The sequence below is a fragment of the Ictidomys tridecemlineatus genome, chromosome 11 (assembly GCF_052094955.1).
Source record: "Ictidomys tridecemlineatus isolate mIctTri1 chromosome 11, mIctTri1.hap1, whole genome shotgun sequence".
Lineage (NCBI taxonomy): Eukaryota > Metazoa > Chordata > Mammalia > Rodentia > Sciuridae > Ictidomys > Ictidomys tridecemlineatus.
This window is the reverse complement of record NC_135487.1, coordinates 74,390,226-74,512,121: the sequence shown is the minus strand read 5'-3', so window position 1 is coordinate 74,512,121 and position 121,896 is coordinate 74,390,226. Positions and strand designations below refer to the sequence as shown.

The following is a 121,896-nucleotide window of genomic DNA, read 5'->3' as shown; positions in this document are numbered from 1 at the left end:
AAGATCTATCTTGTTCTTGGATAGGCAAAATTAATATTGTCAAAATGACCAAACTACCAAAAGCACTATACAAAGTTAATGCAATTCCAATTGAAATTCCAATGACATTCCTCATAGAAATAGAAAAACAGTCATGAAATGCATCTGGAAAACTAAGAGACCCAGAATAGCTAAAGCAATCCTTAGCAAGAAGAGTGAAGCAGGTGGCATCACTATACCCGAACTTAAACTATACTACAGAGCAATAGTAACAAAAACAGCATGGTATTGGCACCAAAATAGACTGGTAGACCAATGGTACAGAATAGAGGACACAGAGACTAACCCACAAAATTACAGTTATCTTATATTAGACAGGCACCAAAAACATACATTGGAGAAAAGATAGCCTCTTCAACAAATGATGCTGGGAGAACTGGAAATCCATATGCAACAAGATGAAATTAAACCCCTATCTCTCACCATGCACAAAACTCAATCCAAAGTGGATCAAAGACCTAGGAATTAAACCAGAGACCCTGCGTCTAATAGAAGAAAAATAGGCCTCAATCTCCATCATATTGGATTAGGACCCTACTTCCTTAATAAGACTCCTATAGCACATGAATTAAAATCAAGAATTAATAAATGGGGGGGCTGGGGATGTGGCTCAAGCCTTAGCGCACTCACCTGGCATGCGTGCGGCCCGGGTTTGATCCTCAGCATCACATACAAACAAAGGTGTTGTGTCCGCCGAAAACTAAAAAATAAATAAATATTTAAAAAATTCTCTCTCTCTCTCTCTCTCTCTCTCTCTCTCTCTCTCTCCTTCTCTCTTAAAAAAAAAAGAATAAATAGGATGGATTCAACTAAAAAGCTTCTGCTCAGCAAAATAAAACAATAACCAGTGAGGTGAATAGAGAGCCTACAGCTTGGGAGCAATTTTTTACCACTGGCACATAAGATAGAGCACTAATCTCTAAGGTATATAAAGAACTCAAAAAGCTAAACACCAAAATAATAAATAACCCAATCAATAAATGGGCCAAGGAACTGAACAGATACTTCTCAGAAGGTGATATATAATCAATCAACAAATATATGAAAAACTGTTCATCATCTTTAGCTATTAGAGAAATGCAAATCAAAATTACTCTAAGATTTCATGTCACTCCAGTCAGAATGACAGCTATTAAGAATACAAACAACAATAAGTGTTGGCGAGGATGTGGGGAAAAAGGCACATTCATACATTGCTGGTGGGACTTCAAAATGGTGCAGCCAATATGGAAAGCAGTATGGAGATTCCTTGGAAAACTGGGAATGGAACCACATTTGATCCAACTATCCCACTTGTCAGTCTATACTCAAAGGACTTAAAAACAGCATACTACAGGGACACAGCCACATCAATGTTTACTGCAGCACAATTCACAATAGCTAAACTGTGGAACCAACCTAGATGCCCTTCAGTAGATGAATGGATAAAGAAAATGTGGTATATAGACACAATAAAATATTACTCAGCAATAAAAGAGAATAAAATCATGACATTTGCAGGTAAATGGATGGAGATGGAGAATATAATGCTAAGTGAAGTTAGCCAATCCCCCCAAACCAAATGCCAATGTTTTCTCTAATATACGGATATTATATATAATATAAGGATATTATTTTCTCTAATATAAGGATATTCATAGTGGGATTGGGAGGGGAAGCATGGGAAGATTAGATGAACTCTACATAGGGCAAAGGGGAGGAAGGGGAAGGGAAGAGGCAAGGGGTATAAAAAAGATGGTGGAATGAGATGGACATCATTACCCTAAGGACATGTGTGAAGACACAAATGGTGTGAATATACTTTGTACACAACCAGAGATATGAAAAAATTTTGCTCTATAGGGAGGAAGAGCATGAGAAAAAGATTAACATTAAACAGGGACGTGAGGTGGGAGGGAAAGGGAGAGAGAAGGGAAATTGCATGGAAATGGAAGGAGACCCTCATTGTTATACAAAATTACATATAAGAGGATATGAGGGGAAAGGGAAAAAAATCAAGGGAGACAAATGAATTACATTAGATGGGGTAGAGAGAGAAGATGGGAGGGAAGGGGAGGGGGGATAGTAGAAGCTAGGAAAGATAGTAGAATACAACAGTCACAAGTATGGCAATATGTAAAAACGTGGATGTGTAACCGGTGTGATTCTGCAATCTGTATACGGGGTAAAAATGGGAATTCATAACCCACTTGAATCAAATGTATGAAATATGATATGTCAAGAGCTTTGTAATGTTTTGAACAACCAATAAAAAATTTGCTCTATATGTGTAATATGAAATGTAATGCATTCTGCTGTCAAATATGACAATAAAATAATTAGAATAAAAAAATAATTTTTTTTTTTTTTAAAGAGAGAGTGAGAGAGGAGAGAGAGAGAATTTTTTTAGTATTTATTTTTTAGTTCTCGGCGGACACAACATCTTTGTTGGTATGTGGTGCTGGGGATCAAACCCGGGCCACACGCATTCCAGGCGAGCGCGCTACCGCTTGAGCCACATCCCCAGCCCATAAATTTTTTTTTAAAAAAGGCTGGGGATGTGGCTCAGTGGTTAAGTGCCCCTGAGTTTAATCCCTGGTACCAAAAAATAAATTAAAAATTTTAAAAAGGAAAGGTTTTACCATTGCTATTTTTTTAAAAGAGAGAGAAGAGAGAGAGAGAGAGAGAGAGAGAGAGAGAGAGTTTTTAATATTTATTTATTTATTTATTTTTAGTTTTCGGCAGACACAACATCTTTGTTGGTATGTGGTGCTGAGGATCGAACCCGGGCCGCACGCATGCCAGGCAAACGCGCTACCGCCTGAGCCATATCCCCAGCCCTTGCCATTGCTATTTTTAAATGAATTAATAATTACATATTTTTTTAAATTCTCAGCTTTAATTTTTGATAACTATAACTAGTAAACAAAAAGTCTTTGAGATCATTATGTTAGTCAGTTTTCTGCCACCAAAATACCTGACAAGAATAATTTAGGGGAGGAAAAGTTTTTTTTGGGCTCATGATTTCAGGGTCTCAGTCCAGTTACTGTGAGGCAGAACATCATGGTAGAAGGGAAATGGTAGAGGAAAGCTGCTTGGTTCATGGCAGCCAGAAAAAGAGAGAGAGAAGGAGGGAGGGAGGGAGAGAAGGGGGGGAGGAGAGAGAGAGAGAGAGAGAGAGAGAGAGAGAGAGAGAGAAGCACTGGTGAAGAGCCAGGGACAAAATATAATCCTCCAGTGACCTACTTCCTCCAGTCAAGCCCCACCTGCCTACTGTTAATATCCAGTAATCCATTCAAATTATTAATCTATCAAATGGATTAATCCATGATTAGGTTACAGCTCTCAGAGTCTATGATCCTTTCACCTCTGAACATTCCTGTGTTGTCACTTGACACTTGATCTGCTGGGGGGACTCCTCACATCCAAACCATAACAATCACGGATACTTTTCAAATGTTTTAAGGCATCCTGCGACCCAAATATTTGAGAACTGCTGGGATAAATCATTTTGCAGTAACAAAATCATCTTGAATTTTAGTGGGTCAACACAACAAATGTTTATTTCCCTCTCATGCATAATCAGGCAGCTCTAAAAGGCAGCTGTCTCCCACGTGCTGACTCCCTAATCCAGGTCACTCCATTCTGTGGTTCCGTAGTCTCGACACATGGCCACAATTGCAACTGTAGAGAAGGGAAAGCTGGAAGACAGGTCACTCAGCAGAACTGATCACAGGGCAACTGCAAGTGGGCTGGGAAATGTGAGAAAGCTTGTAAATATTTGGAAAGCAGCAGATGACTCTAAATAGCATGTGCAAAAATGTGTGGTGAGAAACTAAACTTCCATTGGAAGAGGGGATGGACATGTCCCAGATCTAATGAGATGAAGCACGGTGCAAGAAACTACATGATGGGAAGCTCAGGAACCAGACTACACAGGCTGGCCTCATAAGCCTTGGCAAGATTGGATGGCTTAAACACTACGTAACCAATAATCAGCTCTATCTTTTTTCGGGGTGAAGAGGTACTAGGGGTTGAACTCAGGGGTACTTGACCACTGAGCCACATCCCCTGCCTTATTTTGTATTTTTATTTAGAGACAAGGTCTCACTAAGTTAGTATCTTGCTAAATTGCTGAGGCTGGCTTTGAACTCTGGATCCTATTGTCTCCATCTCCCTGGGATTACAGGCATGTGCCACTGCACCTGGCAATCAGCTCTATCTTTTGATAGATCACTGAGACAGTGGAAGAAAATGAAGTAGGGGGACAAGAGCAGAAACAGCACAGTGCTGATATCTGAGAGAGAGAGTGAAAAAAAAAAACAGAAGAAGAAGAAGACTTAATTGTGGTGTTTTGCCCATTTCTACAGTGTGAAGTATTTCTACCATGGCTAATTTCTAGCTTGCCCATGGAGTTCACTAAATGCAGAGTGAGGAAGAAATATGCACAATCAGCTTTCTCTCTCTCTCTCTCTCTCTCTCTCTCTCTCTCTCTCTCTCTCTCTCTCTCTCAATTTTTTTAGTTGTCAATGAACTTTATTTATTTATAAGCAGTTCTGAGAATCAAACCCAGTGGCTCACACAAGCTAGGCAAGCTCTCTACCACTGAGCCACAACCCCAGCCCTACAATCAGCTCTTTTGAGACAGTTGAGCCATATTCAGTGCCACTGAGGCAAGAAAATTAGTCAGGAGGTATGTTTAGACATAGATGATTGTGTCCTAAAATTCCTCTCCTTTGAATACAGCTGGAATGAACCAACCCATGTGCTAGACTCTTCAGTTACTGAAATCCCTTGACCCATCACAAACAGCCACTACCACCACTGCACATCACCTAGATTTTCCCAGCTACACCTTGACACATGATGGGGAGACACGTAGTTACCTCCCTCGCCATTTAGCCACACTCTTGCCTCTGCTACAAAAGCCTGGACCTCCATCCCTAAGGATCAGCAAATATCTTCTCCACCATTAACTCATTCCCCCAGAGCCATCTGCAAACACTGTCTGATATTCTCACCTACTGTTCCTCCCCAGCTACTCCAAGGAGGAGCAGCCCAGAATAAGGCTAGAAAGACCCTGTATGGGTTGTTAGCAACTTCTGATTTACATGAAAAGATTCACAAGAATCAAAACAGTTACAGATTCCACAACTACGGGTTACAAAAAGCTTTTTGCAAGCTTGCAGAGGGAGTGAAAACCTCAGCTTCTGAAGGCTGGCTCCCAAGGGAACCAGATGTCTGTCTGATGGGGAAGAGGGATGGAGTGAGAGGCCCCAATCCAGGATGTTCTTGCTAAAGTGACCTGGGGCTTGGGCAGCAGGTGACTCTGTTCCTCATCTCCCACCCCAGCTAGCTCACCCAAGCTCCTTCTTCCTTCCCCCCTGCTCCAGTTTGCAGAGTAGAGTAACAGCTTGTACATACCTGAACTGGTGCCTGAGTGATGCTATTTAAATAGCTCTGCTCTGAACACAACAGGTGTCGCTCAGGATCTAGCTTCCAAATCTTTTTCTTTTTTCTCTCCAGTAGGCCATATGGATTTTTTTTATAAAAAGAGTTTGCCTGGCTCAGATGATAATCCCTCTCTTATCTTCATCCTTCCTTCTCTTCCTCCCTCACCTTCTTCTTTCCCTCTTTTTTCTTCTTTTCTCCCTCCTTCCTACTTTTCCTGCCTGCCTTCCTCTCTGCCTCCCTTCTTCTATCCTTTCCTCCTTTTTTTCCTCCTGGTCTTTCTTCTTCATTCTCTTGAGTTGTTCCTTCCCTTTCTTTCTTCCCCCCTCCTCCCAATCAACCCTTCCTCCATCCCTCCCTCTATCACTCCCTCTCACTTTCTCTTTTCTCATCATATAAAGCCCCAGGCTGCCATCTTTCTCAGGGCCCTGCCCATCCCCTCTGCTGGGTCTGAAAGTCACTGTCCCCTTCTTCTCCCTCTGCCTGCCAGACCAACCTCCCAAATAGAAACTAGGCATTCTGGGCTGGGGATGTGGCTCAAGCGGTAACGCACTCGCCTGTCATGCGCAGGGCGCTGGGTTTGATCCTCAGCACCACATAAAATAAAATAAAGATATTGTGTCCACTGAAAACTGAAAAATAAATATTAAAAAATTCTCTCTCTCTCTTCTCACTCTCTCTTAAAAAAAAAAAAAAAAGAAAGAAAGAAAAAGAAACTAGGCATTCCAACCAGGGCCAGTGGTTAGATCTGCATCTCTATTCAAAGGTCTTACACAATCCATGTCACCAGACACTGGAGTATTCAAAGAGATGCAGAAAAGAGAGCTGTGGCCACAAACCAGGAAGAAAATGCCAGGGATCCTGGAAGCCATCAAATGCTAACATCTCTCTTGAAAGAATGCTAAAATCTCTCTTAAAATTTCTGTTTTAGACATTTCAGTTTTTATTACTAAACTCACTGAAATCACTAACCAAATAGAGGATCTTGAAAACAAAGGAGAATTCACCTCTGTGTTGCTGGAGTCGCCTAATCCAAATAGTCCTGGCCCTGTGGGCATACATGCAGAGCGACTAGATTAGGATACCAACTTCTTATACAGCTAACTGAGCACACATTTTTTAAAATGATTTCTTTCTTTCTTTTCTTGTCTTGTCTTTTCCTTCTTCTCCCTCTTTCCCATCTCCTTTTTCCCCCCGCTGCTAGGGATTGAAACCAAGGCCTCATGCATGCTAAGCTCATGCTTTAAAACTGAGTTATACCCACAGCCCCCAAAATGATTTCTTGTAATGATAATTTGATGAAATAAAGACCATTTTAACATCAAATATTTTAATGAATTTAGCATAAGAATTTACTAGATTGTCCTTTTTCACCTGGTAAAGGACTAATAAAAAAAAATACAGTCCATTTAGCAGCATTTGAGAACGTAAATCTCAGTGCGTCCAACACCATCTAAGGGAGTGAGGCCATATTTGGCAGGTACCCTCATGGAGGAATGAGGTCACAGAGGGGTTAAACAGCTTGCCCAACATCACACAGCTCATAATGTCAGAGCTAGAATTCAAAGCTAAGATGCAACTCTCTCCATAGTAAAGAAGCCGGTAACAGATTTTCCCAGCCCCAATACTGAATAAATTTTATGAGGTTTCTTTTTGCTGTTGTGTAATTCTCTGCCCATCATGCAGTCTTCCAATCATATGTTTGATTTCACAAGGAAGTGTACTACCAGGCAGAGAAACTCTGGAATAGACTGCATCTCTGTTGTAAATAATTAGCTTTGTTGTTTACAAATCCACCTAGGTATTTCTTGCAGCTTCTGCAATACTGCTGGGGAAATGCAGAATAAGTTGTAGGATTTTTAGACCTGAAAAACCTGATTTTCCAGCCCTAGAATTCAGAGGCAACAAACATGCCTACAAGCACTGACAGGGCTGTAGGGAACTCTGTCAGGCTGCCACCAGGCAGGATAGACCCTCCACCCTCTAGCCAGATGGCTCTCTCCAGCAGGTATTTTCCAACAAATGACATGGGCTCCTGACTGTGGCCTGGGGTACGTCCCTCACCCAGAGCCAAGCTGAGGTTTCATCTAGAGTAGAAGGAATTTGGGTGAAATGATCTTGAGGGCCTCTTCCAGGTTGACAAATAAAACACAACCAATGAAATGCTCAGGATATTTCTGCTGCTAAACACAGGAATCAGGCATTTCTCCCCCTTGAGTGACACACAATCTGTGAACAAGGCAGGCCTTCTTTCTTTCATTTTTTCCCTAGTGTCATCCACTTCCACCAGCCTTCATCAAGACAAATACTGGCCCCACCAAAGGTCTTCCCTTTGAGGTGTTCTCAAGTGCAGGTGAAATGAGAAGATGGCTGTAGTTTATTCATGTAGCACAACAGCACATGGTTTTCTACAGCAAGCACTCACTAATTGGTAATTATTGCTCTCATTGGTCTATGTGTACTGTTTGATTGTTTCCATTCATTTAAAAGTATGACCTCAGCCCACAACCCAAAGTGTCCCCAGAAAAGACACGTTCCACACCCCAGCTGGTCAGCCACTATTGCCACTCTGCTCTTCTTGTGTCTGGCTCCCATCCTGTGCATCTGGCTCTGGCAGACCCATGGGCTTTGAATTTGAGGTAACTCAGAGACAAGCTAATGCCAAAGTTCATCCACAGAGTAAACCCTGGACACTGCCACAGCTCTCTGCTCTCATCAGCACAGGGCTGGTGAGCTCTAAGGCAGCAAATGAGGCAGAAGGGCTTGCCCCACCCAAGCCTGGCAGGTGCCCAGGATCTCACCCAGTGCCTCCAACTCCCTGTCTCCAGAAGGGGTCAGTAGGGACAAATGCTACTTATCCCATTGCCTCCATTTCTTCTTCCTGCCTCTCCCTTTTTTCTCTGGAGACTTCCCCTTTCCTCTTGTACTCAAGTAGAGCTTGTAGGCTGGGGAGGTGGACTGGAGCAGGCCAGGTTTACCCCCCACACATGTAACAATTGTGTTGGAATATGGCACCTCCTGGGAGGGCCCTGGATAAGTGAAGCACAGAGGACAGAAGAATTGTTCACTATATACCTTTTGTGCATTTTGAATGTTATGCCAACAGCATTAAATATCTATTCAATAAAATAAATTTTAAAATTTGTTTTAAATAATTTTAAAATCAGCTGGGCACTGTGGCGCATACCTGTAATCCCAGCAGCTCAGGAGGCTGAGGCAGGAGGATTGTGAGTTCAAAGCTAACCTCAGCAAAACTGAGGCACTAAGCAACTCAGTGAGACCCTGTCTCTAAATAAAATACAAAATAGGGATGGGGCTGTGGTTCAGTGGTTGAGTGCCCCTGAGTTCAATCCCAGTACCCTCTCCCTACAAAAAAAAAATAATAATAATGATAATAATTTTAAAATCAGCCCCTAAGGGCCTAATTCTGTTTTTTGTTTGGGCAGCTCTGTGCTGTCCAAACTTTAAACTCTTAGGGGAATCCCTTTTCTAAATAATGTGTTTCTGTCTAAATTGTTCTCTGTATCCACCAGCAGTAGCCTTGTGTGTTCTACCTTGAAGTCGCCAGTAATGTCAAAAGAGAAGAGAGTTGGGAGAGTAGAAAAGAAGCTGGGATTTGAAGTCAGGTAGACTTAGGTTTAAATCCTGGCTCTACCACTGACTGAGTTGAAGAAGATTCTTAAGATCTCTAAGCCTAAGTTTCTTTCATCTCTCTGAAAGAAAACCAAATCAAATTACCTAGCTCACCATAAATCATAGCTGTTAAGAACATAGGCTTTGGGTTAAAAAGTCAACCTGAACATAGAATAGTAAGTACCAGAAGTCCAGACAGGGAGGTAAAAAAAGAAAGGTTGGAATTGATCAGTGTACTCTATATGCATGTAAAAATGCCACAATGAACCTCATTAATATATGCAATTAATATGTGTTGTTAATAAAAACACAGGCTTTGGGGCTGTAGCTCAGTGGTAGAGTGCCTGCCTAGCATGTGTGAGGCAGTGAGTTAGATCTTCAGCACCACTTAAAAATAAATAAAGGTATTGTGTCCATCTACAACTAAAAATATTTTTTAAAATATTAAAATACAAAAATACAAAACATAGGCTTTGGAATTAGGCTTCATTCTTTTTTTGTTACCAGGGACTGAACTCAGGGGCACTGGGCCACTGAGCCACATCCCCAACCCTATTTTGTATTTTATTTAGAGACAGGGACTCACTGAGTTGCTTAGGGCCTGGCTTTTTTACAGGTTTAATTCTTATAACTGTCACATCCTGCTTTGTTACTCTAAGCCTTCATTTCCTCTTCTGCAAAATAGAGATAATAATACTACTGACCTGGAAAGGTTGTGAACTTTAAATGAGATGATGTATGGGTAGGCCTCAGCAATGTAACCCACACATGAAAATATTCTCTAAATTGTAGTTCTTTCTATCATGATATTTTTGTGAGAATAAACTAAGATAAAGGGCCTGATACTCAGAAATACGGTGTGTATTTTTAACATTTCTTTTTCCTTCGATTCTTTTTTTTAAGTTGTAGTTGGACACAATATATTTATTTATTTTTATGTGGTGCTGAGGATCAAACCCAGTGCCTCACACGTGCGAGGTGAGCGCTCTACCAATGAGCTACAGCCCCAGCCCTGATTATTTTTCTTTATGGAGAATTCTCTACAAGAAATTTCCTGATCTGTGTGTATCCTCTCTCTCTCTCTCTCTCTCTCTCTCTCTCTCTCTCTCTCTAGTACTGGGGGTTAAACCCAGGGTACTTCACCATTGAGCAATATTCCCAGCCCCTTTTATTTTTTATTTGGAGACAGGGCCTCACTAAATTGCTGAGGCTGGCTTTAAACTTGCAATTCTGACAGCCTCTGGAGCTGCTGGGATTACAGGTGTGAACCACCACATCCAGTTCTGGGTTTTATTTTTTGCAGTTCTGGGGATCAAACCCAGGGCCTCATACATAGTTCAGTGCTCTACCCGTGAGCCACACCCCCAGGCCCTAATTTTTTTTTTTAATGCTCTGTATCAGCTGATGCATTCCATTTTGTGTGCTAATCACAATGCTCTTATGTGAAGAAATCAACTGGAAAGGCTCAAGAGAGACAACTCAAAACTTCTCTACAGGTATGTGAGTAGAGTGCTACTTAGCATGTGTAAGGCCCTGAATTCAATCCCCAACATTGTGAACACACACACACACACACACACACACACACACACACACACACACACACACCCTTTATAGTGGGAAGATTCTTTAATATTTCCTCTATTTGAAGAAAAATCTCAGTCCCGAGATTACAGAATTCACCAGAATACACATGGTTCTTTCCCTGAGGGAGTTCCAGTCAGATATGAGGAAGGCATGAACCTGAACCTGGACTGGCTGAAACTTCTTTGTGTTCTCAGACCAAGAGACTTACAAGAAACTTGCACTTGTGCTCCCCAAGTCTCCCTAAATTAGGGTTGAATGCATCAGGGAAAAAAACCCAGCTGAGTAAGTTACAGTACCACAGACAACTATGGAAAGCACAGCTCATTTAATGCCATACATTTAAGAATCGATCTTTTTTTTAAATACCAGGGATTGTACCCAGGGCACTTAACCACTGAGCCACAACCCCAGCCCTTTTTATTTTTTGAGACAGAATCTTGATAAACTGATGAGGGTCTTGCTAAATTGCTGAGGCTGGCTTTGAAATTGCAATCCTTCTGCTTCAGCCTCCCAAACAACTGGGATTACAGGCATGTACCACCATGCCATCAAGAATCAATCACGGGGCTGGGGCTGGGGCTCAGTGGTAGAGTGCTTGCGTAGCATGTGTGAGACACGGGGTTAGATTCTCAGCATTGCATATACATAAACAAAATAAAAGTCCATTGACAACTAGACAATATTTTTAAAAAAGAATCAATCTTAGTCTGTGATAAATGATGCAATTTTCTCAGAGTCAGTATAACAGAAGCTTACTAGGTTTGCAGGCCTAGTGAGCCTGTACAAAAATGCCAGAGAAAAGTCTAGGATTTCCAGGCTTCCGAACCCTCAGGTAAACGCCTATCCCACAGGGATACTTAAGCCCGAATGTGGCCATGTGTATCAGGGCAGTATGGCTACCATCAGATTGCAGCTGCTACAGAGAACAGGAAGGAGCCCAGAGTTCCCCTGGCTCTGAGGTGGTTTTGTGTGGCTGGAGCTAGGTGAAGTTTCATCTCACCCCCTCAGTCAACTGACTGACAGAGTAAAGCGTCCTCTACCTGCTCCATGCTGGGATACAGCGCTGAGCAACAAACACAAAATTCTCCAGTCAGAAAAGAGTGGGGCTGGAAGGACTCAGGGCTCTGCTGACGAAGCTCAGGGTCCTGGACTGTGCTGAACATCCCCCCAGGGGGCCTTGGGTCAGGTCTGCTGTCTGTGCCAGGCTGCCATAACTTCTGAGCTGGTCAGAGGCAGCATGATGGAAGAGTGATGGGTTTAGTCACAGCACTTGTGACTTGTCACCACACTTTTCTAGAGCTCAGACTTCTTGTCATTAAAGGAAAGACTCTGAGAAAACAAAACCAAAAAAAAAAAAAAAAAAGGGTTATCTAAGGACACTCCATTCCAACAGTGCTCTGATTTGGGAGTCAGGAACACTGCCATGTGGCCTTCTTTGCTGTTCTAGGGGGTGCTCAGAGGGCTCTCTCCCTCTCTCTCTCTCTCTCTCTCTCTCACACACACACACACACACACACACACACACACACACACACACCACTGCTACAACATGAGAATACTAACTTCAAGTCATGCTTTCCATTCCAGATTACCACATCATTTGAGGGTTTCTTTGACCCTCAAAATCCAGTAACCTCCACCACATACATCCCCCAGGTCCCATGACCTGTGATTTTTTTTTTTTTTTTTTTTTGAATCAGGGATTGAACCCCAGGGACACTTAACCACTAAGCCACATCTCTAGCCCTCTTTTTCTTTTCTTTTTCTTTCTTTCTTTCTTTTTTTTTTTTTTTTTTTTTTTTTTTTTGAGACAGGGTCTTCCTAAGTTGCTTAGGGTCTTGCTAAATTGCTGAGGCTGGCTTTGAACTTTCGATCCTCCTCCCTCAGTCTCCCTAGCTGCTGGGTTGACAGGCACATGTCACTATGCCCGGTCTGATCCGTGATGTTTAAAACTCTTTTGATTATTTGTGATTCAGGGTAGCAGTGGGGTGATACTCCTCTTCTCAGCTCTCTGGCTGCTGAGCCCTGGGGTATAGTCAAAGACCTCTCTGCATTTCCCTTGTGTATCTCTGCCACTGCAAATTCCTCGGCCTACACGTGTGTCTCTGAGTGCTTCCTCTGGACTCCAGGACAGACAGCTGTGTCATATTCTTTCCTCCCCAGTAGTAATCTACACGTGATAGCTAGTAAGTATTTGGCATCATTGGATGACTACATAAAAGGAAGGAACAAAGGGTCTCAAAGGTGACACCAAGATAGATTACTTTGAATGGCAGGTCAAGGCCAGCCCAGGAGAAAAATGTGTAAAAAGTCATCAAAGATTTTTTTCTTATTCAGGATCATCCCTGCCCCACCTGCTTTACGTATAGGGCCCCCATACAACCACAAGCTACTAAGAAATTTACTGACCAGGCCATTGTTCATTGACAGAGGGCTAACAGGGTGCTCCCTGGCTCAGTCTCTTTGCTTTAAGAGATTCCCTCCACCCCTGCCCCACTCTTCCAACTAGATCAAGAGATACTACTCTAAAAGGCCGTCCCAATCCTGCTGATCCTTACTTAGCCAGACTTTCTAGCTCTCTAGCTGGACTCCCTTAACCCTTTAAATAGAACTGCTTCCAGCACTGATCTCTGTGCAGCACATTTGTTTGTTCCTGTCTCACCCACTGCATGATAGCATTTTAAAAATTCCTCCTCAGCCACAGTGCCTAGCTCAGTGCTTGACACATAGGAGGACTTAGTAAATATTTGCAAAATGAATATTAGTGCAGTTATTTTGAGATTTGGGGATAGAATATTAGTGCAGTTATTTTGAGGGCCAATGAACAAAAAAAAATGTTTATAGCAAATTTAAGGGGCAGAGTCAAATAATTTTTTAACAGAGAGGGAAGGGTGGAATGTTCCTTCAGCATTATTGAATGGATTAGTCATTCAGCAATCCTGCTGAGGGAAGACTGGGTTTCCTAAACCCCAACCCAGTGTTTTCTCATAGTGCCTTTGTCACCCCTGTCATATTGCTTTTGTTTGTGATTTGCAGCCTTGTGGGAATTACAACATTGGTTCATTGTTTGCTGGGTTTCACAATGTACCATAAGGCACATACAATATCTGGTTTCTGCATGTCGAAGAATTTAAATTACATTTTGTTTTACCAACTTCAGGACACCCCCTGAGATAACTGGAAACACCTGGAGATGTTGTGAAAGCAGAGCTAGGAATGGCCCAGTGGGCTCTGCAGCTAAGAAAGTACATACAGTTCCCTGCTCTGCTATTTTCTTCTTTACATGAGCAGCAGCTCCTGTGCTTAGAACTCTCCAAGCCCAGCTCAGTTGGAAACTAAGCACAAATGGCAAGATGGCCCAAATTACTGAGGAGCCAAAAGCCTATGCAGAAGTAATCCTCCAAAATAGTCCATTAATTTAGGCAAAGATTTTTTATTTGATTTGTCAAACTGTCTCTATTCTTTACTCAGGTCTGTGTACTTCGGTGTGATCCAGTATGGTAACCATTGGTCACTTATGGCTACCAAGTACCTACAGTGGGGCTAGTCTGGATTTTGAAGACTTAGCATAATAACAAAATATGACATATCTCATTATACTTTTTAACTTTGATTAAATTGTAAAATATAACATTTTAAAATATCAGTTAAACATAATATACTATTAACATTTATGTTGGGCTAGGTAGCACAGGCCTGTAATCTTGGCAGCTTAGGAGACTGAGGCAGAAGGATGGTGCATTAAAGCCAGCCTCAGGAAAAGTGAGGTGCTAAGCAACTCAGTGAGACCCTGTCTCTAAATAAAATAAAAAACAGGGCTGGGGATATGGCTCAGTGGTTAAGTGCTCCTGAGTTCTGTCCCTGGTAAAAACAACAACAACACCAAAAAAAACCCACTAATGTCACCTTCAAAAAGTTCTGTTAATCACAGCTATTAGAAAATGTTATATATATATATATATATCTTCCATTATATTTCTATTAGACATTGGTACAGTGACTATTCACACTTAGTACTGAAGCAAAAAAAAAAAATCATAAGAATTGGGTTACTAAGAGAGTGAAGGAAGAATTGTTTCTAGGAAAACAAATTAGTTTATTTCAGATGTAGAGGAAAAGAAAATATTTTTTCTTGCTATTAGTTGTTGAGTAAGGCAGACACTTTTTGCACCAAACTCCTATGCTTATGAGGGGAAAAGCTGATGCCCTTTAAAAGGCTATTAATGAACCTTCAAAGTTGTTCTTTCTTTTTATTTCAATTAGGACTCTTCCGAGAAACTTACCAAGACCTTGTTTACCATCTTCCTTTTTGAACATGTGATTTATGACCTTGAACTGAGCATGCTCAGGAATGTCTGCCATCTTTCCTTTTTGAATATGTGATTTATGATCTTGAACTGAACATACTCAGGAATGTACTAGACACTGAATGTACTTTCCTATATGAATAAGTACCCCTCCAAAAAAAACTCCTTACTTTTGCTTTTTTTGTTAGAGGAGAGCATTGCTTTGCCAATAACTCCAATGCTCTCCTCACTTATTGCAGGTCATATACCTCTCTGTTTCTTTTACCTTCTGGTTGTACTCATTGACTTTGTCCTTACCAAGAGGAGAGCCCATAGCATTCAGTTATATTCCCATCTTAGGTTCATGGCTGAGACGTCTATATAACAATGGACAGATTAACAAGAGAAAAGTATATAAAATTAATTTAAGTTCTGTTAACATGAGAGTCTTTGGAAAGGAAGATCCCACCCCCAAAACAGAGAAAACCATGTATTTTTATGTTTAGGTTTGAAAAAGAAGTGGATAGTTGTAGAGAAGGATGACTAGACAAAGAGGATGTGACCTAATGGTAATAAATCAGGGAGGATTTAGCAAAGCCTGTTTGCTCAGATTCTTCTCTATATCCCTGTGTGACGTTGCTTTCTTCCTGGTATGGGGGTTACCTCTGGAAGACTTACTTATGACCTATTTCAGAGGAAGCTCAGAGAATTCTTTTATGTCCTGCTTCAGAGGAGAAGGACAAAGGGAAGCTTCGGCTATCTCCTCAAATACCAAACTACCATAGTTTGGAACACATGACTTAAACCCCATCATGAGCTAATTCTAAAGCATAAATGAACTGATGGATGTGAAGTGCTTCAAGCAGTTCCCAGGACATGAGAAATGCTGGGTGTGAGGTGGCAAGAATAAGGATTTATCCTGTCAGCCAAGGTCAAGAGAGATTTGGCACAAGGAAAGAGTATGGGCTTTGATGTCAGACCTAGAAATATTTTGGTCCAAATTCATGTATTTGTGATCTTGAACAAGGAATTTAATCTTTCTGTGCTTTAGACTATACATTTACAAAGAAGTAATTGCACTCTGCTTTGTAGGGTTGTTATGAAGTTAAATAGGACATAATGAATATGGGTTCTAGTACAGGGTGATGAATTATAATTATTGCTATTAAGATCCTTTCTATAGTCATCTTTTCTCCAATCTAGGTCTGAGAAGGTCATCAGATTTACCATCTCCTAGTACCCAGGACACAAGCTTTCATGCCTAGGTTCCTACTGTCTTACTTCTAGGGACTAGTTATGAAATGTTAAAATTCTGCCTTGCATTCAAACCTACCTCCTGAAATATCCTTTCCCCAGAGAAAGTGGCTCCCTCCTTTGCTTAATATCTTCCTGTCTGATCCATTCGGATGAATCAAGTTTCACTGCCTTTGGATAAATTAAATATTCCATAACAATTCTTAGAAAACAACAACATAGAGAAAAATAATGATTACAGTAAGTTTCATAAATTCATCCACATCTCCCTTCTCCTTTTAAAAATGTTCTTTATTTTATATAAGTATGGTATTGATAGATGATAGTTGCTATTTTTCAATGTGCCTGGAAAATTTAAAAGTAGAAAGTCCTGTGTTGTTTATTTGTTTGTTTTTCCTTTTTTGTTTTTATTTATTTGTGTATATATATATAGTGTGTGTGTGTGTGTGTGTTGGGGATGGAACCCAGGGCCTTGTGCATGCAAGGCAAGCACTCTACTAACTGAGCTATATCCCCAGCCACAGGAAGCCCTGTGTTGATCACCAAAATATTTGTGGTTTTGTTTGTTTTGCTATTTTACTGTTATACATAAAACAAAGAGTCTAAACATGCATTAGTGCACATTAGTGCACACCTGTAATTCCAGGAACTCCTCAGGAGGCTAAGGCAGGAGGATTGAAAGTTTGAAACCAGCCTCAGCAATTTAGCGAGACCCTCAACAATTTAGGGAGATCCTGTTTAAAATAAAAATAAAAAGGACTGGGGATGAAGCTCAGTGGTAAAGTGCCCCTGGGTTAAATCCTCCACACAAAAAACAAACGGTCTAGAAACTACTCCTTTGTGGGAACATGGAGGAAGATGGATGTACAAGAGACTGGTCAGAATCCAGAGGTTGTAACCTTATGTGCAGGTGCTAACCAGCCTTCTCCAGGAAACAAAGTTGTCAAGAGAACATTCATTTACTAAAATCAGCTCTAATTCCAAGTTTAAACAGATAAGACTGGAGGCACCAGTTCTAAAACAATGATTTCCAAATTTCAATGTGAATGAGAAACACCTGAAAAGTTGGGTAAGCACCAAAGTCCAGGGCCCCTCCAGGAGATTGAGTGAGTAGAGCTGGGGCCTCTGCATTTTAACAAGCCTCCAGAGAATGGCTGGTGCAGGTGGTTTGCAAACAAGCCAGACATGGAAAACCACTGTGCTGAATGGCAAACACTGACTTTCTGCTCTCTCCTATATCCAAAGGCTCATCCACCTTAACCTCCCCCCTTTCCCAGCCTCTCTGCTTGACATCGCATCTGCTGTCACAGATGTGCAACCCTCAGGTGTCCCTAACACTTTTTTTCTTGGTTTAGTAATGAAAAGGTTCCAAGACGCCCAGACAGCTAACTTCACCTGAATCAAAGCGAGGTCTTATGTCCACTTGGTAGCTTCTTTAAAAATCACAAGCGTTGAAATCTATGAATCCTGAAAGAAAGCATCCCCCATCACTCCTGTCTCCCTCATTGCTGCAACCAACTCTTCTCCAAGGAGAGGCAAATGCTTTTCCTCAGCACTACTGACGATGCAAGAAGCAGTAGCATTCTGTGAGAGCAGATGAGTATGTGTTTGTTCCTAATCAGCTGAGTTCAGTGCCCAGGTGTTCAGGTGCCACAGGAGAGAAAACATGGCTGAAACACTGAATTGAACTGATTTAGAAAACACTAAGAAGGGACTCGGGGAAACTAGCTCTTTTATCAAAATCACTTAACTGCACTGACTTCACCTTTAGCTTATGCTAATGACATTCATCCATTCTGTAGTTCTAATCACCTCTCAGTGTTGCTGTCAGGTTTTAATCACTCTTTGCAAAAATCCTGACCAATGTTCATGCAAATATCTGAAAGAAAGGGAAGACAACCTTTCCTGGGGCTCCCTCTGGCAGTTTGCATCCTGGTGTTATCCAGAATCCTAAAGACTTTTGAAAAGACTTCACCAGTAGATAAAGCTCTCAAAAAGATTGATTTACAAAACGCCAGCTAGGGGCCAAGTAGACTCCTCAAAGACCTGAGTTTATGGAGGAGTGAGTTTTAGGGGCCTAGGAACAAAGCATAGATTTGGAAGCTTAGGAAGGATAGCTGAAGAAAGGAATTTCTTTGCTTTACATACAAAATAATTGAGAAAGGAGGTGTGTGAGGGCGAAGTGTGGGGGGAAGGGTTTTCATTCCTGTGTTAAAAGAACAGAAAGGGAGCATATTTCACTTTTAATTTTTTTTTTTTCCTGTGAGGCAGATGGGCTGTTGGTCGACACTAAATAAATCCTTGAATAAATGAATCTCTCTAGCACCAGGGAGGGTTGGTGATGGAGGGAGCTGGGGGAGGATGGGAAGTGCTTTGTGCATATGGAACAGATAACTTTTTAAAGGAAAGGGGGATTAAAAGCAAGAACCTCAGGGCATTTAATAACTGTGGCATTTTATTCTTGCTTCATGTGGATTATTGGGGATTATCTGCTAAAAGCAAGAGCCCAGTCTAATGTTACCTTTTGATTCACCCTTCCTTTCCTCTCATTTAAAATCTTGTGTTTCTTCCATGATTTTCATTTGGTTATTGATGGACAAACCTGGAAAGAAAAAAATAAAGTTTTCCTGGTGAATGGAAGGCACCATACAATCAGCCTTCACTAAGGAACAGAAGTGGGTTTTACTGTCAAATTCAACCTTTAAAATACCCAAAGCCCAATTAGAAGTATTAAAGACTAGATCCATAAAAAGCTTTTGCAAACCAACTGCAGCGGCTTACAGCACTGCACGGCTAAAGCTCTGTAGAGCCAGTTGGTAGCAGACTTCAGGCTTGGGCCCAGCCTCAGCCTCACAATGCCAGCTTTTCATTCCACCCATGAGTTCTGCAGGCTTGAGGTCACACATGCCTGTGCACCAGGCAAATGCTTAAGCTTTGTCTCTCAAACATAACAAATCACCTGCATCTCAGAAGATAAAGTTTTTCCTTGGTTTTTTTTTTTTTTTTGGTTTTTTTTTTTTTTTTTTTTTGGTGGTGGTGGGGCTTGTTTTATAGCCAGAAGGAAATCTTTTTTTTTTTTTTTTTTTTTTTTTTTTTTTTTTTTTTTTTTTTTTTTTAAAGAGAGAGTGAGAGAGAGGGGGACAGAGAGAGAGAGAGAATTTTTTAACATTTATTTATTCTTAGTTCTTGGCGGACACAACATCTTTGTTGGTATGTGGTGCTGCTGAGGATCGAACCCGGGCCGCACGCATGCTAGGCGAGCGCGCTACCGCTTGAGCCACATCCCCAGCCCCCAGAAGGAAATCTTAAAGTGAAGCACCTAAAAATTCAGCTCAGGGATTTTAGACATATGAGATATATTGATGGGTTAGTCTGAGGCTGACATAAAAGATCATCAGGGTACCAGGAATTAAGGAAAGAGCAATGGATTTTGGAGTCAATTCTAAAGTGCAGATTTTAGTCCTGGTCCTGTCATTTATGTCTTGAGCTGGAACAAAGTATTTAAATTCTCTAAATCTCAGTATCTTTATATAACAGGGATAACAGCATCTCTCTCACGGGGCTGTTTTGTTTATAATTCAACAAATGGACATCTTTCCTTCTACACACAAATGCCATATGTGAAATAAATGTGTGTGTATGTGTATGTAACGTAAATATTGTAATCCTTATGTATAAACATTACCTTTTTTTTTTTTTACTACTTCCTCAGCCTTCCTCCCACCTATCCCTAAACTCCTTAGTTCAACCACGACTTCTCAGTGCTGTGCCTACATGCCTTAGGAATTTACTTTGGAATGTCAAAGGGGGATAATTTGATAAAACCTGCCAACATCAGGAATTTCCTTTACAAACACATTGACAATGCCTGCAAGCTCTAAAGGCAGCTGTTCCAGGTGGTGACCACCATTCGCACCTGACATGAAGAATTTCACCATCAGAGAAGCTGCTTCACAATCTTGGCCCCGGTCCAGCTGGAAAAAAGAGAAAGTGGGTCCCCAGGAGACTGCAGGCAGAGGGCAGAGAGCCAGGCCAGAGAGAGCAGCAAATGAGGCAATGGGGGTCATGAGGGAGTGATGGATGTCCAGAAGAGGCAGAAAAGTTGAATCAGCAAGAAACCCAGGCCAATGGGTGGAGATAACAGGGAGGACTGTTGACTTTGAAGGCCAGAATGAAGTCAGAGGAGGGGAGGGACTCAAAAGGTGCCTCCCAAGAATTTTTGTATCTGGGGCTTGGGGGCAGCCGACTTGTTAAGAAGGGTATTTGGTGCTATGTTCATGTAACCCATTATACAAAAATGAAAAACAAAACAAAGTAAATTAGACCGAACAAAGTTGGTGGTGATAGAGGAATGGTGAGATTAAGGAGAGAGAATGACTGAATGGCTGAAGTTCCTGCTCCCTGAGCCTTCCCAGAAAAGAAGGAGCAAAGTACAGCAACTGCAGAGAGGGACACTTTGGAAAGTGGGGATGGGGCCTTGAGCACATGGAGAAGTCTGACCTAAGAATCTGTATTTTATGCATCTTCCCAAGGGATTCAGAAGCACCTTTCAATTTAGAAGCTCCTCCATTAGTGGTAATAAGTTCTGTAGGATTGTTAGGCAGCCCAACCATCTTCCCTGGATAGATTCCTTTTCTCTTTGTCGTGGGAAACCTATGTTAATGTTTGTGGATTTTTCTTTTATAGAAATATCACTGGGCATTATAGGTATAATTCTCAAGGACATATAAAAATGGTTCATGCCTGGAAAACAAAAATGGACTATTTGCTGGACTCACAAAATAATACCTCACAACATGGTGCTTTGGCATGCTGAGCACAGATGCTTCTTATGATGGGGTCCCATCCTGACACACCCATCATAAGTTGAAAGTATCATGTCAAAAGTTATTTTAATATGCTTCATCTACTGAATATCATAGTTTAGCCTAGCCTACCTTAAAAATATTCTAAACACTTAGTTATCCAACATTTGGCATCATAAAGGATATCATGCCACATATTGCTAACCTGGAAACAGAACAAATTTCAAAATTTGAAGTGAAAAAGATGGTTTTTATTGAATGCATATTGCTTCCTTATCGTTGTAAAAAAAAAAAAAAAGCTAAAGTCAAACCATCATAAGTTGGGGACCATCTGTACTCTGAACTGAAGGAAATTGGAAGAGATCTTTTTTTTTTTTTTTTTTAGTTTTTGGTGGACACAACATCTTTGTTTGTGTGTGGTGCTGAGGATCGAAGCCGGGCCGCATGCATGCCAGGCGAACGCGCTACCGCTTGAGCCACATCCCCAGCCCAGGAAGAGATCTTCTGTCCTTCTTTCTTTGCTCAGCTTTCACTCCTCAGGCAAGTCATAGAACCAAGAATTCCTCTTCCTTAATGTGGATCATAGAAATTAGAACTCCTCTCCTCCAAAGCCAGTCATAAAACCTAGAAATATTCTAGCCTTCCCCCACTTTTCTGTGTAAGAGCTGGCCATAAACAAGTTCTCTGACCTGCCTTTTTTGATCATAAAAATTCCCTCATTCTACAAGGATCCTGCCCTGTTTCTGAGAAAGGGAAGTGCTCCACAGAGAGGCCAAGAGGCATCTGAATAGAAAGGCCTTGCTGGGGTTCCCCTCAGCCTCTTTCCATTAGGTCAAACTCTATTTTGTTCAATCACATGTCTATATGACTGTCCATTCTTCACCAGATCCACAACTATGGAAAGTTTTGCTTTGTTCTTTGGGTCTTCATTCCTGCAGCCTCTTGTGTCATGTAAAACTGATCAAATACACTTGTTATGCTTTTCTCTTGTTCATTTGTCTTTTATTATAGTCATATAGGCTTGACCTTGTAATGGGGAGGAAAGATTTCACACCCTTTCCACCCCTACTCTGTAAAACAAGAAAAATTGAAGTTAATAAACATAGGGGCTAAGGGTATGCTCAGTAGTAGAGGGCTTGCTTAGCATGTGTGAGGTCCTGGGTTTGATCTCCAGGAGAGCCAGAGAGAGAGAGAGAGAGAGAGAGAGAGAGAGAGAGAGAGAGAAGTTAAAGAATAAATGTTTAAATACCTGCAAAATTTAACCTTAGGTCAAGTGCTCAAATATAATGGAGCCATATTTTGTTACATGTATAATCAAAATGGTACATGCAATGTGGTAAGTTCTTTAAAAGCATGGCAGGGCTTCCAAAGATCTTAAAACAGCCCTGGCCTTAAATACTATCTCCATTTATTCATGTACCAATCTGTCACCTCTAAACAGGTTGTACAGCACAATGATATAACAGGAAGACTCCAGAGTCAGGTGGAGCAGAGGGCAGATACTTAAACACTTTTCTTTAGCATCTTCTATATAATGGAGAGAACAATAGTGCCTTTCGCGTACCTGGTTTTTGAATCCCCACTAGATGTTGGGTGAGAATAAACGTGATGTTACATGTAAAGCACCACCCAGGGGCCCCAGTACCTAACATGCCAGGATAATGCTATTAACAATGTTATTAGTTAGGAAGAGGATGACAATGACAGTGATGATGAAAACACATTTATTCTGTAACAGGTCCAAGAGATCTCAGTCTGCTAAGCACACATGACTTGGAGTGTTCTCTCTAAAATACAGTGAGTGGCATATCAGTCCAAAGCCAAACTGTAGCTTTACATAAATAGACTTCCACCTTTATGTTCTGGTTTGGCTGATAAGGATGTGACAGGGTGCTTTCCGATCACAAGCTGTATCAAGAACTTTCACATCCATGATCTTTTCTGCTCCTTACAGCTGCCCTTGGAAGTAGACAGTGGAGGCTCAGCCACATACAGCATTGGGCAGGAGTCAGGCTTGAGTTCCCTAGGACCTTGAAAAAAAATCCTTTAACTGTTTTAATCTCTGTCGCTTGCCCATGAACCAGAATAGAATTCCTGTTTCATTGAATTCACATTCTTAAGGGAATTCAAAGAAGACTGTATGTTAAAGGGTTAAACCACAATATCCATATACAAATACCTGATCTGCCCTTATTTTGGGGGGATAAGGAAACTGTAATTGGCAGAAATGACCTGACATGTGCAAAGTCTCTCAGCTTACCATAGGGAGACCAGGCCAGGAAATTGGGTCAGTGTGCCTTCCTCCATAAGGCACTGCTTCCTGAACCAGGGACATTCCCCGCAGGGCCTTCACCGCACAGGCAAAGTAAGAGAAAGACTCAGGTCACACAGACCCCTGCGGTCAGAGTTTTGCAAAGCAGACCTGCTCTGAGTCCCCATGGTTCAAGCCACTGCCTCTCTGTGGTAAGTGTGGCTTCCTGTGTCAGCCTCTCACCAAGCCAAAGCCCACTGAGGTTACTTTAACTCTTTGCTACATCCCAGTTTATACTGGGGCTAAGGGGCAGGGTTTAAGGTTCATGCTGATACACTTGCAGTCATCCTGAGTTGGATACTTTATCTCTGTTTTAAATCAAGGTTAAATAATAGTTACCATTTCTTAAATGCTTTATATGGGTACTTTGCATCATCTTATTCAATTCTCTAAGGATATAGATGTTATTATTATTGCCATTCGGTAGGTGAGAAAATTTAGGCTCTTGCAGGTACAAAGTCATGTAGCCAAGTAGGCTGTTTTGAAGCCTGTTTCTCAAGGAGTGGGGGGAAGGGTAGGCCACAAGTGTGAAAGTCCCTCTCCCAAATCCCACATTCACCTACCGAATCAGGGGGTGGGGTACAATGTGGGAGCTCAGAAATCTGCATTTCAACAAGGTTCACAGATGAATCCCAGGGACATCCAGATTTGAGAACTATAGCCACCCATACTCCCCATCCCCCCAGGTACATTTTGCCCAAAGAGAGGCAAGGAAGGGAGCAATCTGACCTTCAACACTGAATGCTTTAGCATCATTGTAGACAACAAAAGCCAAGTCCCTTCCCCCTTACAAATCACTGAATAACCTACATAGCTTCTGTTTCACAGGTCTGAGTGGGACAAGGTTGTTCCTGTTGATTGACAGGGATTTTAGCATGAATATTTAATGGTTTGGGCAGCCAGTACACTTGACTAATGTAATATTTCAAGCTCTACTTTCATGCTGAAGGGATTTGCCCTCCCTTAATGCATGTCTACATCCTGTCCTAGTCCTTCCAACAGCATTTTCCATACAGATAATGCCAGCTCAGGGAGCCTCTATTTCCCAGCCCTCAAAGTAAGCTAGCACTTATTCTTATCTTCAGATAAGCTCCTTCATGCTGTGGAGATGCCATGGGCATTGTCTTGATTTTTATCATTTCAAGTCCTCCATGACTTCTTGGTACAACCCATTACCAGAATCAGCTGGGCTGAATCAATCACATCTGTAGCATTCGCCTTTCTGTCCCTCTCTCATCTCTAGCTCTATATCTCTATCACTGTCTAAACCTCTCCTTCCAGCCACTCATGTTTCCCAACTTGAAAAATATTTGGATCCAATAATGTACTTGGAGTTTATTTAAGCCAATTAGAGGACAAAGGATTGAATCAAGATGTACAGTCTTGTTTGCTGTGTCTGAAACTTCTTGAAGAGTGATTTCATTCAACTAATGTTATACGAAACATTAATGAAAGACTAAACACTTCCTCCCTAATATCAGGAACAAGGCAAGGATGTTTGCTCTTACCCTTCTACAAGGCAAATAAGTATATGCACTCACTAGAAAAGAATAATAAAACTCTCTTCACTCACAGAACATACTGTATTATTATATGTACAAAATCTCAAAGAATCCATGGCAAACTGCTAGAGCTAATCAACAGGTTGTGAGGTCACAGGATTCAAGAATCAAACACACACAAAAAAGTTTTTCTATATATCAGCAACAATAATCCAAAAATATAATAAAAAATTTCACTCATAACAGCACCAAAAATATATGTAGCAATAAATTTAATAAAAGTGAAAAATGTACACTGAAAACTCCTAAACACTGATGGCATACATTAAAGAAAATCTAAATAAATGACAAGACATCTCGTGTTCATGAGCCAGAAATTATTATTTCAATATTATTTAATACCTCAATATTATTGAGGTAGCAATTTCCCCAAAATTGATTTCTAAATTCAGCATGACCCTGTCAAAATCACAGCAGCCTCCCTTTTTAAAATAAATTGACAAATTGATCCTAAAATTTATATGGAAGTGAAAAGGATCCAGAAAAACCAAAACAATTTTTTAGAAGAAAATAAAGGTGGAGGACTTATATTAATCAATATGAAGATTTACTATAAATCTACAGTAATCAAGACCATGTAGCATTAGGGCAAGGATAAGCACATAAATCAATGGAACATAACTGAGAGTCCAGAAATAAACCTTGCATTTATGATGAATTGATTTTCAACAAAGCTGTCAAAACAATTCAATGAGGAAATTGTGGTCCTTCTAACAAGTGGTGCTTGGAGACAACTGGATATCTATATGCAGAAAACTGAACTCACCTTACAAAATACACAAAGATTATCTCATAGATCTAAATGTAGGATGACAGACCTAAAGGAAATAGCTAAAATTAGAAAACTTCAAGGAGAAAATATTTGTGACTTTGGATTAGGCAAAGATTTCAATGCCCAAGGGAAATTCATTTAAAACAGAACCTGCCAACCAACTCTTCATCAGATTTTTTTTTTAAATTTTTTTTGTAGTTGTTAGTGGACAGAATAACTTTATTTTATTTGTTCATTTATATGTGGTGCTAAGGATTGAACCCAGTGCCTCACACATGCTAGGCAAGCACTCTGCTACTGAGCTACAGCCCTAGCCTTTCATCAGATTTTTAAACTTTGGTACTTTCCAAAACCCCATTGAGCTGATGAGGCACTTGTAAATCCACAATAAAAAAAAAAAAATTTGGAAAATGGGCAAAGGATTTGAATAGTCATTTCCTCAAAGATATACAAGCAGTGAACACACATGTGAAAAGATGATCAACATCACTGTTCAGTAGAGAAATACAAATTAAAACTTCAATTAGAAACAAATTCATATTTGCTAGGATGATTATAACGAGAGAGAGAGAGAGAGAGAGAGAGAGAGAGAGATTATAAGAAGAGTTCATGAGGAAGTAGAAACACTGGAGCCCTCTTACACTGCTGGTGAAAATGCAAAAGGTATAGCTATTTTAGAAAAAAGTTTGGTGGTTCTCCAAAATGTCAAATACACAATTACATGTTACCCAACACTTATCTTTCTTTTATTTTTAGTAGATATATATCTACTCCTAGTTATCTATCTACTCAAGATAAATGAAAATATATGTCTATATAGAAATTTGTACATGAATGTTCATAGTGGAATTGTTCATAATAGCCAAAAAGTAGTAACCACTCAAATGTCTGCTATGATGAATGGATACACAAAATGTGCTATATCCACACAATAAAATGTCATAAAAAAGAGGACAAAATGCCAATGTATGATGGGTGGATGAACCTCAAGAATAGTTTATTAAGTGAATGAAGCCAATCACAAAATACTACATATCAAATGATCCCTTTTATATGAAATATCCAGAATAGGCAATTCTGCCTATTGTTTCAGACCATCTTTTCATGAATGATTGTATAGCAAACAGCTTCAGAAGATTGAGATGGTACTTCCCTTTGGAGCAGTGAGTTGGTTTGTTTGATGCCCAGTTCAATAAATATGTCTCTCTCCAAGGCACAGATTGAGTAGGTCTGCTTGCAGCCCACTATTTAAACATTGGGCTTTTCTAAGCTTGGGGGCCCTCAGCTTGACCCCCTACATGCACAGAATCCACTTATACCCACTTATGCCACCCCACGGGACTTGAGGGGTACAGGAATTGATAGAAATATGAAACTTGTGCTGCCTGCTGGGCTGTAAGTAATGAAGTCCTTGGAATCTCGTATCTTCTTTCAGTAACCATGAAACTGTGGCAGGCTAGCTTGGGAGCTTGCAAGTAAGGTTAAAATTTATATCTTCATAGTTCTTGACATATAAGATAAATACAGTTGAACATAAAAAATATTATGATAAGTGAAACATGCTTGAAGCAAAAGAGAGTTATATGATTCCATCTACATGTAATATCCATAAAGGTGAATTTATAGAGAAAGATCAGTGGTTCCCTTGGGAGCAGAGATTGATTGCAAAGGGCATTGAGGACTATTTGGAGCGACAGAAATATTCTAAAACTGGTTTGTGATAAAGTTTACACAAGTCTTTAAATTTAGTAAAAATTATTGAATTGTACACTTGGAATGGTGAATTTTTATGGTTATGTAAAGTATGCCTCAACAAAGCTGTTTAGAGAACATAGGAAGACACTACTTTGCACTTACTAGAATGGCCAAAGAGGAAAAGTCTGGCAAGAGGGTGAGCCAGCAAGGTTGTAGAGCCACAGGGACACTCATGCATTGCTGGTGGGAGTATAAAATGGGGCAAGCACTTCAGTATGTGATTTGTCACTTTCTTAAATAGTTAACGTCCACTGACTCTGAACTAGCAATTCTGCTTTCTCGATGTATTCCCACAAGAAGGGAAATTTTAAAAAATGTATCCACAAAAGGGATATGCTTGAATATTCACAGTAGCTTCAATTATAGTTGCAGATCATCCAAATGTCCATCAACAGGTAAAGAAATAACTAAATTGTAATACATTCATACAATCTAACATTATTTGGCCAAAAAAGCTTACTAATATATACAGCATCATGGATGAATCCCACAAACATTGTGCTGATCAAAAGAAACCAGATACAAGGGAGTATATCATGTATTATTCTGTTCATATGAAGTTCTATCGCAGTTAAATATTGATTTACAGTAACAGAAATCAAAGTAGTGTTGAGGGAAGGAAGGGCTGCATGGGAATTTTCTGGGGACTCAAGAGTATTTTCTATCTTGATGAAGGTGGTAAGCACACAGCATGTACATTTGTCAAAGGGAATCAGCTTATGTGCTTAACTTGTGTCATTTTTATAGTATATAAATTGTACCTTAATTGGGACTCACTCATTCTAGCTCTAGTGCAAGCTACTAAACACTATATCTTTTGCTTCAGCATCCATTGCAAATGAGAGAAACACAACTCAAGCTTAAATTTAATTCCTCCTGCCTCTGACCAAAAAAAAAAAGAAAGAAAGAACAGAAAAGAAAAGAGAAAAATAACAAATGAGTTTACTATGTTTTCTCCAAATCATCACTCTCTATCATGGAATTATGTAATCCTCCAAGTTAACCCAGCCCAACACCTCAAAGGTTTTGGTGATTTTTTTGCTCTTCTTTATCTTCCAAATCCAGTTATCTATAGATCCAATGGATTTCCCCTTTGAAATATCTCCACTCATTACTACCTTGTCCTCTTTACTATACATCTATTGTTTCTATAAATCTTGCACAGACAAAAGCAGAGGCAGGGTGGGGAAAAGGAGAAAGAAGGGGAGTGGGGGAGGAGAACTTATAACAATGAATTCTTTGTTATTTCTCTCTCTCTCTCTCTCTCTCTCTCTCTCTCTCTCTCTCTCTCTCTCTCTCTCTCTTGTCTGGGGTAGAGAGGATTTAAATTTAAGCTTTGTGTGTGTTTCTCTTATTTGCAACAGATGCTGAAGCAGAAGTGGTTAGTAGCCTGAAATGTAGAGCTAGAATGAATGAATTCCAATTCTATTAACTGTATGGCTTTGGGAAAATTAATTCCTCTGAACCTCAATATCCCCATTTCTTTACTACTAGGACTAATAGGACAATCACACTGTAAACCTTTTTCTATTCTTTAAGCATTTTTTGCCATTATATAACAAAATATTTAAAAACTAAATAACAGAAAGAACAATGTGTTAAATGCCATAATAGAGGCAGTGGCTGAGTTCTATGGGAGAATTGAAGAGGAGCAGCACAGTTAGCCAAGCTTCAAAGCTTGAGGGCATAGTCCCTAAAACTTCCCTCATCAACTCCAAGTTCAGGGGTTACCCAAACAACCCTCAGATCCTATAATTTATTCTAGAAAGCAGAACCCACCGAAAGGTATTATTCTCATAGTTATTATAGGGAAAGGATACAGATAAAAATCATCAGAGAAAGAGATGCATAGAGCAGAGTATGAGAGGGTTTCAAATGTGACATTTCCATTGTCCCCATGGAGTTAGGACATATTACTCACCCACACCGATATGTGACAATGTGCATGAAATATTGCCAATGAGGAAAGTTCACTTGAGCTTCAGTCTCCAGAGTTTTTATTGAACCTTCATTACATTGACATGATTGATTGATTGACTGCCATGTGATTGAACTGAGTCTCTAGTTACAATGATATCACAAGACCGAAAGCCCTTAGCCTGAGTCACATGGACACTGGTATGGCCAGCCACTACCCTAAGATTTTCAGATGTGGTCAGCCTTACCTTAAGTCCACTATGACCAGCCATCACCCCAAACAAAGACACTCCAGTCAGTCAAGTATAACAGCAGCCTAGGGTGAAAGGCAGACCTTCTGTTTGGGGAAGGCCAAATTCTTTACCACACATGCATCCAACCCAACTTCACAGCCAGTTTATGGGCAGAGTTGAGAGGCTGAAGTCTGCAGAAGAAGCTGACCAATGCTATACTGAATTGATTTGCTATTGTTATTTTGGGGTTTTTAAAAAGAATTATAGGGGTTGGAATATAGTTCAGTTGATAGGGTGCTTCCCTCTCATGCACAAGGCTCTAGGTTCAATCCCCAGCACCATAAAAAAAAATTATAGTTCTGTATATTTAAATATGAATACAACAATTCCTACTCCTTCACTGTTATGTTCTCCTGGTCATTTTATTTATTTATTTTTTTTTTTTTTTGTACCAGGGATTGAACTCAGGGGCACTCAACCACTGAGCCACATCTCCAGCCCTATTTTGTATTTAAATAGAGACAGGGTCTCACTCAGTTGCTTAGCACCTCACTTTTGTTGAGGCTAGCTTTGAACTTGTGATCCTTCTACCTCAGCCTCCTGAGCCACTGGGATTACAGGTGTATGCCATCACACCTGGCCATCTTTTTTTCTTGTTGCAACTTTATGAACAATTCATGTTTTGAAAAAATTATAAAGTTTTAAAGGTTTGTATGAAAAACCGAGTGGAAGATTAAGCACATATATATTTTGCTTTACAAAGAAGAAAGTAAAAGAAGATCAAAAGCAGGTTTTGGAAGTTTATGTGTTTTTAGTAATCTATGCTTTGGTCTCTATTGATATAGATAACTGAGAATTGTCTGAGATTGGTTTTTGTAAATGCTTAATTTTACCTTATTTTTACAAGATAATCCATTAGCAAAAGAAATTTCCAAATAACTTCTCATTTCAGCAGTAATAGGCAAGACAAGAAGATCAAATCCTTGAACTATTTACTTAGATGAACAGAAATACCCCTTTTTGAAATAATGGATATGCAAGATTTAGCCATTAAAGGGTGAGGGTAAAATGAAAATCCTTTCAGTAATAGTTGAAATCTGAGAAAATCTTTCAAGGAAATTAAACACTTGATCAAAAAGAAGGAAGGGTTATTGGTGAGAGCTGAGATTAAACAGCAGAATGTCTTAGAAGAGGCCTCAATTATAAGAAGCAAGCAGTTAATAATATCCTCTCAGGGATCTGGTTTTCCTCAAGATGTCGCTTTGGGAAAATGCAATAGAGTTTCATTTTCTTTTGGCTAAGACAGGACTAAATGGCTTACCTTTGAAAAATGTAAAGAAAACTTAAATTTTTTAAACTTGAAATAAGTCACAACCAATAAGGAAGAATAGAATTATCCCTTCTAGTATGATCTAAGAGATAGGAAAGTACAACCCTTCACTGGGTCAAAGAAGTTTGAAAAATATACTTCCATCAAGTTTTTTGTTTTTTTTGTTTTTGTAAATTGAATTGCAAAAAACAACTCAAAAGCAAGATAGCATTGATTCACACCCACTGCCATGAAACTAATTATTGTGTACTTTGACTCATAAGAACACAGATATCTCCAAAATGAGTCTATTGTTTGGATCTTGTCTTTGTTAGTAACTCATCACATGGCCCAGGAGAAGGAAGAACAGGTAGAAGAGGAAGTGGAGGAACAGGAGAACCATTTTCCCCTGCTGCATTTCTCTATGACACCATGAGAGTACTTTACAGAAAAAAATGTTACCATCATCATTATTACCCACCCTCATTTTCATCACCGTCACTATACTAAGTATACCAAGTAGTACAGGCATTGCACTATATACTTTCCATAGATATTTAATTCTCATAAAAGCACCACAAATCAAAGTACTATTCCTTTCTTCCTTATCTATTTAGTTTTACTGCACTGGGGATTGAACCTAGGTCTTCTGTTTGCTAGACAAGTGTTGTACAACCGAGGTATACCCCCAGCCTTCCAGTATTTCCACTTTAAATGTGAAAAAATTCGTGCTCAGAGAATTCACAGTTAGTAAGCAACAGTGTTAAATGAAGTTGAAACCTAATTTTGGGGTTTTAAGTCCCCCACTTATGTTTCCTCTTCTTGTGGATCAATAGTATAGCATCTTTGATGAACAACTTTATTTGTAAGTGCAGCCATTACTCAGGACTAGAACTTACCATGTTCTAAAAGTTAGCTCAGTACCTGGGAGGATACTAAGGACTCAGTTATCTCTATGGGTCTGAGGTTAACAGATTTGGGTTCCTACAACTCAGTGGGAATGGGCAGTGGCTAGCAGATATTTTTAACTTGGTGAAGATAATTGTGATGTAGCAGGGTCCCAAAAGCAGACAGACAAATCTCTGTGGTCTGGGCTGAATAAACCACATGGTTCTGGGCTAATTCTGTCTCACATCGCCCCAATACAATATGGCAGTAATGGGTGCTTCATACTTCATAATAGTCAATATTATTCTAATATTATTTCAAGTCCAGCATGCTTTCTATTATAGCATACTCCATTTTGAGCAAATATACAAACAAAATATATTTTATTGATGTTATTTTAATGATAGTTGGAACTCTTTGGTTGCATGAGACCCCATGTTTTGCCCGAGCAAAACAGATAAATCTGTTGCCTCCTATAGATAAATCATGAAAGGCAAGGATGGAACTGGCCTGATGAAAGACTGGATCCAGAGGTTTCAGCACAATCAGGATTCTGTCTCTTCAAGGGAGGTACTGGGGGCTCTAGGCTGTTACCCTCAGAGACAACCAGAAAGGCTAAAGTGCTTATGAATCTCTATAGTTCTATTTTTAAAAAGCCTAAGAGGGGCTAGGGTTGTGGCTCAGTGGTAGAGTGCTCGCCTAGTATGCATGAAGCACTGGGTTCGATCCTAAGCACCACATAAATGTAAAATACAGATATTGTGTCCACCTAAAACTAAAAAATAAATTAACAAAAAATTTAAAAACCTGGAAATGATTTGTTGTTCCGACTTGGATCATGTGCCGATCTCTTGAACCAATCACCACACCTGAGAGAGTCATATTAGAAGGCAGTTGTTCTCAGGCCATAGGGCTATAGAGTTCAGAAAAGATGTATAGTTCCTTCAAAGATGGGGATAACACCACATGGACCCCAAAGGGATTACTGCAGCAGCTTCTGTCATCCTGGTCAACCAAAGGGTCATCTCTGAAGGAGGTGTTACCTTCTAAATCAGCCTAAGGGTAAAACATCATATATATCAGAATTGTCCTTGGAAAATCTCTAAAGTGTGTACACAGTCCTGATTCTTAGTCGCACTAAGAATCAAAAAGTATCAAACTTGATGAAAGGAAAGAACAAAAAATTACAGTCTATGAATTAATTAGTGTGACAAAATTATCCTGGTGTTTTGGTGAAATGAGCTTGCTTCCAAGACAACAATCACATCCATTCCTGAGAATGGGTTGCTCAGAAAATTCCAAAAAGTGCCCCTCCTAATCATAGCTGTTCTCTATTCTTTTTTGATACCAAGCTTCTATTATCTTATTGAAAATTAATGAAATAGTTGTAGCAATTAAGGGAGCTATGTAAAAATAAATATCATGAGCTCTGGACATAGAAAGCACTCAATGAATGTTTTACTGGATCTAAACCCAAATCTTTCTTAAAAATGATACAAGAAGTCTTCTATTGGGGTCGACATTTTATGCTGTGGCTCCACCAAACAGCAAAGATTTCCTGATGATTTGTGCTTGATCTCTTGAACTTCAATGGAATCACAAACCACATGTTAGTGGTTTGTGCCAGGAGAGGCAGCTTAAGGAATATGAAATATGCAAGGATGGCTTCAGGAGCTTGACTCCAAACCCTGGCTCTGTTGCTATTATCCATGAAACTTAACAAATCCTTTTAGTTCTCTGGTTCTCAAGTCTCCTCATAGGCCAAATTGGAATGTTACTACCTACCAATAAAGCTGTTGAAGGGACATTAAATTAGATAGTGTACCACTAACAAGTTGGATTGTGTCAAGTATTGAAATAATGTGAATTTCTTTCCTTCCTGGGAAGGATTACACTGTGCCAGACCTCAAGACACCAACACCCAAGGAGAGCGTTGGATGCCTGTGGACACAAATTGGTTAAAATGGCAGCTTCTGAGAGAAAGGTGGCATGGAGTTCATTGCTGTTTTCTCAGGTGGGTAGGAACTCTGTTTCTATCAAGTTCCCAAATTATTATTTGTAAATATATTGAATTGTACCTAGTGAAAAAAAAATTTTGATTTATATATATGTACATGTGAAAGGACATTGGTGAATATGCACAGCTATTGAGATATGAACTTCGAAAGGCATTCTGGACACACTGTTGACTTACTTAAAGTCATTTATACTACATAACTCATTCTAGAAATAAGTTTTTATGTTTCACTGCTAGTAGATTGTATGGATACATATATTAAAAACTTATTTTCTCCTACCATACTTTCATAACACAGAACACTTCTGTGATCCCAGACATGTGTGGGTTTCCCATTCACACATGCAGAGCTACAGATGGTTCTCCAGTGGACACTGAGTGTCCTCTAATTCAATTCAGTTCTGACACAACCTGGAGATAGCATTAGATCCCACAGGTTGAGCGCTCAGTTCTATAAGATTGTCCCCACTTCAGATGTCATTTGCAAGCACAGGCTCTCTTTCTGACTGACCAGCAATAAGTTGGAGTCCTCATGACCCTGCTCTTATGTTTGGTTAATTTGCTACTGTGACTCACAGAACTCAGAGAAACACTTCCATTTACCCATTTACTATAAAGGATATTACAAAGGCTACAGATGAACAGTCAGAAGGAAGAGTTGCATATGTTGAGGTATGGGATAAAGGGTACAAAGCTTCCATGCCTTTCTGAGCATTCCATCTTCCAGAAAACTCTAGAACTCAGTCCCTTGGAGTATTTATAAAAGCTTCATTACGTAAGAATGATTGATTAAACTATTGCTTATGGTTTGTCAACTCAACTTTTAGGCTCTCTCACTTCCCCAGACATCTGGAGATGGCATAGGATTTAAAGTTCCAACCTTCTAATTACCTGTCTGGCTCCCCTGACAACCTGTCCCAATCCTGAGACCATCTAAGAAACCTCCAGTCACTAGTCATCTCATTAGGATACAAGACACTGGAGCTATATGTCAGGAAGTTGGGAGGAAGATCAAATACATATTTCATAATATCACACCGGAGAATTTTTCCTTTCTCAATTTTTCTCCAATTGATTATTTCAAAATAGTTTACTACTGTTCATTATAGTACAGCTTGTGTGTATATATCTAGTATACATTATGTTTATGAATAGCCCTCTTGGCCCACAGAAAACAAGATGTGGCACAAATATTCATAACACATGGCCCCTGGAAATACCTGGCCTGGAAATCTAAGCCAAAGTGAGATTAATTTGATGTAATCCAATCTTTTGGAAAGACTATCTAATTAATCCCCTTAACATTGTATTTACTGATTGGTTAATTTGGATAGAAATGAGGGTATTTTTTTTCCTTGATAAGCATGAATTAGAATCGCAGGTTGATTTTTACAGAGGAGATTAAGCTATCCGTTTCACTTTAATGACCTTCTAGGACTCAGGTTCAACTGTTGGTGGAATATAGTGTTGCCCAGTAAGTTGATACCCAGGTTTAATGAGTTTCTTGGGAGAATTATTACAAGATGGCATAGACCTAAGCAGAAGACCCCATTAAAAAAAACAAACAAACACACATATCATATGATATTTATTTTCTTAGGTCATATATTCCCTACCATGTATCTTATCTCTGGGATGCACATTTATCTATAACATTCATGATAATTACATATGTTAAAACACCTAAACACTAGAGCAAGATCCAGCATGAACCTCCAAGCCAAACCTAGAAGATGGTTTGGCACATATTTATGAAACCAGTTATCCTACTTGGACCCAATGAGAAATATACCAGAATGCGGGACAAGAACATGCAGATATATCAATAACTTTAATAAATATGAAACATGACATATCAAGAGCTAGATCATTCATTACTAGCCATTCATTACTCTTGATCCTTCTACCTTCCTGCATTGTTTCTGTTGCCAATCAGAGCAGCACCAAGCAATTAATAATTTATTTATTTGTCAGAGTGAGGGGGAGAGAGAGGGTGAGAACAAAGCATTCCAGGAAGGAAGACCAGTATACATAGAGACCTAGCAATGAGAGAGAGTATGGGATGCTCATAGAAATAAATCCAGGATTGCTGAGGTATGCACACTTTAGGGAAGAGTTGGGAGAGGGGGGCAGTATATGGAGAAGGTCAAAGACTGCAGGGGTTTTCCCTCATTATAAGGGAACTAAGGAGTTACTAAAATGTTAAGTAAGAAAATCACAGGTCAGATCTGCATTTTATATGTTTTCTCCAGCTGCAGGATGAATAGGAGGCCCAAAGAATGAGAAGAAAGGAAAAGGACACCCAGGTTTTTGACCTGAGCAACTCAGGGTCTGGAACCATTTTTGAAGCAGACAACACTAGCAAAAACAGGATTTTTTTGTTTATTTTGTTGTCATTGTTTTTATGGGGGAGCAGGGGATATGATGATTAGTTCAGTTTTGGATACACTGAATTTGAGATGCCTGGATCATGCTGTATTATTCAGCTTCAGCTGCCATAACAAATATCCCACAGACTGCATGACAACAGAAATGCATATTTTACAATTCAGGGAGGCGGAGAAGGCCAAGATAACGGTTCTAGTTTTCATTATATATATGATAAAAGGGCTTTTCTCTTAGCTTACAAGTGGCTACCTGTTGAGAGCCACAGCCGAAGGGGCCCCAGCAAACTTCCAGCTGATTGGCTCACAGCAGCCCCAGCAAACTTCCAGCTGCCAGCTGATTGGCTCCTCTGCGGTGATGCTCATTGGGCTGTTTCCCCACCCTTTCAGACCATGGAGCTGCTCATTGGGGGACTCTTTTGGCTCCGCCCACACGACCCAACCAATCGGTCTCAAGAGAGGAGGAGTGGGGGTGAGAGGCTTGTGGGAAGCCGAAGGTGGCGGTTGGGCTCTCAGGGAATTCCTGGAGAGCTGGAGTGGTGTTGAGGGCCACAGCCGAGTCGGGATGATGCATGGCATTTTTGCCAGAAGTAGTGGTTGAGAGGTGATGCCAGCGAGCCATTAAGATGATGACTTTTGAGTTCTCGCGGAGTTCCCCCGGTGAGTTACAGTTGAGCTCTCGCAGGGATTCCTGAAGAGTTCACATTGGTTGGGGAGGTGCCGGAGGAGGGAATTCCGGTTGGTGGTTCCTGGAGGAGCGTGTGTGGAGTGTGCTGGTAGAGTTCAGAAATAAAGATTGTTCCTCTTGAGTGGCTCACCCAGCCAGAGTGCGGCAATGTGGTGCGGTGTGGTGCCAAAAATAAAGTTCGTTTCTGCTTGAAAAAAAAAAATTGGGAAGGGGTATATATCCCCCAAAGATAAACTTAAAATAACCCTTTTTAGTCTAAACTTTTTAAATTTGGATTCATCAGAGCTTGGTGCTGATAACATCAAGGTCGCAGGTTTGTTCTCCATACCGCAGTCTGGCTGGGCACAATTCATGAGCCACTTGTCAAGCAGGAACGAACTTTCTTTTTAGCACCCATATTGCACCACTCGAGCTCTCCAGGAATTCCCCGAGAGCCCAACCGCCACCTCTGGCTTCTCAGGAGCCTCTCAACCCCCACTCCTCCTCTCTTGAGGCCGATTGGCTGGGTCACGTAGGCGAAGCCAAAAGAGTCCCCCAATGAGCAGCTCCGTGGTCTGAAAGGGTGGGGAAACAGCCCAATGAGCATCACCGCAGAGGAGCCAATCAGCTGGCAGCTGGAAGTTTGCTGGGGCTGCTGTGAGCCAATCAGCTGGAAGTTTGCTGGGGCCCCTTCGGCTGTGGCTCTCAACAGCTACCATCTCACACAGTTAGGGGTGAGGTACTGGGGAAGTGGGGAGCTCTCAAGTGGAGAGAGAAAGCTTTTTTATCTCTCTCTTTTTTGGGGGGGGGTACTGGGGATTGAACTCAGGGATACTCAACCACTGAGCCACATCTCCAGCCCTGCTTTGTATTTTATTCAGAGACAGGGTCTCACTGAATTGTTTAGTGCCTTACAGTTGCTGCGGCTGGCTTTGAACTGGAGATTCTCCTGTCTCAGCCTCCCAAACCGCTGGGATTACAGGGATGCGCCACCACACCCAGCTTGACATCTCTTTTTATAAGGATCCTAATCCTATTGGATCAAGACCACACCTTTATGATTTCATTAACCTTAGTTACTTGCTTAGAAGCCCTGTCTCCAAATGCAGAAACACTGAGTTTAGACTTCAAAGCATGATTAGGAGTGGGGCACAAATATTCAGTGCATACCACACATGCAAACAGAGATGTTGGATTATCTGGAATGGGACAGGGAGCTGAAGCCCAGTGGCTGGGCTGGGCAGAAAGTCCTGATGTGACAGCTGTTGGTATAAAATTGGCCACTTGATGCCTTGGGAATGAGTTCAAATTTTCCAGAATGAGAGGATGTCAAAGGTAGAAGGGTGGGTCTCTGGTATCTAACCTTAAGTAGAAAAAGAGAAGAAGGCAAAAGGGACTAAGAAGGAACAGCAAGAATTTGGGGGGGGGGGGAGAAACACTGAGAGAGTATGGTGGCTTGAGAATCAAGAGGAAAAAAGATTTTGAGAGCTTACCATATTTCTCTTCCCACGGCTTGGCAAGCTAGAAGTTCCCCAAACACAGTATGCCTACATCAGAAATCTGGATCTGTCCCTGGTTCCATCTCTCCAGAAACCAGAAATGTGATCATTGAACAGTACACATCTATTGAGCAATTATTGTGGCAAGCTCCAGTATGGCCACTGTCGAGGATAGAGGGCCTGTCCAAGGAACTCACTGTCTTGTGGAGGAGTCTAATAATGTTTTCCTAGAGGAAAAATTCACAGGGCAGGGCTGTGAGTATTAGCTATTATAAGGTTTACAAAGCAAGTGTTAAGAGTTCACAAGAGGCAGAGATTAGTGTGGCCTGAGGGAGTTAGAGCAAAAGTGGATTTTAGCATGGAGGGCCAAGTCCTTCATTCACATCCTTGTGGTCTGAGAGCACAGGTGCTTCAGGCACAAGGAATCAGGTGACATGAGACACAAAGATGGCAAATCAGACCTTGCTATGGGTCCCACAAGGGCTCCCTGCACGCCTAATTTGCTACTGGTTTATAGTGGAAAACATTAAAGGCTCCCTTCCTTAAGTGTACTGACTTGGGGGAGAAATATCCTATAGTTTTTTGGAAGCAGTGGATTGGTGGAGTGCCTGCATGGCCTCCAGGCAAGACTTCTCAGCATGGAAATATGTCACAGAGGACATTAAAGGCCAAAGTATATTCTCAGCTCTGGAGACAGAGAAACTGCTCTTGCCAGCTCACCCAGAACCAAACAATGTCTAGAGACAAACTTATACCAACTGAATACAAAAGACTAGTATAAAGCAAAATGCCAATTTATGAAACTATCAAAACTCCAGTATTCACTCACTAATATATTGCAAGCCTATGGATATATCTCTATAAGAAGTAAATTTCTAGTCAATAGGCTACTGAGCAAGATTGATTGAAGAAATCAGAAGCAGGGAATTGCAGAGATGACATTTCCTGTTGGAGCAATTGACCCATCTTCACCTCTGATAACAGATGGTAAAGTGGAAAAACCAATGTCAGGTATCCTTAACCCTGAGTAAAGTGAGAGATATTGGAAGGCTCCCACTCTAGGAGCCTAGACCACCAAGTCCCCTTCTGCTTCCATGAATTATTACTTGGGCCACATGCCAAGCTATTGAAACAAAAAGGTCTCAAACACTGACTCAGAAATCATGGGGAGTGAAATAGACTGAGTTGAATAGAGAGCTCTTGTACTCAGATTACCCCAGGAACTCAGGTCCCTTCAATCTGTTGACTCACTATCCCTTATTGCCTTTGAACCAATCTTCAAAATGGCAGCAGGGGCAATTCCTAAGAGCTTGTTGGAACTGCAGAATCTCAGTCAACCCCAGACCTACTGAATTAGGACCTGCATTTTAACAAGATCCCCCAGGCAGCTTTAATACACATTAAAGCATTGCCCTGAGGTATTGTTCTTGACCATACAATTGAAACACATCTGCATCCAGTTAATGGAAAAGGAGAAAAGAGAAAGTGGAGGAAAACCTTTTTTTTTCCCTTAAGGTAGTGACACAGACTTTGCCCAAATCATTTTCACTCACATTTCATTGATAAGAAATTAATCAAGAATATATAATAGGGCTGGGGATGTGGCTCAAGTGGTAACGCGCTCACCTGGCATGCCCGGGGTGCTGGGTTCGATCCTCAACACCACATAAAATAAAAAATGAAGATGTTGTGTCCACCGAAAACTGAAAACTAAATATTAAAAAATTCTCTCTCTCTCTCTCCCTCTCTTTAAAAAAAAAAAAAAAAAGAATACATACTAAGGGCTGGGGTTGTGGCTCAGTGGCAGAGCACTTGCCTCACTCATGTGAGACACTGGGTTCAATCCTCAGCACCACATAAAAACAAATAACCAAAATAAAGATATTGTGTTCATCTATTTGGAAAAAAAAAAGAATACATACTTAGCTGCAATGGGGATTCTATTACCAAAAGGAAGAGAGAGAGGGGGGGGGATGGATCTAGGAGATAGTAATAATCTCGTGTGTGTGTGTGTGTGTGTGTGTGTGTGTGTGTCAAAAAAAAAAAGTCAGTGCTACTTTGGGGAGAAGTGGGAAAACAACTGCATGTGCACCATGCATTAGAAATTCCAGTCAAAAATACTGAGCCCATTTGTCCTTGATACTAAAGAACCAGTTATTTACAATGTGATTTCCTTCACAGATTTTAATGTCTTCCATATCATGTCAGGATGTCTTAATGTCAACTATCTTTCTACCACTCCAGGTGGAAGGAGGTTGTTTCTATGTGGGACAGAGAGCTTACAAAAAGGACCTAGTGTACTTTCAGGGCCTCTGTTTATCATGTTTTAGAGAATCAGCTTTTAAAAGGAAATTATTTCACATGTAATAATTTGAAATAAAGACCATGTTAACAAAAAGGAGGCAATTTTCACAGAGAATCAAAATTACAATAAGTGATAATTGTCGACACATTTAGGATTAATCATGGGTCTGTTAGGTAGCTCTGCTGATCTCAGCAAGGATCATTATTGTGTTTGGGGATTAGCAGTCTGTGTGCTGAAATAGCTCCCTCTGACAGGGTGTGGCTCTGCTCCCTTTGTTTCTCACTATCCTATTCCTAGGACCATAGTTTGGGCATTTTCTCACAATAATGTCCAAGGCACAAGAAAGCAAGCCCTAAGGAGTAACCCTATTTTAAGCCTCTGCTTTTGTCATGTCTGCTAATATCCTGCTGGGCAAAGTACATCACATGGCCAGTTGTCAAGGTATGAGGCAGGTTTCTCTTCGCATTGTAAACTTACTTGGTAAAGATATGGAAACAGGAAGAGGTGAAAAATTAGGAATACTTCTGCAATCTACCATAGTTTGCTCTTACAATCAAAATAATTCACATTCCTCCCATGTGCATGTGCAAAATATGCTCACAATTAGGCTCAAAGTCCAGGATCTTCTGATCTGCATCAGATCCAGATCACATACATCTGGAGTCCCATATTAAAAGGCAAGTTGTTGCCCCCTACAAACCCAACAATATTGAACAGAGACGGAATAACTGCAATAGACTTCCATTCAAAATGGGAAAAAATAGCAGTCACTGGTTCATAATAGTTTTGAAATTCTACTAGGCAGATGTTTCAGGTTCCCCTTCTCTGAAGATGAAGAATGCTCCTTGAGTAATCCCTGGTTTGGCTTCCTGAGAGAGACAACCCAGTGTATTTGTCTTCATGCCTCCTGGATCTCCATCTGAAATGTCCCTGATTTTTCTTCTGCTCCTTGATCATTTCTGCAGAAAGCATTTGGAAATTTCTTTGGGCCACTTTCTCAGCCTAAAGAAAGTTGAAAGCCCAGAAGATTTTCTCTGCCCCATTATTTTGAACAGTTTCAGTTCAGTCTGACAGTGCTTGGTAGTGCTTTGGCTAGTACAACTCTCTCAAAATCTTTGTGGGTTTTCTGTGTATTTAATTCCAAATAGTTCTATTTACCAAAATACACATACAAAGTGATTTTTTGAAATATACCTCTATCTATAGACTCAATTGTTACAACTTTGAGCATGTCTGTTGAGAGCCAAGCCGAGTTGGAATGGCCCCTGTCAGTCTACTGTGGGACAAATGTACCTTACAGATTCTTAAAGGACTTTTTGTCCAGATAAAAAGATCTGTTTAGGCCTACCTTAATTTTTTTTCAAAGCTGCTAGCAAGATGGCCTGGCATTTTTTTATGGCTATGGCAGAGGTACAAAATAAACTTTACTAAACAAGCCCATCTCAAGCTTATGCTTATATCTTATCTGAAAAGCCACCCAATAACAAAAGCAAGTTGAATGACTGAGCCCAGTGTCAAGGGAAGGGCAGGAGTACACTGCAAAGTTACATGGACTAGAAAGAGAAGTAAGGAATGGGGTCACTGTTGCAATCTATCGCGCTCACTTTCCTTGGAAAATTATGTATGGCACTTTTTAAGGCCTGAGATGAAGAGATCCTCTACCAGAAAGGATTTACATTTATCTTTGTCGGATAAACAAAGAGTCTTCTAGTCTAGAATTATTCTAAACTAAATTGATGCCTTTGAGATTTTTTTTGCCCCCCAGGTGATATAAATTTGGGCTGAAAAACAGCATAAACACCAGCTTGTGGTTACAGCTTTTCCTAGAAATGTCCTCTTCTCCTCTCCAACTTCACAGAACCCAGGCACTCTGGGGATAAGGGATGGAGGGACTTCTTTCCAAATTATCTTACTGTAGGGCTTGGCCCTTTTGGGTCCCAGATTTCTTGGGGGAAGTTTTCCTACTAGACTCCCTGTCTTGTATGTCTCATGAGCCCAAACTATGAACTGCCCCTCAAAATTTTCCCTTTTAGTAAATACCCTCAAGGCATACAAATAGCCTTGGTTCTCAGCTATCCTTAGGATTTCTGACTTCACTTCAATTTTGTCTGATAATTTCCTACCTAAATAAGATACTATAGAAAGAACATTTTAAAATTTATTTCATCACTTTAAGATATCTTTTGCAAGAGGATTAATTCAAATAACCTGCTTCCAAATAGCTAAAATTAATATAACTCCTTAATTAAAATTCATTAATATCTTGTCCAAATGGACTAAGAAGATATTCTACAATGTGCTCAGTCAAACCTGAGTGATGCAACATAAGGACTTGTCAGTATTGTTTCAAAAGTGTTCTCTTGCATTGTGTTCATCCTTTGCCAGAAATGAAGATTCTGGGATGTCACCCTAGGCCTACTGGTTAGAATTTGAGGATTAAACCAGATATTCAATGTTGTAAGTTCTACAGGTGATTCTTATGGACAGTGAGCATTGGAATGATCAAACTAAGGCATGATTCCAAATTAGATCTCATATTATTCCCAGAAATGCCTTTTTAAAAAGCCTTCTCACCTGGAATGTGCATTAGCAAAGCATGCATTTATAAGAGTGAGATTATTTCTCAGCACATCTTTCCATTTTCTTCATGTTTATAATACATATTCATAAAAGATTCTTACTAGCATACTTAAATTACCATAAGGAGTATATAAAACTTTAAAAATCCTAAGAATGCTTGATAGCCTAGCCTTCATAAAAATCTAGAAGCTGGAAATCCAATTATCAGTTGAATGGGGGAATTTAAACTGCCAACTGTAATTTAAATCACAAACCTATTATTCCTAATCAGCATAAATCCTTTCACAGTTACCATAACAAAATGAAAACAAAAATAAACTAAAGCACCTTGTTGATAGATGAAAGAATTTTAAAGTCTATGGATTATATTTTTCTATAATAGCATTTTTTTGTTTATTTAAATACCACAAATATACTCTTAACTTCTTTATTTGAGATTTTATTTAAAAATTTATATTTAGGGTCTGGGAGTTCAAGTCAGTGGTAGAACACATGCTTAGCATATGTGAAACCCTGGGATTTGATTCCCAGACTCACCAAAAAAGAAAAAGGAAGAAAGAAAGGAAAGAAAAAACATATTCCTATAACATCTGATTTTAGTGAATGTTCAACTTTGAAAATAACCACCCAAAAATGTAATTTGTTATAGTCTAAAATTATTCTAAGAGCACATACATTTCTTTTATAATATTTGGAAATTTTGATAGATATATTGTTAAATAGGATAGAAATATTAATGGTAGGACTTGGAAAGTATATGTTACTGTAATATTCATTCAACTTTGTTTTATGTTTGAAATGTTTATGATGAAATGTTTACGATAAAAGAGATAAGTAGCTACCTATTCCTAATCTCTGCCCATTAGACATACCCTGCAGTGTTCCTTCAATCTAGGACATCTTCCTTCTCCCTTGAACCCCAGACCAAAGTCTACACTTCTCCAAGATCCATTCAGAGACATTCAGTCTTTTATGTTTTTCCAATACAGATCTTGTCAGAACCTCTTTCTTCTGAACTTCTTTTATACTCCTCCTTTCTGGCTCTTAGGTTGTATTGAGGTTGTTAGTTCACATGGCTTAGAGGTCTATTAAACTGTAAGCTTCCTGGGGGCAGGGATTGTGTCATCACATCCCTGTATTCCTAGGTCCCACCCAGGCCAGATTGCAACTCAACTATGATCACTGAAAGGCTTTCCCTACTCATTCCAAACTAGGTGAGTAGCTCACTATATACTTTTGTAACATCCTTTATTTCTTCAAATCATAAGATATTTAAGACTTTATTGTAATAATTTACTTAATGATTATTCTTCCCTGCTTGACTAGTGAGGGCATGAACCATGCCTGTTACTCATCCATGATATCCCCAAAACAAGCACACCATAGGGCTCGTAGTCCATAAATATCTGTTAATTGAATGTTTAGTACAGAGGGAGTGTTTCAGTATACATTTGTTGAATGAATTAATATGAATTAATAAATGCTGTTGAATGTACTATTCTCAAAAAAAAAGAGCAAGAAAATGTCTGACAGAGTCCATAAACCATGGAGAGCTCATATACAAACAAAATCTTTATAAAATAATAGATGTTTATATCAAATTTCCTCACAACAAAGACTATTCTGAGTTAAAGGAAAGGAAACCATGTATCAGTTCTATTTTTTTTTTTTTTTTTGCTTTTAAGAGATGTAAGCTTTTATTTCTTTGTTTAAAAATAATGTTGACAAGCTAGGCACACTGGCACATGCCTGTAATCCCAGCAGCTTGGGAAGCTGAGGCAGGAGGATCATGAGTTTAAAGCCAGCCTCAACAACATCAGGGCACTAAGCAACTCAGTGAGCTTGTCTCCAAATAAAATACAAAATAGGGCTGGGGATGTGGCTTGGTGGTCGAGTGCCCCTAAGTGCAATCCCTGGTACCAAATAAATAAATAAATAAAGCTGGCAAGAGTTCATTGTTTTTTGGTGATTAGGCATAGAGACCAAATCCCATATTCTTGTCCAACTCCTCCAAGGTCTTCCATGGCTTCAGCCTTGACTAGGGCAGGAACAAGGGTGGAGGTGGGGGGAAGGAGCCGATAGGGGCCATGGGGACAGCAGCCACAAATGTAGATGGATCAGCTGAGCAGCCCTCCATCTTTACAGTAAGGAAGAAAGTATATTAAGTTCCCACAGACAAAGCCAGGACCTATTTATGCACACTGATGAGAGAATGGGGCACAGAGGCAATAGTTGTGTAACCAATCTGCAGACAAATACTGGCAACATTGCAGATGCCCACCAGGAAGTAGAGTGCAGTTTTCTTTGTGATTGTAAACTTTAGGGTGACAGATGCTGCCATTATCAAAACAGCTGTTGGCTGATCAGCCCAAAGTAGAATTAGGGGTGGGGGGTGGTCTTCAGCATGTTCAGAAGTGTGGCTTTAGTAGGTCCCACTGATCAGCTGCATATTACTCAGGATTTCATTGATGCCCCTGGAAATTTTAATAGTGATGCCCAAAACCTGGAAGAAGGAGGTCTTCTCAGGCTCCAGATCAGTATTTTGGAATTGCACAGTGAATTCACATGAGACAATTGCACCAGTTTGGGTGGCAGCAGACATCTTTTTGATCAGCATTATGAGCTTGATCTCAGTTCTCCTTAGTGAAAGGCAAACATAGTTTCCCCCAGCTGTGAGAGAATAGTTCCTTCAGAATCGAGCTTGTTTCTAGTTCATCATGAAACTCAATAGTATATTCTACTCACCAATTTCTTGAAATAATCCTCATTTCAGAATAACTCCCTCTTTCTTTCTTTCTTTCTTTCTTTCTTTCTTTCTTTCTTTCTTTCTTTCTTTCTTTCTCTCTCTCTCTCTCTCTCTCTCTCTCTCTCTCTCTCTCTCTCTCTCTTCTCTCTCTCTCTCTCTCTTTCTTTCTTTCTTTCTATTTCTTGAACCCAGGGCCTCACACTTGCTAGTCAAGCACTTTACCACTGAGCTATAGCCCCAGCCCCTCTACTTTTCCTTTTTTTGTCTTCCATCCATCCTCCTTCCTCTTTGTTTTTTTTTCTTTTCCTGCAATTTTGAATACATATATTCTATTTGCATTGAAAAAAATCCTTTATTAGGATAGGATAGGACCTTTGGTGATGAACATTATTCTGATATTAAAATATGGACAGGGGCTGGAGGTGTAACTCAGTGACAGAGCACTTGCTTAGCATGTGTGAGGCATTGGATTGGATCCTCAGCATCACATGAAAATAAATAAATAAAATAAAGGTATAGTGTCCATCTACAACTAAAAAAAATTAAAAATAAGGACAATGATTATAATTTGTGCTTCAAGATATAGAAATTTCTTGTAGAGAGCAGGGTGTGGCGCCACACACCTATAATCCCAGTGGTTTGGGAGGCTGAAGCAGGAGGATGGCAAGTTCAAAGCCAAATGTCAGCAAAAGCGAGATGCTAGGCAATTCAGTGAGACTCTGTCTCTAAATAAAATACAAAATAGGGCTGGGGATGTGGCTCAGAGGTTGAGTGCCCTTGAGTCAATTCCTAGTACCCCACCCCCAAAAAATTTTGGATTGGGGTCCTGGCTCAGTGGTAGAGTACTTGCCTAGCATGATTAAGACACTAGATTCATCCTCAGCACCCAATAAATGTAAAATAAAGATAGTATATCCATATAAACTAAAAAATAAATATTAAAAAAGAAATTCTTATAGATGAGGTCATAGCTTTAATGAAACAAACTAGTCCAATTTGAAGTTTTTAATTTTTTGGATGGTAAAACTATTTTTAAATGAATTTCTAGATAGAAAAGTATACCTCAAGCAATAATTTAAGGATTGCAGTCATAATAAAATTCTTTTCTCTGCTTTTATTTTCTTATATGATGTCATATTTTTCACTAATTAGTTTTCTAATTGTACCTATTTACAGGGTACACTGTGATATTTCAATACACATATACCATATGTTTTGGTCAAATCAGGGTAATTAAGGTTTCTATCTTCTTCTCACTATTTTGTGTTTGGAGCCTGCAAGCTCCTCTCTTCTAGTTCTTCATAAAAGATACAATAGGTTATTGTGATCAATAGTCCCTGCTGTGCTGTAGCACCTCGACTTATTATTTCTATGTAATTGTTGTTTTCCAAACTCCCTCTAGACTTCTCTTCCTCCACCTGTCTATTAATCACTATTCTACATTCTTATCAACCTTTTTTAGCATCCATATATGAAAGAGCATGTGATCTTTCTGTTTCTGACTTATGTCACTTAATGTCCTCCAGTTTCATCCATTTCTCTGCAAATAATAGAATATCATTCTTTTTTATGACTGAATAATATTTCATTGTGCATATACACACCACATTTTCTTTATCCATTTGTCTGTTGATGGACACTTAAGCTGAATACATATCTTAGCTATTGTAAATCGTACAGCAATAAACATGGGCATATATGTATCTATTTGACATGCCAATTTCATTTCCTTTGAATTCATGGGATTACTAGATCATATAATAGATTTTTTTTGAGGAATCTTCATAGTGTTCTCCATAGTGACTGTACTAATTTACCTTCCCACAACAATGTGTTCCCTTTTCTTATGATATATTTTCACTCTAAATCAAGTATCTGTTCAATTGGTATGCTGTTAACACATATCTGTCTACAATGAATTAGGCCTTTGTTTTCCTTTGATCTTAAAAAATGAACTTAGATTTAAAACAATCTAAATTTTTTGATAACCTTTAATTTGAGATTGTCACAAAGTTTAGCTGTCAGTAGAAAATACATATGTGAATATATATATATATATATATATATATATATATATACTTTAAAATAGGATCATATAACCTGTGAATGTCTAGACATAGCAAGCTCTCAAGGATGGCCATGATCATAATTCTTCCAACATTTTTTTTTTCAGTACTGAGAATAGAACCCAGCTTTCTTCACTGAACACTAGTATTTCATGAAAGAATTTGATTTTAGTTGTTTTTTTTTTTCTGCTTTAAACACTAATAAAGCACAAAGGATACCTGAATGGTCCCCTTAAAAATTAACATAGATATTTGGAATGTATTATGAAAAGATGAGTTTCCCTGCCAGACGTGGTGGTACACACCTATAATCCCAGAGTTTGGGAGGCTGAGGCAGGAGGATAGCAGGTTTAAAGCCAACTTCAGCAATTTAGTAAGGCTCTAAGCAATTAGTGAGACCTGTCTCTAAATAAAATATAGAAAAAGGGCTGGGAATGTGGCTCAGTGGTTAAGTGCCTCTGGATTCAACCCTCAGTACAAAAAAGAAAAATTAAATTAAATTTAAAAGCTGAGCAAAAATTAATTGTCAGGTTTGTCTAATAAAGCTTTATAGGAGCCAGGTATGGTGGTGCACACCTGTAATCCCAGCCACCAAGGAGGTTGAGACTGGAAAATCATGAGTTCAAAGCCAGCCTCAGCAAAAGCCAGGCACTAAGCAACTCAGTGAGACCCTGTCTCTAAATAAAATATGAAATAGGCCTGGGGTGCTACCATTTTTGATTCATAAAAATGAGAATTTCATAGTGTTTAACCTAAAAACTTATTTCAATCACAAATAACCTTTCTAATATTTTGTTTGTTTTATCTGTCTTTCCTTGGACACTTTCTCTCTGGTAACACATTCAAGGTTATCAAATATATTTTTTTTGTTCATAGTGGTAAAATGAGCAAGTTATTTCTGTCCTCCTTTACATTTGTAAAATGATTAACAAAACAATGAAAGCCATATGTGCTCATGTACATTAAATTCTAAGAGATTACTTTTGTTTTAAAATCTTTCTTTCTTAAGCAATTCTCCTACTTTTGCTTTCTTCTCCATGCTCGAATGAAGGACATCTGTTTCTGTTTTCAATATTATTTGTTGCATGAAGTAGAATATCAAAGTCCTTCTTCGATGAGGAAAGAATGCTTCAGCTTTTTATTTCCTTTTGTTTGTTCTCATTGATTTAAAAATTACAAATGTTGTACAAAAAAGATGAGCTGCTCACTGAAAAAATTAAAACAATAAAACATACCAAGTAAAATTCCTTCTCTCATCCTCCCTGCTCCTTCTCCCCAGGTAACCACTGAAAATAATTGGTGTGCACACTTCAGATCTTTTCCTATACATTTTTCCTGTATACATGTGCCTATATGAAAATATATGTGTGTGTATCTAATTCAAAATACTAAACAGTGGGTGACTAACCCATAGCAAACTCTCAATGGCTGCCATGATCATTATTCTTATTATTTCTTTCTTTCTTTCTTTCTTTTTTTTTTTTTGTGGTGCTGGGGATTGAACCCAGGGCCCTATGCACATGAAGCAAACACTCTACCAACTGAGCTATATCTAGCCCATGATTGTTATTCTTTCAACAATTTTTTCAGTGCTAAGGATGGAACCTGGGCTTCCTGCCTGCTAGGTAAGTGCCCTATCACTGAGCTACATTTTCAGCCCCCCAACATTTTAATTTTTTTCAACAGTTGTTTATTGGACACTACTATATAATGGGCACTTGTTATACAGAAAGGAGAATAGACACCACACAATTCTTGCCTCAAAGACTTACAAATAGAGAGGGAAGACACCCATACAAGGAGCAAATTGGGAGGCAGCATGACAAGGCTGAGTTGGGGGTCTCTAGAAAGTGCAGTGAGAGTATGCAAGAGAGCTCTGAGGTCTAATTACCCTCCATGTGATGATGACTTCAGTCTCACCTTTCCATCCTTGACCTTACTCCTGTTCCAGCCCTAAACAGAAAACTGTTTGACATCTCCTTTTTGATGTCTAACAGGCATGAACTTTATACAATATAAACAGAGTTCTTGGTTTTTCACCCTAGACCTACCTGTTCCTCTCCCTAGCTTAGTTCCACCCAGTAGCTCAAGCTAAAACCTGGAGTCAGCTCCAAGGAAAGGAATCCAGAAGTCAAGAATGTTAGGACTAAGGAACAGTTAATGGATTCTATCTCCTGGCTCACCTGTCAGCAAATGCTCTTGATTTCGCACGCAGGATCTCTCATCAGTCTGTCAACTATGCTCCATCTCTGCTGTCTCCTCTCCTAGCTCTGGCTCTCACTGTAGGCCCTCTCACTGCTCTTCCTGCTGCTATAATCACTCTTCTATAGTCCATTCTCCACAGAGCAGCTAGAGAGATGCCCTTATGTGTTAGTCACATCACATCACTCACAACCTTCCCAATGGCTCACATCACTCACAACCTTCCCTGTGGCTTCCCTTTGCACTCAGTATAAAATCCCTCCACTTTGCCACAGCCCACAAGGCCCTGAATGTGGGCCCCTGCCTTTATCTCTCTGGCCTCATCTTGGTCCACAATTCCCCTCCATGTTACTGTTGAACTAGGCAGATATCTCTAATCTTGGGACATTCCAAGCTCAAATAACTTTTCACTGAGTTGCCTGGGCTAGTCCTCCACAGCTCACCTGTGTGGCCAACTCATTCTCAACCTACAGATATGCCTTCAAACCTTTTTCTGGCCACTTTTCCTCATGTAGCTTCTCTTGCAAAGTAGTTTCTCTTGCAACAAAACATTCTCATGCTGCACAATTCATTTTTTCCACAGTACTTTTCACAATGTGAAATTATGTGAATTGTGTATTTGATTGCTTATTTATTTAATGTTGCTATTCTCCTTGCTCTGGACTGGATTGGAAACTCCATGAGAAATTGGACTTGTAATGTCTTGGTCACAGCACCTAAAATAGTACCTAGACTTTAGTAAGTGCTCAACAAATACTGAGTGAATGAAAGAAAAACTGCTGAAGTCAATGAAGTCTTCATAGAAGAGACAGTCTTTAGGTTAGGACATGAATAATGAATTGAAATCTCCCAGTTATACACATTCAGAAGGTAAGCGAATAACAGGCATTCCGAGAATGGGGAGATAAGGAGGAAAGGAGCAGGGAATGATGGGAGAAGATAACATCAAAGAGCAAGTTAGGTTGGGAACAGAATAACAAGATTTTGAACTATGCAAAGAGGTTAGGCTTTATCCTTTGGAGATGAGAGACATAGGTCACTGGAGCCTTGTGTGTTAGTTTTTCATTGTTGCTATAACAAGTTACCACAATTCCTATCGGAGAAAAGTCTGACACATGGACTGAAATAAGGGGTCAGCAGGACTGTTTCTTACTGGAGTTTTTAGGGAAGAATCTGTTCCCAGGGTCATTCAGGTTTTCCACAGAATCCAGTCCCTTGTGGATAGCACTGAGGTCTCACTTCCTGCTGGCAGCCATCTGGACATTACCCTTAACTTCCAGAACTTTTCTGTATTCATGCAAAAGGACCCCCCATCTCAGAGCCAGTAGGGACACCCTGAATTCTCCTCTCTCTTGGTATCCCTCCTTCTTCCCTTTCTGTTGCATCTCTTCTTCCTTTTTTACTCTCTATGTCTGTGACTCTGGCTAGAGAAAGTGTTCTGTTTAAGGATTCAAGTGATTAAATTGGACCCACTCAAATATCCCTGAAAAATCTCCCTATCTTAAAATCTGAAACCATAATTATTTTGGCATGTATTGTAACATATTCAAGTGTTCCAGGGACCAGGGTACCTTTTGGGATGGGAGATACTCTACCTCTACATTTTGTGATCACATTTTCTTGTTAGATCACTCAGCAAACTATATGAGGTCATCTAAGTAGAATTAAACAGGGGGGTAGACTAGTGGTCTATTATGACGAAGGACTAAAGCAAATCCAGAGGGCTCAAACTACGTAATATCAAACAGATCTTATCTTCAGCATTGGTTATTAATTAGATGTAGAGATTATGACCATCTGGACTCTGGGGTGACCCTCAAGTAATGTTATTTGGTGGAATAGGGTATAAGGAGCAGTTTGATGGAAAGATGCATTAGATCTCCTGTGGCATTGAAGATAGATACATCCAACACTTTGTTGATGAGTTACTCATAATTAGAAAATTACTCAGATGGTATATTGACCATTTTCAATATAGTAACCTTCTAGGAGTTTTCAACAGATTAAGAGGATATTATTTTAAAACAAATCTATCAATATTCATTTACTGTCTAGCAAACAGTTTTTTGTCTATTTCTGGTATAAATTCTCAATAAGATTTATCAAATTCATTTTGTAGATATTTGCAAAAGTACTGCATAAATTTTTATTTCTATCCTCTTTTGAAGAAGACAAATATTGCAATACCACAGATATTATTCAAGGACACTCTGGATGACACAAGAAGAAAAGGTATGGTCCTTCATGGTCTTGATTTTTGTCCTGATTTTTTTTTCATTCTTTTTTGTTTGTTTGTTTTAATTAGCTACACATGACATTAGAATGATCTTGGCAATTCATACATTTAAATCTTTGGGGTATAATTTCTCATTTTTCTAATTGTACAGATTGCAGAATCACCCTGGTCATAGAGTCACCTATATACATACAGCAATCATAATGTCTATTCTATTATGCTTCCCTTCCTATTGACAGGTATTATGGGTTTGCATCACGTACAGTGAAAAATCAGTACATATTTAAAGTTGGTCATTGTAGGTGCTTGGGTTGTGGCTCAGTGGTAGAGCACTTGCCTAGCATGTGTGAGGCACTGGGTTCAATTCTCGGCACTGCACATAAATAAATAAAATAAAGGTCTATTGACAACCAAAAAATATTTAAAAAAAAAATAAATAAATTTGGCCATTATATTTCAATGGAAAGGCAAGACAAATCCAGGAAAGTTCTCATGCTATAAAAGTGGCATTTGTCTAGACAATTAGGACACATGAGTTATGGCAGAGGTTTGTTTATTCTTAAGAATGGGCACTTTTTACTGAGCATTTTCTTTTATATTTTAAAATTTATCCTTATGATAAGTCAGAAAAGAGGAGATTATTGTCACTTTAATAATCCAGAAAAGGAAACTAAACTTAAGGGTGATAACTTGCCTTAAATTCTATAACTAATAAATAGTAGCTATAGAATGCAAACCCAGGACTGTCTGATTCCAAACTTCATGCTACACAGCTCTGACGCCTTACTCAATGAGGCCCAGGGTTGAAAAAAAAAAAAAAAACTTCCAAACTTCTACTTGTATGCCTTTGCCTTGGGGACACTTTCTTGAACTGAGAACATATTTTTTTTCCTCCTCTGCCTAGCTTCACGTGACTCCTTTGGGATACTCCCTCACAGTTGTAATATATTTGTGCAAGCAACTTCTGCTTCTTCTCACTAGAGTGTAAATACTACACACTACATACTGCATAAGGTTTGATTTGTCCTTGAATTCCCAGTTCTTCACATAGAGATTAGCCCTTTTGAGCACAAGGCTCAAAAGTTCAGTGAATGTATGCATGAATGGATGGATGAAAGAGTGAATGTCATTCATTTTCCCTGCAGTTCCAGTTTGTCATCTCTAAGATAAAATAAAACAGATTAAAGTTGGTCCCCCCTAACTTTCCACAGTTTCAGCTACTCATAGTAAACCATAGTCTGAAAATATTACATGGACATTTCCACAAGTAAACAATTCATAAATTTTAAAATGCATACTGTCCTGGATAGCATGTTGAAATCTTGTGCTGTCCTGTTCCAACTGTCCTGGGTCATGAATCATCCCTTTGCATCCAGTGTATACACATTGTATATACTACCAACCTATTAGTTACAATTATGGCTTAAATATGAGATGTCCCCTGAAAGCCCAAGTCTGAGACAATGCAGGAATATTCAGAGGTGAAATAATTAGATTATGAATGTTATAATCCAATCAGTGAATTAAACCATTTGATGGATTACTAATTTGAATGGATTAATGGGGTAACTGTAGGCATGTAGGGCATTTCTGGAAGAAGTAGGTCACTGAGGGCATACCCTTGGGTTTATATTATCTTTGGCTCCTTGCATGCTTTCTGTCTGCTTCTTGTCTGTCAGGAACTGAGTAGGTTTCCTCTGCCACACCCTTCAGCCATGATGTTCTCCCTAATCTCCGGCCCAGAGCTACACAATTGACTGGGCATGGATTGAACCTCTGAAACCAGGAGCCATATTTTTTTCTCTAAATTCTTCATATATTGATTACAGCAATGAAAAGCTGACTAACATATTTACTTAGTAGTTGTTTTGGTTATCATGTCAACTGGCCCAATATCATAGTGCTTGTGTTCAAATAACTCTTATTTTACTTAATAATGGCCCGAAGCACAAGGGTAGTAATGTTGGTAAATTGGATCTGCCAAAGATGAGCTATAAAGTGCTTTCTTGAAGTGAAAAGGAGAAAGTTTCTCATAGATACATATGGAAAAGGATAGTATACAAAGAGTTTGGTACTATCTGTGGTTTCAGGCATCCATTGAGGATCCTGAAAAATAGCCCCCACAGATAAGGAGGAGAACTGTAATTCATTGGCCAATTCAAAAACTCTTAAATTCCCTTCAGACAGCAGTAAAAAGCAATATATCTAACTGAAGTATCACATATGTTATATCTATCTGTTTCTATCTCCTTTTTATTTGTAATTTTTTGTACGTGTAATTGTTAGTTATAATTGGGCTATTAATAAAGCCCTTTAATGTTGAGTAGATTATTAAATATGTAAGAATACTTGAATTCTAATACGTTCTACTGTTAATAGCATTATTATCTTCATTTTAAAAAATATGTCCTTTAATATTTGAGGAAATTTTATAGATTTACAGATGCACTTGGGTTGACTTTCTTTCTTTTTTCACTGCAAACTCCTTTTATGTTTTCTTTGTAATTGAAACTGATAACTTGAAGCATTGAATGTAAGAAATAGAAAGTGTTTATGGTTGTGTTGTGTCTCATTTATTTCTTTCTTATTCACCAGTTCTGTAATTGGAGCTACAATGTGTTACATTTTACTTTCTGCAGGCTACTGCTTGCTCTTTTTCCTTAGTTTACTCTATCTTAGTGCAAATGTGTTTTTGCTTCCTCAAATAGAAAAAAACTGAAGGAAAAAAAGTTTCATTCCATGTAAAAGAATGTCTTGTTGTTATTGCTATTTTATTTTTTAAAGCTACTTTACGTATCCAGTGTTCTAAAATATATTAGCAGTATTTCAAATTTTTCCCCGTAGGTTTACTATAATTACAACTAATATAGATTGAGATTGGTATTGAGGTAATACTCTCTAGTGTATATAAACTCTCTGGTTTGAGTGAATTCCATCTCAAGATAATTTACTATACCAAAAAAATGCAGCAAAAAAATGTCTTAAGATAAATAATGATCTCTAAAACAGCAAATCTTCATATAATGAAACGACTGTCATGAGCAATTCCTCTAGAATTTGTCAATAATCTCTCAATAACTGAAAATTATTCAGTACTTGATTACTTATTTTCTATAAGATTGTACAATTTAATATTGGTGGAGATGGAAACATTAAATGATCCTTCTCACAAGTATCCTAAAGAGCAGGAGAGAAGCTCAGCAAAGAAAAACTGACCCACTGCCTGTGCAGCTCCCCCCCCCCACCCCGCCCCAGGCATTCTCTCTGCACCTGTGTCTCTTCCTCAGTAAACTACCAGGGTCAGAGATGTTTCAAGGAGAAAGAGCACTTCCCTGAGACCTAGCCCATGACACTTAAATTCAATTGAAACTAATAGCTATAGGCGAAATTCGTCCTCATTTAATAATAGGTAGTAGTCACAAAAATATTTCAGAGGAAAGAGGAATAAGTATTTATTTTTTCTAATAATAAAAGCAATGCATATATAAGACATTTAATTAAATGAAGAACTATACTATGTTCAAGAATTGGATGACTAAATATTTTTAAGATGTTACTTCTCAAACTGGTTGATAGATTCAATGAAGACCTTAAGAAAATTTCATTTTTTTTTTCTTTTTCTTTTTGGAAATCAAAACTGACCCCTAAAATTTATACAGAAATGAAAAGAGTCTAGAATGGCCTAAACAGGATAGAATAACCTTTGTTAGAAAAATATTGCAGCACTTTTACTTATTTCAAAACATATTTTAAAGCTATGGTGATCAAAACAGTATGATTTTGGCATAAATACAGCATATAAATCAATAAAACAAAATAGAGACAGAAATAAAAAAATTGATCTTTTTTTTTTGACAAAAGTACCAAACTAAATTAGTAAGAAAGGGATTTATTTTTTAAAGGTGCTGGGTTATGCACCTTTAAACAGGAAGATGGTTCTTACTTCATCCATATATAAAAATTAAGTCAAAGTATGTAATAGAATTAAATATAAAAGCTAAAATAATGGAACTTTCAGAAGTAAATGGAAAAAAAAATTTGTAATCTTGGGTTAGAGAAATTTTTTTGATATGATACAAAACATGCAAATAAACTTTATAAACTTAACTTTATAAAAAGTAAAAAATTTTGTTCATCTCAGGACATGTATGTCAGTGTATTTTGTAACTCTATAAAAGAATATCTAGAACTGGGTAAGTTATAAAGAACAGAAATTAATTTTCTCACAGTTTTAGAGTCTGAGAAGTCCAAGATCAAGGGACCAGCATCTGATGAAGGTCTTCTTGTTTGTCCTCTCATGATAGAAGCTGGAAGGACAAGCCTAGTACCTGACACTGTGTGAAGCCTTTTTTTTTTTTTTTTTAAGGACCTTGATCCCAATCATAAAGGAGGAGCCTCTCATGACCTAATCTTGAAGATTCTATCTTAGTAATACCCACCACCAAAATTCAGCAACACCTGAATTTTGGAGGGAACACATTCAAAACACAGCAGATACCAATAAGAAAAGAAAAAAGACAAGTCACAGATTAACAGAAAATATTTGTAAGATGTGTTTGGTAAGGATTTGTATCCAGATTTTACAAAGGATTCATAAAATTCAGCAAGAAAGATATGACTATTGTGGTTATTATTATTATCAGGTATTCTCTAAAAGCTCATGTGTGTGAATTTTCAGAGGAAAAATGATTAGATTGTGATAGTTATCACCTAATGATTGGCTCCACTGATGGATTAACTGGGTGATAACTATTGGCAGATAGGGTGTGGCTGGAGGATGTCGGTCACTGGGGGTGTGTCTTTGGGATTTATATTTTGTCTCTGGTTAGCAGAACTCTCTCTGCTTTCTGGTGGCCATGTGTTGAGCTATTTTCTTCCACAGAATCTTTCCACCATATTGTTCTGCTGCTCCTCAGGCCAGAACAATGACCATGAATTGAACCTCTGAACCCAAGAGCCAAAATGAACTTTTCCTCCTTTAAGCTGTCTTTGTCAGGTCTTTTGGTCACAATGACAAAAATGCTGACTAAAACAATGGTAAATATTGGATTGATTGCTTCACTAAAAGATACAGATGACAATAAAGTACATGAAAAAATGTTCAACATCTTTAGTCATTAAGGAAGCACAAATTAAAATCATAATGAGATACTACTATACACACATTAGAATGGCAAAAATCTAAAATGGACAATAGCAAGTGTTGTGAAGTATTTGAAGAAACTAAAACCCTCATACATTGCTAACAAGAATGTAAAATATTACAGTTCAGGTTGAAGAATGTGATTTTAGATATGTGGCAAAGAAATCTTTTTCCTAACTCTGAATCTCACCTTTAAGAAGATTTCTCTACACAATTCCTGGCAGCATTAGAAACTGTGATCTTGGACTTCCTAGACTCTAAAACAGTGATAAAATTAATTTCTGTTCTGTATAACTTCCCCAGTTCTAGATATTCTTTTATAGAGTTACAAAATGCACTGACACACATGTCCTTAGATGGATCTGCTAGTCTCCTCCAAGGACAGACTCTTCATTACAAAATTTAACCCATATGCAGACCAAGAACACGTATTTCCTGCAGGCAGGGTAATCCTTAAGAAAAGGCAGGAAGGGTTGAGCCTCTAAAAATGATTACTCTCCCCAACTCTTCAATCCATAGAAGAAGTGAGGGATAAATCAAGAAGCTAGAAAAACTTAAAGAAAATCCCTCTTTAGGGAAATCAAGGAAGTAGAGAAGCATCCTTCTCCTAATAGAACATCAAATCCTATTGATTTTATGTCCAAAATATCTCTGATAGAATTGCCTTCTCTCCATTTCTATTACCACCTCCCTGATCCTAGCTAACATCATCTCTCACTTATACTTCTGCAATCATTGTCTCACCATTTTAACTACTGGAAACATCTATTCTCACCTCCTCCAAATCTTTTCTCAACACATCATACACAGTGATACTCTCACAATGCAAATCCAATCATAATTTTTCTTCTACCCCTTCCACTGTAACTATGTTTTGTTGTTGTTGTTTTGTTTGTTTTTAGCACAAAGACCCAAAGCCCTCAAGGCCTCGAAAAGTCTGGTCCCATCTATATTATAGTTTCATTTTATGTATCCCCTGCTTGTTGATCTTCTTTCAGTTCTTAAACTGAGCCTTTGAGCCCCAGACCTGTATAAATAATTTGCCTACTTGGCATTTTCCACATAACAACATTATCTCAGACTCAGCATGTCCCAGGGTTGTTATCAGTTAATACAGAGTTAACTGCCACGGGGCCTATGATATGCTTCCACTGGTCAGAAATTCATTTCCCCTTCCAACTGATTATTAACTCCTACTCAACCTTCAGGTTTAAGCAAATCATCATTGCATTGTGGACGGCTTTCCTCTGTCACCAAAGTACTTTCAAAGTATCATAGATTTTCCTCCAATCCCCAAAACTGAGGATTCAACCCAGTGCTTTGTGCGTGCTGGGCAAATGTCATGGTTAAGATATGAAGTGTCCCCAAAAGCTCATGTGTTAGACAACTGAAGAATGTTCAGAGGTGAAATGATTAGATTTTAAGAGTTGTAACCTAAATGGTGACTTAATCTACTGATGGATTAACTTGGTGATAACTGTAGGCAGGTAGAGTGTGGCTGGAGGAAGTATGTAACAGGGGTGTGCCTTTGGGGTTTATATTTTGTCTGTGGTTAGAACTTTTTCAGCTTCCTGATTACAGTGTCCTAAGCTGCTTTCCTCCATCATGCCCTTCTGCCACACCTGGGGCCCAGAGCTATGGAGTCAGCAAAAGGGGGACTGAAACTCTAAAACTGAGAGTCAAAGTAACTTTTCCTCCTTTAGGTAGGTCTTTTGGTCACAGCAACAACAACAACAACAACACACACACACACACACACACACATACACACACACACAAATACCTGATTAAAACAGCAAGTACTGTACCCCTGAGCTCCATTCCTAGTCCAGCATCATATAGTTCTACTTTACGGTACTTTTTTTTTTCTTCTAAGAATTCACAAACAAATTTTGTTGTTGTTGATGATGGACCTTTATTTTATTTATTTGTATGTAGTGCTGAGAATCAAACCCAGTGCTTTGCACGTGCTAGGCAAGTGCTCTACCACTGAGCCACAACCCCAGCACTCATGGTATTTTTATAGAAAAATTTGCATTTATGTGTATGACTATCTGATAATTTCTCTCTCCTCTATTAGGCTTTAAACTATGTGAGGGAAGTAAGTCAGTTCTTCATTAATGCCTGTAGTATTGAAAAATAGGATAAGAGTGAAGAATTGAACCTAGAGTGAGAGGTTTTGAAAGTTTCACTGAGGAAGTGAGAGCTGCAGGTTGACTAGATTGACTAGAGTGGTTAGGTGAAGATAAGAATGAAATGTTTCAAATAGAAGGAACAACACGCGGAGGAAAAAACCTTATAAGTACTAACCTGTGTAGAGCATCACAGGGAATGAAGTTTCAGAATAACTGGAGTTGGGAGAATGACAAACAGTTTGGTAAAGAGTTTGGAATTTATCCCAAGGGCAATGAAAAGTCTTTGAAACTTCTGCTTTTTTCTTTTCTTTTCTTTTTTAATGCATTGCTGAGAATCAAACCTAAGGCCTGGTACATTGAGGCAAGTGCTCTACCACTGAGTTGCAAATGCCAGCCTTTTCTGAAGGGTTTTAAATAAGGCATTGACATAGTTAGATTTGCATTTTCTGGCTACTTTGAGAAGGGAGACAAGCTAATAGTTTAGGTAGAGTGTAGTGGAGGAAATGAATATTGGAAAACAAATTGACTTGGGGTGCCTGTATCCAAGCGGTAGAAGAAACTGATTTAATGACTAGTTAAATGAAATGATTGAGGGATATCATGGTTGGATCTAAAAATGTCCCCCAAAAAACTTGTATATTAGGCAACATTGCAATATTCAGAAGTGAAAAGATTGGATTATGAGGATTATAACTTCCATTATAATTAATCCATTAGCTGATTAAACCATGAGACGATTAATAATTTGAATGGGCCACTGGGAGGTGGTGAAAACTATAGGCGGGTGGGTAATAGTTGGAGGAAACAGGTTACTAGGGGCATGGCTTGGGGACTATATCTTCTTCCTGGTTCCTCTTCCTGCCCCTCCATCTCTCTCTCTATCTGCTTCTAGCTGCTGAGAGCTGAGCAGTTTTCCTCCGCCACACCCTCCCACCATAGTGTTCTGCCTCTCTTCAGACCCAGAGCAATGAAGTCAGCTGGACTTAGACCTCTGAAACCATGAGCCCAAAATGAATTTATCTCCTCTAAGTTCTTTCCAGATATTTTGTTTACAGAGATGAAAAGCTGACTAACACAAGTGAGAAGGTGAAATTGGGGACCTCTGCCAGGTTTTTAAACTTGGACAACATTCAAATGAATGATGGTGCATTTACTGAGACCAAGAGTACAGGGGAAAAAACTGGAAAGGAAATAAGGTAGTTTTGAATTTTATAATTTTGAGGTGTTCATAAGACAACCAAATGAGGGTTTTTGCTAAATAATTGGAAATATACATTATTTGGAAATTAGAGTAGCTTATTAGATAGATCTGCCGAGAAGATAAAATTTTGGGAATTAGCATGTAAGTGGTCATGGAAACCTATAGGAAAGTCGTAGTAACAGATGAGATGTTGAAGGAGAGCATATGGAGTAAGAAAAGCTCTTCAGATAGTCTTGAGGAATTCCAATACATAATGGTAGATAAGAACAAGCCTATGATGGACATTGAGAAGGACTTTCTAGAGAGGCTGCAAGAAAACCAGGAGAGTGTGGTGCTGCCCAAGTTAAAGGCACACAATGTGTTTAGGGGGAAGTATTCTCTTACGTTGACAGCCCAATTTCTAACATCTTTAGCTCAGAGAACAGCATGAAACACTCTTCATATATTGAGTCTTTTTTTGTTCCATCTTCTAGAATACCCTCCCTCCTTTCTCTGATTTGGGAAAAAAGAAAGAATAACATTTAATTCCTTAACTCTCTTTTAGAGCAGGTTTCACCTTTTCCTATAGTCTGTTGCTTCTGTGACTGTCTTCCCTGTTATACCATGACCAGTACAGTACCTGGCATATAGTAGGAGTTCAATGAATGTTAGTTGAAACAGTTCATGTAAATAATATTGAGTTACGTTTATTAAATACTTACTGTTTCTGAATGCCTGTGCTAGTGCTTGGTTTATAATACTATTTTTAATCTTATAAAAAATGTGCAAGGGGACATGATTATTCCCATTTTATAGAGGAGAAACCAAGACTAAGAGAAAAATAACTGCCCCAACATGGCTTGGAAAGTTGCAAAACTGCAGTTCACAAACAAGTCTGCATGATTCCAAAGTCCATGGTTTTAACCACCACCTCTCCCAAAGAGAAGTAAACATTCACATTTCTCCAGACATCTGTGGAGGAGACATTTTTTAATTGGCAACTTTCCCAGTTCATCTCAAATTCTAGCACATAAACAGCAGCCTGCTCTCATTCCAAGAATGCTTTACTTTACTCTGGGTCTGACTGAGCCTCTACTGAGCTGTCTTGCCAACCTGTGGAACAGCAGTAGGTCTTTCCTTCATTCCCTCATTTAAGCCTGCCTGCCTACTCAAATTCTGGCTCATTCTTGAGATCAGTACCTTAATTCCACTTTTCTCTTCCTAACATTTCTTTGCCCCACTTGATTCATAGAATTACTCAAGAATCTTTTTTTTCTTTTAATGCCCATAGTGGTTTCTTATGAACATCTAGTGTGGAGCTATGATCAACACACCAGAAATGTAAGCTTCACCACCCAGAAACCCTGTCAATCTTGCACTGTTCCCAGTATGCTGGACAATGTGGTTCCCAGGACCCACTGGACACACAATGAATAATGGTTGGCTGAATTAGTCTGATGGTGATACAATTCCAAACTTGGCTGACTGTTAAAGCAACAGAGCATGCTGTGCAGAGTAAAATCATAAACTTATGGAGGTCCATTTCAAAACTTCAAGTGAGAAGAATTGTTTTCATGAAGGTTTGCCTGAAGAGGCTGCAGGCCAGTCCTTCAAGATACTAACAGACTGAAGATTGAATGAGGAGAGACAGTGTAAGTTGCCTTTGGAAGGAGGAAAAATTTTCACAAGTCATCTTAGATAATTCACAAAGCAATCTGTCTTAGGGTGATTTAGAGCCACATATGTAAGATTGCCTAATTATTTATCTAAATAATTATTTATCTTCATAACACGTTTAGAATAGAGCAAAGATTTCTACCTCAATACTGAATGAGTATGGCAGTAGGCTTTGGAAACCAGCAAGGTCCTTGCTGGCATGGTGGTACCAATTGCTTGGGAGGCTGAGGCAGGAAGATCTCTTTAGCCTGGGAGTTTGAGGCCAGCCTAGGCAACATAGTGAGATCCCATCTCTCAAAAAAAAAAAAAAAAAAAAAAAAAAAAAAAAAAAAAAAAAAAGAAAAAGAAAAAAAAGAAAGAAAGAAAAGAAAAAGCTGAGGGAAATTATAAATTCTAGCACCATCCTTCTTCACTCTCTCTTATTTTCTGTTACTATTTCAGCTATTTCTCCTGGCAGTATACTTGCAGGCAAAATACTGATATTTGGCTAGATTTATACTTTACACTGAATTATGGATGATGATCATTCTGGAATTCCTGGCCAGCTTACTTATCATGGCTAAATGTAAAATCTGTGCATTGCCCTGCTTAGGGAAGTATCTGGCACATGATTAAGTTTCTAATAAAAATAACCACTATTATCCATAAAAATAGAGAACTTGATATCTTACCTTTTCAGGGATATTGCAGGCAAATGCCCCTTTTTCCATTTTGTTCCCTTCTTAGGAAAATATCATTGTTGAAAACCTTTCCTCAGAGCTGTTACAAGATCACTGCATTTTTATGTGCAAAAAAAAAAACACAACATTTTCTTTTTTGGTTCTAGTGCTTCTTTACAACATTTTTTTCATATTAGTCAGATTGGCTATCATTGCTGGTTTCCAAAGCCTACTGCCAAACTCATCAATTTCTGTTCTCAGCCTTTAGGCATTTGTTTTTGTTTTCTCTTTTCACTAAAGGAAACATTGCTTATGCAATTGTGCATATTTTAAATTTCCAATTTTATGGATAACAATTACAGAAGAGGAAAGAATATGAGTATGCTTGTCTTCTTTTTTTTCTTTTTTACTGTTTAGCAGTCACCTCTGTGGTGTCCTTGCAGACAGAAGATTGATTAGATGACCACTGTACACTGGATTCTAGCCCAGAATCATCATTTCACATGGGATCATCTACTATGCTCCAAACAAATATTCAAAGGTAGAAAGAAAATCTTCTTTTCTACCCCACCTCAAAGCAAATATACATTCCAAATATACATAAATAAATACTTGCAGGTATTTAATTATTATGTATCTGATCCCTCCCTCACCCTTCCCTCCTCTGTCTCTGTCTCTGTCTCTCTCTTTCTCTCTTTGGTGCTGGATTGTTAAGCACAAGCTCTACCACTAAGCTGCACCCCGACCCCCTAACAATCTTTCTTCAATAGGATAAAGAAATAATTTTTAAATATGTGACTTCCATTTAATGCAATGATGATGCATTCATGTGTACTAATGATGTATTCAATGTGTAAAGATCTTCTAAAAAATGTCATGTCCAAACTGTGGGTAAGACAGCAAATTAGCATTAATTTTTAATGAAAGATCATTGTGAAGGTTTATTGAATTTCACGGGAAGAAAACCTCTTATCTGATGGTGTACTAGATGTCTATGCACATTCTCTTTTGCCCTCAGGTCTCATTATAGACCCAAGGAATTCAGTGCTGGCTACATATCTTTCTCAATTCATAAAACTCACTCTGTAAAGGAGAAACATGACATGGGTCAAGTTTGAAAATGGGGACATGTAATGGGGCCACTTTGGTTATGAGTAGTCAAGTGATTCAGAGCTGGTATGAGTCCTGGGATGACTTATGTTTGGGAAATACATTGTCCCCTGAGGTTTTCAAGGGATCAGTGCAGAGAGCCTGGGGAAATAGGTTGTGTATTCAAGCATGTAAGCCTGAAAGCAGGAACCAGGTATCTTTAGACTTTAAACATCTTTAACAGCATGTTCCATACTGTTAGACACATCACATCCAAGTCCAAGGGGCTTAATAGATTGTTGTTTAATGAGTGAATGAGAAATGTCTTGGTATATTTGGCAAAACAGTGGATCGGATACCATAGAAATCTGATGACTTGTAGATTAAAGAAGACTTTGGGAGATAGGAGGTATTCAGAGAAAAGAGAGAATAGTTCCTCTGTTCTGTACTTCTGATATGTACTGGAAAACGTTACCTAATTATACAGAAGGAGCAAGTTATTGGTCTCCATTATCAACAGAAACCCCAATTCTATCCAATGCCAAGGGTTCTGGGTCTAGACTCACACACTCTCCACAGAAGCTGTTTCCTCAAGCCTTCTGCCTGCCTCCTCCAGGTCACTTTGTTTAGTTAACTTACAGACAAAATAGACAGCATTCAAGCAAAAGAATCTTCTCCTAAGTTAGACATCCCATATAGGAGCATGTCAGTTGGGAGTGTTCCTTCCCCATCCAGTCTAATTTTAATATTCTTCCCATTCCATCACTTGAAGGAGCTCCCTTCTTTCATTATTGTTCTATCTCACTCTCCCTCTTTAAAAAAATTTTTTTTAGAGTTCTATTGAAACTTATTGAAAAAACAAATTAGATATAAAGTAGACAATTTGGTAAATTTTGACGGATACCTACACTTGTGAAATCATCACTAAAATCAAGATAATGATGGGCTAGGGATGTGGCTCAAGCGGTAGCGTGCTCGCCTGGCATGGGTGCGGCCCAGGTTCGATCCTCAGCACCATATACAAACAAAGATGTTGTGTCCGCCAAAAACTAAAAATATATATATATATATATATATATATATATTAAAATTCTCTCTCTCTCTCTCTCTCTTTAAAAAAAAAGATAATGAACATATCCATCACCTCCAACATTTCTTCATGTTCTTTTATAATTCCTTACTCCATACTGCCTCATTCTCCTTAACAATAGACAACCACCACAGATCTGCTTTCTGTCACTGTATATTAGTTTGTATTTTCTAAAGTTTTACGTAAAGACAATCATACAGCAAGTATTCTTTTTTTGACGGATGGCTTTACACATCCATTGATTAATAGGCATATGGGATATTCTCAGTTTGGAGCTATTACCAATACAGCTGTCATGAGTCATGAAAATTCTTCTATAAGCCTTTGTGTAGGGAGATATATATATATATATATATTAAAAAAAAATATATATATATTTTAATTTCAGCAAATATATGTGAGTAAAGGGATGAATCACACTCATGTTATGGTATGTATGTTTAATTTTGTGTCTGTGTTATGTGTGTGGATAGAACCCAGTACCTCACATACACTAGGCACGTGCTGTATCACAAGTTACATCTTCAGTCCCCATTTAACTTTTTAAAGAAACTGACAAACTTTTTACAAAGTGATTTCACCATTTTACGTTTCCATAAGTAATGTAGTAGAGTTATATTTGCAATACATACTTGTCAACACTTGCTATCCTCAGTCTTATTATTTCTAACCATTCTCTTACGTGTGTTGTGATATCTCATGGCGGTTTTAATTTACGTGTTCTTAATTACTAATGTGCATCTTCCCGATGCTCATTTGACATCACTGTATCTTTTTTTGATGAAGTGCCTGTTCATTTTCTTTTTCTGCATTTTTAATCAGGCTATTTATTTACTTATTGCATTTTAAGAATTTTTTATGTATTAATGGATACAAGTCCTTTACCAGTTTTGTGATTTGTAAAATTTCTTCTAATCTGTGGGTTGTCTTATTTTTGTGGGGGTAAGGGGCAGGATTTGTGATTGAATACACTAATTCTCTACTACTGAGCTACTTCTTCTCCCCCCTTTTATTAATTTCTTTTCTTTTCTCCCTCCCTCCCTCCCTGTCTCTCTCTCTCCTCCTTCCTTCCTTCCTTCCTTCCTTCCTTCCTTCCTTCCTTCCTTCCTTCCTTCCTTCCTTCCTTCTTTCTTTCTTTCTTTCTTTCTTTCTTTCTTTCTTTCTTTCTTTCTTTCTTTCACACTAAGTTATCCAGGCTGGGTTTATGATCTTCCTGCCTCTGTAGGCTGTCTTTTCATTCCTTTAGCAGAGTCTTTCTTAAGAAGGAAAAGTTCCTAATTTTGATGAAGATCACTTTATCGATTTTTTTTCATTCATGAGTTGTTCTTTTGTTGTTGCCATATCTTAAAATGTCAGCTTCATCTGATCTCACAAAGATTTTTCCTAAAAGTTTTTTATTTTAGGTTTTGAAAGATTAAGAACTGTGATTCATTTTGAGTTAATGTATGTTCATGAATCAAATGTAAGTAATGTCTATACATGGATCAAATTTAAATTTATTTATTTTTTTTGTGGTTGTAGATGGATAGCATACCTTTATTTTATTTGTTTATTTTTATGTGGTGCTGAGGATTGAACCCAGTGCCTCACACGTGCAAAGCAAGTGCTCTACCACTGAGCTACAGCCCCAGCCCACATGGATCAAATATTGATCTTGTTTTGCAAATTGTTATTTTGCAAAAATATTTCCAGTATCATTTATTGAAAAGACTATCCTTTCTCCACTGAATTGCCTTTTGCCTTCACTGAAAATTAATAGATCCCGTATTTGTGAATCTATTTCTGGACACTCTATTCTCTTTCATTGATCTGTTTGTCTATTTTAATGCCAATAACACACTGTCTTGATTCAATATTCAATGTCAGTTATGTCATAGACCACTTGCCAGCCTATGTATTATACACCCAGCCACTGTTGAGTCAGCGGCAGCTGAGTGCTGAGGGCAGTGGCTTGCAGAGTACAAAGCAGGGCTGCTGAGGACTTCCTCTTCATGTGGCTGAGAACACAGCAGTTTCTTCTAGTTTGTGGTAAGCTAAAAATACCTCACTCTCCTCTTTGCCTCTAGTTTTTACCTAGCTCAATAAATTTATATCTTTCCAAAATCCAAATCTGATCATATAATTTCCTTTAAAATGGTTTCCCATTGTCCTTAGGGTAAAGTCCAAATTCCTTGTCCTTTGAGGTTTGGTATTTCTTTCTCTTTCCAGTATCATTTCTTACCATTCCCCATGCTTCTTCCACTTATATGCTGTACTCAAGCCATGCAGATTACTTACTATTCCCTGAACATGCCCACACTATTCCACTTCTTACATTTATTTCTCCTTCTGTAAAGAATATCTTTTCCCTCACTAATTTTCACACCTAGCTTTTACAAGTCTTTTAGATCTCAGATTTGATATACAACAATTCAGTTTAACAAATATTTTTTAAGCAACTAATATGAGCTAAGAACTGTATTATGAGTAAGGAACAACTCATGAACAAGGCCAGCATGGCCTTTGTCATCATGTATAGTTTAAAGGAGGAGATGGACATTAAGCAAGTAATTATGGTAAAATTCACATGTATAATCATGTAGAAAATAACATGTAGTGAAATGCTTTTTCCCTGATAATGCAAAAACAACTATAATACATCTGGCCATCCATCTAGATTTTTGCTCAAATGTTATGTCTGAAGTTCTCATCCTGAAGTGAGGGTAAGGGAAAATAGCAGAAGTCGATCTTTGTATTCCCAGTAGCCACCCAATATTCCTAGATTAGGCCGAAGATATGGGTGTCAAGAAACCTGGAGGTTCTTGCAGATAGTGCTGTGGTCTTAAAATTCTCAGCCATAAAACCTAGAAATATTCCCAGATTATTTAAACTTGAGAAATCAAGTACTAGCAGGCTGTTCCCAAACTCTAATTGAGACTAGCATGGATTTTAAATCACACAGATATCTAGAATACTCTCACTAGCAAACTATAAGGGCTCATTCAATTAGCCTCATAATCTCCAAAGTTTTAATTTGAGAAATTGAAATTTTAAAGACCACTTGTTCAGATAGAGTGGGAGTCACTATACACTACAGGTGATTGTAATAAAAGGGGAAGCTTAGAGTGCTCTGGGAGTGTGAGGTGGGGTGGAGGTGAGGAAAACCCTAGAAAAGGATATTTAACTGAACCTTGGAGAATGAGTAGGAGTTAGCCTAAGTGGAGGAGTTGGTCCTGGTGGGTGCTTACTTCTATTCTACACTAATCATATATAATATGTATCACAATGTCTTGTTTATCTCCCTCCCTTAGTCTGTAAGTTCTTGAAGATAGAAACTAGGTATTTAGGGTTCAATAGTCTATTAATTTCCTCAACATGAAGTAGGGAAGAGAAATTAGAGAAAGACAGCTTTAGGCAGAGGGGTTGAAAAAGGTCACCCTCTGTGCAGAAGTATTGAAATTAGGCAGATGTAGACACACACAGGTACAAGGTTTGCTCCATAAAGAAAAGCACCTTTGTGAAAAAATGGCATCTTTTCCTGCAGATGGAGAAAGCTCTGTACTAAGGGACATGACTTTGTGATTGGAGAACAGGATGGATTTTTAGTCTGTATTCACCTGTTTGTGCATTTTTGGAAAGTGCACAAATTCCAACAACTGTATCAGTTAACCTTATGAATTTTTCATTGAGGTTTCTGTAGTTACTAGTATAGGCCCTGACATTTGGGTGTATATATTTATTTTTTTTTTTTAATTTTTTTTTTTTAATTTTTTTTTTTTAAAGTGAGAGAGAGAGAGGGGGACAGAGAGAAAGAGAGAATTTTAACATTTATTTATTTTTTCTTAGTTCTCGGCAGACACAACATCTTCGTTTGTATGTGGTGCTGAGGATCGAACCCGGGCCGCACGTATGCTAGGCGAGCGCGCTACCGCTTGAGCCACTTCCCCAGCCCTGGGTGTATATATTTACAAAATAGCCCTTAAAGCTAAAAGTTTAGACTAGGAACTCCAGTGCTGGCTTATAACCATGCAAATTCCAGATTGTCAGCCATGATCATGAAGATACCTGGCAATAAGTAGTGGTGTCAGTTGTGAAGCAGTCATTTCCAGTAGAAAGCTCACTAGTAATTATTGCATATAAATTACCAAATAAATGGGGCTGGGATTGTGGCTCAGTATTAGAGTGCTCTCCTAGCATGCATGAGGCACTGGGTTCGATCCTCAGCACCACACAAATGTAAAATAAAGATACTGTGTCCACCTAAAACTAAAAAATAAATATTTTTTAAAAATTACCAAATAAGGGGAGTAATTAATTTTAAATGATTAAATTAAATAGCTGATAGAACTTGTTGCTTATACGCATGCACATCTCTTCAGAGAGTTTATAGGAGTTTTTAAGGGTCCTGAAATAAAAAGTGGTGACAAAACTCAGTGAAGGAAAACCTCAAAGACTCCACCAAAAACTTTAAAACTAATAAATAAATTCATAAAAATTTGAGGATACAAAATTACATACAAAATCCAATAGTGTTACTGTATGCCAATAATGAATAGTCTAAAATAGAAATCAAGAAATGCAATTCCATTTACATTAACTAACAACAACAACAAGCTATAGTAATAAATTTGACCAAAAAGGTGAAAGAACTCTAAAATAGAAAATTATAAAGCACTGATGAAATAAATTGAAGAGGACACAAAAAGCAGGAAGACATTCCCTGTTCACAGACTGGAAAAAGTGATATAATTAAATATTTATACTACCTACAACAATCTACAAATTCCATGCAATCCCTAACAAAATACATTAACATTCTTCATAGAACTATTTAAAAAAAACTAAAATTTTTATGGAACCACAAAAACCTTGAATAGCAAAAGACAATTTGAGTAAAAAAGAACAAAGAAAGGGGTATTACACTATCTGAATTCAAAAAATACTACAAAATTGCAGCAATCAAAACAACATAGCATCGACATAAAAGTAGACATAGAAACCAGTGGAACAGAAAAGGTACTCTGGATATTAACTCATATATTGACAGCCAACTGACTTTTTAAAAATGTTCTAAAAACATATTGGGGAAAGGATAGCCTGTTTAATAAATGGTGCAGGGAAAGTCGGATATTGATCTGCAGAAGAATAAAATTAGATCCCTCTTATCAGTTATCAAAACAAACAGAATAGATTGAAGACTTCAATGTTAATCCTGAAGCTATCAAACTAATGTTAACACACACACACACACACACACACACTCATACAGGAAATGCCTCAGGACATTGGAATGGACAAGGACAAATTTCCAAAACCACAGAAATCATAAGCAAAAAATAGAACCCTACTACATTTTTGATTGCACAAATGGTGTGACCCTACTTTGTGTACAACCAGAGAAGTGAAAAGTTGTGCTCCATTTGTGTACAATGAATCAAAGAGCATTCTGCTGTCATGTATATCTGATTAGAACAAACAAATAATTTTTTAAAAGCAAAAATAGACAAATGGGATCATTTCAAACCAAAAAGCTTTTGCATAGCAAAGAAAACAATTATTGAAGTGAAGAAACAACTTAGAGAATAAGAGAAAATAATATTTGCAAACTATTAATATCCAGAATATATAAGGAAGTCCAAAAATTCACAACAAAATAACCTGATTAAACAACAGACCTAAAGAGACATTTCTTAAGATATACAAGTGGCCAACAACTATATAAAAATGCTCAACATCACTAATCATCCAGAAAATGAAAATCAAAATCACAATGAGATATCACCTTACCCCAGTAAGAGTAGCTTTTATCAGACTAGAGATAAAAAAGTCTGGTGAATATATAAAGAAAAGAGAACCCTTGCACATTATTGGTGGGAACGTAAGTTAGTAAATCATTATGGAAAACAAATTAAGGTATCTCAAAAAAATTAAAAATAAAACTACTATATGATCCATCATTCCCATTATTGTATATATATCCAAAGCAAATGAAATTAATGTGTGGAAGATACATCTGTACTCTAAATTTACTTCAGGACTATTGACTATGGCTAAGAAACAGAAATTGTTCATCAAATGATGAAAGTGTAGGGGCTGGGGATATAGCTCAGTTGGTAGAGTGCCTGCCTTGTTTGCCCAAGTCCCTGGGTTCAATCCCCAGCACCACAAAAAAAATGATGAAAATATGGTACATATGCACAGTGGAATACTATTCAGTCATAGAAAAGAAAGGAATCCCTGTCATTTGTAGCAACATGGATGGAACCAGAGTTCATTATGTAAGGTGAAATAAATCAGGCACAGAAAGATAAGTGCCACAGTTGACTTCACTCATGCATGAAATATAAAAAATTTCTCGTAGAAGTTGAAAGTAGAATGATGGTTACTAGGTTACTAGAGTCTGAGTAGAGTAGGGTGGTGAACAGATGGTGGAATGGTCAACCAATGGGTACTATATTACAGTTAGAGGAATGATTTCTGATATGATATTGCACAGTGGAGGTGAATACAGACAACAATAATATACTGTATATTTCAAAAAGCCAGGAGAATTTTGAATGTTTTCATTACAAAGAAATAATAAATGTTTTGAGTAGATAGATACGTTTAACCAGATTTGAACATTATACAATGCATACAGGTATTGAAACATCACAATACTCCATTAATATATACAATTTTAATGTTTTTATATATCAGTTGAAAATAAATTTAAAGAAAGAAAGAGCATACTAAGAGAATAGAGAATAACTTCCTGCAGTTTCTTCATGTGCTCACATAAGTGGATAATCAAGTGACTTTTCTCCTAAATTCCAGGTCCTTCACAGCACACTATTTGAGAAAACATATAGACTACCATATCATATTCTACCAATCATACCCGAGATTGAAGGAGTTGGTTGGTAAAACAATTCAGTCTAGGCTGCTATAGACAGATAATACATAGGTGCCTGGGAGGAAGTGAGAAATATATTTAAAATGTACAAAGCAGGAGTTTGGTCCTGATACCCCTCCTTCCTGAAGACAGAGCTATCTATCTCCATTATCTTTATGGATTGTTGGACAATGACCTGATCCTAGGCAGATTGTATAGAGGAGTAATTTGTCTCTGCTTCCTCACACCACCTGCCTTGTTTATGTCCCTTCTCCTCTAAGACAATCAATGCCCAGATTCCCTGTGCCCCTGTTCACCTTTGGTGCTTGAAGTCCCATGCTGAAGTCATCCAACCAGTCTGTGAGGATTTCCTAGTCCGATTATCTTTGGCTCCAACAAAAGTGATCTGAATTATCTCATTCCTCTAGACTGTCTTCTTACCTCTTTGTCTTTATGATATACATGGATTTTCATAGGAAAGTCTGGAAAAATAAAATGCCTCTAGAGAAATGATAGGATTTAGTGTAAGAGCCCCCAGTTTGAATCAGCATTATATATAGAATTTTGGGAAAGTTTCTTCATTAATATGAATTTAAATTTATTAATTTGACAAATGCAAGAATTATTCATTTCATAGGATAAAGAAACAAGATAACATATACAACCAGAGATATGAAAAATTGTGCTCTATATGTGTAACAAGAATTGTAATGCATTCTGCTGTCATATATAAATAAAAAATGCATATAAGAAAAAGAACAAAATGACATTATAGCCATATAAAATCTACTAATAAATTATTTGACATCAAAGAAAACAAAACAACCCAGTGAAATCTGGATTACTGTATAAACACATGTGGATGAATTATCCTTCAACACCCTGTATTCCTCAGGAACTTAGCTCAACTGATCAGAGCATCACATAGCTTTTGAACTTAGTCTTAGATGGTCCAAGTAACAATTAAGTGGGGCAACTAGTAAGCTTATGAAAGTCAATTTACCAAAATAGAGTTGGGTGAGTTTCTTAAAATGTCAGGCAATTATTGTACTCTATTGGTTATAAGATATCACTGACTGAAAAATATGCCATTAAAAATGCCAATTACAAACTATGATTTACAGACAATTTGATTTCACAGATGTTATCACATTTAAAAAAATATTATAAGGCTAGAAATGTTGCCTAGTGGTAGAGCACTAGCCTAGCACATATGAGGTCCTGGGTTCAATCCCTGGCAGTGCTTCCACTGCAAAAATGTGTTACAGAATCGATGAAACATGGGTTATAAAATATTGATATTTTTGTTTATATATGGCTATGTATCTTTGAGGAAAATCAAGGTTATTTTTCTGGTGACAGCAGACCAATGGTTCAAGTTCCTTTGATAGGTACATCCTCAATAGCAGACCAGAGTTTGCTATCAAAGTTTCATAACACCATCTATAAAAATCATATTCATCTAATTCTATGCTCATCAAGCAAGTAATTTGGTGTTCTTGGCACTCTTCTCTACAGGGAGGGAATGTTTCAATGAATCTGCCTGAGTATTACATTATGTTTGGCAGTCAAGACTTTTACTGTGAATCAATACTATATCAACATGTGATGTATCCATTAGTCTTTTATATATTTCATTATTTCGTTTACCTGAGCTTGACCAACTGTGGTTAAAACTTATTTTTTAATTTAGTTTTTATATTTTGATACCAGAGATTAAACCCAGAGACACTCAACCACTGAATCACATTCCTAACCACCACCACCACCCCCTTTTTTTTGAGACAAGGCTTAGGGGCTTGCTAAATTGCTGAGACTAACTTTGAACTTGCACTCCTCCTGCCTCAGCCTCCCCAGTTGCTGGGATTACAGTCATGCACTACCACGGTTAAACTTATTTTTAACCTGGAAAGCTAAGAACCAAATCCTGTAGGAAAATGACTCTGTGGCATTACCATCACCAGGTGGGTTAGCTTTCCATTAATGGAAATACCTGAATTGGAGATGGTGGTACAGGCCTGTAATCCCTGTTGCTTTTGGGCAGCACATCAGGCAGGGAGCCTGTGGTAGAGCAACTGCTCCTCTCGTGACCAGGAAGACAAGAGAGAGGCGGGTCAGGGGGTAGGATCCTAGTATTCTCCTTCAAGGGTGTAATAACCCTAATGATCAGAAAGATTTTCCTTTGGTTCCCCACCTCTTCTACCACCTCCTATTAACACCATGCTGGGGACTAAACCTTTAACACATGAGCCTTTGGGGCACATTGCCATTCCAAACTATAGTACCAGGTGAGACATGAGTTGAGTAATAAGCTGACCTCTTTGTCAACTTAAAATTTAAATGGCAATTTGAGCATGTGACTTTTGAGCTATACCATCATAAGACATTTGAAAGCTAAGTACATTCTCTTTACCTTCACATCCTCGAAAGGGCCCCACATAATGTCTGAAATGTTATAGGCATTGAATATTAGAAGAGAGGATAGCTGTATATTTTCCAGTCTCTGTGGAAAAGGATTAAATTCATCATCTGAGTAGAGACTACATTTCAGACATTCTTTATTGAAAGTGAAGTAATTAGGTAATTAGGACAAAATTTAATATTGTAAGAGAAATGTTGATGTCCAGAAATATAAAGAGAAATGGATGTAAAATATAAACATGATATTAACTTGTTATATTTTTACACCTGTCTTTTTTTTTTTTTTTTTTCTGGTTAAATGTTTCCTAAATGGGCTGGGGATGTGGCTCAAGCGGTAGCACGCTTTGCCTGGCATGTGTGCGGCCTGGGGTTCGATCCTCAGCACTACATACAAACAAAGATGTTGTGTCTGCCGAAAACTAAGAAATAAATTTTCTCTCTCTCTCTCTCTCTCTCTCTCTCTCTTTAAAAAAAAATGTTTCCTAAATGTATATGTTAAAGGTTGTAACTACCATTTTTTTCTTCTTTCAACATATTTTAAAAACTTAAATAGTACTTGATAAAGATTTCATGTTCATTTTGAAGAGATTTAATTTCACTTATAGTTAAACCAAAGATCTCTAAGTCCAACTTCTAATTATTGCCATGTAGTTAAGGAACACATTTGTGCAATTAGGTTTCCCAATTTTCTTTGGTTTGTGTTTTGCACCACTGGGGATTGAACCCAGGGCCTTGTACATACTAGGCAAGCACTTTACCAATGAGCTACATTCCCAGCCCCCAATTTTCTATTACAAAGAAAATCAATACATATTGTTAAATACATTGGCTTGCCATTTTACATTCTTTTTGTTTAATAAAGTACATGGGATATCCAAAATTACAGATGCCTTTTTTCCTTTGATGAATCTCAGCCAAATATTATAGAACATCTGGAATCTTTCACTGGAAAAAATAAACAACAAAGGCATTTCTCAAGCCTGATGTGTGTGGAAGTTTGATGAAGGTTTAGTGAGGGTGGGTTTTTACTAGAAGGCCGGCTGGTGAGTTGCCAAGAATTCCTGGGCAGTAGTTTTGGCATTAATTTCTCACTCTTATAAATCCAGTTTCCTGATCTTGTTAACTTTCCATAGTTGATCAGACTTAGTGGCTATTTCCCCTTCTTTCCTTTTGCTTTACTATTGAACCTTCTATAATGGGATAAGCCAATTCATTGACCTTGTACTTCATGCAGGTCACCAGTGATCTTGTATGCCCAGTAGATACCCTTATCTCTAATGACTTCGTGGCTACATTTACTTGAGGTGTAAGAAACTCTGTTTTGTGCCTACCAGTCCAATTTCCTTTTTCTCCAGGGTACATAGCAAACTGTATTTTCTAGCCTTCCTCTGAAGGTAAGTGGGTCCACATGACTAGAGTGTTAACTAGTGAAAAATGATAAGTGTTATGGCAACACATGATGGAATAACTACTTCCTCCTCTTCCAACTTACTGCAGTTGTGTATGACAAGACTAGGCAATGAAACTATGTTAAACTATTGAGAGTTGGGGTTCTTTGTTATAGTAGAAAGCTGTTATGTATACTTACTTGGCTTCTGTGATGCTCCTCTCTTTCCTGAATCTGTGTGTTATCCATTTGTCTGTTTATTTATTTTCTTGAACTTCTCTACTCTTCCTTAAATATTTTAATGTTAAGTTTTCATGTCCCACTATTTTCTTCCTCTACATGTTGTTTGATGAACAATCTCCTATACTCTGTTTTCATCTACTAATATATTAATTAGCAGAATAGTAAATATGTTCCTAAATATTATATAAAAGTTTTATTAAATATGTGTATATGAAATTTATTTTGATTTGTGTTTTGTGAGTTTGTTTCAACTATGATTTTAAAGTCCTTATTACTTATTTTCTCATTTTTGCCATTCCCTTTGATTGTATCTTTTTAAATGGTTATTTCTTTGAACAATGAAAACTCCTCATTTATCCAACAATATTAATTGAACATCTGCCAGAACTGTCTTTTCTTTTTTTCTATTGGTGCATAGTATGTGCCTTACATAACTCTATGTAAGTAATCAGTGAATGTTGGGTGAATTGAATAGAACTATTTAGTGTATAACTGCCACGAGTAAGGCTCTTTGCTGGAGTCAGTGCAGAACAAAAACAAATATAAAACTTAATTTCTGTTTACTTCATTTTTTTTTCCCACTCTAAACATCCTCCCTATCCCCACCTCAATTAGCAAACATACTGAAGTAATTGCAACTCCACAAAAGACTCACCTTCTGATTTTGGTATTCAGAGGTGACTCCAGAACTAGAATGGTGTTAGGCAAAACTCAAAACTTAATTTGACTAATTATTAGGATAATATATTAATGTTTACCTTTTTTTTTGGCCTGGAATTCAGAAGCATTTAATATAGTTTTTTTTAGAACTGACTTGAATTTTCTGAGATCATAGCTTACTTTATGTATTTTATTGGGAAATTTCATTCATTTAAATAATTAATTAAATAAATAATTAATAAAATAAATAATTAATGGATTCACAAACTTTGCTAATATTGTCAGATTTTAATATATTAATAATAGCCAGGTCTTGCTTTTCCTTTTCTTTTTAAAAAAGATTCATCAGAGCATCATTTTAGTCACAGTAAGTAGATGTCATTGCAAATTTTCTCCCAGGGTCTAGCAGTTTTTCATATTTTATTTTCATTCTCAAATATAATTTCCTTTTAATGTTTTAAAATATTTTGGTATATCACTACGACTTTGGTAGTGATATAACATGAAAATTCTTATAGTGTGTAACATTTTTATTTGTTATAAGTCCAATAGTAAACTAGAATATCCAGTTTTAATGGATTCTGCAAATGAAATTATCCAAAGGGTATCCCCTAATCAATTGTTTGCACCTTAGTGTAAATGAAGAAGGAAAACTTGCATTTTGGAAAAGCCCAGAGAGCTGGGAGTCTTTAAGAAAATTACCTAACCTCTTTTTGCCTTATTAGGTTGTAATAAAATTGAACAAGTAAGAAAAATGCCTAGTACAGCGTGAGCTATTATTTTTAACTAATGAAGAAATTAATGTTGTCAATATCTTTGTTTGAAATCTGTTTGTTTAATTTCCAATCCATAGGAAAGAGTTTTTCATTCTTGTTAAGTAAATGCAATTATTGCATATTTCTCTGAATGTCAATAACATCTTGAGGGTTTAGAAGAGCATAGTTTACCATAACTGCTGAACTAAATTTAAAAATATTTATTTATTTTTTTATTTGATGAGGAAGCAGGTTCAGAGAAGTCAAAGAATTTAAGGCAGGACAAGCAGATTTCTTAGGCGCTTTTGCTTCATGTTAAAAGTTTGCAACTCCTTGCTTGCTCATGTCAAAACCAAAATCCCCCATCAGCGTTTCAGAATCTGAGGCTAATGTTTGCTATAAAAGAAGATTTATAGAACTCTCTGGGGATCTACTGATTCTTCCAGAGGGTTAACTAGCACCTAGATGCTTTTTATGTAACTTTAGTTTGGAGAACCATGACACAGTAATGTAGAAAGCATCCTCAAAGAGGCAAGCTGAACCAAACCCAGGACATCTTTTAGGGTAGGCTGTCCTGGTGATTGACATGCCACACTTGATGCTTTGCATAGCCATCATGCATTAATCAATTGGACCCCTGAAGATCTTAAAACCTTCCTCTGCCATTACTCCACAGTTATGACTGCCAAATAGTGCGTTCTTTAGTTGTTTTCCTCAACAACAGTAAAATAAAGGGGATTCTGGCTCATTAGTGGTTGTGGAAACCAAACATGGGCCTGTTCCACCTTAAAGGGCCTAGGAATGCCTAGTGTTTGGGTCTTGCAGAGTTTGGGCACCACCATATTTGGAGCGTGCCTACTTTGGGGCGGGAACCTCCTTGGGAGTGATTAGGTCAGCGCTGGGGGAGGTGACCTTGTTTGGTTTCTGGCACCCGAGAACAGTGGTGCACTGTTTCTGCTGCCCCCATTTGTCTAATTGGCCCAGACACTCCACCAGCCGAAGCTGCCCAGGAGCTCCTCGCTGGCCACCCCCGCGGCCCGCGGCGGGCAGAGGCGGGAAAGCCGCGCGCCTGCGCCGTGGGAACCGGGGCCGGAGGCGAAAAGCGGGGAGCGGAGGGGGGCCGTTGGAGCCGAGTAGCGTACTGAGCGGCGTGTGACGCGGGGACGCCGCGCGCTCCCAACGTCGCCCCGGTTTGACGCACACGGCACCAAACTGTGAGTTTCGGGGGTTATTTGGTCGGATTAGCTAGGACCCGAGTGGGTTTCGGGCCTCAGGGCTGTGGCGGCGGCGGGACTGAGGGTGGCAGAAGAAGTTGGGGGACCCGGCCTCCGGCGCTCGGGCCCGGGGAGCTACGCCCTAGGCTGGGTCCCAACCATCCAAAAGGACGCATTTTGCCGCACAGGCTAAGATGGCGGCGGCGGCCGAGGAGGCGGAGTTGGTGCTACACAAGGAGCCCGGGCCCTGGGTTCAGGGAGGCGGCGGCCGCAGCGGCCGCGGGGGGCCGCGGAGCCTGAGGTGAGCGGCGGCCGCCGCCGCTGGGCGGGACTCGGAGGGGGCGGGGGGGCCTTTCCGCTGCGGCGTCGGAGAATCCGGTAGCGGACACAAAGGGGCTGAGCTGGGCACTAGACTTGGGGGTTTTGTTTAGTCACATGAAGCCGAGCAGCCAGTGAGCAGTAGGGGGAAGGGGCTGAGATCAGGCGGCTTGAGGAGCCTGGCGGTCGCCATTGCAATGCACTGAGTAACGGGGCGGTCCGAGAGCAGTCACCAGCCCCTCTCCGCGAGGCTGCTTCGTCCTGGCCAGAAGCGCTGGCTCTGGCGTTAATTGTACACACCCCTCCCCTGGCTTGGGACTGGACCGCATAGCTCTCCCCTCCTCCCGTTCTGCAACATCTTGTGCCGCTAGGTGCCTGGGAAGTAACAGCAAGAGGTAAATCGCTCGAAGTGTTTGGGTTGCCAGGGGCTCGGTGGGTGTCCAGCTAAAGCTTTTTGCCTCTCCAGGTCTGATTCCCTGGCCTTTGTGTCCCTGGGAGCTTAATCTCTGCCAGAGGAAAGCAGGTGTGCTCCACTTCTCCCGTGAACCTGAAGATGAGTTGCCCCAGACCCTTCTCAGTGATTGGAAACTTAGGTGGTGGAGCTAAAGGTTTCTTGTTACCAGACTTCCACAGACGACTCTCGTGTTGGGATCCATCCATGGTTTAGCAACATTAGTGGAAAAGTTTTCTTGAACTGTTTTAAGTAATATTGACTGAAGTATAGTAGTTATAAAGCTTTTATGTTTAGACTTCAGATTTTGTGGGATCAGTAAACTCAACGAGGGGATACACATAACTTGGGGCCTGAAATGAGGGTCCCGTTTTGTATACAAGTTAATACTTTGTACAGAGATATCCAAACACTGTCTTCTATTTTGGCCTTTCCTGATTAATGCCAAGCTTGGTGCATCTGGGTGATGATATAGATTTGCCTTAATCATATGTTACATCTCTGAAGTAGCTTATGTTAGTTACATTATTTGGTCCCACAAGAAGGAAAGCATTTCAAAATAATAGACATCTAAAGTTCCTCAAAGAAAGGAAACCGGCTCTTTGCCTTCAGTGCCATGTGTAAGTATCAAGGGAACTTGACATCTGCAATATCGTATTTGGTAGGTTTGGTAAGAAAAAATTATTTTTATAATTTTTAACTTAGATATAGGTGAAACGTGACTGCCAACTAGTATTAACGCAGCAGTATATATTGCTGTTAAAATCATGGCTGTATAAGTTTTAGAATTTCTTATTTATTAAAGTAAGTTATAATAACAAATCATATTGGAATAAACTACTAATAAAGTACAGATTTCAATATTGAACTACAGATTTTGTCTTTGCCATTAACAATAATCACTTGAAGGTATAGATAAACGCATTTAGGTCACTAATTTAAATTTGTATTCAAGATGAAATTTAAACTTTTCAACGTTCCTTAAAACTTTAATTTTCTTTTTTTTCAGATATATATTTTCTCTTTTATAGTTTTTCTAGTAGAGTGTGATCTTAACTGTATTATTGAATAGAAGATATATTATTAACATTAGAAAATGTATTCCTAGATTATATAGTTTTACAGTGAGGGAATCTCAAAGAACCAGTATGCATACCCCCTTTCTTACAATATCTGAGGATAATTAAATTAGTTGCATAGTGAAAAATCAATCTTTCAACTTCTGTTGCATTGCTGTTATCATTTGTCACATTGCTTGGATGAGAAGGTGAATATCTGCAACTAATGGTTAAATAAGACTCAACAAGGGAGAATTATTGAGAGTACTTGTTAATTAAATGCTATCACATTAACTTCTGTGACAGTAAGTTAAATTTAATGTTATGTGTTAGGTGACTTTGTTTATAAAGTGACTTTTGGTGAAATCCAGATACAAAATACAGAAATTTCAGAGCTCTGTTGGTTATGAATATTGAGATTTTCTGAAAGCATACTTGACCCAGAAATTTAAAAATTCAACAAGTTTCTTGGAAAGTTTGAGATAACTTCCATTATTACCTAAGAAATGAGAGATGCTAAAAACAGTGCTTTTGATACGATAAGTGAACATGCCACTCACACCCTTTTTAAAACAACTTTTAAGAGTACTGCTGCTCCTGTTGCTGCTGAGTAGTGTATCTCTCTGTCAGGTCTGTGAGGAAATTCAACGAAGTCGTAAAATCATTTGAATGAATCCCACAGTGATCTTTAACTTTTTGGATGCTAGATTTGACAAACACAGTTAAATTGTTTTGACTCTTTTACAGTTCATTTATGAGGTTTTAAATTATTATTATTTTTTTTCATAAGAAAGTTAATAAGGTATTTTATAATTTTCAACACTATGTGAATGGATTTAATTACAAGGTAGTCTTGGGCCAGGGGCGGCACACACCAATAATCCCAGTGGCCCAAGAGGCTGAGACTAGAGGAATGCAAGTTCAGGGACAGCCTGAGCAATTTAGGGAGGCCGTCCCTCAAAATAAATAAATAAATTGCATATTAGTCTTGTGATAATTAGGGTTATACTTTTAGATTATTTGTAATTATAAAGTGAGTCTGTAACCTGTAAACTTTAAATGCTTTCCAGGTTTAGTTTGTGTTGGAGTTTTGTGGGAGGTAGAGTTTTGGGTGAATTGAGAATGTAATGGGCAGCAAAAAGGGAAAAGACTCAAGGAAAATGTCAAGATGATGTGATTTAGAGAAAGTTCAGGTACTTCTGTCATCCTAAACACACTATTAGTTGATTAGGGTTATTTTCTTTTCTGCACATGTGACTGGGAGAAAATGAGTGGATCTTAGTCTTGTGGGAATGCATTTCTCTCAGCATTCTTTCAATAGCATCTCAGAATTGCTTTTCTGTCAATAAGGCAGTTGTAGCTTGCAGCAAACAAAAACTAGCATGTTGAATTATCCAACCCTAATTGGTAGAAAACCCGTTCTGCAGGCCTTTAAAAAAAAAACTGTTTTCAAGTGTCTTTAAAATGATAACCTCATGAAATAAAACATGGGGATGAATGGTGGGTGCTATAATAATTTAGGTAAATATTCAAATGAACTCAGTATTTTTAAATTTAATGGCTCTGGTATAGAGAATGTGTTTTGTACAAGGAGAGTCTTCAAATATTGAACAAAATCATGAGTTGTAGCTTTGACTGAAGTAGCTCAAAAGGTGGTGTTTTTAATTCAGATTTATTAGTGGGAGATAGCTGCTTTTAATAGTGTATACTATTGAGTTTTAAAAATCATCAGAATGATACTAGTTCTAGCTCACCCTGCTGGTTGGCTCATGTATTTGTCCTTTTCCTTATTTTAAATACTATATGAGACTTAGAGGATAATGGAACACAAAATTCAGTTCAGTCTTCAGAAAGATGAAAAAGTAATTTTCTCATCTCTCAGGTGTCAATTATACCACTACTAAATTTTTTCTCAGATTTTTTATTCTCAGAGTTAAACTGTGGAGTTACTTCCTTTCTGAACTTACTGAGAGCTCATGTAGTTATGGTGTTAGTATGTTTCTGTATTTTTAAGTTCAGAATAAACACTTTGACAATTGTGAGATAAACTTCCAAGAGGAGAAAAGCAAAGGTCAAGGAGCCTGACAGGGTAGAAGTAGTAGCAGAGCAAACTTTTGGGTGGGGGAAAGTGAGACTGGATTAAGGTTAGCTTTTTTTTTTAAGAAATTTCCTTTTCACTCTTATACTAATCTTTGTCTACCTCTTCAGTTGTAGCCTTCCCATATCATTTAGAATTCTTGGATCTGTGATTTTGTAATGAAAGTATAAATAAATGATTTGTTCCATGAAGTTTGAAAATGAAGTTGGTTAGAGTGTTACAGATTTATCGTATTAAGTTTTTCAGTATGTGTATTTGTATAAGTTGAAAATACAGTGCCGTAAAGACTGATGCTGGGGAATGAACTGAAGACCTTGGGCATGCCAGGCACTCGTTCTATCACTTAGCTATACCCCAACCCTGTGAAGTGTATAAGTTGTAGAAGCATAAGTGTTAAGAGCCAAGCAGACAAGTGAAAGTGAAAAAATACCTAATAAAGTGTTAGGATTAAAGCACAATTTATAAAGCCTGCTTACACATATCCTATCAATATTTAATTTTTAAAAATTAATATTTTAGTCCTTTCTTCATGGAGTTTATTTTACTTAGAAGCTTATTGTATACATGCGCACACACGTATTAGTTTCTTGAGGAAGATATTAAGTGTAACTTGTATTTTCACAGTACCATTTGTTAAGGAGAAAGGGTGATTCCCAATTTATTGTTGAATAGATTGTGAAGATAAAAGCTTTGAGTTGAAATTGTCTTTGCTTACTACCAACATTGAATATTTTATACACACACGCACACGTATATACATATTCATATAGAATCAAACTTGGCCTTTGTCTTTATGCATGTATAAGGAGACAGGAAGGGATAAGGTGGGAGCCTTGAAGTAAAATTGGCAGTGTTCAAATTTAGCAGTGTGAGCACTGGGCAAGTGGATTTAACCATAATACTATTTTTGTAGAGGTTTAGGGTTCTAATTTCAGAATTCATGAAAAGTCCTTAGCTTTCTGGTACATAATGAATGCTGAGTAAGTATTAGCTGTTAAAATAATAATAATAGTTATTAATATTGTTTATTCTTTTAAAAAATAGCTTAAAATTTCCATCTGTACCTATTTGAAATTGTATGTTTTTGCTAATATTCCATTTTTAGGCCGTGTCTCTAAAGATGGGGTTATTATAAAGATAGTGAAAGATAGGCATCAAAGTGTGCCTTCTCTGATTCTAGAACAAATCCTGTAATCAGGTTAAATATTTCAGCAGTGCATTCCTTTTTTTTTTTTTGATTGCAAGCTGATGAGAAGATGTACTGGGGAATGAGTACATTTTAGTGGAAGTTATTTCTTAACCAGGTGTTTGTCTTTGTTACAACATCCTAAGTTTCTTCATTTACCTTTACATTTTTGTGCATGAGTGTGGTGGTTCCCATCAGTAAAGAGAGTGACTTGTCTATGCGTATCTGTATGTAACATACATATAAACCCTAGATACAAGTGAGGAGTGGCTGGCATTGTAGCTAGATTGAGTAGGAGAATGTAATTTTTTTCATTGGATTGTCTCAGGGGAATTTCTTCAAACACAGCATTAACTTTTGCTCTTTTCTTCTCTACACTTTTTGTTTGTTTTCTTTTTTGTAAGTCTGTACTGGCATAGTATTAGTTATCTTTTCCCCCCTTTAATTTTTTTTTCTACTGTCCTCCCCCATCACAAAGACATTAGATCAGACATGGGTAGGCATAAAAATGCTTTTATAAGGTTAAGTTTTAAAACCAGGAGACAAAAATTACAAATTTACAATAACATGGTAAAAGGATAGGACATATAGGAAGATGAGAAGGCAATAAAAGAAAGGCCTTGAATCTAGAATCAAGATACAGTCAGGTTCAGACTTGGCTGCTATTTACTGCCTGTATGATCTGAGCCTGAAATTTGTTATTTTGTGGGGGCTTAGATTTAGAAAAATCACAAATGTAAACAAATTAGAATTTTTAACAGTTATGAAAGACAGTAAAAATAATTTTAAGTTCACATAAGGAGGGGTGTGAGTATGAAATACTAGAAGTTTCATTTATGCTTAAAAAGTATTTTCGCAGTTTGGAAAATGAAGCAAGGGAAGTCACCCTTAAACTTAGCACTGTTACTTAGTTTTCAGTATTAAAGGAAAAGGAAGTAACATTGATGTTAATTAAATATTGGCTATGTAATTAAACATCTATATGCTACATTTAATAATGCTGTGGTATATATATTCCTGTTTTACTGATGAGGAAACAAATTTCAGACTCAGGTCATGCAGGCAGTAAATAGTAGCCAAGTTTGAACTTGACTGTATCTTGAGTCTAGATTCAGAGCCTTTCTTTTCTTGCCTTCTTGTCTTCCTATGTCTATCCTTTTACCTTGCTAAGGTACAATTTGTGATTTTTTGTCTCCTGGTTTTAAAATTTAACCTTATAAAAGCATTTTTATGCCTACCCATATTTCAAGTAATGTCTTATTGCCCACATTGTTTATTCATAATACCATATAAAGGCTCTTTGTCCTAGCTGCTGGACATTGGTACAATGATAATGGCTAAAATGGAAGCTGCCTTTTTTGTTACTGAGTTATTAAGCTGAATAAAATCAAGCTTAATCAACTAATTCTCAGTGGATTAGAATTGCCACAGGTTTAATTATACATCTGTCTTTTCTGGTGGAACATTAACTTAAAATTTGTTATAAGTAAAAATGCAGATGACATTCAATTTATCGTTATCTGAATACAATATTTCTTACATTTTTATGTTTTGAAATACCTTTTATTGTTAAAAATCATTAAAATGGCCAGGTATGGTGGCATATGTGTTCAATCCCAGCTGTTTAGGAGGCTTAAGTAGGAGGATCACAAGTTTGAAGTTAGCCTGGGCACAACTTAGTGAGAGCTTGTTTCAAAGTTAAATAAAATAAAAGGACTGGGGATTACCTCAGACTTTGAGATAGTCCTAATACATATATCTTTTAAAAGGACTTGAATTGATCTGGGGATGTAACTCAGTGGTAAAGCTTTTGCTTGGCATACATACTTTAGGTTCATTCCCCAGTAAACTCCCCTTCCCCAATATCATTAAAATAATATTAAATTTAAATAGAATTTAAGTGCTCATTTAAAGTCTACAGAGATATTTAGTTCTTATCAGTAATTTTGAAAAGATTAGCTTAAAATTGAATTCTTATACTTTAATTGGGAGGCTGACATATATTAAAAGATAATATGTGGGACATCATGATTATAATTGTGATTGTATACTTGAAAATTGCTTAGAGTAATATATTTTAAATGTTCTGATTACAAAAAGTACTTGAAGTAGTGCATTTCTTAATTAGGTCAACTCAGTATCCTGCATTGTGTAGCTATTTTGAAATGTGTTATATGCCAAATATATAATATGTATAGTTTTGTTAATTAAAAAAGAAAAAGAGGAAAGAAGAAAAAATAATTTATGGGGCATTTATAAATAGATTTTATAGATTATTATTGCCCAAAAGAATATAAGTTGAGCCACAAACACAACTTAAATTTTCTATAGCCACATTAAAAAAAGGAAATGGGTGAATTTTATTAACATTTTATTTAACCTAGTGCATCCAGAATATGTCATTTAAACATACAAACATAATTGAAATTTTTTTTGTTCTTTTTTATATGTCTTTAAAATTTATTATTTAAAGCATACCTCAATTCAGACTAGCTAGACTTCAGGTTTAAGAGCCACATAATGGTTACTGTATTTGACAGTATTGTATAGCAAGTCTTGTTAGAAGTATGGAGAAAAAGGATAAAGTAGAAATTGAACTGAACCTTAAAGGATGACTGAGAAATGGGAATGCTTGAGAAGAATCTTTCTGTAAAGAATTGATGGGAATTAAACCTGGTAACAGAATGGCTTGCATCCAATTTAGGAAATTTAGTGTTTGTGTATGTGGTGGTCGGGGGGAGGGGTCTGTGTGTATGTGGTTGAAGGGAATATATTGGACTATGCCTAATCCCTGAGTACTTTATTAATATTGGATTCATGTTTTCGATTAATATATGTAATAAAAAAATGTTGAAAAAATAATAATAAAGTTTTGTGGATCTTCATAGGTAAAAGAGTTTTATTTAGGGAATATTGTGTTCTATGATATGATGGAGATTGATTAAAACCAGAATTGAAGAAGGGTTTTTAGATTTGGCCATTATTGGTGACTTGTTTATAAATGTTTTATTTATAAGTTACATACATTGATGTATACAGATTTTATGAGTACAACTCAGTGAAATTTTACATGTAAAATATATACAGGGAATTTCTTCTTAGATCAAAATATAAAATACTTCCTGCAAGGAAAAGTGCCTTGTGCCCCTTTGTAAACCCATTGTAGAAGTAACTAACCATTGTGTTGGCCTCTTTCACCATAGAGTAGTTTTTAGTGTTTCCAGACTTGATTATGTTCAATTTTTTTCTCCTGTCTAAGGGCAGTAAGAATTGATGAGGGGCTGAGGTTGTGGCTCAGCGGTAGAGCACTTGCCTAGCATGTGTGGAGCCCTGAGTTTGAGCCTCAACACCACAGAAAATAAATAAACAAAATAAAGGTATTAAAAAAAATATCTGAATCTCTCTTTTTTGTTCCTATTTGGCATTGTGTGAGTCTGGAGGTAAATCAGGTGATAGTTGGTATTGTGATCCTTCTGATTTTTTCTTTTTTTTCAGTGTGGTTTATGTTACGATCAGAAAGATGCTTCTGAGTTTTCATTACTAGTTACCTTTTAGAGGTTAGTTTTGTGTCCTGAAAATTTGTTTAGAATGCAGAGATTTGCATTGCCTCCACAGATAATATAGTTATTTGGCTTATTTTCATTACAGTCTTCTCTAGGCATATAGCCATGTAGTAGATGGAGGAGATCTTGGATTGCCTCCATATACAGATGCCTTTTGGAGCCTCTTAAATAGTAGTTTCGAGGCACTATGTAAGTTAGCTTTCAGGCATTTAAGGTTGCTTAATATGGTACTTGAGTATTTCTTATGTGATTATAGAGATAGGAATAAATTGGTGCACTTCTTTATATAGTAAGCATCTCCCTCTCAACCAGAAAGATTGGACATTTTGTTTATGCATAACTAGAATGTTACCATACAGATCATTGCACAAAAGTTTGAATGGCAAAGGTCCTTGAAGGCTTTATAACTGAGAATTGAAATGGAATTGTTGATCATGATTTCTACTTCAGTGCTTGAATTAGTTTTTTTTTTTTTTTTTTAGAGAGAGAGAGAGAATTTTTTAATATTTATTTTTCAGTTTTCAGCGGACACAACATCTTTGTATGTGGTGCTGAGGACCGAACCCGGGCCACACGCATGCCAGGCGAGCGCGCTACCGCTTGAGCCACATCCCCAGCCCTTGAATTAGTTTTTTAAAAAAATGTAATTAGGGCTGGGGATGTGGCTCAAGCGGTAGCGCGTTCGCCTGGCGTGCGTGCGGCCCGGGTTCGATCCTCAGCACCACATACCAATAAAGATGTTGTGTCTGCCGAGAACTAAAAAATAAATATTAAAAATTCTCTCTCTCTCTCTCTCTCTCTCTCTCTCCTCTCTCACTCTCTCTTTAAAAAAAAATGTAATTAATAATTAAAACATTATTGTTAAATTGGTGCTTTTGGGAGAAAAAAGTTTTCTGAAACGTGAATTACTTACAATGCAATGGTAAAAAGTACACAACAATGAAAATATGTGTCTTCACATTCTAGTATACCTACTTTGGAGGATTGGATATTTTGTAAATTGTGTGCAAACTGCCATGAAAAAGATTACCTCATTAATACTTGGATTATGAATGCTTTTGAGATTATGAGTGAAAATTTTTAAAAAGAAGTTTTATCTTGGAATTTTTATTAATATATTTTTGCTCTCAGAATTTTAATAGTTATCTTGAAGAAATGATAAAACCACATGTTAACTTTCTTAATGTAGGTTTTGTGAAGTATAGAAGATTAAAACAAAATTGGTTAGATAGACATTGAAAAAATACATCTTTATCTCCCAAATATTAAGACTTTATGTATAGCTTTTGAGGGCTAGATTTAGAAAAATGACAAACCAATTAGAAGTGTTTCTAATTACAGCTTTAAGACTTCTGTGAGTAGAAAAAATTATTTCTAGAATTATTCTGTATTTTCATGTTTTGATAAAAATGAATATTACATTTGAATTTTATTTGGGAAGATGTTTAACTTTTTTTTTTTTAGAGAGAGAGGGAGGGGGGAATTGTGGAATACAGACATTGTCCTTGGTTAAATCAGGGTGTTTTGTTTTGTTTTTAGGTACCAGATTGAACCCAGGGGAATACTATCACTGAGCTACATACACCCTGTCCCTTTTTATTTTGAGACTGGTGATGCTACATTGCTGAGGCTGGATTTGAACTTGCTATCCTCCTGTCTTAGTCTCCTGAGTCTGTTGGATTATAAGAATGTACCATGTCCCCCAGCCTAAATGGAATCTGTTTTAAATAAAAAATAAACTTGATAAGATGATGGCATGAGCTGGAGGGTTAGGAATTAAAACTATGGGCTCTACTGAAGTTCATTGGCCAGAATAACGTGAAGAAATATGAAAAAGATTAGCAGCTAGGTAAAACAAGATTGGAGAACAGATTGACATGAAGAATGCCAGAGGTCTTAGTGGTTGAGGGAGGGTGTATTATTAAGAGGTAGTTTTAAAATATTGTGACTCCTCAAATTTGTATTGCAGAAGTAAAAATGAAACAATGTTATCTTCTCCTTTTCAAAGTAAATTTACTCAGAAAATTTACATTAGTTATTGAGATACACCTGCTTTTTTGCCTTAAAAAACTCACTGATTTGAGGCTGGGTGTGCTGTCCTGTGTCTGTAATTCCAGTGGCTTGTGAGACTGAGGCAGAAGGATTGCAAGATCAAGGGCAGCCTCAGCAATTTAGGGAGGGCCTAAGCAATTTAGTAAGACTCTCTCTCGAAATAAGAAAGGACTGGGAAATATGTGATTCAGTGGTTGAGCACCCCTGGATTGAGTCCCTAGTACCAGAAAAACAAAAAAATACCTTTACTGGACTTTCTTCCTGTTAAGTTTGGTTTGAGGATTAAGTAAAACCAAAGAAAATTGTGCTGTAATTGCTGGTATTTTTAAGTAAAAAGTGTTTTAGATGAATGGTAAGAAGAGCTTATAATTGTAATGCCATATTTCGAGTTATTATTTTAGCCATGGTTTAAGAGTCTTAATTGATAAAGGAACTAGTGGGAAAACAGGAGGTAGTAAAAGTTAATCTAGAGGCTGAGGCTGTAGCTCAGTGGCAGAGTACTTGCCTAGCATGTGTGAGGGAGGCACTGGGTTCTATCCTTAGCACCACATAAAAATGAAACAAAATAGAGACATGCTGTCCATCTACAACTACAAATTTTTTTTAAAAGTTAATCTGATTATTATTGTTTACATTTGTTTTCAAATAGATATTTGTTTTAAAACTTAGGAATATTTAGGAATACTGTTTTCATAGGGAAAAAAATTCTTAAATTGTAATTCCCATTGGACAGTAGTACTTGTTTTTTGGTACCAGGGATTGAACTCAAGGGCACTCAGTCACTGAGCCACATCCCCAGCCCTGTTTTGTATTTTACTTAGAGACAGGGTCTCACTGAGTTGCTTGGTAGCCATCATTGTCTCAGCCTCTAGAGCTGCTGGGATTATAGGTGCACCCTGCAGATACTAATACTTTTTGATAATGAAAATGTCAGATGTTTGTTCTCACTGAAGTTAAGAGCTCCTAAATTGAATGTACATTTTATTTTAAAATGAGTAAATATCATTCTAAAATGGAAGAATTATAAAAATTCCAACAGTAGTATAATTTTACAAATCTATTCTTTTATTTTTAAGAATTATTAACAGAAAAAAGTTTGTTAATGGAATCTTAGGAATTTTAATGTATATTTTAGTTTTAATATAACAAATTTACATTTTAACCATTCTCACAGTTATAGTTCTAACTTCAGTTAGTAAAGATTTTGTAATAATAAGATTTTAGGGATACAATTATATAGGGCTAGGTTACCTATTTTGGGAAATCAGCTAAGTTGAAAGATTGTCTCCTGCCATCCTTGGGAACTAGAGATTTCATCTGCATATCTGAAATTCAGGGTTGGGGGGGGTCTTTGTATAGATAGTATTGGTGAGAAGAGGAGACAGCAATATTAATTAACTGTTCTCATTATCCCCATGAACTGGTGGTACGGGAATAGGAAGTTTTCCTAAAAGCCCTATTCTGAATTCCTTAAATAGAGCCTAGTTTGTTTATACCTCTCTGTGAATCATGATTCTTGCCGATAGGCCCACCCTTACTTGCTTACTCTGCCTTGGATAAAGTAAGCTGAAAGGCAGTGAAAATATTACTATATGCAAGAGGAGAGGTTAACAGTTTGAAAGGGATGGGGACTCGGAAGCTATTCCAGATACACTGATACTATTGGAACAGCTTATGTAGAAAAGAAATGGAAGAGATAGAGATACTTCAGTGGCTGTGACTTTTCATGCTATGCAGTGAATGTCTTATGGTAGCAGCACTATTAAGAGTGAACAACAACAACAAAAAAAGTGAAACCAAATGTAGACACTCTTTAGTGGGGTATTGTTTGACTTAACACCTTCTGGTTCATGTTACCCACTTATGCTCTTCTAACAGTTTTTTAATTTAACTAGCATTGATTTGTTCACCCTGTCTCCTTTAAAGAGTGAATTAAAAATTTTTTGTTTTTATAAGTCTAACCTAAACACAGTAACACAAATGTCGAAAATCAGGAAATGGAAAAAATATACTAAACTGGCAAGCCAAGAGTGAGGTAACATTGTTGATACCAACCAAAGGATAATTCCAAGCCCAAACAATTACGTGAATAAAAGAATAGTTAATTAAAAGGTTTACTAAATAATATCAAGTTTGAATTTAATTTTTTAATATTTATTTTTGAGAAGTAGTTGGACTTAATACTTTTATTATTATTTATTTATTTTTATATGGTGCTGAGAATTGAACCCAGGGCCTTGCATGTACTAGGCGAGCACTCTGCTGCTGAGCCACAACCCAGTTCTCAAGCTTGCATTTTATGTGATAACCAAATAACTTTGAAGCATGCAATAGAATTTCTTTAGAGAAATTGGTAGTTTTAATCTTTTCAGATTTTAATTCACCTTTTAGAATTTTATAGATAGAACAAAAATTAAGGCTGTAAAGATTTGAATAGTAATATGTTTTCTTTACTAAGGGATGTCAGATTTTGTTCAGAATAGAGAATACACATTCTTTTAAAATTACTTTGATTTTTAAAATTGTATATTAGGCCTCAAAGAATTCTTTATTTGGGTTTTATATAAGAAAATTTGTATATATCAGTATTGTTTACAACAGTATAGTAAAAATATTAAAGTCAAAATAATAGCAACTACTTAGATTATGAAAACCCTATATCCTACTGGAACAAGTTCATACTCTTGAAATAAATAACAGTGTGGAAATGGCACATCAAACTGATGAGATGAATGTTCATTTAAGCATGGTAGATTAAAAAGCCATTTACATTGTTTGTCATCAACCTCCTAATAGAAAAGGCACAGAGTCTTAAGGACAAAAAAAAAAAAAAAAAAAAAAACCCAAAACAAAAAAAGTGGGTGATCACAGAAGTAAAACCCTGGAAGCAGAAAAGCAACAAGTGATAAATACTGTGAAGAAAGCTAAAACTTCCACTAATGGTGTAAAAGGCCTAGAATTGGTCTATAATTAGTTTTACAGATATCTGAGATGGTTTAGGAATTAATGGCTATGAGTACTTCTGAAAGAATTGTCCAAAAATCACTTCATCTCATAATTCATCAAATTTCTTCTTCTACATTCATTTGGAGGATCTCTGCAAAGCTCAGGTTAATTTTGTCATACCTAAAATCAGGGGCAATTAAGTAGAAATTTATGTTAGACTGGAAGTCATCCCAAGCTGGTTCTGAAAATACGGTTGTCAGGTTCCTACCCCCAGATGTGAGATTGAAATTGTCAGCCTGTTATGGCAAACTGATAAAATCAGGAAAAACGCCAACTAATAATAGTATATAAGGATCCATTAGGTAAATGACCAGATTGATCATCCTACAGTGACACTTAATCCACCACACAACACAGAATTTCAAAGCAACTTTTAAGTGCCTCACTTTAAATATGAGACTAAGGATCACCAAACATTTGAAAATAAGCTCAATATGAGAGAAAAGGAAATAGAAAACACTTTAAGAAGAAAATTTTGTTACTGCTCTCTGTGAGTGTAAGAGTACATTGCATCTTTCAAAGAACAACTTATGCTATAAAAAACAATGCTTAGAAAAAAAGGAAGTGCTTTTAGAAATAGAGGATATGGAATACTTAATAGAAGGGTTGGAAATTGGGAATATGAAACAATAGAAGAATTTGAAGATAAAGTTGAAAAAATTTTCCCACAAAGCTGGACAAGAAGCTATAAAGTAAGAGAAAATAAAATTTGAAGAACATGCTGAAGATTCAGTATATGAAAAATAATTATACAATGGGAGAAAGAGGGTGGAGGAAATTAAAAATTGAGCAAAAACCTTGAATTTCCACAGTGAAAGGGCTCATTGGAAATAGTAGACACCAGAAATAAAAGAAGGATTGTGAAAACTTACAGGAATGGAGAACATAAAAAGGATTACAGGGCTGGGGTCGTAGCTCAGTAGTAGAGCACCTGCCTTGCATCTGTGAGTCCCTGGGTTTGATAAATAAAAATAAAGAGATTGTGTCCATCTACAAATAAATTTTAAAAAAAGGATTACAAATTAGCATCAGAAAACAGGTAATGGAATGATGTCTTCAAAATCCCGAAGGAAAGATTACTTCCAAACTATTCTTGTATACACTACCAAGCTGTCAAGTGTGGTAGTACTAACATGAGGTTGTTAGAATATTTACTTCAAATGTATTATTTCCTAGAAAGTTGTTTGATGGGGTAAACCCAAGAGGAAGGATTCAGGAAATGGAATCATATACAGGAGAGGAGTGAAGAGAATTTCCAGGATGTTGGTGAAGCTTGGAGAGAGAAGAATGTAATAGGTCTGAAGAGTAACCAGTTAAGATTAGGACAGGACAAATGCATCTAGATGATGTTTCTTATAGCTCTTATTTGAAATGCTTGGAACCAGAAATGTTGATTTTAGAGTTTTTAAGATTTTGGAGTATTTGAATAGCCTGTACCACTTGAGGGTCAGGTACTCAAAAGTTTTAGGTTTCAAATTTTTGAATTAGGAATGCTCACCTTGTAGATAGGAATATTTGCGACTTAATTCATAGGGATATTTGTGATTTTCTTGTGCTAGGTGCCTGGTTTTGGTATGAGAGTATGTTAGCATTTTAGAATGCGTTAAGATTGGTCCAAGAATTTGAGAAGGCTGGTAAATTCTTTAAATGTAAAATATAGATTTTATTAGAGAAGCCCTTTGTCCTGGGATTTTCTTCATGGGATGTTTTTTGGTTACTCATTATTTTGCAAATCTACTCAAGAGTTCCTGTGTCCTTTTGAATCAGTTTTGGTATGGAGAAGGCAAAAGAGGATATTAGAGGGTGAATTCAAACAAAGCATTATATGTGCCTGTATAGAAATGTCATAGAGAAACCCATTAATTTATTCGATTAACATGAGTTAATAATTATAATTTTTTAAAAACAGGTATTTTCTAGTATACCTATTCAATCCTTTGTTTTATGCTATATATATATTTTTTCATTTTCCTAGTGGTTAATGACTTTAGTAGTATCAAGTTAATTTCAATAACTTAGAAAAATTTTCCTCTGTTTAGCTCTATTCCTTCCCCTTCCTTTGTACTATTATTATTACACAGAAAACATCCTTTTATTTTTTAAAATCCAATAGGAGACAAAGAATCACACATGGAAAAATTATACTTTTATAATTACCCATGTAGTTACTTTCACCATGTTCTATTTCTTTACATAGATTCGAGTTAACTCTCTCTAGTATGTTTCCCTTTCAACTTGAAGACAATTTTTTAGTATTTGTGAATATCTTGATATCCTTTGGTTTTGAAAAATAGAGAATTCTTGGTTGGTGGTCTTTTTCTTTTAATACTTTGACTATATTTTCCTATTGCCACCAGCCTCCATGATTTCTGTTGAAAAATGATAGTATCATTTAGAATCTTCTCTATATGTAGTAAGTTGCTTCTCTTGCCTCTTTTAGGATTCTTTGCCTTTTTACAGTCTCATTATGATGTGTAGGTGTGGATTCAGAATTTATCTTACTTGTAGTTGCTTGAACTTTTTTGGGGGGGTGTTTAGGTAATTTTTTTAAAAATCAAATTTGTGGGAAATTTTTATTCACGTTTCTTAAAATGTTCCTTGTTCTCTGTTATCACCCCTTTCTTCTGTAATTCTCATTATGTTATATTGTTATATTTAATGGGATCCTGCAGGTCTTTTAGGCCTTACACATTTTTCTTTTTCATTTGTTGTTTTTTTTTTTTTTGTTCCTCACACTGTAAAATATCAATTGATATGTTTTCAGGATTACTATTTTTTTTCTATTGCCTATTCATATCTGTTATGCAAACCCTTTACTGCATTGTTTATTTTAGTTATTGTGCTTTTAAACTCCAAAATTTTGTTTATGTATAACTAATTAGAACAGATTTAACAAACAGTGGCCTGAGGTTGTGGCTCAGCGGTGGAGCACTCGCCTAGTGCATGCGAGGCCCTGGGTTCGAACCTCAGCACCACATAAAAATAAATAAAATAAAGGTATTGTGTCCAACTACAACTAAACAATAAATATTTAAAAACAAACAAAAAAAACTCCAGAATTTTGGTCTATTTGGTTCCCATTTGTAATTTTATCTCTTATTGATATTATATTTCTTTTCCTCTAATCCTTTATATATGGATTTCCTTTAGGTTTTTACAATTTATTTAAAATAATTGATTTTAAAACTTGGTCTAATTAAGTTTAATTTAATGTTTCCTTAGGAACATTTTCTTTTGACTGCTTTTTTCCTCCTGTGTATAAATCATAGTTTCTTATTTTTTGAAATGTTTTGTAATTTTTGGTTGAAACCTATATGTTTTAAATAATGTAGCAGTTTGGTAATCATATTGCCCCACCCCAGTGTTTGTTATTGTGGGTTTTAGGGATTTTTTCTGAGTAAATTGTATAAAATCTGTATTGTCAAGAGTGGCCATTGAAATCTCTGTCCATTTAGGTTGGTGTTCAGCTAGTAATTAACAGACAGTTCCTTAAATTTCTCAACTGATAAATTTCCCATTAGTTTTTGAGGTTCTGTGCACATCTTCAACACTTTTAACACTCAACTAAAAAGTTTATAACTCTACTCTTCACTTTCTGCTTTTTTGGAGACTTAGGGCTAGACAGATGTAGACACTTAGGGCCTTATCAGGTCTTTCCTGGGCATGTGCATAGACCTACACATACTCAACAACATCTTTTAGATTCTCAGGAATATGTTGAGCTTTTCAGAGCCTCCAGCTTTTGTATTTTAAAGGTTTTTTTGGGGTCTATTTTTTGTCCTGTTTTCCTTTACTATGAAACAATTGCTTCTTATTGTTTTTGACAAATGATCTGGAGTTGTGTGTGTGGTTTTTTGAGGGGACAGTTTTTTATATTGGGTGAGTTCTGAACCACTTCAAGTTAAGATAGCCTTCCATGGGCTGGGTTTGTGGCTTAGTGCATCAGTGGATAAATTCATTTGAATATATTAACTGGTTGGTAGTAGCTTCGGCAAATAGGGTATGATTGGAGGAAGTAGGTCACTGAGGGGTATGCATTTGGAGTTTATATTTTGTCCCTGGCACTTTTCAGTCTTTCTCTGCTTCCTAGTTTCATGAACTGAACATCTCTTCTCTGCTACACCCTTGTAGCATTTTCTGCTCACCTTTGGCCCAGAGCTTTGTCTGATTGTGGACTGAACCTCTGAAACTGAGCTGAAATACACTTTTCCTCCTGTAAGTTGTTCTTGTTGGTTGTATGGTTACAGGCCCACCAAACTAACTGAAACACCAAGGATCAGCTATTTGGCTTGAATAAACTGTCCTTTGGATTATGCAAACTGTTGGTTATTTTTGAGTTTAGAAAAAGTTGATTTTCCAATTTTTGCCACTGTTGTTGGTTTTATGAGGATGTGATTTTGAGTCTTCCTTATATATTTTTTTGCTGATGTCCTACTATTAAGTTTTGAGAATTATTTAATATTTTAGATGAATCTTTGGTCAAGTATGTAGTTTGCAAACATTTTCTCAAAATCTGTCACTTGTTGTTTTCATACACTTAAAAGCATATTTTACAGAGCAAATGATTTAATTTTGATGTAATCCAGTTTTTTGGGTTTTTTTTGTCGATTGTGCTTTTGATGATATTTCTAGGAAATCTTTCTAGGTCTGGATCATGATGATTCTCTCCTATCTTCTAAGAGTTTGATGGCTTTACATTTTACACTTATATCTGATCCATTTTGAGTTAGTATTGGTATAGATATTGAAGTTCAGGTAATTTCCCCCATGTTTACATCATTCTCATTGTTCCAGCACTAATTGTTGAAAGACCCTCCTCTCCCTATTGATGGCTTTTGCAGTTTTGTCAAAAATCAGCTGGTCATCTTGTGTGGTTTTGATATAGTTTTCAGGAGTTGTAGAGGGGATTGTCAAAGAATTGTTATTTTCTTACACAGGGAGCAGTTTTATCTAAAATGTAAAAACAATCAAGATCTATTGCTTGAAATATGAAAGGATTAGGGCAAGGTTGGTTAGTAGGTAATGCTGTCCCCCTCATCAGACATTTTTCTTTTTCCTTAGGCAACTGACATTTTGTCTTCTATCGGGGGGTGGGATGTCTTTTTGCTCTATATTTTTATCACCTAAAAATAGTTTTTGAATTTTTTTTCATTTTTTTAAAATAAAATTTGTATAAATGGATCCTAGCTTCTTTTTTAATATTACATTTGTGACATTTATCTCTATTGTCGTAACTGTAGCTCATTTATGCATTGCTGTATGTTATACTAGCTTGTGCTGCTGTAACAAAATATAAGCTCAGTATCCCTTATCCAAAATGATTTGAACCAGAAGTGTTTTGGATTTTAGATGATGATGATGATGATGATTGATGATTGATTTTGGGATATTTGCATTCACTTTGAGCCCCTGGTTTTAGATTTTTGAAGTATTTCAGATTTCACAGTTTTGGATTAGGGTATTTAACCTGTATTATAGACTGGGTAATTTATAAACAACAGAAATGTATTCCTGTTCTGCTAAGGGCCCTCTTTCAGTTTGCAGATTGATGTCTTCGTGCTATGTCCTCACATGTGGGAACAACGGTGGGAAAATTTTCTGGATTTCCTTTTGGTCCTTTTTATTCAGACTTGTATCTTCATGACCCAATTATTTTTCAGAGACTTCACCTAAAACCATCGTATTGGGGGTTACGATTTCAATATAAGAATTTTGGGATGGAAACAAATGCTTATTCCATTGTGGTCTGTTGTTAGTTTTGCTAATCATGTTGTTCAAAATTTTTGTATTTCTGCCAGTTCAGTTTCTGCATAATGATTCAATTAGAGATTTGTTGAAATCTACTGTTATGAATTTGTCTTTTTGATACTGCTGGCACAAACACAATTCTTACTTTTCTGAAAATATCAGTTTTTTCACCTTCATTTTTTTTTTTTTTCCTCTGAGGATAAGCCAGTTTTTCCTTATGTTACCATTTTTCTCTGGCTGCTCTCAAGGTTTTCTCTTTAGTTTTCAGTGACTTGACTGTCAAGATATATGTATATATGTAAAAGTAGTTCTTTGTGTTTGTCTTTCTTGGGTTTGTCAAGATTCTTGGTTCTATATATATGTAAGTGCTTTCTATTAAATTGGAGAAAGTTTTTGGCCATTATTTCTTCAACATTTTTGAGGGGGCACACTTTTTCTACCTTTTCTTTCTGGGAATTTAGTTATATCTGTGTTGGACTGTATCATAATGTCCTACTAGTTTCTGAGACTTAGAGTTTTCTTTAGTTGCTTAACTGTCTTTGGATTGTATAGTTTTATTTCCCTATTTTCAAGATTGCCATTCTTTCTTTTTAAATTTTTTGTTGAGCCTATTTGGTAAGTTTTTAGAATTTAAATTACTGTTAAGCTTTTTATTTCTTATTGTTTCTGTTTATTTGAATATATTTTCTTTGACTTTTTGTAATATACTTTAAATAACTGCTTTGAATTCTTTGTTTACTATTGCCAAGATTCAAATATACTCAAAATCAGTATATATATATATTTTTTTTTAAAAGACTTTTTTTTTTTTTTAAAGAGAGAGGAGAGAGAGAGAGAGAGAATTTTTAATATTTATTTTTTAGTTCTCGGCGGACACAACATCTTTGTTGGTATGTGGTGCTGAGGATCGAACCCGGGCCGCACGCATGCCAGGCGAGCGCACTACTGCTTGAGCCACATCTCCAGCCCCTCAAAATCAGTATATTGACTCCCCCTTTTTTCCCTGTGTGTGGGTCAGATTTTCCTGTTTCTTTGCATACCATGTCATTTTTCTTTGAAAACTGGACATCATACATACATTTTAGTTACTGGATTTTGTTAAATGTGCTTGGTATTGGTGACCTTTATTTTGGGTAGGTAGGTAACTTGCCCAATCTTAGAACGCAAAGTTAGTTTCTCTTGAAGTATGCAGCTACTGAGATTTTTCTCTTCTGGTTTCTAGTTGTTGCTTTTTTGGCTTGGTGTCTTAGAGGTCTCTTTGTGTCTAATATGGTTTTTATCCAATGATTTGGAGTTTATAGTCAAATTTTGAAGCTTGTGCTGTGGTTTTCTTGCTTCCGGGGATTCTACTGATTTCCTTGAGCTTGGGCTTGGGCTCTATCGTCTGGCACTTGGCTCTTGAGAGTTTTAGCTTTCTGCTGCCCAAACTACACAGTTGGGGAATGCTCTGTGTTGAAAGAGCAGCCAACTCATAGGACAGCTCTATTTTTCAAATGTAGTACTCTCTCTGGTCTCTGCTTTTTTTTTCCTTTCAACCCCCTCAGGTCTCCTTTATGCCTACATTGTTAGACATCAGGTGACTTGGCACAATTTATATTCAGAACTTTTTTTATCCCTGTTTCCCTAGCTGCCATGTTTTTTTCCCTGTAATTTTCAAGCTGCTTTTGCAGGTCTAAACTGTGAGTCTTAGAGGGATACTATCTTTCTCCAGAGATAATTTTTATTTTGTATGTTCCAAACTAGAATTTGGGATTGCCTTAATTAAATTTAGAGGATAGAGAGTTTTGTTATTTGGTCACCTAGGTGTCTTTAGCAGAACTGCAGGATTTTAGCAGGACTTGTTTATTTCTGACTGACTTGAATTCTTTGGAGTCTAACTCAAATGGTCGGAGTATAGTATGTGTGGTAGATCAGCATTGCTTTGACAAAACACCTAAGGGAAGCAGTTTATCAGAGAAAAGGTTTATTTTGACTCACAGTGTGAAGGGGTTTCAGTTTATGCTTGCTTGTTGCTTTAGGCCTGTGACAGCATACTCCATCATGGTGGTGAGAGTACATGGTGCTAAAACACTGCATAGCTCATGGTGGCTGGGAAGCAAAAAGAAAGGAAAGGACCAGGATCCTAATATCTCTTTCAAGAGTATTCCTCCTAGTGACTTAACTGCTTCTGTTAGGCCCTACCTCCTAAAGGTTCCACCACCTCTCAGTGGTGCCACAGCCTGGCAACCAGGCCTTTAGCATATGGGTCTTTGGGGGGACATTTAAGATCCAGACTATTATGATTTTAGCCATTTCTGAACCTTTGGTATCCCTAGCTCTACAACAACATCAGAAATACTGGTCAGCTGCCTCATCTGTATTGACAGTTACCCTAAGGTAAAAGGATCCCTGTTTGCTTGGTTCACATCTGTAGATTTCCATTATCTCTGGAATCTTGGCATGGTCATTGTTTGTTGTTGTGTTAGCTTTCTGATACCTTCAAATTGACGGGCTTTAATATTTTGTTCAATATCTCTACTAGGTCTCTTCCACTATACAGTTATTTCAGGCATGTGAACATCCTGAGAAGAATTCCATATATCCTACTTTGGGCTGTATTCCCATCTGTGAATAAATTACAGTGGCAAGGAGGAAAAGGTACTCTGGTTAGTCTGGGGGTCAGTTTGTTTATCCCTCCATCCAGGGGTGCCACTTTCATAGTTGAGTAAGAATATATTCCAGAAGGAAAATCTGTATGCCATTAAAATAAATCAAGGAACTAATAAGGTAGCAGATTCCTGAATAACATTTTTAATAGATTTTGGAGTATCTTGAAAAATTTTACTATATGGTTGGATTCAACAACATATAACAACAACAAAATTTCTCAACAAATTATAATTGGTGACATTACTTACAAAAATGATTTCACTCAGTTTTAATACACCTGCTTTGAAAAACTTGGACAATGTTTTGTAGAATCACTGCTAATTAAAGAATTAGGTTTTTTAATATTTATTTTTTAGTTGTAGTTGGACACAATACCTTTATTTTATTTATTTTTATGTGGTACTGAGGCTTGAACCCAGTGCCTTGCACATGCTAGGCGAGCATGCTACTGCTGAGCCACAATCCCAGCCCTAGGGTGTTTTTTTTCCCCAATTAAAAAAAAATTTTTTTTTTTAAGTTATTGATGGACCATGGTGCTGAGAATTGAACCTAGTACCTTACACATGCCAGGCAAGTGCACTACTGCTAGCCCCAGCCGCAGCCCAAATTAGTTTTTTTTGTCCCTTTCTTTTCCTTTGTCTTCAGAAGTTAAGAGATAAAGATCATGCTATTCTAAATGCCTAAGGATAAGAAAAATTGAATTATTATATTAAGTTGGAGTTGATATTGTCAATTCAGTACTACTTGTTCACTTAGCTATTACTGCAGTTAGCAATTAATATAGTGTAGGAAATTACTCTGGAATTTGGTATAAAGCAGTAAAAGTGTTATTAGATCAGCCAGGCAGTGTTTCTGGTTTTAGTCAGGTTTATTTATGAATCTGTGTTTAGTAGACAGTTAGGAAGGTGGCTCTGCTGCTTATGGCTGGGTTCTGTCATATATTTGATATGGGAATTGGTTTGATATAGGCTGCTCTAGGATAGGGCAAGACATCTGAGATGTCCTCTGATCCTCCAACGAATTACAGTTTGTTTTCATGGTGGTATGAAGATTTTGAAAGAGTAGGTCTCTAGTCTTGGCGTAGACTCAAAATGAACAAATCGAAATCTGTGGCATTCTACTGGTGTTCCTTATAAGATTAATCCCAGAGTTCACGTGTTGGTGGAAAAAAAAGACTTTTATCTCTTGATGGGAGAAGCTGCAAAGTTTCATTTCCAAATAACATGAATAATGGGTTAATGCAGAATTGGGGCTATTTTTGCAATCCTGTATTTTGGTCCAATCTGTAAATTAAATTAATCTTAATGTATGTTTATTTCTGATCTCATAGTTTAGCAGACATTATGTTTGGATATAGATATAAATTATGTATGCCTGTGCCCTTTAGTCCAGATGACTCAGTAGGAAGGAGGAAAAGGTACTCTGGTTAGCCTGACAAAATGTATCTGATAAGATTTTGGAAGCATTGTATATGCATTGAATTGCCATTTGTAAGTAGATGTTGGTAAATTGTTGGAAGATGATTCAGTTGCACTTTCACTCTTAAATGACAGTGATATTATTGTTTTAATTTACTGTCATTATAAATTAATTTTGAGATTTAATTTTTGTATATTTTTCATTCTTTGCACATTGTGAATTTTAAAAGTTATTGAACTAAAATTGACATATAATAAAATCATGTTTAAAGACCAAAAAGACAGCAAAGGATTAGATGGTAAGTGATTATCAAATGAAACATTAGATTTGCACATGATTATTGCCCAAGTATTTAACTCATTAGCTAACTCATCAATTTGATCCATAGTATATGGAGTAATAATTTTATTGGGAGAAATTCCAAACACTCCCTTAGCTGCTTTTATTCCTTTGAGTATCAATTGTCCTATAGCTTCAGGATACCTCGTAAGAATAGTGTTAGGAGAATAAAATGAGTGTACCCACAATAATGGACCTTCTTGCCAAAATACTCCTGTAGGAATATTTTTTGTTGGTAGTACAATAAATAATAAAAGGCAAACATGTCAATTCTCTCCAAATGCATATTTTCCATATATATTTCAATGATTTTTAATGCCTTTCTTGCTTCAGGTGTTAACATTCGGGGTGAATTTGGATCTGATGGACCTTTTAGAATATCAAATAAAGGTCCCAACTCTCCTGTTGGTATGCCTAGATAAGGCCTTATCCAATTTATGTCTCCTAATAACTTTTGAAAGTTGTTAAATGATTTGAGTTGATCTACTCGTATTTGAATTTTTGGTGGATGGACCATGGTTGAGGATAATAGAACTCCTAAATAGTTAATTGGAAAATTTAATTGTACTTTATGTATTGCTATCTCTAGATTATAATTTTTTAATAAGTTTGTAAGTGTGGCATAACATTCTAGCAATGTATTTTTATCTTTGTGTGCTAATAATACATCATCCATATAGTGAAGTATTTGTAGTTCAGGATTTTGATTTCTAAGTGGCTGGATTGCTTTGTTAACATAAATTTGACACATAGTTGGGCTGTTAGCCATCCCTTGAGGGAGTACTTTCCATTCATATCTCTGATCAGGACCTTCATGATTCAGCGCAGGGAGAGTAAATGCAAAACGTGGACTATCCTCACGATGAATTGGAATTGAAAAAAAAACAATCTTTAATATCTATAGCTAAAACATACCAGGTTTTTGGCAAAGCAGACAATTGGGAAATCCCCGATTGAGCAGGTCCCATAATAACCATCTCATTATTAATGGCTCTTAAATCTTGCAATAATCTCCATTTACCAGATTTCATTTTAATGACAAAAATGGGAGTATTAAGAGGAGATACGGAAGGTTGTATATGTCCCTCCGCTAATGGTTGTTTGACCAGGTCATGGGCTGCTTGTATTTTTACTTTAGTCAGGGGCCACTGAGGAACCCATACTGGTCTTTCTGATTTCCAAGTAATTTTTATTGTCTCAGTGACCCCTCCTGAAAACCCAATCCATGTCTATTTCTTGATCAATTTGTATTGTCGCCACTGTACTTGTCCTTTTTCTCCTAATTGTTTTCCTTTCCTAAAACCTTGTCTAGCTATAATAGTGGGCGCATTTGGATTGACGTTATTTGTTAATGTCAAACCTAATTGATCTAGGACATCTTGACCCCATAAATTTACAGGAAGATGATCCAATACATATGGCTGTATAGTTCCTTCACATCCTTCAGGATCCTTTCAGTCTAATACCATTGCACTTCTATGGGGATTAGTTGCCACTCCTAGGTCTTGAAGCGTTTGAGTGGCTTGTTGTAATGGCCAATGTTTTGACCATTCTTGTTGAGAGATGATGCTAAGGTCTGCACCTGTATCCAGTAGCCCATTAAATTTAGGTCCTTGAATATTTAGTTTTAACATTGGGCGAGAATCTAAATTTAAAGACAGCATGGCCCAATCTACACCTGTGGAGCCTAATGTGCTATTCTTTCTCCTGGTGAAATTACTGATATACCTCTTGGAGAACTAGCTATAATTTTTATTTCACCTTCATAATCAGGATCAACTATCCCAGGACTTATCATAAGTCCTTTTAGAGTCGAAGAACTGCGTCCTAACAATAAGCCTACTGTTCCTTGGGGAAGAGGTCCTTTTACTCCTGTGGGAATGATTTGAACTCCCATCTCTGGAGTTAGTACTGCTCTGGCGGAGGCACAGATGTCCAACCTTGTGCTCCCTCTGATTTGTCTGATGAGAGATCTGATGGATAATGTGTCTTGGGCACTACCCTGATGGGGTTGCTGGGTTCCTCCAGTGCCCCGTATATTTGTGGTCGTGGGCCCTGGAGTATTGGGCCCCCCCTGTCCGTTTTTTGGCAGTGGAGCGTGATGCTTTTCTCCATGATATCGTGGTTAAACATCTGGTCCTTGTCCGTTCTTTGATAATGGAGTACCCTCTATGGTGGTTTGAGAACGGCATTCATTAGCCCAATGTCTCCCTCTACAGCATTGTGGGCAAATACCCGGTATTCTACCCCTTTGATACCTAGTTTTGTTAAACCTTCCTCCTATGCGGCAATTCCTTTTAAAATGTCCTGTTTGTTCACAATTGTAGCATGTTTTTGGCCTGGCATCTAAAGCCTGTTGTACTGGAGCTGCCAAGACTTGCCCTTGTTCATTAATGTCTATCTACAAATTCAACGTAAGGTTTATTAGCTCCCTGTATTACCTTAGATAATTGATCTTGAAAATCTCCATGTCCTTGTAAAGTCTTCCATGCCCTAACTGCATCTGCAGCAATTTGTGAGTATATAGCAGGATCGTATCTAATTTGTTGCTGCTGATCCTCATAGGTCCTTTTCTTAACAACATATCTAGATTTCTCTGAGGATAACCAGCTGCTGCATATCGCCTAGCCATCTCTGTGCAGAATTCCTCATTGGCAACCTTTCATAACAAATATTGCTCTCCATTTAGCACAACTTTACACATACTAGCCCAATCTGCTGGCGTCATGTCCAATTTGGTAATTGATTCGACCATGCTTACAGTGAAGGGTGCTTGGGGACCATAGGTTGTTACAGCTTCCTTTAACTGCTTCACTGTTTTGAAATCTAAAGCACAGTGAATTCGCTGCCCTCCTGCCTGCTCAAGTATAGGGCATACTAATCTTTGTGGTCCTGTCTCAGGATCCCATCTATCATCTACGGAGGTTCGGGGCTCCCCAGCATATGTTGTCTGTATAGATGGAGCTGTTGGTTGGACACTTATGCCCTCTGGTGATAGAAAGGTGTTAGTAGCAGCCTCCTGTTGTAACTTTTCCCCTGATAGTTCTTCCTCCTTTAAATTTTCTTCCTCTGACTAGCTCAAGAGACTTTCTCTTTTACTTGATCTTCTACTATAGTCTGAAGTGAAGGCTTTGGACTAGGCAAACAAAATCGTACCAACCTCCATAATGGTAATGTGCCAACTGCCAGAGTTCCTGGGTTTTTCTTTTCCTTTTCCCTTAAATCTTCACCATGATGGTCCCATTGTGATATATTCAACAACTCCTCCTTAAAAAATCATGGGCTACATTTTTGTATTGTATCAGCGTATGCCGTTTTTGGTTTTACTGGGGTGCCTCCTTCTTCTAACAATTTACTTAACATTCTTTCGGTTTGGTTTTTGCTAATTTCTGACCCCATATTTCTGCTACAAGGATAATGCAACTCAACAAGATAGCTGAAAACAAAACCAAAGCAAAACGGAACAAAACAATCATTGTATCAATTTTCCTATTTTCTTGAAATGTATATTCGTGGTCTATCTCTATCTCTTCTTCAGGGCCGAACAACTTCAAACCTCGAGTCAACCATTTTTCCCATTTTTCCTGAGAAAATTCTAGGGACATGCAGCTTGAAACAAAAACAAAACAAATCAAAACAAGAACACATTGTTTTTTGAAATGGTCACTCATTCTCTCGCCTTCCCTCAGGGGCAAGCAATTTCACTTGCCTCCGAGATTCAGGTGTTCCCCACATGGGCCACCAAATGCTGCAGTCTGGCTGGGCACAAATCACCGAGCCGCCACAAAGCACTTGTATGTTGAAACAGGAAACTTCATTGCCTGAACTCCAACAGCACTCCACGCACAACCAACCTGAACTCCCTCCACCGTGCTGCACTCACTCTCGGAACCCCGCAAGAACTCATCGGGAAGCCCGCAAGAACTCATTGGGAACTTCAAAGTAGCAGCTGCCCTGTACGGACAGTAAAGGTCTAATACACAATTGAATACACAGCCTGTTTCGATCCAGCATCATCCAGTCACAGCAATTATAGACAGCTTAACTTAATATCATCATCTTAATGGCTCACCTCTCAACCATCACTTCTGGCAAAATGCCTGGGGCCATTCCAGTTCAGCTGTGTCTCTCAGCAAATATGTTACTGTGTTTCCTTTATACATTTATCCACTGGTAAGCAATTGGAGTGTTTTCTACTTTTTTGATATTGTGTTTGATTTGATACTCTGCTGTGAACATGGGTATGTTATGAACATGGATATGCAAATACCTCTCTGACATCCTGCTTTGAATTCTTTTGCATGTATACTTAGAAGTAGGATTGCTGAGTCACATGATAATCCCATTAAATTTTTTGAGAAACTGCTTACTAATTCTTAGAATGGCTGCATTTTATATTCAAGTCCTTTGCCCATTTTAGAAATTAGGTCATTTTGTTGTGTTGTCAAATATGAATTCTGTTTATATTTTCAATATTCACCCTTATCAAATATGTGATTTGTAAATATTTTCTTTCATTCCATAGGTTGTCATTTCACTCTGTTGATTGTTTCCATTGATGTGCAGAGTTTTATGATTGACCTGGTCCTATTTGTCAATATGTGTTTTTGTTGCCTGTGTTTTTGGGTATTCAAAAATTAACAGCAAAATCCAGGGTCCTGAAGCTTTTACTCTATGATTACACAGTGTCTTTTCATGTGTTTGTATCTTGTAAGATTTCTTTGGCAGTATTTTGTATTTTTCAGTGTGCAAGTATATTGTGTGTACTTGGTTAATTCCTAAGTATTCTTTTTTTGCTATTTTAAATGGAATTGTTTTCTTAACTTCTTTTTTGGATTGGTCATTCGTAGTATATAGAAATGTACATGGTGTGTGTGTGTGTGTGTTTTAATTCTGAAACTTGGCTGAAATTTATTAGTTTGAATGATTGATTTTTTTTTTTTCATTTTTGAAAATTTAGGGGTTTGGTTGTTGTTGTTTTTACCATAAGTTCACATCATCCAAGAACAGGGCTGATTTTACAGTTTCTTTTCCAATATGAATGTACTTTATTTTTAATCTAATTGTTAGTATAGAAATGATGAGAGTGAGCAAGTTTTGTGAAACTTGATCTTAGAGGAAAAACTTTTTACTCTTTTGCCCTTGAGAATGTTGGCTCTCTGTAGGCTTTTTTTGTATATAGCTTTTATTATGCTAAGTTGGTTTCCTTCTTTCTTTGTTATTTGTTGAGTGTTTTTTTTAAAATGAATTAGTATTGAATTTTACCAAATGCTCTTATTACACATTGAAATAATGTGATTTTTTTCCCCCTTTCATTTTGTAAATGTGGTATATTGGTTTCAGATGTTGAACTATCCTTGCATTCCAGGAATAAATCACAGGGTACAGTCCTTTTACTGTGGTGTTGGATTGGTTTTGCTGAAGATATTTGCATCATTCATCCAGTGATATTAGACTGTACTTTTTTTTCTTGTTGAGTATGTGTGGTTTTAGTTTCAGGATAATGTCAATAGAATGAATTTGAAATATTCTTTGATTCTGTGGAAGAGTTTGTTGATGATTTGTGTTAATTCTTTAAATGTTTGGTCAGAAAAGTAATTTAGACCTGGGCTTTTCTTATTTGGAAAGTTCTTGATCATTGCATCTAATCTCCTTTTACTAGTTCTAGGTCTTTCAGAGTTTTTATTTTTTGTGACTCAGCTTTGGTTGATATATATTTTCATGAATATATCCATTTCTTCTAGGCTTTCCCATTTGTTGATGTGCAGAAATTTTTTTTTTTTATAATCTTTTGGCATCAGTTGTAAAGTCCCATATTTCATTTCTGATTTTAGTTTTTGAGTCTTCTTTTTTTCTTAGTTCAGCTTAGGGTTTGTCAAATTTGGTTGCTCTTGTTTACTTATCTCTGCTTTAGTCTATCTTTTCTTTCCTTCTGTTAACTTTTGTTTTAGTTTAGTTTGTTGTTCTTCTAGTTCCTTGGGGTATAAAGATAGGTTGTAGATTTGAGATGTTCTCTTTTTTTCATGTAAGCTTTTACTAGGGTAAACTTCCTTCTCCGTACTGCATTTGCTGTTTTCCATAGATTTTGGTATATTGTGTTTCATTTTTCCCCATATATTTTCTCCATTTCCCTAGTGATTCCTTCTTTGGCCTGTGGGTTGGTTGAAGAGTAGGTTGTTTAATTTACATTTCTGCATGATTTTTCCCTTTTTCCTCCTACTGTTGGCTTTTAGTTTCACTCCATTGTTTTGAACACTCGTTTTGTAACCTTCCCTGTATTTCTTTTCCATGTACTTGAACTTTTAAGTTTAATTCTTCTGAATTTTAAGTTGAAATCCTTTGAATTTTCACTTTCATTTTTTAAAGTATGTTTATGTCTCTTCAAAATACTTAAATATTTTTGAAATTAATGGACTTTATTTATTTAAAGTTTTAGACTTAACAGAAAATTTATGCAAAATGGTATAGTGTTCTCATACATTCCCCTCACCTCCATTTTTTTCCTATGATTAATAGTTTACAATGGTATGGTACATTTGCTAAAATTAATGAACCAATATTTTCACATTATTATTAAATAAAGACCATAGTTTATTCAGATTTCTTTAGTTTTTACCTAATATTCTTTTTCTGTTTTCAGATGTCATATTTCAAATATGACATTTCTCCTTAAGTCCGTCAAGACTTTGTTTTTAATGACCTTAACAGTTCTGAGGAGTATTGGTCAGATATACTGTTGGATTTTTCAACTCTTGGAATTTGTCTTATGTTTTTCTCATGATTAGCTGTGGTTTCAGGTTTTAGGGAAGATATATTTGATATTTTAATATTCAGGTCTTCTCTTAAAATCCTGCTGGATAAACCCAGCAGTACCAACTACTTAAAATGTTTTCTTCTTTTCTGGACCCCTTTCCCAGTGTCCACCTAAGTAATATTCTAATAATATTTTTTAGGTGTGGATTTTACAGTACTTCTATCAGACTTACCTAGAAGATTCTTTTAAAAAAGTCTAATTGTTATTATCAAAAAGATATTGTAAGTATTTACAAGAGTGTGGAAAAAAGGGAACCCTGTGTATTTTTGGTGGGAATATAAATAAATAACTAGCCCTTATGGAAAGCAGTATGGAGGTTTCTCAGAAAACAAAAGATAGAGTTACATATGATCTAATAATCCCACTTCTGGGTATAAATCCAAAGGAATTGAAAACAGTATGCTGAAGAGTTGTTTGCTTGCTTGTGTTTATGGAAGCATTATTCACAATAACAAAGACATAGAAGCAACCCAGCTATCCATCATTGGATGAAATGGATAAAGAAAATGTGTATACACAATAGAGTGCTTGTTCAACCTTTAGAAAGAAGGAATTTATGTCATCCTCAGCAACATGGATGAACCTAGTGGACTTAATGCTTAGTGAAACAAGTCAGCACAGAAAGACGAATATCTCATAAACTCATTTATATGAGGAATCTAAAAGTGTTGAACCTAGAAATAAAGAATAAATTGGTGTTTGCTCATGCTGTGTAGAAATTGGAGGACTGAATGGGGAAAGGGGCAGTGTTGATTAAAAGGTACAGAATTTCTTTTAGGAAGAATAGGTTTTCATAATCTATTGCGCAGAATCGTAACAGTAATAATGCATTGTATATTTTAAAATTGCTAAAGTTAGGTATTAAATGTTTTACAACAAAAATTTGTAAGTCTGAATGGATAGATTTGTTAAGTAGTGTAATTTAATTATCCCATAATGTAAAATCATGCCAATACATCACATTGTACTCCATAAATATGTAATATATACAATTACTATTTGTTGATTAAAAATAAAAATAAATAATAATTTAAAAAATGTGTCTAAAACATGGTTGTTTGGTTTGGGGGGAACAAATGTGGTTAAAAGTTTTTTTTAGATTTTCTTATATTAGTATAGCTGAAGTTATAAAGCTAAGTTATTTTATGTGCACATATGGCATTTATATATACTTTTATTTTTGTTGTTATAAATGTCCATAACATAAAATTTACCATTTTAATAGATTTTAAGTGTATTTATATTGTTGCAACTACATGTATCCTTTTCATTTATTAATCTGCTTGGAGATTAAATACCACTGACTGGGTGGCATAAACAAAAGAAACTTATTTCCTCACAGTTGTGAAGGAAGTTCAAGATCAAATTCTTGGCAGATTTTGTTTCTCCTGAGGCCTCTATCCTTGCACAGATAACCTTTTCTTTGTGTATATGTGCCTGGGCTCTCTTACAAGACACCAGTCATATTGTGTTAGGGCCTCATCTTTTTGACCTCATCTAATTTATTTACCTACTGAAATGCCTTTTCTTCAAATAGAGTCAAATTTGGGATTAGTCAGATTAGTCAGTTTATAAACTAACACCTTTTGTAAAGGTACTTCAAATCCATTTCCTTGAGAATCTGCTATCTTTAGTATTAGTTTCCTATGACTGCTCTAACAAATTATCACAAACTGAATGGTTTAAATAAGAGAAATGGTTTCTCTCTCAGTTCTGAAATTGTTATTACAGAACCAGAAGTCTGAAATCATTGTTACAGAGCCCAACTCATAGTGTTGGCATAGCTGTTCTTCACCTGGAGACTCTAGAGGAATGTCCATTCTTTGCTTCTTCCTGATCCTGGTGACTGCTGATATTCCTGCATGTGGCCACATTTTCAAATGTTTATGATCTGTCTTCTAATTGCTTTTCCTCTATGTGTAATCAAATTTCCCCTGCTGCCTCCCTTTTTAAGCGTACATATGATTATAACTAGGCCTACCCAGATGATCTCAAATAATCTCTCCATTTCAAATTCCCTAATCATGTTTCTTGTAGCACTCTCCACCCACCATTTTTCTCCTTATAAGGTAACATAATAGGTTCCAGGGATTAGGCTGTGGATAATATTTGTAGGACCATTTACAGCCTGTTACACTCAGCAGTTTATATGGAGTTTTGTGGGTTTTTTAATGCTTTCACTTTGATTTTATAGTTTAGTTTAAAATAAGTAACAGTCCTGGCGTTGGTTGGCAGGGACAATATTCTCATCTAAACATCATAGAAAATTCTAGCTCTGGTTTTCAGTATGTGATCCTCAAAATAGTGTCACTTTAGGAACTTACTAGAAATGCAGATTCATGGGCTTCATGTAGACCTACCAAAGTAGAAACGTTGGGGGCAGACTGTAGCAATCTGAAATAAGCCCTTCAGGTAATTTTGATGGACACTAAAGTTGGAGAAGCACTTTTCTAAATTGATAATACAAGAACTATATTTGTCTTACTCTCTAATCTTCTTCTGCTTAAGGCTAATATTTAAATAAATCTAGTAATTCTGATTCACAAACTCCATTTTTTTGCAGGGATAGAAGCATTTAGTCCCCAAGTCTTGGTACTGAAAAATCAATGAAATTAAATAATTCACTCAATAGAAGAGTGTGGTGGGTTAATTTATGTCAGTTGTATTTTACTTAAATGTGGTTATTTCATAAAGTAAATTTTTTTTTGTACCAGGGTTTGAACCCAGGGATACTTAACCATTGAGCCACATCCTCAATGATTTTTTTTTTTTCTTTTAGACAGGGTCTTGCTAAGTTGCTTACGCCCTCTCTAAGTTGCTTAGGCTGGCTTTGGAAGAACCAAACTTGCGATCCTCTTGCCTCAGCCTCCTGAGCTGCTGGGATTACAGGCATAATGCCACCATGTTTAGCTGTAAAGTAGCATTTTTACATCCAGAAGTGGTAATGACTTTTTTCCTGCAGTCCTCAAAGACGTGAATTTATCTCATTAGCCTGAATTTTACTTGGGTTATCTTCTATATACATTTTGAGATACAAGCAAAATTTGAATCTCTTATTTAGCCCACATTGTTTAGGCTTTCATCTGCCAGCCAGTGACAATGCTGAAACAAAATAAGTGAGTTCTTGTCCTCAATATGTTCATACTATGGTTTAGAAAATATACAAAGAAGCAGAAAGTGTTGATAGGCAGGTTTCACCAGTTAGTTGCTACAGTAATTGAGAAAATGGATTTTTTAAAGCTGAAGGAATTAAAGAAGTATCTGCCAGGGTGACTGAGGTAAATATTGAAGGACTAATAAAACTGTTAGAACACAGTTAAAGGGAGGTAGAAGGTAGATAGAGGTAGATATTTGAAGCAAAACTTAAAGCATAGAAGTACATGTTAGGATAACCATTATAAAGTGATCATTCATAGTTCTGGAAAGGACAAATTGAGATGATAGTAAGTTTGAAAATGGAAAAGTTAAGAGTAATTTAGATTGACAGTTGGAAATAAGTATGTTGGTGCCATTTTTTAAGAATATAGAATTGAAAATAGTAAGTAGGTTTCAGGTAGGGCAGGAGATAAATAGAATTTAGGCAACAATATACTGAGTTTTTAGAATTTGTGAAATGTGGTACAATAGGAATAGGTAGGTTTTTGGTAAGTACATTTTCTGTGGATTTTGGGGGAAGAAGTCACTATAGTAGATTGAGGGTTAAATTGAGGAAGCAGAAGCATGTCAATATATGTTATTTTCTGAATAATGGTTCTTAATGCTTCAATATTAGCTATTATGACTACTAAAAGTATATTCTTTTATGCCATGCCATACTTTCTTTTTATCTCCAGCTTTTTTTGTTGATGTTGTTTTGTATAAGTATTATATAAATTCTGACCTTGAAGTATGTTTTATGAGGAAGCACACTCTCCCAATCCATGGATTCGGCATCCACCCATTCAACTAACCCTGAATCAAAATTGTTTTTGAAAGAAAACTTTTCTATACTAAACATGTACATACTTTTTTTCTTGTTGATCACTAAACAATATAGTATAACACCTATTTACACAGCATTTGCATTGTATTAGGTTTTATATAATGTAGAGATGATTTAAAAATACAGAAGAATATGTGTAGGTTATATAGAAAGACTGCCATTTTATATAAAGGACCTGGGCATCTGCAGATTTTGGTATCCTTAAGGGGTCTTGGAACCAAGTTCTCAGTAGAGAAATAACTACTGATTTTAACTATTATAATTGCCAAACTATTAATGAAAACAAGTTGTTACAGAAATTTTTAAAAAAAACTAGGAAATTTTTCATTGTGAATAGGTTATTGTTCCTCTAAAAAGGTATTTATTAGCAAGTTCCTGTTTTAGTTAACACTATGTTTTCAATGCTTTATCAAGAAAATAAGTTTATTTGCAGATTTTAATTTAAAAGAATAGGGTATTGTAGATGTAGTTATTCATACCTGAAACAAATAAACAAAAAAATCCTAAATGATGATTTTTACGTGTATTTTTTCAGATTGGATTTGATTTCGGATGAGATTGTTCTTGCAGCAAGATGTTAATAAGACAAAATCTAGGTAAGTAGAAGACTACTTTAAATATTACATATTGAAGTAGAAATAACATAAAACATTTATGTTTTAAAAATATATCTTCAAAAGTCCAGAATCAATGGAATTTTTAATAAAATTTTGAAATATATGTTGACTTTGACAAATTGACTTGATCTCATTGATTTGATAGGTGCTAAAAAGCAACCATCAGATTATGGATCTAAATTTTTAGTTTTCCTTCTTTTTTGCATTCAGGGTTTCTAATGCATACGGATTTCCAGTGACTTTTCTAACATGTTAGGAAATCAAGTTGGTGTTTGGCTTAGCCACTATGAAGGAACACTTCATTCAGTGTAAAATTTGTTGGCTTGCTTCATTGTTCTTTTTGGTTGCTTCCATGAATTTTACTTTGTTATTTCTGTTAATGAAATTCTCCAAGTTGTTACTTCTGTTAATGTTCAGAATTGTAAATTATTCCTTTAATGTTTTTCTTGTGGGCATATTTACTGAAGGACTTTTCTAGAAATGTAGCATTCTGATTAGTCTTGACTTTGTAAATTTTGAATTTTTATTATACACTTTTGACCTGGCATGTAAAAGAATGCTTTTTAATAATTTAAGCTCTTGAAATGCTAAAAATTATATTTATCATCAATAAATGAATATGGCTATTGGCTATTCAGTGAAAAGAATATATTGATATAATTGCAATTAATTTAGTCTTTGTCTAACTTGCCAAAGATTTGTTGATCTCAATGTTTGCTTAAAAAATGAAAGTCTATAATGAGCTGTGTGCACTGTTGCATGCCTGTAATCTCAGTGATTTGGGAGGCTGAGGCAAGAGGATCTCAAGTTGAGGCCAGCTGCAGCAGTTTAGCAAGGCTCTCTGCAATATACAGACTCTGTGTCAAGGCACTGCTGGATTCAATCCCTAGTACCAGTGTAATTTCAATCTTTGATTTAATCATAGCAAGTATATTGTTAGTGTAAAGAATACTTATGTGAATCCTATTAAATGCTTCTTATTCTTTATTAATTATTATAGTAGTACTTATATGGTAGGTACTGTTATGTAGAAAAAGTTTTGGTTAACAGGGTTTTTCTTTTTCTTGAGGAATAATACTCTATTTTTATAGCTTTTATTATAAAGAACATATGTGTGTGTGTGTGTGTGTGTGTGTATTATAATCTTCTTGAAGTAGAGAATAAACCAGACTTGTACTTTAATGTCCAAAAGAGATTTTGTTTGCTAGTTGAATATATGGAGTCTATTAAAACCTTTGTTCTCATTACTTACAAGTTTGATATTCCTTTTGGCATGACACTGGTTTAACTTGTTTGACCTTAATTAGACCATAATTGTGTTCTTTTCTTCTTTATTGTGATATAACATACATAATATAGTGTAAAATTTACATGTCGTCTTATATGTATATTTGCACATATAACCATCATCCAGATCCAAACATAAAAACTTTTATTATCCCAGAAACTTTCCTTTGCTTTCCCTCTTTCCAATCCAGTAGCCTTCCCTTGAGGTAAGCAACCTTTTAAATTTTATTGGTATAGTTAATTTTAGCTGTGCTTAGAATGTATATACATAAAATTACATAGTAAGTACTCTTTTGTATCCAACCTCTGTCATTCACTATGATGTTTTCATTCTTGAGGTGAGTATATGCATAGTTTATAATTTTTATTATTTTTTTATTGCTGAGTAATACTACATCATATGAATATACTATAAATATTTATATTCTGCCTATAATTTTGTTGAGTTTTCCAAATCTCTGGTTTCACTTGCCAACTTTTCTATGCTACTTTCTTCCTCTGTCTCTTTTATTGTTTCCTATCACCTGCAGAATAAAATGTAAGCTCTATACCATGGCATGCAATTATTTCACTATAGCTATAGCCACATGCCTAGAATTAGATGAATAAACTAAGTATGATATTTCATACTCCTGTACTAAGTATAAGTTGTCACATCTCCCCCCACCCCGCCCTTCTCCACCTCAATTGCTAATACCTCTTCTCTTGGCTGTCAGGTTTTTTCTCAAATATTCTGTTTCAAGCATCATCTCATGAGCTTTGATGTAGGCCTGGCCATATTGCAGTACGTTGTCTTCTTTATTAAAATGTCAGCTCTTTAAAGGTAGACACCACTCATGTCTCATTTATTTTAAAAATGCAGTGACTGGTATACTGTATATACTAAGTGCATATTAATAGATTAGTCACATATAAGTACTATATACTAACTTATGGTGTCACCAGAGCTCTGAGATTGGTACATATGTAAGAAGGGAAGTTACTCATTTCCTAATAGGTGAGAAATGATGGAGGAAGAAATTGAAGAGCCATAGTCAAGAACTTTGATAGCATTTTTGATTCCTATAGCTTAGGAAGCTAGCTGCTGAAAAAAAATTTTGGAAAATTTTTTATTATCATCATGGATATGTAATGTAATATTTATAAAAATATACTTTCTTCAGAAAGGAAGCATTTTAAAATTGTTAAAGCATTTTGACTGGTGATGTCATTCTGTATTTGAAATTTGGCTAGTTGGATTAGTAGACACCTGGGGTTTTTATGACTGAAGCTTGATTTGTCCTCTAGACTAAAGTCCAAAGCAAGGAGAGGTTCTTCCCCTTGATGTGGGATCAATTTGTCATTTTTCCTTGATGTGGCTTCTGCTATGGCAATTGAACACAGAGTTGGAGATTGACCTTCATCTCTTGCTGTTCATTCTTTCTCCCTACAAGGATTTTCTTAGGTTAATTACCAAATATAGAACTTATCTTTTATTTCAACCTGGATGTGAAAGGTGTAAAGTTCTTGTTCATTTAAGGTTCAAGAGAAATTTAACTTTGAGACTACTTGATTTAACTCTGTCTACTGGTTTTTTAGACTAGTTTTTCTCTTGAGAGACTGATGGATATGCTATCCTCAGTTTCAGTGTCTTCCTCATCATTTGAGTTGGGCCATGAAGAAAATAATAAAGAGTTTTGATTGGAGGATGTCTTTGTGAAAATATGAGCAGAAGGAACATGAACTAAAGTTTTTATTTCAGTTTTCAAGAATGATTTCATAAAGTAGTTTCATTTAACTCTATGTTCATCTTACCAAATTTATTGGCATTTTCTTTCTTTTTTTCTCTTTTCTTTTTGGTACTGGGAATTGAACCCAGGGGTGCTTAACCACTGAGGCATATCCCCAACCTTTTAAAAAAATTTTTATTTAAAAAAAAAATTTTATTTTGAGATAGTTTCTCACTGGGTTGCTTAGGGTCTTAGTTGCTAAGGCTGGCTTTGAAATTGTGATCCTCGTGCCTCAGCCTCCGAGTTGTGGGATTGCAGGTGTGTGTCATACCGCACCCAGCAGTCATTTTCTTAAATGTACTAAAGTTTATATTTTAATATAGCCCACACTTTTTGAACTGCATCTTGGTTCTGATTTTTCAAACTATTTAAACAAGTCTTATTTTAAACCCATTGAAAAATAAATAATACTGTGAATGTCTTCTGTTATTTCAGTGTTATACTTAAAGGTATAAGGTTCAGAAATAATAAATGATTGGTTTGAGGTAAGGTGAATAATTGCAAAGATAGTAGTCCTCTGACTTCCTAGCTACCATTCTTTTAAGATGATATTAAAGCTAATTCTTTGAAATCTTTTAGGATCGTCTAGCTAAGCTGAGGACTGTAGTCCTCCCTGTCATAAAATCAGTGTTCAGTAAACATTTGTTTGATGTTGTATTGATTCACTTAATGTTTTATGAATTGATTATTATAGTTAAATTGGTTTTAGCTCATGGTTGCTAGCTAATTACTAGTCTGAGTAGGAAAGATGACTACATATGTAATTATAGTCTTAATGTGATTAGTGTTATGGAAGTCTGTGTTCCTGAGAGGCAAGAAAATTGTGTATTTTTATTGTATATATTCAAGCACCTATGACAATTCTTTACTTATACTAGACACTTAATAAATATTTATTAATGACTGAATGGAGACACTGAATGAGGGAATCTTGGTGGAAGTGAAAAAAATAATTGTTGGGTTTTGTTCTCGAAATTAAAAGGCTCAGGGTCACTCTAGGTGAACTGGGAAAACTGGACTGCACAAAATAACCACACAAGATACACAAAAAACCCTTTTCTTTGGGGTTGCTGTGACGGCTCCCCTGACCTTAAGCACGTGCTGACCCCTTTTATTGAGGAGAGGCTATTCAAATGAGGCAAGGGGTCAGGTTTTGGGGGGCTGAGTCTAGATTCATGATGTCCACTGTCACAAGTTGAATGACATCTAGGTAGGCCACACCCAAGGGCACAGTAATAGAAGGGGACACATATAAGGCACTTCCATGGAACATTCTATCCTAAACAGGGCAAGGCCTTATATTACAAAGGAACAGGTGAGCATAGCTCCACCCATGGGGCAGTGAGCCCAGACACAGTCACTTGAACCCTAGAAGAATGGAACAGTCTAGCAGCATGGGTGCCTGATACCACATTGCCACATCACCCAGTAGGGGAGTTAACTCAGTCACGTGTGAGGTTGGTCTCCCACAACTAATGCCTGGAAAAAGTGACAAACTGAAATTTGGAGAACTGTTGATGATTTATCTAGATTAAAAATTTTGGGCAAGGACTTTTAGCAGGAGAAACACTCTGTGCAAAGGATGAGAGGTAATAAAAAGGGAATCTTGGTGGAAGTGAAAAAATACATGATTTGAAATATATAGAGTTGAGCATGAGTTGTGGGTGGGGAGTGACATGCTGGGGTTTTTAAAGGAATTTGGAGTAACAGCAGTGAGAAACCACCGCAGTTTAAATGTGAAGAAGTGATGCAGTTATATCCATGGGTTTTTTTGTTCCTGTGTTTTTCTTTTTTCTTTTACTGACGTTTATGAAACGGTCTAATAAATTCAGGTTGGATATTTTCTTCTGTAACCTGACATCACCATATCTAAATCATGTGATCACACTTCTCTTGTCATTGGGGTCCAAATCCTTTAGAACATTTACATTGTTTTATTCTCTTAAAGTGTGGGTCATTTACTAGGTCTTTTACTTTGTCAATAAAGCATGTGTTTATCTTTTCTTTCTGTTCCCATAGCTATTCATCTTTGGATCATCTATCTTTGCTTGCTTCATTAAAGACTTTGATTCAACTTGTTAAGAAGTTGCTCTGTTAAAGAACATTAAAAATTTCTTAAGGAGAATTTTAATTCTTAGGTCTTATATTCAAGAGTTTCCAAATTCATGTTTTACTTGATTTTTAAGTTTCATCTCCTACTGGTTTTCCTCTTTCTCTTTCTGGTCCCCGTGTACCTCCCCCGCCCCCCCCCCCAATGTTGGGAATCAAACCCAGGGCCTCAAGTATGCTAGGTAAGCTCTCTACCACTAAGCCATTTCCCCAGACTTTTAAACTATTTTTTTAAAATAAGCAATTTGTTTCAGTCTAATTAATCACCATTTTTTGAAAATTTTCACCTTTATTCATATCTTTCCATTTGTGTTATCTCTGCTCTTGAAATTTAACTCATCTAAGAAAACTCTGCTTAAATTCTGCCTCTGCCTTGAGGTAACATAGTACGTGCTGTATGGGAGAGAAAAGATTTCTTTTTTCACTCATCACTAGGTTTATAGTGGAGAACCCTTTAACAAAAGACAAGTTAATGAGAAAAGCAGACAAATTTTTAACACGGAAGTCTTCAGGAATGAAGACTAAAAGAAACAGAAAAAAACTATTTTTATGGACAACCTGCAAAAGTATGATTAATAGGAATTCTTATTGTCATCTCTATGGGACATTCCTTCCTTCCCTATAGGGCAAGACACCTATCACATAAGGCACAAGGCTTTTTAGGGGGGAAAGGAAAGAGAATGTCAAAGAGTGAGATATGGCCTGCTTTGCATTTTTCTTAAATGCCAAGATGCCATATTTCCTGTTCCCCATTCATTGGGAAGTCACTTTCTGTCATTATCTATGGTGCTTGGAAACTAAACTACCTTTAGTTGAATGGCTTTAAAATATAGCAAGAAAATGAGATACTGAATATTGACATCTCCCAGAACACCCTCCATAATTGACAAACTCTTACATTTTTTGATTGATTAAAACAAAAATCATGATAACCTTATTTTTATGTTTTAAAATACAAGTTTCTGTAGTGTTTGCTGTTGCTGTGCTTGACAAACTCTGAAGTATTTTATTTTCCTAACTCAAAATGGATCAAGGAGCTTGATATCAAATCAGAGACTCTGTGTCTGATAGAAGATCTACATATTGTGGGGTCGGGCTCCAAATTCCTTAATAGGACACCTGTAGTACAAGAGTTAATAACTAGAATCAACAAATGGGACTTACTTAAACTAAAAAGTTTTTTCTCAGCAAGAGAAACAATAAGAGAGGTAAATAGGGAGCCTACATCCTGGGAACAAATTTTTACTCCTCACACTTCAGATAGAGCCCTAATATCCAAAGTATACAAAGAACTCAAAAAATCAGACAATAAGATAACAAATAATCCAATCAACAAATGGGCCAAGGACCTGAACAGGATTTATAATCAATCAACAAGTACATGAAAAAATGCTCACCATCTCTAGCAGTCAGAGAAATGCAAATGAAAACCACCCTAAGATACCATCTCACTCCAGTAAGATTGGCAGCCACTATGAAGTCAAACAACAACAAGTGCTGGCGAGGATGTGGAGAAACGGGTACACTTGTACATTGCTGGTGGGACTGCAAATTGGTGCGGCCAATTTGGAAAGCAGTATGGAGATCCCTGGGAAAGCTGGGAATGGAACCACCATTTGACCCTGCTATTGCTCTTCTCGGATTATTCCCTGAAGACCTTAAAAGAGCATGCTACAGGGATACTGCCACAACGATGTTCATAGCAGCACAATTCACAATAGCAAGACTGTGGAACCAACCCAGATTCCCTTCAATAGATGAATGGATAAAAAAAAAATGTGGCATTTATACACCATGGAATATTACACAGCACTTAAAAATGACAAAATCATGGAATTTGCAGGGAAATGGATGGCACTAGAGCAGATTATGCTTAGTGAAGCTAGCCAATCCCTAAAAAACAAACACCAAATGTATTCTTTGATATAATGAGAACAACTATGAACAGAGCAGGGAGGAAGAGCAGGAAGAAAAGATTAACATTAAACAGAGACATGAGATGGGAGGGAAAGGGAGAGAAAAGGGAAATTGCAAGGAAATGAAGGGAGACCCTCATTGCTATACAAAATTACATATAAGAGGTTGTGAGGGGAATGGGAAAATAACAAGGAGAGAAATGAATTACAGTAGATGGGGTAAAGAGAGAAGATGGGAGGGAAGAGGAGGGGGGATAGTAGGGGATAGGAAAGGTAGCAGAATACAACAGTTACTAATAGGGCATTATGTAAAATTGTGGATGTGTAACCGACGTGATTCTGCAATCTGCATTTGGGGTAAAATTGGGAGTTCATAACCCACTTCAATCTAATGTATGAAATATGATATGTCAAGAGCTTTGTAATGTTGTGAACAACCAATAAAAAAAGAGATAGATAGATAGATAGATAGATAAATAAATAAATAAATAAATATCCATGGGTTAAAAAAAAAAAATCTTTCACC

The 121,896-nt window shown here is 37.1% G+C and overlaps 1 protein-coding gene, 1 long non-coding RNA gene and 1 pseudogene across 18 annotated transcripts in view; 1 reads left to right on the top strand and 2 right to left on the bottom strand.

The window, feature by feature from the left end:
• Positions 1-666: 666 nt before the first annotated feature.
• On the bottom strand, positions 667-63,391 carry LOC144367732 (uncharacterized). Its single transcript, XR_013427258.1, has 3 exons — positions 63,290-63,391; positions 18,751-18,831; positions 667-739 (listed from the first exon to the last, which is right to left on the bottom strand). It is a non-coding gene; the product is annotated as an uncharacterized LOC144367732 (long non-coding RNA).
• LOC144368171 (putative ribosomal protein uL10-like pseudogene) lies at positions 45,272-49,973 on the bottom strand (annotated as a pseudogene).
• A 15,308-nt stretch (positions 63,392-78,699) lies between the features above and the next one.
• Positions 78,700-121,896, top strand: part of Znf644 (zinc finger protein 644) — a 169,595-nt gene continuing 126,398 nt past the window's right edge. For 2 of the 17 annotated variants that reach the window (XR_013427897.1, XM_021728026.3), the window contains exons 1-2: positions 78,703-78,989; positions 114,208-114,268. Coding sequence is in view for 12 of the 17 variants with exons in the window: in XM_021728026.3 (XP_021583701.1) it covers positions 114,225-114,268 (44 nt within the window). In the remaining 5 variants the exon portion in view is untranslated. The other 15 variants (XM_078026705.1, XM_078026699.1, XM_040288975.2 and 12 more) reach the window with 14 other exon arrangements.